This window comes from Arachis stenosperma, chromosome 6 (assembly GCF_014773155.1).
Source record: "Arachis stenosperma cultivar V10309 chromosome 6, arast.V10309.gnm1.PFL2, whole genome shotgun sequence".
NCBI lineage: Eukaryota > Viridiplantae > Streptophyta > Magnoliopsida > Fabales > Fabaceae > Arachis > Arachis stenosperma.
In genome coordinates, this window is record NC_080382.1 from 70473701 (window position 1) to 70617879 (window position 144179).

A 144179-nucleotide genomic window follows, 5' to 3' on the forward strand; every position below is an offset into this window, starting at 1 on the left:
GTGGAGCCTGAAGGATGAAGAGAGTAGGAATGAGGCAAGTGCTACGCCTTCAATGCATCCACCTTGCTACCTCTTTGGACTTTAACCCAACAGGTGAGTGCTATGAAGGACATGCCACGCTCTCAATGGAAGGTTGTTGGTAGCGTGAAAGGCATGAGGCAGGTAACACACCATGTCTCTACTTACTTCCTTCTTTTTTGTTTTTCCTTCTCCTTTGTTTTCTCCTTCCTCTCTTAGCTTGCTTATTCTGTGTTCTTCAATGATCCCCTACAAAACATAAAACACAAGACATTTAAAGTATATTGATCGAAGTACAATAAATTTAGAGAAGAATCACTAACCTTATTAAGATAGTTAACTAGAAAACTACTAAAAGATGCTCATGCATTACAACACCAAACTTAAGTCTTTGCTTGTCTTCAAGCAAACAAAGAATCATGCATTCATAGTTAAAGAGCTTAATCTTAAAGATCAAGGGTAATTGGTAGCATTTCAAGTAGTTTTAGTTGGCCTTTTCACTTATACACAATCTAGTACAAAAGATTTTAATTTTTCAAGGCTTCCATCTTGATCATATTATGGAGTCCTTCCTTATGAATTCCCACCTTGAGGCAAGCTATTTTCTTTTCTTTTCTTTTACCATTTCTTTTGTCGGATGCTTTGCACCTTGAGCTTAGCTTTGACTCTAAATGCTTTGTCTCAAGTTTTGCTTAACACGGAAACAATATAAGCACTTAACTAGGAAACTCTTTGAGTCTATGTTTCTTTTTATTTTTCTTAGTCAGTGGTGCTCAGAGTCTTGAGCTTCTCTTCTTTGGGGAATGCTTTGCACTTTTGAGCTTAACTTTGACTCTATATGTTTTCTCTCAAGCTTTGCTTGACACAGAAATACCACAAGCACTTAACTAATTATTTTTCCCAATCAGTAGTGCTTAGAGCCTTGGGCTTCTCTTTCTTCCCCATTTTTGTCAATTATTAGTCATTTACTTTTGCTTCTTCAAGGATTTGTTAAATTTGAGGGTTCCATAATACTTCTCTAGATTGAAATCTCAAACAGTTCTATTCAATTTGTGCTGAACATTCAGTTAATTTGGCCTTTCGTATCTAAATAGTCATGCTCTTGTCTACTTTTGTTCAACCCCTTTTTCTTTGCAATTTCCTTTTAATATACGATTCTTGCTTGCTTAGTGTATTAAGCTTCAAGTACATTGGTGGTTCTTAAAGGGAAAGATAAGAAACAATCAAAGGAAAATAGAAACATAATGCATGAAGGGAAAGAAAAGAAAAAGAAGAGAAAAAAAAGGAATGAAAGGAAAAAGGAAGAAAGGAACTCAACTACCTTATTCATCATCTTCATCATCTTCATCCTCTTTATCATCTCCATCTTCTTCTTCATCATCATCCTGGTTCATCTCCATTTGTGGATCCCTGGCCCTCTATATCTCTTATTATTGCTCAAGTGATTGTTGTGTTATGGTATGCCCTTGCACAAGTTGTTCGTTAATCCACGGGTAAATCCTTGTGAATGGAGCCATTGTGGGATTTGCTAACTCCATCCATATGCATAGGTAATTCACTTTGGCTTCTGATGCACGAAATTGTGATCTTTGACAACGGTGCCAAAAACTTGGTGCACGCGATCGTAATCTCAACACTTTCCTCACAATTCCGCACAACTAACCAGCAAGTGTACTGGGTCGTCCAAGTAATACCTTACGTGAGTAAGGGTTGATCCCACAGAGATTGTCGGCTTGAAGCAAGCTTTGGTCATCTTGTAAATCTCAGTCAGGCGGATTCAAATGGTTATGGGATTTTGATAATTAAAAGATAAATAAAACATAAAATAAAGATAGAGATACTTCTGAATCTCTGCTTTTCTACTACCTTCATTCAATTATTCATACTCCTTTCCATGGCAAGCTATATGTTGGGGATCACCGTTGTCAATGGCTACCTCCTGTCCTCTCAGTGAAAATAGTCCTCTACGGTTTCTGTACAGCTAATCAACTGTTGGATTTCTCGTCTTGAATGAAAAATACCAGGCACAGCTACCACATGGCTAATCAGCTGTTGGTTCTCGATCATGTCGAAATAAGATCCAATGATCCTTTTGTGCACTGTCACTACGCCCCACAGTTGCGAGTTTGAAGCTCGTCACAGTCATCCCTTCCCAGACCCTACTCGAAATATCACAAATAAGGTTTAGACTTTCCGGATCATAGGAATGCTGCCAATTGATTCTAGCCTATACCACGAAGATTCTAATCTCGGATTCAGATGCTCTATTGTTAGGAGAGACGATGTGAATCGTTGAAGAGAGATCCAAGAGATATGCATTCAAGCTTGTTTTCATGTAGAACGGAAGTGTTTGTCAGGCACGCATTGATAAGTGAGAATGGCGATGAGTGTCACTTGATAATCACATTCATCATGTTCTTGTGTGGGAATAAATATCTTGGAATAAGAATAAGCTTGAATTAAATAGAAGAACAATAGTACTTTGCATTAATACTCGAGGAACAGCAGAGCTCCACACCTTAATATATGAGGTGTAGAAACTCCACCATTGGTAATACATAAGTGATAATGGTGTTCATTGGTTTTGGCCCCAGAGAGGGAACCAGAATAACCAAGACCCTAATACAATGAGAAAAAGTAATATTTATATTAAAACTAGTAACTAGGGTTTACAGAAAATGAGTAACTAAGATAGTGCAGAAATCTACTTCCGGGGCCCACTTGGTGTGTGCTTGAGCTGAGCATTGAAGCTTTCATGTGTAGAGACTTTTCTTGGAGTTAAACACCAGTTTGGTGCCAGTTTGGGCGTTTAGCTCCAGCTTGTAACTCAGTTTTGGCGCTTAACGCCAGAATAGAGCAGGAAGTTGGCGTTTAAACGCCAGTTTGCATCGTCAAAACTCGGGCAACGTATAGACTATTATATATTGCTGGAAAGCCCAGGATGTCTACTTTCCAACGCAATTAAGAGTGCGCCAATTGGGTTTTTGTAGCTCCCGAAAATCTATTTCGAGTGCAGGAAGGTCAGAATTTGACAGCATCTGCAGTCCTTTTTCAGCCGCTGAATCAGATTTTTGCTCAGGTCCCTCAATTTCAGCCAGAAAATACCTGAAATCACAGAAAAACACACAAACTCATAGTAAAGTCCAGAAATGTGAATTTTGAATGAAAAATAATAAAAATATAATAAAAAGTGAATAAAACATACTAAAAACTACCTAAAAATAATGCCAAAAAGCATATAAATTATCCGCTCATCACAACACCAAACTTAAATTGTTGCTTGTCCCTAAGCAACTAAAAATAAAATGGGATAAAAAGAAGAGAATATACTATAAATCCCATAATATCAATGAAACTTAGTTCTAATTAGATGAGCGGGGCTTGTAGCTTTTTGTTTCTGAACAGTTTTGGCATCTCACTTTTTTCTTTGAAGCTCAGAATGATTGGAATCTATAGAAACTCAGAATTAAGATAGTGTTATTGATTCTCCTAGTTTAGTATGTTGATTCTTGAACACAGCTACTTTATGAGTCTTGACCATGGCCCTAAGCACTTTGTTTTCCAGTATTACCACCGGATACATAAATGCCACAGACACATAATTGGGGGAACCTTTTCAGATTGTGACTTAGCTTTGCTAAAGTCCCCAATTAGAGGTGTCCAGAGTTCTTAAGCACACTCTTTTTGGCTTTGGATCACGACTTTAACCACTCAGTCTCAAGCTTTTCACTTGGACCTTCATGCCAAAAGCACATGGTTAGGGACAGCTTGATTTAGCCGCTTAGGCCTGGATTTTATTTCCTTAGGCCTTTCTATCCATTAATGCTCAAAGCCTTGGATTCTTTTTACCCTTGCCTTTTGGTTTAAAGGGATATTGGCTTTTTCTGCTTGCTTTTTCTTTTTTTTTCTTTTAATTTTTGCCACTTTTTTTTTTGCAAGCTTTCTTATTCACTGCTTTTTCCTGCTTCAAGAATCAATTTTATGATTTTTCTAATTATCAATAACATTTCTCTTTTTCAACAACAAATTTAACATTCATAAACTTCAGTATAAAAAAATATGCACTGTTCAAGCATTCATTCAATAAACAAGAAAGTATTGCCACCACATCAAAATAATTAAACTAATTTAAAGATAAAAAATTGAAATTCATGTACTACTTGTTCTTTTGTATTTATGAACATTTTTTTATTTAAGAAAGGTGAAGGATTCATGGAATTATTCATAGCTTTAAGTCATAGACACTAGACACTAATGATCATGTAATAAAGACACAAAACCTAGTCAAACATAAAGCTCAAAACCGAAAACAGAAAAGTAAATAGACAAGGAAATTAAGAAACGAGTCTACCTTAGTGAGGGTGGCATCTTCTTCCTCTTGAAGAACCAATGGTGCGCTTGAGTTCCTCTATGTCTCTTCCTTGCTTTTGTTGCTATTCCCTCATGGCTATTTGATCCTCTCTAATTTCATGGAGAATAATGGATTGCTCTTGGTGCTCCATCCTTAGTTGCTCCATATTGGAACTCAAATCTCCCAAAGAAGTGTTGAGTTGCTCCCAATAATTGTGTGGAGGAAAATGCATCCCTTGAGGCATCTCAGGGATTTCTTGATAAGGGACTTCTTCATGCTCTTATTGAGGTCCATGAGCGGGCTCTCTTGTTTGCTCCATCCTCTTTTTGGTGATGGGCTTGTCCTCTTCAATGAGGATGTCTTCCTCTATGACAATCCCAGCCGAATTGCATAGGTGACAAATGAGATGAGGAAAGGCTAACCTTGCCAAAGTGGAGGGCTTATCAGCCACCTTGTAGAGTTCTAGAGTTATGATCTCATGAACTTCCACTTCCTCCCCAATCATGATACTATGGATCATGATGGCCCGATCCACAGTTACTTCGGATCGGTTGCTAGTAGGGATGATGGAGCGTTGGATGAACTCCAACCATCCTCTAGCCACAGGCTTAAGGTCCGGTCTTCTCAATTGAACTGGCTTGCCTCTTGAGTCTCTTTTCCATTGAGCTCCTTCCGCACATATGTCCATGAGGACTTGGTCCAACCTTTGATCAAAGTTGACCCTTCTAGTGTAGGGGAGTGCATTTTCTTGCATCATTGGCAAGTTAAACGCCAACCTCACATTTTTTGTACTAAAATCTAAATATTTCTCCCGAACCATTGTAAGCCAATTCTTTGGATTCGGGTTCATACTTTGATCATGGTTCTTAGTGATTCATGCGTTTGCATAGAACTCTTGAACCATTAAGATTTTTACTTGTTGAATGGGGTTAGTGAGAACTTCCCAACCTCTTCTTCGAATCTCATGTCGGATCTCTGGATACTCATTCCTTTTGAGCATGAAAGGGACCTCGGAGATCACCTTCTTCTTGGCCACAACTTCATAGAAGTAGTCTTGATGGACCTTTGAGATGAATCTCTCCATCTCCCATGACTCAGAGGTGGAAGCTTTTGCCTTCCCTTTCCTCTTTCTAGAGGTTTCTCCGGCCTTAGGTGCCATAAATGGTTATGGAAAAACAAAAAGCAATGCTTTTACCACACTAAACTTAAAAAGTTTGCTCGTCCTCGAGCAAAAAAAGAAAGAAAGAAGGGGAAGAAGAAGAAAATGGAGGAGATGGAGGGTGGTATGTGGTTCAACCAACGGGTAGAAGTAGTGTTGGTAATGTGTGAAAATGAAGAAGTGTGGAGGGGTTTATATAGGAGTGGAGGGGAGAGGTATGTTCGTGTATTTGGGGTTGGGTTTGGGAGGAAAAAGTGTTTGAATTTAAAAAGTGAGGTAGGTGGGATTTTTGGGGAAGAGGGATGGAGGTTATTGGTGAAGAGAATATAGGGAAGAGGATAGGATTTGATAGGTGAGTGGTGTTTTGGGTAGAGTATTATAGAGATGTGTGAGGGGGAGAGAGAGAGGTGCGATAGGTGGGGATCCTGTGGGGTCCACAGATCCGGAGGTGTAAATGATTTCGCATCCCTGTACCATTTAGGCATGTAAACGCCCTCTGTATGTAATACTGGCGTTTAACGCCAGACTGCTGCCTGTTTCTGGTGTTAAACGCCAGCTTTTATACCTTTCCTGGCGTTTAACGCCAAGCTGTAGCCTGTTTCTGGCGTTAAACGCCAGTCTGGTGCTTCTTTCTGGCGTTAAATCCCCAGAATGGTGCCAGACTGGGCGTTTAACGCCCATTCTGCTACTCTTACTGGCATTTAAAAAATGCCAGTAAGCTCATCCTCCAGGGTGTACTGTTTTTAATGTTGTTTTTGAATTTGCTTTGATTTTTGCAGTTGTTTTTGTGACTCCACATGATCATCAACCTAAAGAAAACATAAAATAATAATGGAAAATGGAAATTTAACATAGATAAATAAAAATTGGGTTTCCTCCCAATAAGCGCTTCTTTAATGTCAATAGCTTGACAGTGGGCTCTCATAGAGCCTAACAGATAATCAGAGCATGGTTGTGGCCTCTCAACACCAAACTTAGAGTTTGGTTGTGGCCTCCCAACACCAAACTTAGATTTTGAATGTGGGGGCTTTGTTTGACTCTGTATTAAGAGAAGCTTTTCATGCTTTTTCTCCATGTGTACAGAAGGAGAACTTTGAGTCTTGAATACAAGGTAGTCCTCATTCAATTGAAGGACCAACTCTCCTCTGTCAACATCAATCACAGTTTTTGCTGTGGCTAGGAAAGGTCTGCCGAGGATGATGGATTCATCCTCATCCTTCCCAGTGTCTAGGATTATGAAATCAGCAGGGATGTAAAGGCCTTCAACCTTCACTAGCATGTCCTCTACTAGTTCATAAGCCTATTTCATTGATTTGTCTGCCATCTCTAGTGAGATTCTTGCAGCTTGTACCTCAAAGATTCCTAGTTTCTCCATTACAGAGAGTGGCATGAGGTTAATACCTGACTCTAGGTCACACAGAGCCTTCTCAAAGGTCATGGTGCCTATGGTACAGGGTATTAAGAATTTACCAGGATCTTATTTCTTTTGAGGTAAAGTTTGTTGAACCTAGGTATTCAGTTCATTAATAAGCAATAGAGGTTCATCCTCCCAAGTCTCATTACCAAATAGCTTGGCATTCAGCTTCATGATTGCTCCTAAATACTGGGTAACTTTCTCTTTAGCGATGTCTTCATCTTCTTCAGAAGATGAATAGTCATCAGAGCTCATGAATGGTAAAAGGAAGTTTAATGGAATCTCTGTGGTCTCTGTATGAGCCTTAGATTCTTTTGGTTCCTCAATGGGGTACTCCTTAATGGCCAGTGGACGTTCCCTGAGGTCTTCCTCACTGGGAATCACTGCCTTTTCACTCTCTCCAGGTTCGGCCATGTTGGTCACGGTTATGGCCTTGCACTCTCTTTTGGGATTCTCTTGTGTATTGCTTGGGAGAGTGCTAGGAGGATTTTAGTAACCCTTTTACTCAGTTGACCCACTTGTGCCTCCAAGTTTCTGATGAAACTGAGAGTGGCCTTAGATAGATCAGAGACTATATTTGCTAAGCTAGATGGGTTCTGCTCAGAATTCTCTGTCTGTTGCTTAGAGGATGATAGAAAAAGCTTGCCATTGCTAAACTTGTTTCTTCCACCATTATTATTGTTAAAGCCTTGTTGAGGCTTTTGTTGATCCTTCCATAAGAAATTTGGAAGATTTCTCCATGAAGGATTATAGGTGTTTCCATAGGCTTCACCCATGTAATTCACCTCTGCCATTGCAGGGTTCTCAGGATCATAAGCTTCTTCTTCAGAAGATGGTCCTTTAGTACTGTTGGATGCATCTTGCAATCCAGTCAGACTCTGAGAAATCATATTGACTTGCTGAGTCAATATTTTGTTCTGAGCCAATATGGCATTCAGAGCATCAATTTCAAGAACTCTCTTCTTCTGAGGCGTCCTATTATTCACAGGATTCCTTTCAGATGTGTACATGAACTGGTTATTTGCAACCATTTCAATGAGTTCCTGAGCTTCTGTAGGCATCTTCTTCAGGTAAATAGATCCACCTGCAGAATGGTCCAATGACATCTTAGACAATTCAGACAGACCATCATAGAATATATCCAGGATGGTCTATTCTGAAAGCATACTAGACGGACACTTTTTGGTCAGTTGCTTGTATCTTTCACAAGCTTCATAGAGGGATTCACCTTCTTTCTTCCTGAAGGTTTGAACATCCACTCTAAGCTTGCTCAGCTTTTGAGGAGGAAAGAATTTGGCTAAGAAAGGCATGACCAGCTTATCCCAAGAGTTCAGCCTATCTCTAGGTTGAGAGACCAACCATATTCTAGCTCTGTCTCTTACAGCAAAAGGGAAAAGCATAAGCTTGTAGACCTCGGGATAAACTCCATTGGTCTTAACAGTATCACAGATCTGCAAGAATTCAGTTAAGAACTGATAAGGATCTTCTGATGGAAGTCCATAAAACTTGCAATTCTGTTGCATCAGAGAAACTAATTGAGACTTTAGCTCAAAATTGTTTACTCCAATGGCAGGGATTGAGATGCTTCTTCCATGGACGTTGGAAGTTGGTGCAGTGTAGTCACCAAACATCTTCCTTGCGTTGTTATTGTTGTTGGGTTCGGCCATTACTTCTTTTTTGAGATTCTCTGTAAGGTTTTCTCTGGATTGTTGTGCTTTAGCTTCTCTTAGCTTCTTCTTCAGAGTCTTTTCAGGTTCAGGGTCAACTTCAACAAGAATGTTCTTGTCCTTGCACCTGCTCATATGAAAAAGAAGAGAACAGAAAGGAAGAGAAATCCTCTATGTCACAGTATAGAGATTCCTTAAGGTGTCAGAGGAAAATAAGAATAGAAGGGTGAGGTAGATAGAGGCGAATTCGAACATATAAGGAATGAGAGAGTCCGAATTGCTAGTAGAGGAGGGGTGTTAGTGATTAAATAGAAAGAGATGAGAGAGAGGTAATTTTTGAAATTTAAATCAAAATTTAAAATAATTAGTTAATTAAAAAAATTTGAAAAATGGTTAATGGTTTTTGAAAATCAAAAGTGAGAAAGTGGTTAGGTGGTTTTGAAAAAGATAAGAAATAATAAATTTGAAAAGATAAGAAGTTAGAAAGAGATTTTGAAATTAGAATTTTAAAAAGATATGGTTTAAAAATATATGATTGGCAAACAATTTGAAAAGATTTGACTTTTAAAATTGATAGCTTGGCTAACAAGAAACTAAAAGATATGATTCTAAAATTCAAATATTGAACTTTTCTTAACAAGAAAGTAACAAACGTGAACTTTTAGAAATAAAATATTAATTGTTAGCAAGGTTTTTGAAAATAGTAAAAGAAAAATGAAAAAGATTTGATCTTTGAAAAAGATATGATTGAAAAGATTTGATTTTGAAAGATATGATTTCAAAAATAAAAATTAAAACATGAAAATTTGAAAAAGATTTGAATTGAAAACAAAATCTCCTTTCCTGTGCCATCCTGGCGTTAAACGCCCAGAATGGTATCCATTCTGGCGTATACCATTCTGGGCATTTAACGCCCAAAATACTACCCTTTTGGGCGTTGAACGCCCAGCCAGGTACCCTGGCTGGCGTTGAACGCCAGAAATGCTTCCTTACTGGCATTTTTCTGAACGCCCAGCTTTTTCTCTGTGATTCCTCTGCTGAATGTTCTGAATCTTCAATTCCCTGTATTATTGACTTGAAAAGATATATTTTTTAATTTTTAAATTTTTAATGATGAGAGAGACAAACAACAAAATGAATTAAAACATAAGAATGCAAAATCAAAACAAATAATGCATGTAAGGACACTTTGAACGTCAAGATGAACACCAAGAACACTTTGAAGATCATGATGAACATCAAGAACATATTTTTGAAAACATTTTAGAAAAGAAAAACATGTAAGACACCAAACTTAGAAGTTTGTATGCTATGGACACTAACAAATTGAGAATGCATATGAAAAATAACAAATCATACAAAACAAGAGAATTTAAAGATCAGTAAAGAACATAATGCATAAAATTTCGAAAAATGCAAGAAAAAAGAAAACAGGCAATTGACACCAAACTTAAAACTTGATACTAGACTCAAACAAGAAGCACAAAATATATTTTTTTTGGGTTTTATGATTTTATAATTTTTTTTTGTATTTTTCGAAAATATTTTGGAAAAAGAAAATACGAAACTCAAAATTTTTAATAAAAATTCCAGGAATCAAGCAATGTTAGTCTAAAGCTTCAGTCTAAAAGGTTAGACATGGCTAGCCAAGCTTCAGCAGACATTACATACAACAGCCAAATTGATGGGAATCAAAAGAGCTCCTGTGATGATAAGAGCATCATCTGAAACTCTAGAATTCATTCTTAAAAATTCTAAAGAACAAAATAAAAAGAAAAATACCTAATCTAACCAATAAGATGAATCGTCAATTGTCCAAACTTGAACAATCCCCGCCAACGGCACCAAAAACTTGGTGCACGAAATTGTGATCTCTGACAACGGCGCCAAAAACTTGGTGCATGCGATCGTAATCTCAACACTTTCCTCATAATTCCGCACAACTAACCAGCAAGTGCACTGGGTCGTCCAAGTAATACCTTACGTGAGTAAGGGTCGATCCCACGAAGATTGTCAGCTTGAAGCAAGCTATGGTCATCTTGTAAATCTCAGTTAGGCGGATTCAAATGGTTATGGGATTTTGATTATTTAAAGAAAAATAAAACATAAAATAAAGATAGAGATACTTATGTAATTCATTGGTAGGAATTTCAGATAAGCGTATGGAGATGCGTTATTCCTTCTGAATCTCTGCTTTCCTACTGCCTTCATTCAATCATTCATACTCCTTTCTATGGCAAGCTGTATGTTGGGGATCACCGTTGTCAATGGCTACCTCCCGTCCTCTCAGTGAAAATGGTCCTCTACGATTTTTGTACAACTAATCAACTGTCGGATTTCTCGTCTCGAATGAAAAATACCAGGGACAGCTACCGCATGGCTAATCAGCTGTCGGTTCTCAATCGTGTCGGAATAAGATCCAATGATCCTTTTGCGTATTGTCACTGCGCCCCACAGCCGCGAGTTTGAAGCTCGTCACAGTCATCCCTTCCTAGATCCTACTCGGAATACCACAGACAAGGTTTAGACTTTCCGGATCTCAGGAATGCTGCCAATTGATTCTAGCTTATACCACGAAGATTCTAATCTCGGATTTAGATGCTCTGTTGTCAGGAGAGACGATGTGACTCGTTAAAGAGAGATCTAAGAGATATGCATTCAAGCTTGTTTTCATGTAGAACGGATGTGTTTGTCAGGAACGCGTTCATAAGTGAGAATGGTGATGAGTGTCACTTGATCATCACGTTCATCATGTTCTTGTGTGTAAATGAATATCTTGGAATAAGAATAAGCTTGAATTGAGTAGAAGAACAATAGTACTTTGCATTAATACTCGAGGAACAGCATAGCTCCACACTTTAATCTATGAGGTGTAGAAACTCCACCGTTAGAAATACATAAGTGATAATGGTGTTCATTGGTTTCGGCCCCAGAGAGGGAACCAGAATAACCAAGACCCTAATATAATGAGAAAAAGTAATATTTATACTAAAACTAGTAGCTAGGGTTTACAGAAAATGAGTAACTAAGGTAGATAGTGCAGAAATCCACTTCCGGGGCCCACTTGGTGTGTGCTTGGGCTGAGCATTGAAGCTTTCATGTGTAGAGACTTTTCTTGGAGTTAAACGCCAGCTTTGGTGCCAGTTTGGGCGTTTAGCTCCAGCTTGTAACTCAGTTCTGGCACTTAACGCCAGAATAGGGCAGGAAGTTGGCGTTTAAACACCAGTTTGCGTCATCAAAACTCGGGCAAAGTATGGACTATTATATATTTCCGGAATGCCCAGGATGTCTACTTTCCAACGCAATTAAGAGCGCACCAATTGGGTTTCTGTAGCTCCAGAAAATCTATTTTGAGTGCAGGGAGGTCAGAATCCAACAGAATCTACAGTCCTTTTTCAGCCTCTGAATAAGATTTTTTCTCAAGTTCCTCAATTTCAGCCAGAAAATACCTGAAATCATAGAAAAACACACAAACTCTTAGTAAAGTCCAGAAATGTGAATTTTGAATGAAAATTAATAAAAATATAATAAAAAGTGAATAAAACATACTAAAAACTACCTAAAAGCAATGCCAAAAAGCGTATAAATTATCCGCTCATCAGCTTCCATCATTCCCTGGAAGTTAAAGAATTCCCTATGATGGTTCCAGTGGTTCAGTCTAATATTCTCAATGTCTACAGTCAATTGTTGCCAATTAAATCCTTGGGGAAGTGGCTGCGCATTTGTATTTAGTTGAGCTTGAGGAGGTGGAGGTTGTCCTTCTTGGTTTTGTTGAGGTATTGATGATGAGCCAAAAGTCGGTTCAGAATTTTACAAAATAGAATTTTTTTGCAAGTATAGTTTTGAACTAACAATTGACTCTTAATCAAAGTTTAAATATAGGTTGTCACAATGCAAAGCAATATAAAAAATTGAGTATTTAAACCTCGGGTCATTCTCCCTAGGAATTGCAATAGAGTGCTAAATTATTGGCTATGAGGGAATGAGGGTTGACATGACAATTGACAAGAAATGTAAATGACAATCAAATAAAGATGCATGCAAGGAATTGAATGAAAAGCAATTAAAACAATAACAGTGGAATTTAAGTGGCAAAAAGGAACTCTTGGCAAAGACTGAGATTTAAGGATTCCTATCCTAGTCATTAACCACAAACATGGTAATTGTAAAAAATTAATCCCGATTAGTCAACCCTAACATCGAGGATAAGTCAAAAGGGCATAATTGATCTCTATCCACAAATCCTAGCCAACTCACTAATTAACTTAGTGAAAGACTAGCGTTAGTGGAAACTAAACCAACTAACAATTCTAGTCACAATTAAGAATGGACATCAATGACTCAAGGTCACCTAAGTTCTCAATTCCAAGCCAAGAGTGTGAAAAACTATACAAAAACTAGACCAAGCATTTTATCATACACTTGGTGTGCATAAAAGGAAAAGCATCATAAATTGCAAATTTAATAAAATCTATAACTACCAATTGCAAGAAACTGATAATAACAACTCAAGTAAGCATCAAGAAAACATAAAACATCAAAATTGCATTAAAGGAAATTGAAATTAACAAGAGGGTTCATAAACTAAAAATAGCAAAAATGAGAAATTAACAAGAGAAACTAAGAGAATTAAGACAATAGAGCATGGAACTATAAATAAAACTACACTAAAATAAGAACTAAAGAGTGAAATTAAAGAGAAATTAAAATAACAGTCCTAAATTCTAGAGAGAAGAGGGAGCTTCTCTCCCTAGAAAATAACCTAAAGCATGATACAAAACTACCCTAATTGCTTCTTCCTTGTCCCTTATTGAATTTGGCCTCAAATACTTCAGAAATAAGTTGGATTTGGGCTTAAAGGAGCTCAAAAATCACCAGCCATGTTTTCTTTAAGTTGGTCACGTGACAAGTGTCACGCGTACACATGAGTCACACGTACGCGTCACTTGACGAAATCTCTGGTCACGTGTATGCGGAACTGGACATATTTCCAAACTTCATTTCTTCATGAATTATCCACTTTTACATGCTTCACTACAAGAAAAATACCCATTCAGCCACACTTTTTTAAGCTACATTTGAAAAGGGTAGCCTATTCTATGAATAGGCTACGCTTTTCTCCGTGTTGCCTTTATATAAGAGAAAAGGATACACAATTGTGGCATCATTTAAAAAGTGTAGCCTTAAGTATTATAGAAATCACTTATAAAGCGTAGCCGTAGGTTGATATCTATAGGTTCACTTTTCGTATCAAAGAGGACGCTTTTAGAGGGTAGCATATTTGTTAAGTTTTGAGTGCGTTTTAAAAGTGATGCCTAATGTATCTAGAGCAAAAAACTTGACACTTAGTGAATTTTTTTCCCTCTTAATTTTTTCGCGTAAGCACGCAAACTGAGCTCACACACTTAGTGAAATTTTGACTTCCCTCCAAAGCACCCTTTTAGAGAAGAAACCCTCCAAAGCACCCATTCCCTTCCCTCTAAAGCTCTTTCAGAGAAGCACGAAGAAAACCCTCACCATCGTCATCACCCTTTCAGATCAGAGAAGCACAATCGTGAAGATTGAAAACCCTCTCACTATCGTCGCACTATACCCCACTCACCACTCACCGCCACACACCACTCACCACTCACCACTGACCATCACTCCTCTTCACCCTCCTCCGCTGATCGTCGCTGCGTGATGCGTGAGCATCTTATCTATCTTTTCCTAGTGAATTTGCATATAATTTGTTGAGTTTAATTAAGAATTAATTATATTTTAGCCACATTGGATGCTATTTTGAGTTTTGTGCAATTTTATTTATTTTAGGTAGCATTCGGAGGGATTTGATGAAGTTTCTGTAGAGAAAAATAAGAAACCAAAGAGATGACCAGCAAAGACCGACGCAGACGCATGGCTCACGCGAAGGAAAAATCGCAATGACACAATCGCGTGCCTGACGCGAACGCGTGGACTGAAATCTGCACAAATGGCGCGAGCGCATGGATGACGCGGACGCGTCACATGCGCGATTTGCAATAATACAGAAAATGCTGGGGACAATTTCTGGGTTGTTTTGACCCAGTTTCCAGCCCAGAAAACACATATTAGAAGCTACATAATGGACAAATCAAGTGGTCCCCACCCATCAACTGAAGATTTGTTAATTAATTCGAATTTAAATTCAAATCTTATCTTTTAGGAAAAGATATTATTTTTAATTTTAGATAATTAGATTTTAAAATAATTAGGATTAGTTATAAATAGGAATTTATATGCCATCAGATAAAAACTCTGTACATTTAGACACACACATTATTTTTACCAGAACTGACAATCCTAATTTTCTCTCTTTTCCATGAGCAACTAATCCTCCACTGTTAAGGTTAGGAGCTCTGTCTATTTGTATGGATTGATTTTATTGTTTTTTCTATTTTAATTCATGTATGGATTTATAATTTAAGAATTGTTTTCGCTCTTTATCTTATGAATTTGGGTGGAACGGAAGTATGACCCTTTTTCTATTTGAGTTCTTGAAAAGCTTGGAAAAGCTCTTTACTTGAACAACAGCTTGAAAACATATTCTCCTAAATTTTAATTATCTGGATTTAACGGGATACATGACATATAATCCTTCTATTTTTGGGTAATTAGAATTTATGTGGCATGCAAACTGGAATTTGATTATGTAGCTTCTAATTGGAATTAATTGACCAAGGAATTGGCAGTTAATGAATTTTAGAGGAGACTAGAAAGGTCTAAGGAATTAGGGTATAGTCACATATAGTTTGCCATGAATTAAATCCTACATAATTAAAATAGTTAGTAAGAAAAGTAAATCTGGAAAAATAGAAGCCTTAACTGTTTTCTCCCATATTTTATTTTCAGCTTATTTACTGCCTGCCTTCTGATATTTTCAATTTAAATCTTTTGAATATCTCAAAACTATTTTCTGCTTGCATAACTAATCCTATCAAATGCTATTGTTGCTTAATCTATCAATCCTCGTGGGATCGACCCTTACTCACGTAAGGTATTACTTGGTACGACCTGGTGTACTTGCCGGTTAGTTAGTGTGGTTGTAAAATACCGCACCACTACACCGCCCATACCATCGTCGATCTCTGCGCTTTTCTTCGTCCTCTCTGTGCTCACGTTGTCGATTAGGTATGTATTAATTTCCATTTGATTCTAAAATTTGAGGGGTTTAGGGTTCTGATTTTAGAAACCGTTTTAGGGTTTAGAAACTGATTTTATATATCTCCAAAGAGAAGGCTCGTTTGGCTGCTGTTCAGGTATCCACTCACAATCTGGTTTTCACTGATTCCATCATGTGTGTGATTTTAGGGTGGATTTTCTTTTTTCCCCTCAATTTTTTAACCTTTCTGATGGTTTGGTTTTCTAATTTATGTAAAGGTTAATGGACCTGTGTTGGTTGAAGACACTTGCCTTTGTTTCAATGCCTTGAAAGGTCTTCCAGGTTGGTATAATTTTCTTGTTTTACATGATTTTAAGTTGGGAGTATTCAACTTGACACTGATTTTATTTGAATGTTTTAATTTTTTACAGGGCCTTACATGTAAGTTCTATTTCACATTTTATCATCATCTTAAGGTACTCTCCTTTTGGGTTCATATAAAGTGTTGTTAATTTTTATATTTGTTGTGAGACCAATACCTTGATACTGTGAAAATAAATGAATAAGGAAAAAGGACACTTCTCATCATCGTCTTCTCTGTGCTCACATAGTTGAATATGCATGTATGTATTGATTTCTATTTGGTTCTGAAATTTCAGAGGTTTAGGGTTCCGATTTTAGGGGTTTTAGTTTAGGAGTTTCAATCTATAAAACTATAGGTTTATGAAATGTAATTTGATAACATGCATGTTGTTGCTGATGAAAATGTGTGGTATTTTAGGGTTCTCAGTTAAAATCTTTTTCAGTTAGATATAAAAAAGCTCAAGAAAAAAATTGGCATGTAAATGATGGTTATAGTAAAATATGAACTAACTTTAATAATTTAAAACTGAGGATTGGATTTTGATGGAACACTTAGAGACTGTTAGGATTTTTTTCTATAGAGACAGAGAAAGAACAGAATATTTCCTGGCCTCACTTTTAGGAAGTACAGTAAAATACAAGAATTTTCTGTCTTGGAGGATAAATTTTGTAAATTTGAATAGTAAAACTCAGCTTGTAAACTTTTAAGAATTCAGTGGTAAGGCCGTAAGCTCAATTTGGGGACAAAATTTGTAAATTTCAGTGTGACAACCTTTAACCATAAGGATAGAACGTGATGTAATAGAAATTATTGAATGAGATAATAATTAATAAGTGTTCTGTTGTATTGTTTTAATGTTAGAGATTAAGTGGAGAGTTAATAACTCAATGTTGTGTGGAAATACAATGAAATAGGATAGTAAGACTCAGGTTCTGTTTCGGTGCTATTATTGCATTCAGCTCAAATTGAAGGATAAGAAAATGAAAATTAGAATTGGATAGAATGGTGTGGATTCACTTCATATGTATGTGCTTCTTTCTTCATCAGTTTCATATGCAGACTTGAGATTTGCTCGCAACATTTTGGGCTTGAAACACATTGTATTTTTTTAATTTGCGTGTTTCGCCTTGTAGATGCATATTTTGGTCCTGGAACAGTGCCTAACATCAAATGCCATCTAAATAATGCAGAGTCCAAGGCAATGAAAAGAGCCAACTTCTTCTTTTTCATGTGATTGGTTATTTGGATATTATGGGTTTGATTGTGTAAATGTGTAACTATGATGACAGGGTGAAGTGGATGTTGTTTTTGTTAATGCTATACTAGCTATGTGGGGTTCAGCAACGGAATCTTGAGGCAAGTTCTAGCTGTGTGATCCCCCAAGAAGTCAGTGCTCACCGTCTCACCCACCCAGGCTCTACCATCATCTTCTAACTGCTTCTCACTGCTCACCCAGTACTACCAGTGTCTGCTGTCTTTGTCGCCACTCCTCAGTTTTGCAGCCTCTGAGCCGAGAACTCCATTGCCGCTTCCTGAGGTTCCTCTTCTTATTCTTCTTCTTGGCTTCTTTTTTCTTTTATTATTATTATTATTATTATTATTATTGTTATTATCATTATGTTCATGGATGAAGAACATATTGAGAAATATTGAAAGTCACACACCTTTTTTATATTCTGTTATTAGCTCCTTCATGTATGCGTTTATTATAGGCCTTCACCCAATTTGATGTTTTCCCTCATAACTTTTCACGTGTCTTTTGCTCAAAAGTGTTACTTCCTTAAACAATTGCAGCATTATCATAATCATAATATAACCTAGTATTCTGTTTTCACCTCACGACATGAATAAGAAAGATGTTTAACATAATCATTATATTCTTGTTTTTGAATTGAAGTTTAGTCTAACTATTGCTGAATAATGAAAAATAATGCTATACAGCTACCGAGAACCTTGCGTTTGTTTATTTATTTTATGCTTGATCAACTTAAGCATTGATTGATGAATTTAAATTATTTAATTATGTCTTTTCTTGATTTTTAAATTAAATCTGAATAATTATTGTTATTTTTTCAGGCTATCTTCAACGGAGAAATTGAGCACATTGAGATCTTCAGGTACGTACTTTTCTCATTTTCTGTGCAAAAAATTCTTAAATTTTAGCTTCTTTCTTTCTTAGAATTTGAAGAAAAAAGAAGGTTTCTTGACTTATTGTTATCTTATTTGAAGAAAAAAGAAGGTTTCTTGAAGAAGAAAGAAGGCTTTAGAAGTCCTTTTTATTGCCCATTCCCTTTATAGCGAATAACACCCTTCCTCTTCTATTATTGTTATCTTCACTTTGCGACCCCTTATAAATTTTTCTCCTAAAAAATTTTCCTTTTTCTATTCTTCAAACAGGTTTTTAGTTCAACTTCCCTTTAATTTCTTATCTGTTTTACTTAAGTTAGGATTAGTATCTGTTAATTTTTATTTGGTAATTAAATTGGTTAGGATTTTTTGCTGCTGTTAGGTTACTTTAGAGTAGGATTATTGTTAGTTCATAGATAATTAATCATGCTATTATGCTTTTTGAATTTGAATTTCATTTGGTTTGGAATGATTGAGTGAATTGTTTGCTGAATTTCATTTAGTGGGATTTTTATGTTTCCTGAATTTGAGTTTCTGCTGAGTTATTGTTGTTGGATATGGTTGCTGAAAAGTGTCTGGATTGATCTGATTTGCTATGAATTTCATATTGCATTCATTTAAACCAGCTTGGTTGAATTTCTGTTCATTTATGTAGGGTAACAATGAAGATGAAACTGATTATTATGGTGGTTTATTGGTTAAGATAAATTACTGTTGAGAATGGATACATATATGGTTTACTAATGACTTTTATTAGAAGATACTTATTTATGTAGGATATATTTTTTGTAGAGTATTAGTAGTATATTCTAAGTTTTATTATAGTTACTTTGATATGGCTATGTTTATTTTAGTGTGAGATGTATGAATTTTTACAATTAACTTCATTCTAGTATTTTTGGATCATTATTATAAATATATTTTGGTTAGAGATAATTTTTAATATTTAAAAAAATTATTTAGTATAATTATATATTTATTTTTATTTTATAATATTTAACTTATTTAAATAAAAATGCAGAATTATTATACATGTAATCATATTACTAACTATTATGTTGTATTAATAATTATTAGAAAATTAAATATATATATATATATATATATATATATATATATATATATATATAAAGAGAGAGAGAGAGAGAGAGAGAGAGAAAAAATAAAAAGGAGACCTAAGGCTGCACTTATATACAGTAGCTATAGTATAAAAAAAACGAGAGACCTAAGGCTACGCTTATAAAAAGTAGCCATGGTATACAATGTGGCAACGCTTTACAGGTGATGCAGTAGAGTTGAAAAGTGTAGCCTATTCTGGCAAAAATAGAAGCTGAAAAGCGTAGCCTTTGGTTCTGGATAGCATCCCTTGAAAAGCGCACCCTATTCTCAAACACTAAAAGCGTAGCCCTTGGTGCAGAAAAGTGTAGCTTTTGAGAATAGGCAACGGCCGAATAGGAATCACCCCAAAAAGCGTAGCCATAGCCTAGAAAGCGTAGCTGTAGCCTAAAGCATCACTTTTTTTCACTTTTGGCTACACTTTTTAAATGTACCTGAATGGATGTTTTTCTTGTAGTGCTTTTTCTTCATTTCTTCAATCAAATCTTTGCCATCTAAACCTGAAATCACTTCATCAAACACATCAAGGTATCAAATGGAATTAAAGTGAATTAAATTTAGCAAATTAAGAGCCTACAAAGTATATTTTTACTCTTAAGTGCAAATTAAGAGAGATTCACAAAATCATGCTATTTCATTGAATAAATGTGAGACAAGTGATGTGTGAGCATCTTATACCCTTTTTCTTAGCATTTTCTAGTTATTTTTTGTTAGATTTTATTTAGTTTTTCTTAATTTTAGTGCAAAAATCCCCATTGGATGCTACTTTGAGTTGTTTTATTGTTTTTATGATTTCAGGTGAGATTTAGAGCAGTTTGGTAGAGTTTGGAGCTAAAATCAGAAAAGCTTATAGAACCCCCTGGGTGCTAAATGGTGCGCAAAATTGAACTCTGCACAACTGAACCAGCAAGTGCACCGGGTCGTCCAAGTAATACCTCAGGTGAGTGAGGGTCGAATCCCATGAGGATTGTCGGATTGAGTAAGCAATAGATATCTTGTAAATCTTAGTCAGGAAATTAGAAAAGATGGTTGTTTGTTTGAAAGCATAAACGAAATAATAAAGAACAAAATACCAGATTGATGTAAAAAACAGTGATAAGGATTCAGTTAAGGCTTCAGAGATGCGTATTCTTTCCGGATTAACTTTTCTTACACTCTACTTCTATAACGAATGATTCATTCAATGGGAGCCGTATGTGATTAACTCATGTCCTCTCATCAAGCTAATCTCTTCTAAACCATAGCACTTCACCATGTTCGAGCAACTCATGTCCTTTCATCAAGTTAACTCATGGCTTCCCACTATAGTCGAAGGTGAAGACCTAAGCAATCCATTTCCCTTCGCGATCCTACTCAAAACGCCACAGACAAGGTCGGATCTTCCGGATCAAGGAACGCTACTTCTTTGACTCTAGCCTTAACGCCAAAGAGACATCAGTAACCCAAAATCAGTTATCCAAAGTTGCCCAGGTACGCTCTTGGAATCCGCAGTGCACTCTCTAGCTGTGGTTCAATGCTATCCGGGTCAGGACTCACACAGAACCCATGTAGAACAAGGATGAATGTCACGGTTCATCCTCAATTCATTAGATGAAGACTGAAAATGCACAAGAGAATAAAATCAAATCTGTATTGAGATAGAAACAACAATATTATTAATCCATGAGAATCAGCAAAGCTCCTAACCCTAACTTAGGAGGTTTAGTTGCTCATAGTGATGACAAGTCATCTTATGCTAGCTTTTCAAGCATTTTTCACTTGTTTGATTAGGTTTTATGCACTTTCTTGCACTATAAGTAAGTGATTTGAAGTGGATTTTCATGGTTATGTTAAATCAATCAACCATTATTTGATTAACACAAAATCATAAGGTTTAAGCTAAAATTAGTTGATTTTATGAAGGATTTAGAAACCTTGTGAATTTGGTGATACTTTGATATGTTTCTTTGGTTGCTTGCAGGAGAAGAAAATAACGAACCATGAAAGCGTGCTCAACTAAAGCGTGGCCATAAAAGCGTAGCAATCAAGGAACAAGGCCAAGCAGCGCTCACAAATTGAGCGCTAGTGGAGTGGCCAAGCAAGGGGAGCAAGGGCGCTACGTTGACAATCAAAACGGAACGCTCAGCAAAACAACCTCAGCGCTCAAATGAAGAGAGCGCTACGTTAACTCTTTCAACGTTTTCGTGGCCCATTTGAAGAAAAACAAGGAGTGACACTCTTAAAATGGGGAAGCCAAGGTTTGAAATGGGAACCATAAGCAAAGAAGGGCGCTACGTTGCAAGCACTTCACTGAGCGCTACACAATAATGCTTAGTACAAGGAAATTGGCCAAAGTGAAGCCAGCAGGGTTCGAAGAGGGAAACCACACAAGCAAAGGGCGCTACGTTCTCTACTCCAACTGAGTGCTACATCACAAGGAGAATTGGCCCAAAATGAAATAGCCAAGGTTCGAAGAGGGAGACCAAGGCAAGCAAGGGGTGCTACGTTGCTTCACTCAACTGAGCGCTACAAGGAAGCCCAGGCCCAAGGCAATGGAGCACTACGTTTTCTTTACTCAGTGAGCGCTCCACTGGAGCTGGCACCCTGGTCCATTTTTCAATCAAATGCCATATTGGATCCACTTCTTCACCAATTTGAAAAGCTCACTCCAAATTCTGAAAATCAAAAAGAGAGAGTGTATAAATAGGAGTTAGTTTGATTTGTAGAGGGGACTTTTTGAACTTGGACCTTCTTCTCACTTTTAGCTCATATTTTTCATTTTCTTGAACTTTGGTTTTCATTGAGAGCTCAAAAACTGAGATTGGATCTGAGTCTTGCTCTATAATTTTCATTTTACTTTCTTCTGCAACCTCTACTTTCTGTTTTAAATTTTGGATTGAGATTGAAGGAATTCTGTTTCAATTTTTGTTCTAAAATTCATTTTTGCTCTTCTGCTGCAAAATTATGAGAATTGAGGAATTGGATTTGAGTTTCATTTGCTGTTTCATTTACATTTCTTTTGAAATTTCTTTTCTGTTGGATCAAGGGGGTAATTGAGATTTAGATCTGTGTTCTAATCTCATTGCTCCTCTTAGATCTTCAATTTTTCTTTTAGATTTCATAATTGATCTGAGTTTTCTTTCTGTTTATTTCTTTTAGTAATTTTTCATTTCTGTTTAAATCTTCTGCACTTCACTTCATCTTCTACTTCTCTGATTGATTGCACTTTACATTTTCTTGTTAAATTCTGCATCCCAGCTCCCAAATCCCTTTTATCTTCAAGCAATTTAAGTTTCTCAGCAATTTAGATTCAGTAATTTAGTTTTCTTGCACTTTAAGCTTCAGTCATTTACATTTCTTGCAATCTAAGTTTCAGTCATTTACATTTCTTGCACTTTAAGTTTCAGCTCTTTTACTTTCTTGCACTTTAAGTTTCATGCAATTTACTCTTCTGCACTTTATTTTTCTGTCAATCTCCCCTCTCCCTTTTATTTTCATGCAATTTAACATTCTGTTGATCACAATTCACTCAAATCATCAACTGTTTGCTTAACTAAATTCATCACCTAACTAAAATTGCTCAATCCATCAATCCCTATGGGATCGACCTCACTCTTGTGAGTTATTACTACTTGATGCGACTCGATACACTTGCCAGTGAGTTTTTGTATGGAATCATTTTCCACTCATCACATAGCTTACAGAAAATAATAGTAACAATGTGTCTGTACTTCTCCCCTCATGGGAGACCTAATCCTCAGGAGGAAGGAAATCTCTTATTTATAATCAAATACTAGACCTACAAGATGTTACTCATAATTAAAAATTATAAAAATATGATAGACTAAGCTAAAGGGTGCAAAAATCCACCTCCGGGCTCACTTGGTGAGTGTTTGGGCTGAGCTTGGGGTGAATCCACGTCCTAGTGCTCCTCTTGGGACGTTCGACACTGAATTTGATCCATCTTGGGAGTCCAAATGCCAAGCTTGCTCCCTTTGGGGCGTTGAACGCTAGAAGGGGGTGTTTTGGGCGTTCAACGCCCGTTTGGACCTTCATTTCCAAAAACAAGTATAAACTATTATATATTGTTGGAAAGCCCTGGAAGTTACCTTTCCAAAGCTATTGAGAGCGTGTCAATTGGACCTCTGTAGCCCTAGAAATTCTTGTTTTAATGAACAGGGGCCAGGAGTTGATAGCATCTACAGTACTTTCTTTGCCTCTGAATCAGACTTTTCCAAAACTTGCCAAATTCACCCAAAAATCACCTAAAATCATAGAAAAATCACAAAGACTCAAAGTAGCCTCCAAAAAGTGATTTTTGCACTAAAACCTACTAAAATATAATAAAATTTAATCAAATGTACTAAAAACACTGTGAAATAGTGCTAAAAAGTGTATAAAATATCCGCTCATCAAAACGCCAAACTTAAATTGTTGCTTATCCTCAAGCAACCAAGAACAAATTAGGACTAAAATGAAGAGAAGAATAAAATAAGTCTTAGAGATGTCAATGATGCTCAATTCTAATTAGATGAGCGGGACTATTAGCTCTTCACTTTTGAACAGTTTTGGCATCTCACTTTCCTATGAAGTTCAGAAATGTTGACATCCCTTGGAACTCAGAATCCAGATGATATTACTGATTGTCTTTGTTCAGCTTTTCCTGATTCTTGAACACAACTTCTTTTTTAGCCTGGCTGTGACCCTAAGCATTTTGTTTTCCAGTATTACCACCAGATACATAAACGCCATAGGCACTTAACTGGGTGAACCCAATTGGATTGTGACTCAACTTTGCTAGAATCCCCAGACAGTGGTACCCAGAGTACTTAGGCACACTCATTTGCTTTCGTGATCACGACTTTAACTGCTCAGTCTCAAGCTTTTCACTTGACACCTTCACACCACAAGCATTTAGTTAGGGGAAGCAGCTCATTTGAACTTTTTAGGCCAAGATTTTATTTCTTTAGACCCTCTTAACCATTGATGCTCAAAGCCTTGGACCCTTGCTCTTGCCTTTTGGTTTTAAGAGCTATTGGCTTTTTCTTTTTCTTTTCTTTTTCTTTTTTTTTCTTTCTTTTCCTTCTTTTTTTTTTCACTTTTTCTTTTGCTTTTTTCCTTTCTCTTTCTTTTTGCTACTTTTTTTTTTGCTTCAAGAATCAATATTTTTTTGATTTTTTAGAGAGCTAATAATACTTCTCTAAATCATTTATTCTTGAAGAGTCAACATTCTTAACATCACTATCAAATATGCACAGTTAAGTCATACATTCAGAAGATAAATGCAGGGCCACCACATCAAAATAATTAGAATTAACTCATGATATACTCGAAACTCATGTATCTCACTATTCTTTTTCAAAATAAAATTTTCTTTCTAAGCATGGTGAGGAATACATTGGGTATTTTATAATCACAACAAGGCACAAAAAACAAGACTAAAAGGAAATAAAAGATTAGATATGATCATGCACTAGAACATAAAATAGACAGTAATTTAAAGGACAGTGAAAATAGAAATAACATAGATAAGAGGAGAATAAAACTCAACCACCTTAGTGAGGGCGGCTGCTGCTCCTCAAGCTATGCTCTTCCATGAAGATGATTCAGCTTCCCTTGGTGCCATTGATAATAAGATAGAACTAAAGCTCACTTTGCAATACCAAACTTAAAAAGTTTGTTTGCCCTAAAGCAAAGAGAATATAGGAGGGAAGAAGGAGTGGGAGTTTGAAGTTGAAGTGGGTGGGGTTTTGGGTGGGACCCACTAGCTGAGGAGGCTTTAAACTTCGAGTTCTCTGCCCCCTACCTGGCGTTCAATGCCAGGCTTGTGTCCTTCTAGGGTGTTGAACGCCCAAAGTGGTCCTTCTCTGGCGTTCAACGCCATCTTCTTGTCATCTATGGGCGTTGAACGCCCATTTTCCTCCTTGTCTGGCGTTCAACGCCAGCAAAGGGATCTCCCCAAGGTGTTCTGTTTCCAACTCTGAATGTCTCTGTTTCTGTTCTAAGTACTACACATGATCACAAACGTTAAAAAGGAAAACAATAGAAATCAACTAAAATGAAGAAAAACAAAAGAAATAAAAGCAATAATACTCTACTTATGGTTGGGTTGCCTCCAAACATGTGCTTCTTTAATGTTATTAGCTTTACACTTGGTTGTTTACTTTCTTTCTCTTCTTCCAATTGGTTAACAGAAATGACTCCAAGGGGGAAAGAAAAGAGGATTAGTGCTCTTGAATTTGAATTCCACCTAACAAGCTTTCTTTTATTAACAGCTTGATTCTCCTTGCTTGTTAGGGTAGGGGTTGTATTGCTTTTCCATCCCCTATGCATCTTCCTCTTGGTCCTTCCTCCTTGGTTGGTGGTGAAACTGTATGAGTTCTCACCAAAGGATGCGGCTTCAGTATCGTACTCTGCATGGAAGTATGGTGGACAAAATTGTGATCATCAACAATGGCTCCAAAGACTTGGTGCTCTCAAACATAAGTCACACTTTGTCACAACTCCGCACAACTAACCAGCAAGTGTACTGGGTCGTCCAAGTAATACCTTACGTGAGTAAGGGTCGATCCCACAGAGATTGTTGGTATGAAGCAAGCTATGGTCATCTTGTAAATCCCAGTCAGGCAAATTTAACTAATTTAAGAGATTATTGGTTTTTTGAATAATAATAATAAATTAAATAGAAAATAAAGATAAAGTTACTCATGTAATCCAATGGTGGGAATTTCAGATAGGTGTATAGAGGTACTGTGTTCCTTCTGAATCTCTGCTTTTTCTACTGTCTTTATCCAATCTTTGTCACTCCTTTCTATGGCAAGCAGTATGTAGGGCATCACCGTTGTCAATGGCTACATCCCATCCTTTCAGTGAAAATGGTCCAAATGCTCTGTCACAGCACGACTAATCATCTGCCGGTTCTCGATCATGTTGGAATAGAATCCCTTGATTCTTTTGCATTTGTCATCACGCCCAACAATCACGAGTTTGAAGCTCGTCACAGTCATTCAATCCCGGAATCCTACTCGGAATACCACAGACAAGGTTAGACTTTCCGGATTCCCATGAATGCCGCCATCAATTTTAGCTTATACCACGAAGATTCTGATTAAGGAATCCAAGAGATATGCGCCCGGTCTAAGGTAGAACGGAAGTGGTTGTCAGTCACGTGTTCATAGGTGAGAATGATGATGAGTGTCACGGATCATCACATTCCTCATGTTGAAGTGCAACGAATATCTTGGAATAGGAATAAATCGAATTGAATAGAAAATAGTAGTAATTGCATTGAAACTTGAGGTACAGCAGAGCTCCACACCCTTAATCTATGGTGTGCAGAAACTCCACCGTTGAAAATACATAAGTGATGAAGGTCCAGGCATGGCCGAATGGCCAGTCCCCATGAAAGACTGATAATACAATCCAAGACGTCTGATATACTAGTAAAAAGTTCTATTTATACTAAACTAGCTACTAGGGTTTACAGAAGTAAGTAATTGATGCATAAATTCACTTCCGGGGCCCACTTGGTGTGTGCTTGGGCTGAGCTTGATCTATCCATGAGCTGAGGCTTCTCTTGGAGTTGAACACCAAGTTGTAACATGTTTTGGACGTTCAACTCTGGTTCGTGACGTGTTTTTGGCGTTTGACTCCAGAATGCAGCATGGAACTGGCATTGAGCGCCAGTTTACGTCGTCTAATTACGAATAAAGTATGAATTATTATATATTGCTGGAAAGCTCTGGATGTCTACTTTTCAACGCCATTGAGAGTGCGCCATTTGGAGTTCTGTAGCTCCAGAAAATCCATTTTGAGTGCAGGGAGGTCAGATTCCAACAGCATCAGCAATCCTTTGTCAGCCTCCTATCAGAGTTTTGCTCAGGTCCCTCAATTTCAGCCAGAAAATACCTGAAATCACAGAAAAACACACAAACTCATAGTAGAGTCTAGAAATGTGAATTTAGCATAAAAACTAATGAAAACATCCCTAAAAATAGCTAGATTATACTAAAAACCATCTAAAGACAATGCCAAAAAGCGTATAAATTATCCGTTCATCACAACACCAAACTTAAATTGTTGCTTGTCCCCAAGCAACTGAAAATCAATTAGGATAAAAAGAAGAGAATATACTATAAATTCTAAAATATCAATGAATATTAATTCTAATTAGATGAGCGGGACTTGTAGCTTTTTGCTTCTGAACAGTTTTGGCATCTCACTTTTTCCTTTGAAGTTCAGAATGATTGGCTTCTCTAGGAACTTAGAGTTTCAGATAGTGTTATTGATTCTCCTAGTTAAGTTTGTTGATTATTGAACATAGCTAGTATTATGAGTCTTGGCCGTGGCCCTAAGCATTTTGTTTTCCAGTATTACCACCGGATACATAAATGTCACAGACACATGACTGGGTGAACCTTTTCAGATTGTGACTCAGCTTTGCTAGAGTCCCCAGTTAGAGGTGTCCAGAGCTCTTAAGCACACTCTTTTTGCTTTGGATCATAACTTTAACCACTCAGTCTCAAGCTTTTCAATTGGACCTGCATGCCACAAGCACATGGTTAGGGACAGCTTGATTTAGCCGCTTAGGCCTGGATTTTATTTCCTTGGGCCCTCCTATCCATTGATGCTCAAAGCTTTGGATCCTTTTTACCCTTGCCTTTTGGTTTTAAGGGCTATTGGCTTTTTCTGCTTGCTTTTTCTTTTTCTTTCTAATTTTTTTTCGTCACTTTTTTTTTCAAGCTTTTACTTTTTCACTGCTTTTTCTTGTTTCAAGAATCAATTTCATGATTTTTCAGATTATCAATAGCATTTCTCTTTGTTCATCATTCTTTCAAGAGCCAACAATTTTAACATTCATAAACAACAAGATAAAAAATATGCACTGTTTATGCATTCATTCAGAAAACAAAAAGTATTGTCACCACATCAATATAATTAAACTAAATTCAAGGACAATTTTCGAAATTTATGTACTTCTTGTTCTTTCAATTAGAAACATTTTTCATTTAAGAGAGGTGAAGGATTCATGAAATTATTTATAGCTTTAAGACATAGTTACTACATACTAATGATCATGAAGTAGAGACACAAAACATAGATAAAAATGAAAAACAGAAAAGATAAGAACAAGGAATGAATCCACCTTTAGTGGCGTCTTCTTCTTGAAGGACCAATGATGTCCTTAAGCTCTTCTATGTCCCTTCCTTGCCTTTGTTGCTCCTCCCTCATTGCTCTTTGATCTTCTCTAATTTCATGGAGAATGATGGAGTGCTCTTGATGTTCCTCCCTTAATTGATCCACATTGTAACTCAAATCTTCTAAGAAAGTGTTGAGTTATTCCCAATAGTTGTTGGGAGGAAAGTGCATCCCTTGAGGCATCTCCGGGATTTCTTGGTGATAAGCTTCCTCATGCGTCTCTTGGGTTCCATGAGTGGGCTCTCTTGTTTGCTCCATCTTTTTCTTAGTGACGGGCTTGTCCTCCTCAATGAGGATGTCTCCTTTTATGATAACTCCAGCTGAGTAACATAGATGGCAAATAAGATGAGTAACTAGAGGACTTATCGGCTATTTTGTAGAATTCATGGGAGATGACTTCATGAACTTCTACTTCCTCTCCATTCATGATGCTATGAATCATGATGGCCCGATACATGGTAACTTCAGATCGGTTGCTAGTGGGGATGAGGGAGCGTTGGATGAACTCCAACCATCCTCTAGCCACAGGCTTGAGGTCCAGTCTTCTTAGTTGAACCGGCTTGCCTTTGGAATCTCTTTTTCATTGAGCTCCTTCCACACATATGTCCATAAGGACTTGGTCCAACCTTTGATTAAAGTTGACCCTTCTAGTGTAAGGGCGTGCATCTCCTTGCATCATGGGCAAGTTGAACGCCAACCTCACATTTTCCGGACTAAAATCTAAGTATTCCCCCCGAACCATTGTAAGATAGTTCTTTGGATTCGGATTCATACTTTGATCATGGTTCCTAGTGATCCATGCATTGGCATAGAACTCTTGAACCATTAGGATTCCAACTTGTTGGATGGGATTGGTTAGAACTTCCCAACCTCTTCTTTGGATCTCATGTCGGATTTCTGGATACTCATTTTTCTTGAGTTTGAAAGGGACTTCGGGGATCACCTTCTTCTTGGCCACAACATCATAGAAGTGGTCTTGATGGGCTTTGGAGATGAATCTTTCCATTTTCAATGACTCGGAGGTGGAAGCTTTTGTCTTTCCTTTCCCTTTTCTAGAGGATTCTCCGGCCTTAGGTGCCATTAATGGAAATGGTAAAACAAAAAGCTATGCTTTTACCACACCAAACTTAAAATATTGCTCACCCTCGAGCAAGAGAAAAAAGAATAGAAGAAAAAGAAGAGAAAATATGGAGGAGAGTGAGGGGGAGGTGTATTCGGCCAAGAAGGAGAAGAGAGGTTTGTGTTGTGTGAAAATTAAGGAGAATGAAGGGGTTTATATAGGGAGAGGAGAGGGGGTAGGTTCGGCCATTGAGGGTGGGAAAGAAATTTGAATTTTGAAGGTAGGTGGGGTTTATGGGGAAGAGTGGATGGATATGAGTGGTGAAGGGGGTAATTGGGAAAAGAGATTGAGGTGATTGGTAAAGGGTTTTTGGGAAAGTGTGTTATAGGATTATTAGGAGGTAAGGTGAGAATATGGTCGATGGGGATCCTGTGGGGTCCACAGATCCTGAGGTGTCAAGGATTTACATCCCTGCACCAATTAGGCATGTAAAATGCCTTTCCATGCAATTCTGGCGTTTAAACGCCGAAGTGATGCATGTTCTGGGCGTTCAACGCCCATGTGCAGCATGTTTCTGGCGTTGAACGCCAGTTCCATGCTTGTTTCTGGCGTTCAGTGCCAGCTCTCCTCAGGGTGCATTCCTGGCGTTTGAACGCCGGGATGTTGCTTGTTTCTGGCGTTCAACGCCAGATCCATGCTTTGTTCTGGCGTTGAACGCCAGCCAGATGCTCCTTACTGACGTTTAAACGCCAGTAAGTCCTTCCTCCAGGGTGTATTTTTCTTCTACTATTTTTGATTCTGTTTTTAATTTTAATATTTTTTTTGTGACTCCACATGATCATGAACCTAATAAAACATAAAAGAACAATAAAATAAAAAATAAAATTAGATAAATAAAAATTGGGTTGCCTCCCAATAAGCACTTCTTTAATATCAATAGCTTAACAGTGGGCTCTCATGGAGCCTCACAGGTGATCAGGTCAATGTTGTATAGTCCCAACACCAAACTTAGAGTTTGGTTGTGACCTCCCAACACCATACTTAGAGTTTGATTGTGGGGGCTCTGTTTGACTCTGTACTGAGAGAAGCTCTGCATGCTTACTCTCCCTTGTTATAGAAGGATAACCGTGTGCCTTAAACACAAGGTAGTCCCCATTCAATTGAAGGACTAATTCTCCTCTGTTAACATCTATCACAGCTTCTGCTGTGGCTAGGAAAGGTCTTCCAAGGATGATGCATTCATCCTACTCCTTCCTAGTGTCTAAGATTATGAAATCAGCAGGAATGTAAAGGCCTTTAACCTTTACCAACACGTCCTCTACTAATCCATAAGCTTGTCTTACTAACTTGTCTGCCAATTGTAATGAGAATTAAGGCACGCTTTACCTCAATGATCCCCAGCTTCTCCATTACAGAGAGTGGCATAAGATTTATGCCTGACCCTAGGTCACACAGAGCTTTTTCAAAGGTCATGGTGCTCATGGTACAGGGTATTAGGAATTTCCCAGGATCTTATTTCTTTTGAGATAAAGTTTGTTGAACCCATGTATCAAGTTCATTAATGAGCAAGTGAGGTTCACCTTCCCAAGTCTCATTACCAAATAACTTGGCATTCAGCTTCATGATGGCTCCTAGATATTGAGCAACTTGCTCTCCAGTTACATCTTCATCCTCTTCAGAGGAAGAATAATCTTCAGAGCTCATGAATGGCTGAAGGAGATTTAGTAGAATCTCTATGGTCTCTATATGAGCCTCAGATTCCTTTGGATCCTCAATAGGGAACTCCTTCTTGCTCAGAGGACGTCCCAGGAGGTCTTCCTCACTAGGATTTTCGTCCTTTCCTCCCTCTTTGCATTCGGCCATATTGACTATATCAATGGCCTTGCACTCTCTCTTTGGATTCTCTTCTGTATTGCTTGGGAGAGTACTAGGAGGAGTTTCAGTTACTTTCTTACTCAGCTGGCCCACTTGTGCCTCCAAATTTCTGATGGAGGACCTTGTTTCACTCATGAAACTTAAAGTGGCCTTAGACAGATCAGAGACTATATTTGCTAAGTTAGAGCTATTCTGTTCATAATTCTCTGTCTGTTGCTGAGAAGATAATGGATAAGGCTTGATATTGCTGAGCCTATTTCCTCCACCATTATTAAAGCCTTGTTGAGGCTTTTGTTGATCCTTCCATGAGAAATTTGGATGATTTCTCCATGATGAATTATAGGTGTTTCCATAAGGTTCACCCATGTAATTTACCTCTGCCATTGCAAGGTTCCCAGGATCATAAGCTTCTTCTTCAGAAGATGCCTATTTAGTACTGTTGGATGCATTTTGCCATCCATTCAGACTTTGAGAAATCATGTTGACTTGCTGAGTCAACACTTTGTTCTGAGCCAATATGGCATTCAGAGCATCAATTTCAAGAACTCCCTTCCTCTGAGGCATCCCATTATTCACGGAATTCCTCTCAGAAGTGTACATGAATTGGTTATTTGCAACCATGTCAATAAGTTCTTGAGCTTCTGCAGGCATTTTCTTTAGGTGAATGGATGCACCTGCAGAGTGGTCCAATGACATCTTGGAAAACTTAGATGGACCATAATAGAATATATCTAATATGGTCCACTCTGAAAACAAGTCAGAACTCTGTTCTAGCTCTGTCTCTTACAGCAAAAGGGAAAAGCATGAGGCTGTAGAGGATTTACTCCATTCGTCTTTACAGTCTCACAGATCTGCAAGAACTCTGTTAAAAACTTATAGGGATCTTTTGATGAAAGTCCATGAAACTTGCAGTTTTGTTGCATTAGAGCAACTAGTTAAGGTTTCAACTCAAAGTTGTTTGCTCCAATGGCAGGAATTGAGATGCTTCTTCCATCAAACTTGGACGTGGGTTTAGTAAAATCACCAAGCATCCTCCTTGCATTATTGTTGTTGGGTTCGGCTGCCATCTCCTTCTCTTGTTCGAAAATTTCAGAAAGGTTACCTCTGGATTGTTGTAATTTAGCTTCTCTTAGTTTCCTTTTCAAAGTCCTTTCAGGTTCAGGATCAGCTTCGACAAGAGTGTCTTTTTCCTTTGTTCCTGCTCATATGAAAGAGAAGAGAACAAGAAAAGAAGAGGAATCCTCTATGTCACAGTAAAGAGGATCCTTATTATTAGTAGAAGAAGAAAAGAATAAAGAAAGGAGAATCCAAACACAAGGGTAAGGATAGAGGCAGTGATTGGAGATGAAGAAAGGTGAAGAGAAGTGTTAGTAAATAAATAAATAAATAGAAGAAGATGAGAGAGAGAATTCAAAAATTAATTTTGAAAAGGAGTTAATGATTTTCAAAAATTAAAGGTGAGATAGAATTAAAATTAAAATTTAAAACAATTAGTTAATTTAAAAAGAATTTTGAAAAAGGGATGAGATATTTTTGAAAATTAGAGAGGAAAAAGTAGTTAGGTGGTTTTGAAAAAGATAAGAAACAAACAAAATGTTGATTAGTTAGTTGAAAAAGATATTAAAAATCAAATTTGAAAAGATAAAAAGATAAGATAAGATAAGCTATTTTAAAATCAAATTTTTGAAAAAGATAAAATTTTGAAAAAGATATGATATAAAAGATAAGATAAGATAGATTTAATTTTTTTAAAAATTAAAATTAATTACTTAACTAACAAGAAACTAAAAGATAAGATTCTAGAATTTAAAGATTGAACCTTTCTTAACAAGAAAGTAACAAACTTCAAATTTTTGAATCAATCATATTACTTGTTAGTATAATTTTCGAAAATCAAGATAAAATTAAGAAAAAAATTTTTGAAAAATATTTAAAAATATTTTCGAAAATTAAATAAAAAAGATTTAATTTTTGAAAAAGATTTTGAAAAGATAAGATTTTTAAAATTGAAAATTTGACTTGACTTGTAAGAAACAACTAATTTTAAAAATTTTGACTAAGTCAACTCAAATTTTCGAAAATTATGAGAAAATTAAGGAAAAGATATTTTTTATTTTTGAATTTTTAATTATGAGAGAGAAAAACATAAAAATGACTCACAACATGAAAATTATGAATCAAAACACATGATGCATGCAAGAACACTATGAATGTCAAGATGAACACCAAGAACACTTTGAAGATCATGATGAACATCAAGAACATATTTTTGAAAAATTTTTGATGCAAAGAAAACATGCAAGACACCAAACTTAGAAATCTTTAATGCTTGGACTCTAACAAACGAAAAATGCATATGATAAACAACAAAAAATACGAAACAAGAAAACATCAAGATCAAACAAGAAGACTTACCAAGAACAACTTGAAGATCACGAAGAACACCATGAATGCATGAATGTTTCGAAAAAATGCAAGAACAATATGAATATGCAATTGACACCAAACTTAAAAATTGACTCAAGACTCAAACAAGAAACAAAAAATATTTTTGATTTTTTTACGATTTTATTATTTTTTTTTGTATTTTCTTAATAAATTTTTCGAAAATATTCTTTAGAAAAACGAAAATAAAGAAAATTTTTTTTTGAAAGATTTTTTTGAAAAGTTTTTGAAATTAAAACAAAAAAAAAATTACCTGATCTAAGCAACAAGACGAACCGTCAGTTGTCCATACTCGAACAATCCCCGGCAACGGCGCCAAAAACTTGGTGGACGAAATTGTGATCATCAACAATGGCTCCAAAGACTTGGTGCTCTCAAATATAAATCACACTTTGTCACAACTCCGCACAACTAACCAGCAAGTGTACTGGGTCGTCCAAGTAATACCTTACGTGAGTAAGGGTCGATCCCACAGAGATTGTTGGTATGAAGCAAGCTATGGTCATCTTGTAAATCCCAGTCAGGCGGATTTAACTAATTTAAGAGATTATTGGTTTTTCGAATAATAATAATAAATTAAATAGAAAAAAAAGATAAAGTTACTCATGTAATCCAATGGTGGGAATTTCAAATAGGTGTATGGAGGTACTGTGTTCCTTTTGAATCTCTGCTTTTTCTACTGTCTTTATCCAATCTTTGTCACTCCTTTCTATGGCAAGCTGTATGTAGGGCATCACTGTTGTCAATGGCAACATCCCATCCTCTCAGTGAAAATGGTCCAAATGCTCTGTCACAGCACAGCTAATCATCTGTCGGTTCTCGATCATGTTGGAATAGAATCCCTTGATTCTTTTGCGTTTGTCATCATGCCCAACAATCGCGAGTTTGAAGCTCGTCACAGTCATTCAATCGCGGAATCCTACTCGGAATACCACAGACAAGGTTAGACTTTCCGGATTCCCATGAATGCCGCCATCAATTTTAGCTTATACCACGAAGATTCTGTTTAAGGAATCCAAGAGATATGCGCCCGGTTTAAGGTAGAACCGAAGTGGTTGTCAGTCACGCGTTCATAGGTGAGAATGATGATGAGTGTCATGGATCATCACATTCCTCATGTTGAAGTGCAACGAATATCTTGGAATAGGAATAAATCGAATTGAATAGAAAATAGTAGTAATTGCATTGAAACTTGAGGTACAGCAGAGCTCCACACCCTTAATCTATGGTGTGCAGAAACTCCACCATTGAAAATACATAAGTGATGAAGGTCCAGGCATGGCCGAATGGCCAGCCCCCATGAAAGACTGAATAATACAATCCAAGACGTCTGATACACTAGTAAAAAGTTCTATTTATACTAAACTAGCTACTAGGGTTTACAAAAGTGGTGTGTGCTTGGGCTGAGCTTGATCTATCCACGAGCTGAGGCTTCTCTTGGAGTTGAACACCAAGTTGTAACGTGTTTTGGGCGTTCAACTCTGGTTCGTGACGTGTTTCTGGCGTTTGACTCCAGAATGCAGCATGGAACTGGCATTGAGCGCCAGTTTACGTCGTCTAATTACGAATAAAGTATGAACTATTATATATTTCTGGAATGCTCTGGATGTCTACTTTCCAAGGCCGTTGAGAGCGCGCAATTTGAAGTTTTGTAGCTCAATAAAATCTATTTTGAGTGCAAGGAGGTCAGATTCCAACAGAATCAGCAGTTCTTTGTCAGCATCCTATCAGAGTTTTGCTCAGGTCCCTCAATTTCAGCCAGAAAATACCTGAAATCACAGAAAAATACACAAACTCATAGTAAAGTCCAAAAATGTGAATTTAGCAAAAAAACTAATGAAAACATCCCTAAAAATAGTTAGATTATACTAAAAACTATCTAAAAACAATGCCAAAAAGCGTATAAATTATCCGCTCATCAAAGTACCTCTTTTGTCAGGGGGTAGTAGAGGTTTAAGGACCTTGATAATCATGTAATCCTTCTGTAACCTCAGCACCAATTTGCTTTTTTCAGCATCAGAGAGGTTTCTTCCAATAGAGAGAGACCATTGCTCCAAAACCTCAACAAAAGGAATATTGAATTGCAACTACTTAGAGCCTTCCAAGGACTGTGAGCAGTGCTTGTCCTTGGTCTCCTTTTGGGGCTTGTGAGGGTGTGGTACTTCAGGCTTTCTTCCCATAAGATGGTCATGTAATAGTGTGCTTTCAACCTCTCTTTGAGCCTCTTCTTCATTTAGTTCCTCAACAGTGCGTACCACCTTAGGCTCAACCTCCTTGGTATTAATGAGGGCCTGACACTCTTCTCTTGGATTTAACTCTATGTCTCTAGGAAGAGTGATAAACCCCTATTTTATGATTCATCTTGTGCTTAAATTGAGTGTTTTATCAAATCTTCACCCACTTATTCATGTAAATTGCATGGTTTTACTATTTCTTCCTTGTTTTATGATATATGAGAAAACATGTTTCCTATGCTTTAAAAATATTAAATTTAATTATCCTTCATTACCATTCGATGCCGTGATTTGTGTGTTAAGTATTTTCAGGTTTCATAGGGCAGGAATGACTTAGAGGACAGAAAGAAAACACGCAAAAATGGAAAGAAAGCACAAAAATGGAGTTTTGAAGAAAAAGTAGCGACGCGAACGCATGGACGACGCGGACGCATGCTTAGCGCAAAAAGCAGCGACGCGAACGCATGAACGACGTGGACGCATACCTTGAGCAGAATGCAATTGACGCGGATGCATGACTGATGCAGACGCGTGGAAGAGCAAAACTCCAGATGACGCAAACGCATGACTGACGTGGACACGTGATTGATGCGGACGCGCGGAGGAGCAAAACTCTAGATGATGCGGACGCATGACCCACACGAACGCGTGACGGACTCCACATGCAGAAAATTACAGAAGTCGGCCCCAGCGACTTTTGGACCCTTTTTGGTCCAGATCTAAGCCCAGAGAACACAGATTAGAGGCTATAAATTGGGGAATCCATCCATTCATCATATAGACTTCATACAACATTTATAATTCAGTTTTCATAATTTAAATGTAGTTTTTAGAGAGAGAGGTTCTCTCCTCTCTTTTAGGATTAGGATTAGGATTTCTATTAGGATTAGGATTTCATCTTCTTCAATCACAGGTTTAATATTCCTTTATTTTGACTTCTCTTCTACTTTTAGATACTTTAATACTTTTATTTATTCATGACTTATGTTGCCAAATTGGCTTATGAACTTTTCATGTTAGGAATTTCTTAATTAATATAATTTGAGGTATTTTAGACTCATGATTGTTTTGCTCTATTTATGATTTATCTTCCCTTTTTGGCTTTGGTTAATTAATTAGTAACACTTAAGTTATCAAACTCAACAGTAGTTGAAATTGGCAATTACTGATTGATTTGGATCGCTCTAAAGTTGACTAGGACTTGAGGATCAATTTAATTAGTCCACTTGACTTTCCTTTATTTAATAAGGGATAACTAAGCGGGATTAAAACCCAATTTCATCACACCTGATAAGGATAACTAGGATAGGAATTCCAATTTTCATACCTTGCCAAGAGTTTTCTTAATTATTAATTATTTTTCTTGTCATTTAAATTACTTGTTCCTTATTTCAAAAACCCAAAAATATACATTTTTCGTAACCAATAATAAATCATACTTCCCTGCAATTCCTTGAGAAGACGACCCGAAGTTTGAATACTTCGGTTATAAATTTTATTGGGTTTGCTTAAGTGACAAACAAAACTTTTGTACGAAAGGATTTTCTATTGGTTTAGAAACTATACTTACAACGCGATTATATTTGTGAATTTTTTTACTGGTAGAAATCCGATTGTCAAAATGGCGCCGTTGCCGGGGAATTGCAAACGTGTACCTTATTATTGGTTATTGTAAATATTTGCTTTTACTTGTTTTTGTTTTTATTTTTGTTTTTAATTTTTATTAACTACTATGAGTTCTTCTCACCCCTATCGCTTTGAGTTTGGTTCCAATGCTGTTACAAGGAATGGAAATTATAACAGGAACATGCATCAAGGTCAAAACAATCAAAGATGGACGGAGCCACGAGCATCTGATCAACCCTTTTGACAACAACACCCTCCAAGATACCATGGACCACGACCATTCCAGAATGCATGTCAAGACAACAGATATAGTGGACCCCCCTATGGCTACCAACAAGCCCCATCATATGCCTATGAACCACCTTCCCAACACAGCTTTGGACCACCACACTCACATGCCCCCTACCACCATTCACCTCCATATGACCCTAACCCATATCCATACCAATTCCAATCCAATTACTCCCAAGAACCACCACTTCCATATGCACCATGTCCATATCCATCGACCCAAGAATCACAGGCTCGCCTCAAGGAAACAGTAGATCAATTTCATGCAACCCTTCATCAACTGGAGCAAGCAATAAATCAATTACCATCTAGACGTTCGGACACTCAAGGAACTCCCATGGCTCCATGTGGACAATCTAATGAAGAACATAGCATGAAGGAGATACTAGATACTCCAGTAGACAGTACGGAGCATGACTTTGTACTGGAACAAGCGAAGGAAGCTGTCATTATAGAAGAAGAAGAGTTGGTTGAAGACTTAGGAGACGCTGAACCTCCATGGGAATCCAGAATTAAGGAGAATTCCGTCAAGGACGTTGCAATTGATGCTAAGGAGGAGAGTGCACAACCCCCAAAGCAGGTATCTTATGAAGAACTGGACGGAACGACCCAAGACACAAGTTTCCTTGATGATGATAATCACCAGTCAAGTTCTCCTAGTAATGAACTTGCATCCACAAGTGAGTTCTTTGAGATAGAAGGATCTTCCCCTAGTGAATACGAAGATGATGCAGAGGTAGACTTTTCTCAACCTCCCAATTATGACTCAAGTGATGAGGAAGATATCGAAGATTTTGATCAAGACGTGGTTGCAGTTGAAGAAATTTGCAAAAAAGTGGAAGAATTCACAGAAGACTACAAGGGAGCAGAGCTTGCAAAACCACTGGACACACCTATCCCAAGGCCATTACCGCCCAATACAAACTTCAAGTGTTGAAAATCATTAGCTTTCATCTTTACTTTTCCACTTGAATATCGTTTACTTGAAACAGATGGCTAGCTTAGAGCTCTTTGCGGCTTTAAGAGTAAAAGGGAAATGACTTGCACCCAGAGCTGGTATGCAAGACTCAATGAGGTTTCACATTTCAATGTGAGGAGCAAGGATTGGAAAAATATAAATCGAGACAAAGACGGGCGCAAAAGCAAGGTTTGGGATCTTGGAATCTGTTCTGACATCCAACACCCCGGAAGCCTGAGAACCTATTTGAAACTGCTCAAGGGCTTTACATGCCTTGTTTGGGACCTCGGAGGCTGTTGGACTTCCAATCACTGGTGGAGATTTTTGGATGAATACAAGCACAAGCCACCATAACAGGGAGCTCATCAAATGTCCAATTTAAGGACTTTAACCAAAAGTGCTAGGTGGGAGATAACCCACCATGGTATGATCATTCCATTTTCACTTTTATTTCATTTTGTTTGTTTTTAAGTTCTCTTTTATTTTATTTTATTGAACCTGGAATCATTTATAGCATCCACATTAGCATTGTATTTTGCATCCTGCACATATAAAAAAAATCACCCCACGCGAGCGCGCAGGCCACGTGTGGGCGTCGATTCGAAATCGGCATAAAGATCCAACGCCCAGAACGTTGGGCTGGAATCATGCGGCTGTTGTGCATTTAGCACAAATTGTCCCACGCGTCCGCGTCCACGATGCGAACGCGTCACTTTCACTTCACACAAATCACGCGAAAGCGTGAGCGACGCGCACGCGTCGCGTGAACATCTTTGCCCCTTTTTATTGACCAGAGAGTTGTGCCACAACGACGCTGGAATCGTGCGTTTAGGACAATTCTGAGCGACGCGTACGCGTGTCTCACACGAGCGCGTCAATTTTATTATCCCCCATTCACACGATCGCGTCAATGACGTTTCCGCGTCGTTGCATTTTCACATCATCCACGCTGCCGCGTGAACCACACGTTCACGTGGATTTGAAATTTGAAATTACTGACCCCAACCACGCGAAACCCTAGCCCCCCCACGTCCCCACTTTCCCTTATTTTCCCCCTCTGCACTCTCTCTTCACCCCTCCCCAACCACCCAACCACCACCACTCCAACCATCCAGCTCCGACAGCCACCGCGCCGAGCCCCGCCCACCGCCACACCACCCCGCGACACCCCCTCTCTCTTCTTTCTTCTCTTCTCCTCCCTTACCTCTTCTTCCCTTTCACTCCCTCCACTTCCGTGCTGCCTCACCGAGCCACCACCACCACACTGCCTTCCATCACCGCCGACCACCACCACAGCCCCACAACCCTCGCCCACTTCTTCTTTCCTTACCCCTCCCTTAACCCTAACCCAGCACCACAAACCCACCCCTGCCACCACCTCCGACCGCCGCCGCGCCACCCCTCCCATCGCCGCCGCGTCAGCAACACCATCACCATATTCCCTCCATCTCTCTGTGTCCGATTACTGTTCATACACACACCAGGTTCCGCCGAACACCAATTCCTCTATCATTAGTTAGCTAGTTGCATATTTTTTAGATTTTGTTCAAATTAGGATAGTTAGAGATGCATGATTGTAGTGAATTTTAGGTGGTTAGGTAGCTAGGATATGGTTAGTGGATTTAGGCCTAATAATTGCGCCGTTCTTGTTACTTGTTTTTATCTATTTTGCAATTTTGATCTTGCTGTGATGTTGATGCTGTTCATATGCCGTTCTTCCATGTTTGATGCTGCTGTTACAATGTTCTTTAATGTTCCTGCTATTTGTAACTGTTCATACTGATGAGCGGATAATTTATACGCTTTTGGCATTGTTTTTAGTATGTTTTTAGTATGTTTTAGTTAGTTTTTATTATATTTTTATTAGTTTTTAGTTAAAATTCACTTTTCTGGACTTTACTATGAGTTTGTGTGTTTTTCTGTGATTTCAGGTATTTTCTGGCTGGAATTGAGGGACCTGAGCAAAAACCTGATTCAGAGACTGAAAAGGACTGCAGATGCTGTTGGATTCTAACCTCCCTGCACTCGAAGTGGATTTTCTGGAGCTACAGAAGCCCAATTGGCGCGCTCTTAACGGCGTTGGATAGTAGACATCCTGGGCTTTCCAGAAATGTATAATAGTCCATACTTTTCCCAAGATTTGATGGCCCAAACTGGCGTTCCAAATCAGCTCAAAACTGCTCGGCGTTAAACGCCGAAACTGGCACAAGAATGAGAGTTAAACGCCCAAACTGGCACAAAAGCTGGCGTTTAACTCCAAGAAAAGTCTCTACACATGAAAGCTTCAATGCTCAGCCCAAGCACGCACCAAGTGGGCCCGGAAGTGAATTTTTATGTCATTTACTCATTTCTGTAAACCCTAGGCTACTAGTTCTCTACAAATAGGACCATTTTGCTATTGTATTTTCATATCGGGGGATCTTAGATCATTTTTAGATCTTTGAATCTTTTGATCACGTTTTGGGGGCTGGCCTCACGGCCATGCCTAGACCTTGTTCTTATGTGTTTTCAACGGTGGAGTTTCTACACACCATAGATTAAGGTGTGGAGCTCTGCTGTACCTCGAGTATTAATGCAATTACTATTGTTTTTCTATTCAATTCTGCTTGTTCTTATTCTAAGATATTCATTCGCACCCAAGAACATGATGAATGTGATGATTATGTGTCGCTCATCATCATTCTCACTTATGAACGCGTGCCTGACAACCACTTCCGTTCTACAAGCAAACAAGGCTTTTATGTTTATCTCTTGGATTCCTTAATTGGAATCTTCGTGGTATAAGCTAGAATTGATGGCGGCATTCAAGAGAATTCGGAAGGTCTAAACCTTGTCTGTGGTATTCTGAGTAGGATTCAATGATTGAATTACTGTGACGAGCTTCAAACTCCTGAAGGCTGGGCGTTAGTGACAGACGCAAAAGAATCAATGGATTCTATTCCAACCTGATTGAGAACCGACAGATGATTAACCGTGCCGTGACAGGGTGCGTTGAACATTTTCACTGAGAGGACGGGATTGTAGCCACTGACAACGGTGATGCCCAACATACAGCTTGCCATGGAAAGGAGTAAGAAGGATTGGATGAAGACAGTAGGAAAGCAGAGAGACAGAAGGGACAAAGCATCTCCATACGCTTATCTGAAATTCTCACCAATGAATTATATAAGTATCTCTATCCTTATTTTATGTTTTATTCATATATCATCCATAACCATTTGAATCTGCTTGACTAAGATTTACAAGATGACCATAGCTTGCTTCATACCAACAATCTCCGTGGGATCGACCCTTGCTCGCGTAAAGAGTTAAGATTGCAATTGAGCGTACCATGTTGATGGCGCCATTGATGATCACAATTTCGTGCACCAAGTTTTTGGCGCCGTTGCTGGGGATTGTTTCGAGTATGGACAACTGACGGTTCATCTTGTTACTTAGATTAGGTATTCTTCAGAGTTCTTAAGAATGAATTCTAGTGTTTCAAGGTGATGTTCTTATCATCACCAAAGCTGATTGATTCTCATCAATTTAGCTTTTGAATGCAATGTCCTGCTGAAGCTTGGCTAGCCATGTTTAATTTCTTTAGACTAAAGCTTTAGACTAACATTGCATGATTCTTGGAATTCTCATTAAGAATTTTGATACCTTTATTTTCTTTTCCACTTAATTTTTGAAAAATCCAAAAAAATTACAAAATCATAAAAAACAAAAATATTTTCATGTTTCTTGTTGAGTCTAGTGTCTCATTTTAAGGTTGGTGTCAATTGCATGTTTATATTCTTCTTGCATTTTTTTCGAATTCATGCATGTGTCTTCATTAATCTTCAAGTTATTCTTGATGATTTCCTTGCTCTGATCTTTAAATTCTCTTGACTTGAGTGTTTTGTTGTTTCTCATATGCATTCTCATTCGTTAGTGTCAGTAGTATACAAACTTCTAAGTTTGGTGTCTAGCATGCATTGTTTATTTGATTTCGGTTGCATTTTGATCATTAAAAATCCAAAAAAAATTTTATTTGTGTCTTTTCAAGTCAATAATACAGAGAATTGAAGATTCAGAACATACAGCAGAGGAATTACACAGAAAAAGCTGGGCGTTCAAAACGCCCAGTGAAGAAGGAAAACTGGCGTTTAACGCCCAAAAGGGTAGTGTTTTGGGCGTTAAACGCCAGAATGGATACCATTCTGGGCGTTCAACGCCAGGATGGCACAAGAGGGAAGATTTTGTTTTTAATTCGAATTTTTTTTCACGTTTTCAAAATTTTTCAAACTCAAATCTTTTTCAAATCAAATCTTTTCAATCATATATTTTCAAAATCAATTTCTTTCCATTTTCAAAAATACTTGCTATCAATTAATGATTTGATTCAACATTTCAAGTATGTTGCCTTTTCTGTTGAGAAAGGTTTAATGTTTGAATCATATCTTTTCTTGTTAGCCAAGTCATTAATTTTTAAAATCAAATCTTTTTTAAATTGTTTTTCAAATCATATCTTCTTAATCACATCTTTTTAAAACCATAACTTTTAAATCATATCTTCTTAATCACATCTTTTTCAAAATAGTCTTCTATCATATCTTTTTTTATTTCTAATTTCAAAATCTTTTTCAAAAATCACTTGATTTCTTTTCCACTCTTAGTTTTCGAAAATCAATTAGAGTTTTTCAAAATGTTTTTAAAATCTTTTTAATTTATTTTCAAAAATTTCTTCCCCTCTTCTCACATCCTTCTATTTATGGACTAACACTCCTCCTTAATGCACAATTCGAACTCCATCTTTCTTGATAAGTTTGAATTCTTCTACTTCTTCCTTCTATTTTTCTTTTCCTCTAACACCTCAAGGAATCTCTATACTGTGACATAGAGGATTTCATATTTTCTTGTTCTCTTCTCTTTCATATGAGCAGGAGCAAAGACAAAAGCATTCTTGTTGAGGCTGACCCTGAACCTGAAAGGACCTTGAAGCGAAACCTAAGAGAAGCTAAGGCACAACTCTCTGAGGACCTAACAGAAATCTTCAAATGAGAAGAAGATATGGCAGCCGAAAACAACAACAATGCCAACAATGTAAGGAAGGTGCTGGGTGACTTTACTGCACCTACTCCCGACTTCTATGGGAGAAGCATCTCTATCCCTGCCATTGGAGCAAACAACTTTGAGCTTAAGCCTCAATTAGTTTCTCTGATGCAACAGAATTGTATGTTCCATGGACTTCCATTGGAAGATCCTCATCAGTTTTTAGCTGAGTTCTTGCAAATCTATGACACTATCAAGACTAATGGGGTTGACCCTGAGGTCTACAGACTTATGCTATTCCCTTTTGCTGTAAGAGACAGAGCTAGGATATGGTTGGATTGACAACCTAAAGAAAGCCTGAACTCTTGGGAAAAGCTAGTCAATGCCTTCTTGGCAAAGTTCTTTCCACCTTAAAAATTGAGTAAGCTTAGAGTGGAAGTCCAAACCTTTAGACAGAAGGAAGGAGAATCCCTCTATGAAGCTTGGGAAAGATACAAACAATTGATCAGAAAGTGTCCCTCTGACATGCTTTCTGAATGGAGCATCATAGGTATTTTCTGTGATGGTCTGTCTGAATTGTCCAAGATGTCATTGGACAGCTCTGTTGGAGGATCTCTTCATCTGAAGAAGACGCCTACAGAAGCTCAAGAGCTCAGTGAAATGGTTGCAAATAACCAATTCATGTACACTTCTGAAAGGAATCCTGTGAACAATGGGACGAATCAAAAGAAAGGAATTCTTGAGATTGATACTTTGAATGCCATATTGGCTCAGAACAAAATATTGACTCAGCAAGTCAATATGATTTCTCAAAGTCTGTCTAGAATGCAAGCTGCACCAGGCAGTACTAAGGATGCTTTATCTGAAGAAGAAGCTTATGATCCTGAGAACCCTTCAATGGAAGAGGTGAATTACATGGGAGAACCCTATGGAAACACCTATAATTCTTCATGGAGAAATCATCCAAATCTCTCATGGAAGGATCAATAGAGACCTCAACAAGGTTTCAACAACAATAATGGTGGAAGAAACAAGTTTAGCAATGGCAAGCCTTTTCCATCATCTTCTCAGCAACAGACAGAGAATTCTAAGCAGAGCCACTCTGACTTAGCAACCATGGTCTCTGATCTAATCAAAACCACTCAAAGTTTCATGACTGAAACAAGGTCCTCCATTAGAAACTTGGAGGCACAAGTGGGACAGCTGAGCAAGAAAATTACTGAACTCCCTCCTAGTACTCTTCCAAGCAATACAGAAGAAAATCCAAAAGGAGAGTGCAAGGCCATCAACATGGCCAAATTTGGAGAGGAGGAAGAGGCAGTGAACGCCACTGAGGAAGACCTCAATGGACATCCATTGGCCTCCAATGAGTTCCCTAATGAGGAACCATGGGAATCTGAGGCTCACACTGAGACCATAGAGATTCCATTGGATTTACTTCTGCCTTTCATGAGCTCTGATGAGTATTCTTCCTCTGAAGAGGATGAGTATGTCACTGAAGAGCAAGTTGCCAAGTACCTTGGAGCAATCATGAAGCTAAATGACAAGTTATTCGGTAATGAGACTTGGGAGGACGAACCCCCTTTGCTCACCAAAGAACTGGATGACTTGTCTAGGTAGAAATTACCTCAAAAGAGACAAGATCCTGGAAAGTTCTCAATGCCTTGCGCCATAGGCACCATAACCTTCAAGAAGGCCTTGTGTGACCTAGGGTCAAGTGTAAACCTCATGCCTCTCTCTGTAATAGAGAAGCTAGGGATCTTTGAGGTGCAAGCTGCAAGAATCTCACTAGAGATGGCAGACAATTCAAGAAAACAAGCTTATGGACTTGTAGAGGATGTTCTGGTAAAAGTTAAAGACCATTACATCCCTGCTAATTTTATAGTCCTAGAGACTGGGAAGTGCATGGATGAATCCATCATCCTTGGCAGACCCTTCCTAGCCACAGCAAAGGCTGTGATTGATGTTGACAGAGGTGAATTGATCATTCAAGTGAATGAAGAATCCTTTGTGTTTAAGGCTCAAGGATATCCCTCTGTTACCATGGAGAGAAAGCATGAAGAGCTTCTCTCAAAACAGAGTCAAACAGAGCCCCTACAACCAAACTCTAAGTTTGGTGTTGGGAGGCTACAACCAACTTCTAAGTTTGGTGTTGAACCCCCACATTCAAACTCTAAGTTTGGTGTTGGGAGGTTCCAACATTGCTCTGAGCATTTGTGAGGCTCTATGAGAGCCCACTGTCAAGCTACTGACATTAAAGAAGCGCTTGTTGGGAGGCAACCCAATGTTATATTTATATAGTTTTCTTTTGTTATTTTATGTTTTCTGTAGGTTGATGATCATGGGAAGTCACAAAATCAATTGAAAAAGCAAAAACAGAATGAAAAACAGAAAGAAAAACAGCACACCCTGGAGGAAGACCTTGCTGGCGTTTAAACGCCAGTAAGGGCAGCAAATGGGCGTTTAACGCCCAGTCTTGCACCATTCTGGGCGTTTAACGCCAGAAAAGGGCACCAAACTGGCGTTAAACACCAGGAAAGGGCAAGAAGCTGGCGTTAAACGCCAGAAATGGGCACCAGCCCGGCGTTTAACGCCAGAATTGGCATGAAGAGCATTTTCGCTCGCCACTTGGTGCAGGGATGACTTTTCCTTGACACCTCAGGATCTGTGGACCCCACAGGATCCCCACCTACCCCACCACTCTCTCTCTTCTTCACCCATTCACCAATCACCTCAACACCTCTTCCCCAAAAACCCTTCACCTATCAAATCCCACTATTTTCTTCACCACTCACATCCATCCTTCATAAAACCCCACCTACCTCACCATTCAAATTCAAACCACTTTCCCTACCAAACCCACCCTCCCATAGCCAAACCCTACCCCTCTCTCCACCCCTATATAAACCCATCTTCACTCCTTCATTTTCACACACCCTAAACACTACTTCTCCCCCTTTGGCCGAACCACAAAGCCATCTCCATCTCCTCTATTTCTTCTTCTTCTACTCTCTTCTTTCTTCTTTTGCTCGAGGACGAGCAAACCTTTTAAGTTTGGTGTGGTAAAAGCATTGCTTTTTGTTTTTCCATAACCATTTATGGCATCCAAGGCCGGAGAAACCTCTAGAAAGAGGAAAGGGAAGGCAAAAGCTTCCACCTCCGAGTCACGGGAGATGGAGAGATTCATCTCAAGGGTGCATCAAGACCACTTCTATGAAGTTGTGGCCTTGAAGAAGGTGATCCCCGAGGTCCCTTTCAAACTCAAAAAGAGTGAATATCCGGAGATCCGACATGAGATTCGAAGAAGAGGTTGGGAAGTTCTTACCAACCCCATTCAACAAGTCGGAATCTTAATGGTTCAAGAGTTCTATGCCAATGCATGGATCACCAAGAGCCATGATCAAAGTGTTAACCCGAACCCAAAGAATTGGCTTACAATGGTTCGGGGGAAATGCTTAGATTTTAGTCCGGAAAATGTAAGGTTGGCATTCAACTTGCCCATGATGCAAGGAGATGAAGAGGGCATCTGTGAAGAGGGTGCCCAATGGAAGAGAGATTCAAGAGGGAAGCCGGTTCAACTGAGAAGGCATGACCTCAAGCCCGTGGCTAGGGGATGATTGGAGTTTATCCAACGCTCAATCATTCCCATTAGCAACCGGTCTGAAGTTACTATAGACCGGGCCATCATGATTCATAGCATCATGATTGGAGAAGGAGTAGAAGTTCATGAGGTTATAGCCCAAGAACTTTATAAGGTGGCGGACAAGTCCTCTACCTTGGCAAGGTTAGCCTTTCCTCATCTCATTTGTCACCTCTGTTATTCAGTTGGAATTGACATAGAGGGAGACATCCTCATTGATGAGGACAAGCCCATCACTAAGAAAAGGATGGAGCAAACAAGAGATCCCACTCATCATGAAATCCTTGAGATGCCTCAAGGGATGCACTTTCCTCCTCAAAACTATTGGGAGCAAATCAACACCTCCCTAGGAGAATTGAGTTCCAATATGGGACAACTAAGGGTGGAGCACCAAGAACATTCCATCCTCCTCCATGAAATTAGAGAAGATCAAAGAATCATGAGAGAGGAGCAACAAAGGCAAGGAAGAGACATTGAGGAGCTCAAGCACTCCATAAGATCTTCAAGAGGAAGAACAAGCCGCCATCACTAAGGTGGACCCGTTCTTTAATTTCCTTGTTCCTTATTTTCCTGTCTTTCGAATTTTATGCTTATGTTTATCCATGTTTGTGTCTTATTACATGATCATTAGTGTCTTAGTGTCTATGGCTTAAAGTTATGAATGTCCTATGAATCCATCACCTTTCTTAAATGAAAAATGTTCTAAATTGAAAAAGAGAAGAATTGCATGAATTTTGAATTTTATAACAGATTAATTATTTTGATGTGGTGGCAATCCTTTTGTTTTCTGAATGTATGCTTAAACAGTGCATATGTCTTTTGAATTTGTTGTTCATGAATGATTGGCTCTTGAAAGAATGATGAAAAAGGAGACATGTTACTGAGGATCTGAAAAATCATAAAAATGATTCTTGAAGCAAGAAAAAGCAGAGAAAAAAAAATGAAAAAGAAAAAAAATAATGAAGTTGTGATCCAAGGCAAAAAGAGTGTTCTTAAGAACCCTGGACACTTCTAATTGGGGACTCTAGCAAAGCTGAGTCACAATCTGAAAAGGTTCACCCAATTATGTGTTTGTGGCATGTATGTATCCGGTGGTAATACTGGAAGACAGAGTGCTTTGGGCCACGGCCAAGACTCATAAAATAGCTGTGTTCAAGAATCATCATACTTAACTAGGAGAATCAATAACACTATCTGGATTCTGAGTTCCTATAGAAGCCAATCATTCTGAATTTCAAAGGATAGAGTGAGATGCCAAAACTGTTCAGAGGCAAAAAGCTAAAAGCCCCGCTCATCTAATTAATACTGATCTTCATAGATGTTTTTGGAATTCATTTCATATTCTCTTCTCTTTATCTTATTTGATTTTCAATTGCTTGGGGACAAGCAACAACTTAAGTTTGGTGTTGTGATGAGCGGATAATTTATACGTTTTTTGGCATTGTTTTTAGTATGTTTTTAGTATGTTTTAGTTAGTTTTTATTATATTTTTATTAGTTTTTAGTTAAAATTCACTTTTCTGGACTTTACTATGAGTTCATGTGTTTTTCTGTGATTTCAGATATTTTCTGGCTGGAATTGAGGGACCTGAGCAAAAATCTGATTCAGAGACTGAAAAGGACTACAGATGCTGTTGGATTCTGACCTCCCTGCACTCGAAGTGGATTTTCTAGAGCTACAGAAGCCCAATTGGTGCACTCTCAACGGCGTTGGAAAGTAGACATCCTGGGCTTTCCAGAAATGTATAATAGTCCATACTTTGCCCAAGATTTGATGGCCCAAATCGGCGTTTCAAATCAGCTCAAAACTGCCCGGCGTTAAACGCCGGAACTGGCACAAGAATAAGAATTAAATGCCCAAACTGGCACAAAAGCTGGTGTTTAACTCCAAGAAAAGTCTCTACACATGAAAGCTTCAATGCTCAGCCCAAGCACACACCAAGTGGGCCCGGAAGTGGATTTTTATGTCATTTACTCATTTCTGTAAACCCTAGGCTACTAGTTCTCTACAAATAGGACCTTTTTGCTATTGTATTTTCATATCGGGGGATCTTAGATCATTTTAGATCTTTGAATCTTTTGATCACGTTTTGGGGGCTGGCCTCATAGCCATGCCTAGACCTTGTTCTTATGTGTTTTCAACGGTGGAGTTTCTACACACCATAGATTAAGGTGTGGAGCTCTGCTGTACCTCGAGTATTAATGCAATTACTATTGTTCTTCTATTCAATTCAGCTTGTTCTTATTCTAAGATATTCATTCGCACCCAAGAACATGATGAATGTGATGATTATGTGACGCTCATCATCATTCTCACTTATGAACGCGTGCCTGACAACCACTTCCGTTCTACAAGCAAACAAGGCTTGAATGTTTATCTCTTGGATTCCTTAATCGGAATCTTCATGGTATAAGCTAGAATTGATGGCGGCATTCAAGAGAATCCGGAAGGTCTAAACCTTGTCTGTGGTATTCTGAGTAGGATTTAATGATTGAATGACTGTGACGAGCTTCAAACTCCTGAAGGCTGGGCGTTAGTGACAGACGCAAAAGAATCAATGGATTCTATTCCAACCTGATTGAGAACCGAAAGATGATTTGCCGTGCCATGACAGGGTGCGTTGAACATTTTCACTGAGAGGACGGGATTGTAGCCACTGACAACGGTAATGCCCAACATACAGCTTGCCATGGAAAGGAGTAAGAAGGATTGGATGAAGACAGTAGGAAAGCAGAGAGACAGAAGGGACAAAGCATCTCCATATGCTTATCTGAAATTCTCACCAATGAATTACATAAGTATCTCTATCCTTATTTTATGTTTTATTCATATATCATCTATAACCATTCGAATCTGCCTGACTAAGATTTACAAGATGACCATAGCTTGCTTCATACCAACAATCAACGTGGGATCGACCCTTACTCGCGTAAGGTTTATTACTTGGACGACCCAGTGCACTTGCTGGTTAGTTGTGCAAAGTTGTGATAAAGAGTTAAGATTGCAATTGAGCGTACCATGTTGATGGCACCATTGATGATCACAATTTCGTGCACCACATACCCTGGGTCAAGCTGGCCGACCCGGGATGTTCTACAGGCAAAGTGACTGACCTCTTCAGGTCAGGACAACCCCATCTCTTTCCAAAGAGCTCGGCCAAGTCATCAGGAAAGCCCAAAGAAAGGCCCAAATAGAGAAACACGCCCTAAATCCTATGGTAGCCCAAGCCTACAGAGAAAAGGGCGGTTCCCTTGAAGATAAGATGACCTCACTCAAAAGATAAAGATAAGATAAGATAACTAACTTATCTTATCTAAGAAGGTCACTCCACACTATTGTAAATACATTGGAGCACCCAGGTATAACTCATACTCTGATTCTACTCAATACCTGCTTAACACCCTTGCTAACTTAAGCATCGGAGTCCCTTGCAAGTACCCCTCACCCTCCGGGGACGAGGGATCAGCACCATCACCAAGTCCCACAAGTCGGACAATAATAGCTCCGACCCACACAAAAGATCTCGACCGAGATCGACCTACTGTTTCAGGTAACCCTCGGAACATTGACGCCGTTTCCGGGGAACCTGGAAGTCATCCCATTACCATTGCGGACGACCATGACAACGATCATACCTCAGATCTAGAAGAAAGAACGCCGCACAAAAACGTGGACACAACACCAAAAGATACTCCCCAAATCAACAATAAGAACTCCCCAAACGAGGGAGCCCTGGAGGCATTCCAAGATCGGTTAAAACAACTTGAGGAAGACGCCCTACGTCAACAAGAGGCCGAGAAGGATCTGCAAAGAGAAATAAGGCGACGCCGGGAACTGGAAACCAAACTCCTAAAACTTGAAGCTGATGTCAAGACGAAAGCCAGCCGATCTATTCCCGAAGATAATGCACGAAAGGAGCAAGACCCATTCACCAAAGAAATCATGAAGACAAAAATACCAAAGGACATAAAACTCCCAGACATGACCTTATACGACGGCACTACAAATCCCAACCATCATCTCAGCAACTTCAGAAGCAGAATGTACCTCACCGATGCCGCAGATGCAGTCCGTTGCAAAGCCTTTCCAACTACTTTAACAAAAACAACAATTAGATGGTTCGACAATCTCCCTCCTAGGTCCATCTCAAGTTTCGACGACATGGCTAAAAAATTCCTGGCCAGATTCTCTATCCAAAAGGACAAAGCTAAACACGCTCTGAGCTTACTAGGAATCAGACAAGGAGAACGGGAGACCCTGCGTAACTACATGGAGAGATTCAGCAAAACATGCATGGATATACAAAACCTTCCAATAGAAGCTACCATCATGGGTCTCATTAATGGTCTGCGAGAAGGGCCTTTTAGTCAATCCATATCAAAGAAATACCCCACATCTCTAAACGAGGTACAGGAGCGAGCGGAAAAGTACATCAATATGGAGGAAAACTCCTGATTAGGAGAGACCTCAAAAGCAGGGTTCACCCCTCGGGATAAGGACAAAGATTCCAGAAAAAAAGGAAGATTGACATGGAGAGAAAATAAAAAAGTACCACAATTACACCCCTTTTCGGGTGTCTCTTGTGGATGTCTACAGAGAAGTTTGCAATACAAAAAAAATACCACCAGCTCGACCACTCAAAGGCAAAAAAGGAGGAGAAAACCGGGATGAATATTGTGAATACCATCGGATCCGCGGGCACTCCACCAATGAGTGTTTTGACTTGAAAAAAGTCATAGAAAAGCTCGTACGAGAAGGGAAGCTAGATCGATACCTAGCCACCCGTGATGATGAACAAAGGAAAAGAAGAAGAGCAGATGACGTCAGACCAACCGCAAAATCATCCCGGACGCCAGAAAGACATGTCCACATGATACACGGTGGATTCGCCGGGGGAGGAATCTCCAAATCATCTCGCAAGAGACATCTCAAAGACGTATACCACGTCACAGAAAAGAAGGAAACACCCGACATCCCAGCGATCACTTTTACCAAGGAAGATGCATTTGGCGTCACGGCAGGGCATGACGATCCCATGGTGATCACTATTATACTGGCAAACGCAAATCTTTACCGCACATTGATAGACCAGGGGAGCTCTGCCGATATCTTATTCAAAACCGCCTTCGACAAACTCGGCTTGGAAGAAAAAGAACTCAGAGCATATCCGGATAGCCTGTTCGGGTTAGGAGATACCCCGGTTCAACCAATGGGATACATCCCGCTCCACACAACTTTTGGAAAGGAAAGTCAGTCAAGAACACTCAAAATAGATTACATCGTTGTTGACGTAAGCTCAACCTACAATGCCCTAATAGGTCGAACAACGTTAAATCAACTCGGTGCAATAGTCTCGACTTCGCATCTATGCATGAAGTTCCCAACCATAGAAGGAATAGCCACAGTAAAGGCAGACCAGAAAATGGCGCGACGCTGTTACAATGAAAGTCTAAACCTCAGAGGCAGAGGAGAAGAATTCCACACAATCGAGCTTGGTAGAGTTCGGAGGCGGGAGGAGCTCCGCCCACAACCTGAAGGAGTAATAGAGAAAATCCAGATTGGGAACACCCCGGACCAAATAACCAACATCGGCACACACCTAAAAGGGGACATAAAAGAATCACTCATACAGTTCCTACGCGACAACGCCGACCTCTTTGCGTGGAAGGCCGCAGACATACCAGGCATAGATCTCAAACTAATGTGCCACAAGCTAGCAGTCTACCCAGGATCTCGGCCGATACAACAAAGGCGCAGAAAGCTAGGACCAGAACGCTCTCAAACAGTGGAAGAACAGGTACGAGCTCTACTGGAGGCAGGCTTCATAAGAGAAATCAAATACCCGCTATGGCTTGCTAATGTCGTTTTGGTAAAAAAGTCAAATGGGAAGTGGAGAATGTGCACCGACTATACCAATCTCAACAAAGCTTTCCCAAAAGATCCTTATCCGCTCCCAAACATCGACGCACTAGTAGATGCCTCCTCTGGATACAAATACCTCTCCTTTATGAACGCATACTCGGGATATAACCAAATCCCAATGTACCCACCCGACCAAGAAAAAACCTCTTTCTTAACCCCAAAGGTAAATTACTGCTACATTGTTATGCCTTTCGGTCTCAAAAATGCGGGAGCCACTTACCAAAGATTAATGAACAAAGTTTTTTCGGAACACATCGGAAAGATCATGGAGGTCTACGTAGACAACATGCTAGTGAAGACGAAAAACGAAGAGATGTTATTATCTGACCTGACACAAGTATTCAACACCATAAGATGACACGGCATGCGACTCAATCCCACAAAATGTACCTTCGCAGTAGAAGCTGGTAAATTCTTGGGTTTTATGATCACACAGAGAGGAATGAAGGCAAACCTGGACAAGTGCAGGGCCGTACTCGACATAAAAAGCCCGACTTGTATCAAAGAGGTACAACAACTCAACGGACGGCTGGCAGCCTTGTCCAGAGTCCTGGCGGGATCCGCAATAAGATCTCTCCCCTTCTACACCACTCTAAGGAAGGGAAAGGAGTTCGAATGGATAGTTGAATGCGAGCAAGCCTTCCAAGACTTCAAAAAATTTCTGGGACAGCCACCTATATTAAGTCGGCCACGGGAAGGGGAACCACTCATCTTGTACCTCGCAGTGGGAAATCGGGCAATAACCTCAGCACTGGTCTGAGAAGACAATAGTGGGCAACAACCCATATACTTTATCAGCAAATCATTACAAGGATCCGAGCTGAACTATCAGAAAATAGAAAAATTCGCTTACGCTCTCATAATAACATCTCGATGACTTCTTCCATATTTCCAGTCTCACATTATTAAAATTCAGACCAACCAGCCCATAAAAGAAATCTTGCAGAAAACAGACTTGGCAGGCAGAATCTTGCAATGGGCAGTCGAGTTGTCCGAATTTGACCTTCAATACGAAGCTCGGACGGCCATCAAATCTCAATATCTGGCCGACTTTATTGCGGAATTTTCGGACACACCGGAAATCCCCACAGAATGGAATCTATATGTGGACGGCTCCTCAAATAAAACGGGAAGTGGCACAGGCGTAATAATTGAAAGCGACCAGGGGACCCAGATCGAACTCTCCCTCAAATTTGGGTTCCCTGCCTCAAACAATCAAGTGGAATATGAGTCACTACTAGCTGGTTTGAAGCTGGCTAGGGAGGTTGGAGCTCAAAAACTCATCATCTTCAGCGACTCACAGGTAGTCACCTCACAAATAACAGGCAGCTACCAAGCCAAAGATCCCACTATGAAAAAGTACCTGGACAAAACGAGAGAATAGCTCGGACAACTCGGAGAGTACGAGATTCGATACATACCCCGAGAACAGAATGCCCGGGCCGATGCACTCTCAAAACTAGCCAGCACCAAACTAGGAGGCAACAATAGAAGCCTTATCCAAGAAATTCTACAGAAGCCATCAATCTCATAAGAAGAAAAGGTCCTAGCCATAACAGGTCGCGATCAGGGATGGATGACCCCCATAATTAATTACCTCACAACAGAGACCCTTCCTACAGATGAGAAAGAGTCAAAGAGGTTAAAACGGGAAGCACAATACTATACCATCATAAATAATACTTTATACAAAAGAGGGATTTCAACACCATTGCTAAAATGCGTGCCGACTTCCAACACTAAGGATATCTTAGAAGAAGTACACAGTGGCATTTGTGGCAATCACCTCGGAGCGCAAGCACTCGCCAAAAAAGTATTACGGGCAGGATTCTATTGGCCAACCCTACAAAAAGAAGCCACAGAATTCGTAAGGACATGTTCGCCATGTCAAAAGCATGCCAACTTCCACACCGCTCCGCCAGAGGAACTCATCAGCGTAACCTCACCTTGGCCATTCGCAAAATGAGGACTCGATCTCCTCGGACCTTTTTCTCAAGGATCAGGAGAAGTCAAATTCCTTATAGTAGGAATAGACTACTTCACAAAATGGATCGAGGCAGAACCCCTAGCCAATGCCACAGCTCAAAAAAGTCAGAAATTCCTGTATAGAAATATTGTCACAAGATTTAGAGTTCCATACTCCATCACTACAGACAATGGTACCCAGTTCACAGACGCATGCTTCAGAAAACTAGCGGCCGACCTGAATATAAAACAACAATTCACCTCTATTGAGCATCCCCAAGCTAATGGGCAAGCCGAAGCTGCTAACAAAGTTATATTAGCAGGGATAAAGCAGAGATTGCAGGATGCAAAGGGAGCCTAGGCTGAGAAGCTCCCACAAGTCCTATGGGCGTACCGAACGACCCCACATTACACAACAAAGGAGTCATCCTTCCGATTTGCTTACGGAATGGAGGCAATAATTCCAGTAGAAGTCGAAGAAGGATCACCCAGAGTAATCCATTATAGCAAAAAATTGAATTCCCAACTTCAAAGGGAAGAGCTCGACTTACTTACATAAATCCGAGAGAAAGCTCGGATAAGGGAATAGGCGCTGAAAAGATGAATGGCCTCCAGATACAACCGAAAAGTAAGACAGCGGGCCTTTATCAAAAATGACCTTATCCTAATCTGAAACAATATAGGAACAACTCGACCTGGAGAAGGAAAGCTGGCAGCAAACTGGAAAGGACCCTTCCGAGTCATAGAAGTATTGGGAAAGGGCTACTACAAACTTTCCAAACTCAACGGGTGAGAGCTTCCTATGGCACGCCTCATGGCTAGGGACGGACAAGGCCTGAAACCTACAAACCTACATACACCGACTTAGGTATTATATTTGCATTTTCCTAATAAAATTTGGATTTCCACAAACGCTCATAAAAGATCTTGGACAAGGCGCACTCTTTTTCCTGAAAAAGGTTTTTTAACGAGGCGCCCTGACAAGACCTACATATCACCCGACTTAGGAAATTAACTCCTCATGTATATTTGCATTTTCCTTTAATAAAATTTGTTCAGATTTTCCACAAACGCTCAAGTCGTATTATTCTGAAAACATTCATCGCCTGATTATAAAGCTACAGATCGACAAAAAGTGAAAATCGAATTCACTGCGCGATCACGATAAAAGCGAGGGCTAAAGGCCCAAATTCTACAATATCGGCAAAGATAAAAACAGAATAATGTAAGAAGTTATAGAAAGGACCTGACGAGGACCTAATAAAATGGTTTGCTATAAAATAACTTAAAGACTGGCCGGCACAAAAAGTCGGACCAGCCACAACAACCCAAGTTATAAGTAAAGTCCTGGAAAGAGGTCTGGCCAACCCTATAAAAGAGCGATTACTATAACTTCGAAGAGCCCATGAGAAAGTCGGACTCCTACAAAAAAAAGTTACAAAAGATAATCCCTGAAAGAGACCTGAACAAGGTCCAAAAAAGAGGATTATCAAGTAACTCGACAGGGCCCGACGTGACAAAGTCGGCCCGGAAGGATAAAGTTACAAAAGATAATCCCTGAAAGAGACCTGAACAAGGTCCAAAAAAGAGGATTATTATGTAACTCGACAAGGCCCGACGTGACAAAGTCGGCCCGGAAGGATAAAGTTACAAAAGATAATCCTTGAAAGAGACCTGAACAAGGTGCAAAAAAGAGGATTATCAAGTAACTCGATTGGGCCTGACGTGACAAAGTCGGCCCGGAAAGATAAAGTTACAAAAGAATAATCCCTGAAAGAGACCTGAACAAGGTCCAAAAAAGAGGATTATCGAGTAACTTGACGAAGTTCGACATGACGAAGTCGGCCCGAAAAAGATAAAGTTACAAAAGGTAAAGCTTCAAAAGAGATCTGAACAAGATCTAAGGAAAAGGATCACCTAGTCACGGAACAGGGAAAATATGGCAGTTACCATAATAACTCGACCCGATAGACCCTGACCTCGCCAAAGACAATCAAAAGAGGTCGGATAAAAAACACTCTGAAGATTCCAAGTAAATGCTAAAAGAAAGCTGCAAGCAAGCATATCACAAAAAATATGGCAGTTACCATAAAACAAAGACTCAAGAGGCCGTTCGAAGCCAACCCCAAGAGCAAGAGAAATTATTTTATTTTTCAAAATAAAGTTGCTAAAGTAGCAACTGGAGCATCCAAAGTCAGAGATCACAAACAAACAAAAACCAAGTTGAAAAATCGGCAATCTCAGTATTACGATAAACAACAGTTTAAGATTGATGAGAGCAGCGTCAGGCCAAAGAATCAAGTGAATCATGACAGATAAAAACCTACGAAGGTGCCAAGACGAGTGCAAAGAAGAAAGGATACAAAAACTACTAAGTTATGATAACAGCAAGCTTTAGAGGCCGCCAAAATCAGCCCAGGAAGCTTAAAAGTCACTTTGTTTTTCAAAGCAAAGTTGCTAAACAAGCAACAGAAGTATCAACAGTCAACAAAACACCATTTACAAAACAAAAAAGAGTTCAAAGCCCACAGGCCGGGCTATACACAAATTCATCAAAAATAATCAAAGAGAGTCAAAAGGTTTCCCAGTAGCAGCATCCCGGGGTGAAGGAGGACGAGTCTGAAGAAGCACTGCATCTACCGTCCCATCATCTCGGTTCAGGATCTAAACTTCAGGATCGGACTCAGGTTGAATGACTTCAGCAGCCTAGGAAGAAGAGGACAGCACAACGGAGACTTTGGTAGAAGGAACAGGAGGAGGCTCAACATCATCATCATCAGGGTCCTCGGGAACGATTTTGCCATCCTTCACAACACTATCCAAGCTAAACAAGGCAAGGTCAGCCTCCGAGGCAAAAACCCGAACTTGTTCCTTCAGGTTCTCATAGGCAGCAGTTACACTGCCCACAAGATGACCCTGGAGCTCGGAATAATCAACTCGGACCGACTTTAGCTCATCCCGAAGACGCATCACTTCTCGGTAGGATGCGACATAGCTTTCTTTGTGCTTCAAAACCACATCCTCAGCCAATCACACAGAGGCTGCCAGGGCAAGAGAGCTGGCCTTCTCCCCTTTCAGCTCCTTTTTCAGTTGAGTCACCTCCGCTTCAAACTCCTCCTTGAGACCCTTCATCTGATCAAATTCTCACTTAGCTTCCTCCATAAAAGCTTTGGTAGCATGCAGAGGTAGATTTTGGGCAGTGCGATACAAAGCAGCTCCCATATGGGCCATCTTGACACTACTCCAAGTTATAAAATCCATGTGATGAAGGAGAGATACATCATCCATTGAAAGAGCACCATAAGGTGCGATCTGCTGGTCCATAAAACCAATAGGATCAAAATCTGGGGCATCTAGATTGAAAGGTTCAACAGTTCGAGGTCTTTTTGGAGGAGGGGCGGCCGAAGAAGAAATTACAGCAGCGGTAGAAGACTGAGGGGGATCCACTAAACAGACCCGAGGTGTAGAGATCATTCTCCTCGGGCCAGGAGTGCTCGGCACGGATGGCTTCAAAGGAGCTTGGGAAGCTCCTTCCCCATCAGCCCGGGCCGAGATGTTTTGAGCCGTAGTAGCTTTCCTCTCCTTCTTGAAGGCCTTCATGGCATCATTATTCTTGGCCATCTCTGCAAAATGAAAAACAACAATTTATCACGCTAGGAAGAAAAATAGGAGAAAAACAAAGATAACAAGATATATCAAGGCAGTACCCAAAGCAGTTCGGATAAGGGACGGATCTCCCAAAGACTTTTTAGTATCCAAATAGGGAGGTTCTCCCCAAATATCCTCCAAAACACTCACAAAGGACTGCTCGACCTCGCTCAACATCTCCCAAGTATATCGGGATACCACTACGTTCCTCTGCCACTCTAAAGGAAAGCAGGGCTCATTATTTTCATCCAGAAAGAAAGGTCGGGCTCCTTCAATAGCTCGGACCTTAAAGAAGTAGTTCTTAAAATCCCGGAAAGATTCGTCATACATGGAAAAGACCTTGTGGCCCTGGGCAGACCTAAAAGAAATCCAAGAAGCTTTTTTCTTGGTAGTCCCAGGTTTGGTCAACACAAAAAGATACAGAAAAAGAGTTTGAGAAGGCGTAACACCAAATTCTTGACAAACAAGCTGAAAAATCTGTATGAAGCCCCATGAATTCGGATGGAGCTGCAAAGGGGCTACATTACAAGACTATAACAGGTCGGTTTCAAAAGAAGTAAAAGGAAATGTGATGTTCATTTGGCTAAAAAAGAAGTCATAAGCATAGAAGAAGGGACGCTCCCCCTGGATTAGGACTGGGAAGCAGACTCTATCACCAGAATCGGGTGCTACCAACTCATAATTGCCCTCTTGATCCGCACTGCTACAGACACGATGATGCTTTCTAAGCGTCGCACAAAATTCTGAATCAACTAAAGAAACACACAGCAAGACAAGAGAGTCTAGCCAATCGGACATCCCTTCGGGAACCTCAGAAGACGCCTCAACAATATTTTTTCGGGAAGACATGGCCAACTAATCCTACAAAGCAAGAAAAAGATTGGGTTACTAAAAAGGCAAAGACATCCCAGAAGAAATCAAAACAACTCGGACAGCACATTCCAGCGCGGTACAGCAGATAAAAAGGAAAACCCCAGGACACAACCCAAGGTCCAGAGACATCCTTTAGAGGCAATCAGGGAATAGAGATTCAGGAAAATCTACAAGACTAATATCTCAACAGAAACCCTTTCCAAGAAAAACAAAAGCAAAAAAGATCAAACGAGTCTCCAAAAGAAAAGGCTACAACAGTTCAGGAATCGGCAGAAGCACACAAAGTCCTAAAGAGCCAAACCAAGAAAATACACTCAGAAGCATATATAAGGTCAAAAGGGAAAAAGCATGCATCACAATAACAAACCAGGCGCAACAAAAATTCAAGCTTTCCAACATGCACTCAGTCAAAATCAAAGCTTCAAAATCAAAACACAACATAGCAGAAGTAAACGGTGAGGGGAAAGCAAAACCAACCTGAGAAAGGAGAATACGCAAGAGGGTTGAAGATGAGGAGGTTAGAGATCGCCGTCAAAAGCACTTACAATCGCCGAACAAACGTTGCAAAAAGAAACACCAAGGAATGTAGGTTTTCAAAAGAAAACAGAAGGAGAGGAGAAAAAGAGAAGTCACAGCAAAAACAGATGAGGAGAGAAAATGTTTCTTGAGAGTAAAGTTCAAAATAAAAGCCAAGAGAAACGGAGCATCAAAAACCAATTAATGGGGCATTAAAAACCCTCGCACGTTCCCAATGCTAGAACGCTAATCCAAAAGCGCGCGTTTTTAAAAGGAAGCGAAACGTTCTGCATTCAAAAAGGAGAACTCTACAAAAAGAAATCGACAAAATGCTCGAGTTCGGCTTCACCAAAGAAGGATCGAAGTCCTAAAACTAAAGACTCGACCTCGAAAAGGAAGACCAAGCTCGAGCAGGGGCACTGTTTATACCCTGGGTTGAGCTGGTCGACCCGGGATATTCTACAGGCAAAGCGACCGACCTCTTCAGGTCAGGACAACCTGACCTATTTCCAAAGAGCTCGGCCAAGTCACCAGGAAAGCCCAAAGAAGGGCCCAAATAGAGGAACACACCCCAAATCCTAAGGCAGCCCAAGCCTACAGAGAGAAGGGCGATTCCCTTGAAGATAAGATGACCTCACTCAAAAGATAAAGATAAGATAAGATAACTAACTTATCTTATCTAAGAAGGTCACTCCATGCTATTATAAATACACTGGAGCACCCAGGTATAACTCATACTCTGATTCTACTCAATACCTGCTTAATACCCTTGCTAACTTAAGCATCGGAGTCCCTTGCAGGTACCCCCCACCCTCCGGGGACGAAGGATCAGCACCATCACCAAGTCCCACAAGTCGGACAACAACAGCTCCGACCCACACAGAAGATCTCGACCGAGATCGACCTACTGTTTCAGATAACCCTCGGAACAGTAACTCTCTGCAGCACTATTTAATTTCATATGAACTTATTTTTCCTACTGTTTATTACCCATGAACATTCAATTTTAGCCGGGATGCTACCCAATTTTCTGCAAACTGTTTCTTTCTACCTCATTCATGTATTGGTTTGGAAATTCGGTATTAGGCATTACTTGGCTACCACCAAACCAATTCATGAATGCACAGGCTAGCATTCTTATTCCTTTTGGTTCCTTGCGTAATAAATTGCTTATTGATGATTTCATTCTCATTTTACACTTCCTTTATTTATCTGAATTATCATCAATAAGCTGAAATCTTTGCTTGAATATGAGTTGATTGTTCTTTAAATTTGTGAATTTATTGTTAACTAGGAAACCCATTATCATGCCCCATACTTTACCTTTCTTTTTACTAACTAACTGCTTTATCTTTCTAACTTCCTTTTTACATACTAACCATTTTAACTTTCTAACTTCTCTTTTTGGTTTTTCCCTAACTACTTTAACTTTCTAACTTAAGGCATGATTACTGTTTTTCCTAATTAACTTGAATTCCACTTATCATACATTTTGGATTGTGATTTTTTATTTTCTGACTTTTAACTTGAATACAATCCATAATGCACATATATTTGACTCAATTCATGCTTCTACTGCTCTTTTGCCTTTTTGCTTGTATTGATAATTCCTACTTTCCTACTTGTTTTCCTGCTTTCGTTCTTCAATTATATCCTGCTACTTCTGCTTTTCAGGATGTCTGATCCTAAAAGTAAGGGAAAGGCTAAGGTCACTACAGGCAAAAGGAAGAGAGGCGAATCCTCTATGACCATCCTTGATATTTTGCATGATGCTTCCTGGCGGGAGAAGAATTTTACTCCGCAGGAAAAGGCTGATCAATTAGTACCTGCAACAGATCAAGTCAAGTTCGCAAACAGATACTGTAAGTTAAAGTATCCAGTGTTTGCCTCTTCTAGGAACCTCTACCTGGAAAAAGCTCTTAAAATTTCAGAAGAACTCGCCTAGTACACCTCCAACCAGATAAAACAAAGAGGCTAGTTCTTCTTGGAAAGAAATTTGACTGAAATCAATGCTTCATGGGCCAGAGAATTTTATTGCAACTATTTCAAGACTTCCCTGGATGCAGTGCACCTCAGAGGGAAGTAGATCTTGATCACCGAGGAAGCTATTGAGGACATCCTCCAGCTTCAGCCTATGTCAGATCAGCCTGACGGTTACCAACAGGCTGAAGAGGATATGAGGTATATGCGATTTGACTGGGACGCAGTCAAGCAGAGAATAGCCCTTGATCCTACTACCCCATGGGTCATGGGAAAGAGTAAAGTGGTACCTAAGGGAATCAAGCTGATGTATTTGAATGATGAGGCTCAGCTTTGGCAGCAGATTCTATGTAAATATATTATGCCGAGCACTCATGAGACAGAGGTGCCCGCTGCTATGATCACCTTCATCTGGTGTGTGATAGAGGGTAAGGACCTATATCTTCCCCATTTCATCAGGTATTATATGGCCAGGGTCCATGTTAGAGGCACTCTCCCTTTCCCTTATCTGATCACCCAGCTAGACCGCCGAGCTGACGTGCCCTGGGAGCTTGCTGAGGAGAAGCCACTTGCTGCAGACTGCAAGAAAATTATCCCTCACAGCAGGAAGTTCCAAGCCTTGGGTTACAGGCCGCCTTTCTTTACTGCTTCTGCTGAGGCAGCCACATCTTCTGCTTCCCCTTCAGCATCCACTGCCCCAACTCCATCCCATGCACCTCCACCTGCTCCTGAGCCCGTTTATCATCTAGTGCACCAACTTTTTGACCGCCTGGATCAGATGGAACACCGCCACAGACAACGTTATGAAAGGTCTGAGCATCGCCATAAGTGACGCTATGAGCACCTCAAGTTGATGATCCGATCCGGCAGCGACATCCCCTCCGAGCCTGACACACCTTCTGAGACTTCTGAGGTGGAAGCGAGTGATCATGAGGAGGAGGCACATGCCCAGGCTGAGTAGGGAGGAGCTGAGCAGGTTACACCACACCATGAAGAGCACCACCAGTTACAGGCCGCAGATCCGAAGATTCTTCTACAGACAGAGCCTCCGCTTTAGCAGGCAGCTCCTACAACACTCACCGGGATTGCAGATCCTCAGCCTACCACAGTGACACCGGTAGCCCACCCTTCCGAAGATGACACTTCTTCACACCCAGCTTGAGTGAGCATCGACGACGATGCTATATTTTAAGTGTGGGGAGGTTGCCATCTTTGGCATATTTTTTTTGGTGAACCACTATAAGACACTTCTATCTTATTTTGTTCATTTTCTGTATTTTATTTTATCTTTTAGTACTTGCACATTTTTTTTTTGCATTTGCTGTATTTTTATTTTATTTTTGTATTTTGCACTTTGGGCTGTATATATCTTAGATATCTAGCTTAATTTGAACTTTTAGCTTATTAGTTATAGAATATGTGGATTAATTAATATAGTTTACCCTTTTAGCATATGATAAGTTGGTTAAATTGAAAATAAAAGAGTAAACTAGAAACCTAAGTGTAACAGAATAAAAACAATCCACACACCTTGTATATATATAGCAACAAATGTGAGTTAGTTAACAACATTTCATCAAGGAAGAACACTAAGATTTTAAGGGCCACCCTAAGATTCACATTGAGTTGAATGAAAACTCTTGATTTCTACTTGCATGACATACATAACTGATATATGATTTCTAAGCTAGAGAACACACAACCTGTGAGTTTTGAGCTTAATTGTATGGTTACACTTAACCATAAATTTCATTCCTGTGTGTTTCGTACTTCTTTTCTATGCTTGTAATCTTTACTTTGTTTTAATCTATATGTCCAAATATAGAATATAGATACATACCAAGAGATGATTGAGGCCATTATTTGTATTTTTGCTCACTTATCCCAAATAAACCTACCTTTTATGCCATCCTTGTTAGCCCCCTCGAGCCTTTTAACCCCCTTCTATTTCATATCCACATTACTAGCCTTAAGCAGAAAAACAAAATAAAAATCCCAAGTTGAATCCTTGGTTAGCTTAAGATAGATATTGTGTATAATTTAAGTGTGGGGAATTTTATGGGAACATGGGATGATAGAAAAAAGTAGGGAATTAAATTGAATAAGTTATTTGAAAATTTGGGAAGCATGCTCATGTGAAATCAAAATAATTAAATTACCATGTGCAGTGAAAAAAAATTATTAAGTAATTAAACAAGGGGATACAAAAATTACCCCAATGCAAAATAAAAAGAACCAAAGCACATGGGACAAAATTCAAAAATAAATTTGGTGCATGAGCATGTAACACAAAAGTGGGAAAATTTGGGTAGCTAGGTAAAGAACTTTGAAATTATATAAAGTGTGTATATGTTAGGTGAGATCTTAGACTAATCAACGATTCACTTTGTTAGCTCATTTAGCCTTATATATACATCCTTACCCTTACTTTAGCCCCATTACAACCTGGGAAAAAACCTCATGATGTTTGTATGCCTATATTCAATATTTGTTTGTTTTACTATTTCTTATCTTTTTCAAAACCACAACCAATTTTTAAAAAATTTATTTTAAATTTTATTCTTTTTTCAAAAATTCTTCCCCCTCTCTTATCTTTTTTTATTTAAACACTAACATTCCTCCTCCATTGTCAATTTGAACTCCATCTCTCTTTGTGTGTTCGAAATTTTACCTACCTCATCCTTCCTTTCTTGTTTTTCTCTGACACCTCAAGGAATCTCTATACTGTGACATGGAGGATTCCATATTTTCTTTATTTTCTTCTCTTTCATATGAGCAAGAACAAAGATAAAGGCATACTTGTTGAAGCTGATCCTGAACCTGAAAAGACTCTAAAGAGGAAGCTAAGAGCAGCTAAAGCACAAAACTCAGAAGATGACCTCGCTGAAATTTTCGAAAAGGAAGCAGCAAAAGAAACAATTATGGCCGAACCAAACAACAATGCAAGGAAGATGCTTGGTGATTTTACCACACCAACTTCCAACTTCTATGGAAGAAGCATCTCAATCCCTGCCATAGGAGCAAACAATTTTGAGCTAAAGCCTCAATTAGTTTCTCTACTGCAATAGAACTACAAGTTTTACAGACTTCCATCAGAAGACCCTTATCAGTTTTTAACTGAGTTCTTGCAGATCTGTGATACTGTTAAGACCAATGGAGTTGATCCTAAAGTCTACAATCTTATGCTTTTCCCTTTTACTATAAGAGACAGAGCTAGAACATAGTTGGACTCACAACCCAGAGATAGCCTGGACTCTTGGGATAAGCTGGTCACGGCTTTCTTGGCCAAGTTCTTTCCTCCTCAAAAGCTTAGCAAGCTTAGAGTGGATGTTCAAACCTTCAGACAGAAAGAAGGTGAGTCCCTCTATGAAGCTTGGGAAAGATACAAGCAACTGACCAAAAAGTGTCCTTCTGACATGCTTTCAGAATGGACCACATTAGATATATTCTATGATGGTCTGTCTGAATTTTCCAAGATGTCACTATACCACTCTATAGGTAGATCCATTCACCTAAAGAAAATGCCTGCAGAAGCTCAGGAACTTATTGAAATGGTTACAAATAACCAGTTCATGTATACCTCTGAGAGGAATCTTGTGAGTAATGGGACGCCTCAAAAGAGAGGAGTTCTTAAAATTGATGCTCTAAATGCCATACTGGCTCAGAACAAAATATTGACCCAACAAGTCAATATGATCTCTCAGAGTCTGAATAGATTGCAAAATGCATCCAACAGTACTAAAGAAGCATCTTCTGAAGAAGAAGCTTATGATCCTGAGAACCCTGCAATGGCAGAGGAGAATTACATGGGTGATGCCTTTGGCAACACCTATAATCCTTCATGGAAAAATTATCCAAATTTTTCATGGAAGGATCAACAGAAGCAAGGCTTTAATAATAACAATGGTGGAAGAAACAGGTTTAGCAATAGCAAACATTTCCCATCATCATCTCAGCAACAGACAGAGCATTCTGAGCAGAATCCTTCTAGCTTAGCAAACATAGTCTCTGATCTATCTAAGGCTACTTTTATTTTCATGACTGAAGCAAGATCCTCCATTAGAAATTTGGAGGCACAAGTGGGCCAGCTGAGTAAAAGGGTTACTGAAACTCCTCCTAGCACTCTCCCAAGCAATACAGAAGAGAATCCCAAAGGAGAGTGCAAGGCCATTGATATAATCAACATGGCCAAAACCTTAGAGGAGGAGGAGGACGTGAATCCCAATGAGGAAGACCTCAGGGGACGTCCAATGGTCAGTACGAAATCCCCTAATGAGGAACCAAAGGAATCTGAGGCTCACACAGAGACCATAGAGATTCCCTTGGACCTCCTTTTACCATTCATGAGCTCTAATGTCTATTCATCTTCTGAAGAGGATGAAGACATTGTTGAAGGTCAAATTGCCCAATATTTAAGAGCAATCATGAAGCTGAATGCCAAGCTGTTTGGTAATGAGACTTGGGAGGAAGAGCCTCCCTTGCTCACCAATGAACTGAATACATTGGTTCAGCAAAATTTACCTCAGAAGAAACAGGATCCTGGTAAATTCTTAATACCCTGTACCATAGGCACCTTGACCTTTGAAAAAGCTCTGTGTGACCTGGGGTCAGGGATAAACATGATGCCCCTCTCTGTAATGGAGAGACTAGAAATCTATGAGGTATAGGCTGCCAAATTCTCATTAGAGATGGCAGATAAATCTATGAAAAAGGCTTATGGACTAGTAGAGGACGTGCTAGTGAAGGTTGAAGGCCTTTACTTCCCTGCTGATTTCATAATCCTAGATACTAGGAGGGATGAGGATGAATCCATCATCCTTGGAAGACCCTTCCTAGCCACAGCAAGAGCTGTGATTGATGTTGACAGAGGAGAGTTGATCCTTCATGTGAATGAAGAATACCTTGTAGTAAAGGCTCAAGGTTCTCCATCTGTAACCATGGAGAGTAAGCATGAGAGCTTCTCCCAATACAGAGTCAAACAGAGCCCCCACATTCAACCTCTAAGTTTGGTGTTGGGAGACCACAACCAAACTCTAAGTTTGGTGTTGAGAGATCTCAACCATACTCTGATCATCTGTGAGGCTCCATAAGAGCTCACTGTTAAGCTATTGACATTAAAGAAGCGCTTATTGGGAGGCAACCCAATTTTATTTTAATTTTATCTATATTATTTTGTTTTCTTTTAGGTTGATGATCATGTGAAGTCACAAAGACAATTACAAAAATAAAGAAAAAAAATAAAAAACAGCATTAAAAACAGCACACCCTGGAGGAAGGACTTACTCGCGTTTAAACGCCAGTAAGGGTAGCAAAATGGGCGTTTAAACACCCAATCTGGCACCTTTCTGGGCGTTTAAACACTAGAATAGGGCACCAGACTGGCATTTAAATGCTATAACAGGGCAACAAACTAGCGTTTAGATGCCAGAACAGGAAGAAAAACTGGCGTTTAAGTGCCAGAACAGGGAGCAGACTGGCGTTTAAACGCCAGAATTGCACTCTAAGGTGTTGTAAATGCCCAATTGGAGCAGGGATGAAGAATTCCTTGACCCTTTAGGATCTGTGGACCCCACAGGATCCCCACCAACCTCAACTCACTCTCTCTCTCCTTTTCACACCTTTCTACAACACTCTTCCCCAAATATCCTTCACCAATCACCTCCATATCTCTTCCTCAAATACCATTCACTAATCACCTCCTTAACTCTTCCCCAAAAACCCCACCCACCTTCAAAATTCAAAACTATTTCCCTCCCAAACCCACCCAAACCATTCGGCCACTCTCCCTATAAATACCCCCTTCACCCCTTCATTTTCACACATCACAACCATCTTCTTCTACCTTTGGCCAAACTCTATACAGCCTCCATCTCCTCCATTTTCTTCTTCTTCTACATATTTCTTTCTTCTTTTGCTCGGGGACGAGCAAATATTTTAAGTTTGGTGTGGTAAAAGCATTGCTTTTTGTTTTTCCATAACCATTTATGGCACCTAAGGCCAGATAAACCTCTAGAAAGAGGAAAGGGAATGCAACTGCCTCCACCTCTGACTAATGGGAGATGGAGAGATTCATCTCAAAGGTCTATCAAGACCACTTCTATGAAGTTGTGGCCAAGAAGAAGGTGATCCCTGAGGTCCCTTTTAGGCTCAAAAAGGGCGAATATCCAGAGATCCGAAGAAAAGGTTGGGAAATTCTTGCCAACCCCATTCAACAAGTCAGAATCTTAATGGTTCAAGAGTTCTATGCAAACGCATGGATCACTAGGAACCATGATCAAAGTATGAACCCAAACCCAAAGAATTGGCTTACAATGGTTCGGGGGAAATACTTAGATTTCAGTCTGGAAAACGTGAGGCTAGCGTTCAACTTGCCAATGATGGAAGAAAACGCACGCCCTTACACTAGAAGGGTCAACTTTGATCAAAGGTTAGACCAAATCCTCATGGACATATGTGTCGAAGGAGCTCAATAGAAAAGAGACTCAAGAGGTAATCCGGTTAAATTAAGAAGACCGGATCTTAAGCCTGTGGCTAGAGAATGGTTGGAGTTCATCCGACGCTCTATCATTCCCACTAGCAACCGATCTAAGGTAACTGTGGATCGGGCCATCATGATCTATAGTATCATGATTGGAAAGAAAGTAGAAGTTCATGAAATCATACCTCTAGAACTCTACAAGGTGGCTGACAAGTCCTCACCTTTGGCAAGATTAGCCTTTCCTCGTCTCATATGTCACCTTTGCTATTCAGCTGGGATTGTCATAGAGGGAGAAATCCTCATTGAAGAGTACAAGCCCATCACTAAGAAGAGGATGGAGCAAACTAGAGAGCCCATTCATGGTACTCAACAAGAGCATGAGGAAGTCCCTCATCAAGAAATCCCTGAGATGCCTCAAGGAATGCAATTTCCTCCACACAATTATTGGGAGCAACTCAACATTTCTTTGGAAAGCTTAAGTTACAACATGGACCAATTAAGGGTGGAACACCAAGAGCACTCCATCATTCTCCATGAGATTAGAGAAGATCAAAGAGCTATGAGGGAGGAGCAACAAAGGCAAGAAAGAGACATAGAGGAGCTCAAGAGCACCATTGGTTCTTCAAGAGGAGGAAGACGCCACCCTCACTAAGGTGGACTCATTCCTTAATCTTCTTGTCTATTTATTTTCTATTTTTCGGCTTTATGTTGTATGTTCTATCTATGTTTGTGTCTTCATTACATGATCATTAGTGTCTAGTGTCTATGTCTTAAAGCTATGAATAACTCCATGAATCCTTCACCTCTCTTAAATGAAAAATGTGCTTAATTACAAAAGAACAAGAAGTACTTGGATTTCAAATTTTATCTTGAAACTAGTTTAATTATTTTGATGTGGTGGCAATACTTTTTGTTCTCTGAATGAATGCTTGAACAATGCATATTTTTTATCTTGTTGTTTATGAATGTTAAAGTTGTTGGCTCTTGAAAGAATGATGAAAAAAGAGAAATGTTATTGATAATCTAAAAAATCATGAAATTGATTCTTGAAGCAAGAAAAAGCAGTGAAAAAAATTGGCGAAAAAAAAGAGAAAGAAAGAAAAAGAAAAAGCAAGCAGAAAAAGCCAATAGCCCTTTAAACCAAAAGGCAAGGGTAAAAAGGATCCAAGGCTTTGAGCATTAATGGATAGGAGGGCCCAAGGAAATAAAATACAGGCCTAAGCGGCTAAATCAAGTTGTCCCTAACCATGTGCTTGTGTCATGAAGGTCCAAGTGAAAAGCTTGAGACTGAGTGGTTAAAGTCGTGATCCAAAGCAAAAGAGTGTGCTTAAGAACTCTGGACACCTCTAACTGGGGACTTTAGCAAAGCTGAGTCACAATCTGAAAAGGTTCACCCAGTTATGTGTCTGTAGCATTTATGTATCCGGTGGTAATACTGGAAAACAAAGTGCTTAGGGTCACGGCCAAGACTCATAAAGTTGCTGTGTTCAAGAATCAACGCACTGAACTAGGAGAATCAATAACACTATCTAAAATTCTAAGTTCCTATAGATGCCAATCATTCTGAATTTCAAAGAAAAAAGTGAGATGCCAAAACTATTCAGAAGCAAAAAGCTACAAGCCCCACTCATCTAATTAGGATTAAGTTTCAGTGATACTATGGGATTCATTGTATATTATCTTCTTTTTATCCTATTTTGTTTTCAGTTGCTTGGGGACAAACAACAATTTAAGTTTGGTATTGTGATGAGCGGATAATTTATACGCTTTTTGGCATTGTTTTTATATAGTTTTTAGTAGGATCTAGCTACTTTTTGGGATGTTTTTATTAGTTTTTATGCAAAATTCATATTTCTGGACTTTACTATGAATTTGTGTGTTTTTTTTGTGATTTCAGGTATTTTCTGGCTGAAATTGAGGGACCTGAGCACAAATCTGATTCAGAGGCTGAAAAAGGACTGCAGATGCTGTTGGATTCTGACCTTCCTGCACTCGAAGTGGATTTTCTGGAGTTACAGAACTTCCAATAGTGCACTCTCAATTGCATTGGAAAGTAGACATTCAGAGATTTCCAGCAATATATAATAGTCCATACTTTGCGCGAGTTTTGACGACATAAAATGGCATCAAAAAGCCAGCTCTCTGCCCTTTTCTTGCATCAAAACGCCAGAACTGGCATAAAAGTTGGAGTTAAATGCCCAAACTGGCACCAAAGCTGGTGTTTAACTCCAAGGAAGACCTCTATACATGTAAAGCTCAATGCTCAGCCCAAGCATACACCAAGTGGGCCCAGAAGTGGATTTTGGCATCATTTACCTATTTTTGTAAACCCTAGTAGCTAGTTTCATAATAAATAGGACCTTTTACTACTGTATTTTCATCTTCAAATCATAGAGACATCCTGTATGCTATATTTTCACATTTGGGGAGGCTGGCCATTCGGCCATGCCTGGACCTTCATCACTTATGTATTTTCAACGGTGGAGTTTCTACACACCATAGATTAAGGGTGTGGAGCTCTGCTGTTCCTCGAGTATTGATGCAATTACTACTGTTTTCTATTCAATTCATGCTTATTCTTATTCTAAGATGTTCGCTGCACTTCAACATGATGAATATGATGATCCGTGACACTCATCACTATTCTCAACCTATGAACGCGTGACTGACAACCACTTCCGTTCTACTTAAGATTGAGCGTATATCTCTTAGTCTCTATTCCGAAAGATCAGAGTCTTCGTGGTATAAGCTAGAATTATTGGCGGCCATTCCTGAGATCCGAAAAGTCTAAACCTTGTCTGTGGTATTCCGAGTAGGATCTAGGAAGGGATGACTGTGACGAGCTTCAAACTCGCGAGTGTTGGGCGTAGTGACAGACGCAAAAGGATCACTGGATTCTATTCCAACATGATCGAGAACCGACAGATGATTAGTCGTGCGGTGACAGTGCATTCAGACCATTTTCACTGAAAGGACGGGAAGTAGCCATTGACAACGGTGGTGCCCAACATACAGCTTGCCATGGAAAGGAGTATGAAGGATTGGATGAAGGCAGTAGGAAAGCAGAGATTCAAGAGGGATGAAGCATCTCCATACGCTTATCTGAAATTCCCACCAATGAATTACATAAGTATCTCTATCCTTATTTTATGTTTTATTTATCATTTAATTATGAAAACTCCATAACCCATTTGAATCCGCCTGACTGAGATTTACAAGGTGACCAACAAGCCGACAATCTCCGTGGGATCGACCCTTACTCACGTAAGGTATTACTTGGACGACCTAGTGCACTTGCTGGTTAGTTGTAAGAAGTTGTAACAAAGTGTGATTCATGTTTGAGAGCTCCAAGTCTTTGGCGCCATTGTTGATGATCACAATTTCGTGCACCAGTAGCCTATAGACATCCTAGTCTACTCCGCTAGTTCTTACTGTGTCAGCTATCTACAAGAATTCAGCAAGGAATTCTGGGGGTTCTTCTTGTGGAAGTCCCTAAAACTGGCAGTTTTGCTACACTAGAGTGATTAGCTATGGGTTGAGCTCAAAATGAGCTACTCCAATAGGAGGTATACTGATGCTACTTCCATAGAAGTCAGAATTGGGGGATGTATAAGACCCCAAGGTTCTTCTTGGTTGTGCCTTTCCCTCTAGATCCATAGTACACTCTTCCTGTTCCTGCATACACAAACAAAAGAAAAAGAAAAGTGGGAGTCTCTATGTCAGAGTATAGAGAGCTCCTAGTGAGATGCTCAAGAAGAAAAAAACTTTTTTCAATTAAAATTTCGAAATGAAGTAAATAAAATAAATAAAAACATAAAAAATAATTCAAAAATAAAAAAATAATTTTTGAAATTTAGAAAAATTTTAAAAACAGTTTAGAAAAAGAAATTTTGAAATTCAAAAAGAAAGAAAAAACACAAAAGAAACACCAAACTTTTAAAATTTAAATTTAAAATTGAATTTAAATCATATAACTAGAATCAAGGAAAAGATAAATAAGATATAATTTGAAAAATTTAAAGATTTGAATATCAAATTTTGAAAAGAACAACTAACAAAATACTCAACTTTTAAAATTTTAACTTTAAAATTAAAGATAAGATAACAAGATTTGGAAATCAAGAAAAAAAAAAGATAAGATTTGAAAAAGATTTGATTTTGAAAATTTTTGAAATTTAAAAAGAGAAAGTCAAAGAGAGATTTTAAAATTCAAATTTGGAAAGAAAGAGTCAAACAAGATAAGATAAGATTTTAAAATTTAAGATAGAAGATTTGATTTTAAAAAGTTTTAAAAAGTCAAACAAAGATTTTGAAATTTTAATTTTTGAAAGAATAAGTCAAAGAAGATAAGATAAGATTTGAAAAAAATTTTAAAGATTTGAAATTCAATTTTGAAAGAAAGAAAAACTAACAAGATACTAAACTTAAAAAATTTGAATTTAAAATTTGAAATTAAATAAGATAAGATACCAGAATTTTAAAAATTAAGGAAAAAGATATGATAAAGATTTGAAAAGATAACAAGATAAACAAAAAGATAACTAATTGGACACCAAACTTAAGAACTTTAAATTCAAAACCTATGAAATTCGAAAATTACAAAGGAGAAACACAAAAAGACACCAAACTTAAAAATTTTGAAGATCAAGGACACTAATTTCGAAAATTTGAAAAAGGAAAAACACCAAAAGACACTAAACTTAAAAATTTTGGAAATCAAAGCATTAATTTTCGAAAATTTGCAAAGACAAACACAGAAAGACAGCAAACTTAGAGATTTTGAAATCAAAGACTATACTTTTTGAAATTTTGGAAAGGAAAAACATAAAGAGACACCAAACTTAAAGATTTTGAGATCAAACAAAGAAAAATAGCAAGAACAATTTCGAACACAAAGAAAGAACAATTAAGATAATTTTTCGAAAAACTAAAGGAAAGAAAAACCAAGAAACACAAAAAAGACACTAAACTTAAAGATTGACACAAGACTCAAACAAAAGATAAAGAAAAGAAAAGGTTTCGAAAAAGTTTTTGACAAAGGAAAACGAATAACACAAGTAAAGAGCAATAAAACCTCAAAAAGTGCCTAATCTAAGCAACAAGATAGTCCGGTAGTTTGTCAATCTCGAACACTCCCCGGCAACGGTGCCAAAAACTTGGTGCACGAAATTGAACTCTGCACAACTAAATCGGCAAGTGCACCGGGTCGTCCAAGTAATACGTCAGGTGAGTGAGGGTCGAATCCCACGAGGATTGTCGGATTGAGCAAGCAATGGCTATCTTATAAATCTTAGTCAGGCGATTTAAAAAGATGGTTGTTTGCTTGAATGCATAAACAAAATAATAAAGAATGAAATATCAGATTGATGTGAAAAACAGTGATAAGGATTCAGTTAAGACTTCGAAGATGCGTATTCTTTTTGGATTAACTTTTCTTACTATCTACTTCAATAACGAATGATTCATTCAATGGCAGCCATAAGTGATTAACTCATGTCCTCTCATCAAACTAATCTCTTCTAAACCATACCAGTCCACTATATTCAAGCAACTCATGTCCTCTCATGAAGTTAACTCATGGCTTCCCACTATGGCCGAAGGTGAAGACCTAAGCAATCAATTCCTCTTCACAATCCTACTCAAAACGCCACAAACAAGGTCAGATCTTTCGGATCAAGGAACGTTACTTCTCTGACTCTAGCCTTAACGCCATAGAGACCTCAGTAACCCACAGTCAACGGAATTTTATGTCACTTATCCAAAGTCGCCCAGGTACGCTCTTGGAATCCGCAGTGCACTCTCTAGCTGTGGTTCAATGCTATTCGGGTCAGCACTCACACGGAACCCATGTAGAACAAGGATGAATGTCACGATTCATCCTCAATTCATGAAATGAAGAGTGAAAATGCACAAGAGAATGGAATCAAATGTGTATGGAGCTAGAAACAGCAATATTATTAATCCATGAGAATCAGCAGAGCTCCTAACCCTAACTTAGGAAGTTTAGTTGCTCATAGCTTACAGAAAATAATAATAGTAATGTGTTTGTATTTCTCCCCTCTTGGGAGGCCTAATCCTCAAGAGGAAGGAAGTCTCTTATTTATAATCAAATACTAGACCTAAAAGATGTTACTCATAATTAAAAATTACAAAAATGTGATAAACTAAGCTAAAGCGTGCGAAAATCCACTTCCAGGCCCACTTGGTGAGTGTTTGGGCTGAGCTTGGGGTGAATCCACGTCCTAGTGCTCCTCTTGGGACATAGGACACCGATTTTGATCCCTTTTAGGTGTCCAACCACCAAGCTTGCTCCCTTTGGGGCGTTGACCGCCAGAAAGGTGGTGTTTTGGGCGTTCAACACCCGTTTTGGACCTTAATTTCCAAAGACAAGTATAGACTATTATATATTTTTAGAAAGCCTTGAGGATACAAACATGCAAGCCATCACTCTGTTTGGGGCGTTTAACGCCCAATCTGGCGTTAAACGCTAGCAGATGACCGAAATCACCTCTCTTTGGGCTTCTCAAGTGCATTTAGCATTTATAAGTTCTATTTTATTTTCTTTTTATAATTTTTATTTACAAACAATATTTTTTAGTTTTATGACTTATTATTTTAATTTCATTCTGGATAACATTAGGTTAGAATAAAAGGAAAAATATCACTTAGAACTTAGATCATCTTGCTTTCGCACATTTTTAGAAACCTATTTTCTCTGTAAGTCATGAGCAATTAAACCTATCGGTTAAGGTTAGGAGATATTTTTATTTCTATAGATTAGAACTATTATTCTTCTATTTTAATTAATATATTGATTCAATTCTAAGGATTGTTTTCATTATTAATCTTATGAATTTGTGTGGAAGGAGAGTTTGACCCTTATTCTACTTGTATTCCTGTGATTCTTGAGAGAGTTATCTCAGTTGAACTATAGCTTGAAAACAAACTCCTTTTAAATTGCTAATTACATGAACTAATTGTGATATGTGATATATTATCCGATTAGCTTTGGGTATTTAGGATTTTTGTGGCCATAAACTAGTTTTTGAACTTAGCCCTCTAATCGAAATTAAGTGACCACGAGAGTGGCGGTTAACGAAGGTTAGGGGAGCCTAAATCACTAAGAGATTATGGTTTAGAAATTTACAGTTCGCCATAGAATGAATCATTCATTGTTAAAATAGTTGGTAAGAAGTTTTAATCCAGAAAGATAAACATCTCCGAAGCCTTAACTATTTTTTCATTCTGTTTTCACACCAAACCATTTAATTGATTTCTTTATTTTCTTATTTATTGTTTTATGCATTCAACCATCAAAATCCCTTTTCTATTTGCCTAACTAAGTCAAACTGGATAGCTGAAAAGCGGATATTTTATACGCTTTTTGGCATCATTTTCAGATAATTTTTAGCATGTTTTGTTTAATTTTTTTAGCATGTTTTGTTTAATTTTTATTAAGTTTTCATAGGTTTTAGTCCAAAATTCACTTTTTTGGATTTTACTTTGATTTTGTGTGTTTTTATGCAATTTCAGGTATTTTCTAGCTGAAATTGATGAGCCGGAGCAAAAGTCTGATTCAGAGACAGAGAAAGCACTGCATATGCTGTCTGGATCTGACCTGCTTGCACTCGAAAGATCTTTTTCGGAGCTACAGAAGTCCAAATGGAGCGTTCTTAATAGCTATGAAAAGCTGACTTCCAGATCTTTCCAACAATGTTAATAGTCCATACTTTGCTATAGAATTTAAGGCCCAAAACTGGCGTCCAACACCAACCATCTACCCCTGTCCAAGCGTCCAACGCCCACAAGAAGGAGACCAGCGTCCAAACGCCCAAAGAGGATCCCCTAGCCAGCGTTCAGCTCCCTAGAGGCCTTCTAGCACATGGATCTCATCAAAGCTCAGCCCAAACACTTACCAAGTGGGTCCCGAAAGTGGATTTTAGCACTAAAAGACTGTTTTACCCTTTTTTATGTAATCCTTAGTCATTAGCTTAGTATTTAAAGAATTTTTACATAATCTTCAAGAGAGAAATTAGCCCTATTTTGTTTTTCACATTGTATTTTCTATCAGTATGAGTTTCTAAACCTCCTAGGTTGAGGGGAGGAGTCCTCCTGAGTTTTATGGATTAATAAAAGTATTACTGTTTCCTTTCAATCTGTGTTTGATTCAATTCTAAGATGTATCTTCGTTCTTTAACTTGATGAATGGGATGACCCATGACAATTATCTTCGTTTTTCATTCTAAGACCACGTACTTGACAACCACCCATGTTCTTCTTGGGTTTGTGTGAATACGTAACTAAAAAGCATTGAACCACCAGCTTGATTATACATCTCTTAGATAGCTAATCCACGACTTCGTTGGAGACTTCTCGAGAGACCAGTTCAGCTGAGGTATGGGGAGATAAGGGTCTCTGTGGTAGAGGCTAGAACCTAAAGGTGCAGCATTCTCTGGTCAGATCTGACCTTGTCTGTGGCATTTTGAGTAGGATCATTAAGGACAATGGACTATAGGAGCTTCACCCTCAATCAGAATCGATCCACACTAACACTAGGGTTCAGATCTGGAGGAGTATTGGTGACCTCTCAATCAGCGACAGTCACATACAGCCTACCATAGAAGAAATCATTCACAATTGAAAAAGACAGTAATACCAGAGTTAATCCAGAAGGACAAAGCATCTCCAATCCTTAACCATCTTCTTATCATTATAAATAGGTCAACCTAGTTTACATCTCATTATTCCTTTTATGCAATTAAACAACATACCAACATCTCCTACTCACTTGACTAAGATCTACAAGATAACCATAACTTGCTTCAAACCATAATCCTCGTGGGATCGACCCTGACTCGCTCAGGTGTTACTTGGACGCCCCAGTGCACTTGCTGGTTTAGTTGTACGAAGTGTGGGGATTCGTGCACCAAGTTTTTGGCACCGTTGCCGGGGATTGTTCGAGTTTGGACAACTGACGGATTATCTTGTTGCTTAGATGTTGTCTTTAATTTTGTTTGAGTCTTTTTATTTTCTTCTTCTTTTTCGAAAAAAATTCAAAAATTTTTCAAAAACGTTTTTCTTTTCTTTGTTTAATTTTTGTTTTTGGTTTAAGTCTTTTGTTTTTGTTCTTGTTAAATTTTCGAATTTCTCTGAGTCTTTTTCAGAAAATTTTCAAAAATAGTGTCTTTTGTTTGATTCTTGTGTTAATATTTAAGTTTGGTGTCTTCTTATGTTTTTTCTTTAAATTTTCAAAAATTTTGTCTTTGGTTTTCAAAATTTTTAAGTTTGGTGTCTTTTGCATGTTCTTGTTTTCTTTGAATTCTTTAAGTTTTGTTCTTGGTGTTCTTCTCGATCTTCAAAATGCTCTTGTTTTTCTTCTTGTTTTGATCTTAAAATTTTTAAGTTTGGTGTCTCTTTGTGTTTTTGTTTGCAATTTTCACATAGTAGGTGTCTTAGATCTAAAAATTTTAAGTTTGGTGTCTTTTTGTTGTTTTTTTGTTTCTTCATTAAATTCAAAAAAATAAAAAAAAAATAAAATATCTTTTCTTATCTTTTATAATTTTCTAAAATTTTAAATAAAATTTTAGATTTTAATTTCAAATTATTATCTTATCTTATCTTAGTTTTAAATTTCAAAATTCAAATCTTTTCAAAATCTAATCTTTTCAAAAATCTTATCTTATCTTTTTATCTTTCTTTAAAATTCAAAAATCTTATCTTATCTTATCTTATCTCAAATTCAAATTCTAAAATTCAATTTCAAATTTCAAAATTTAAATTTCAAATTTTAAAAAATTAAACCTTTTTCAAAAATCAAATCTTTTTCAAATCTTTATCTTGTCTTGTTTCAAAATTCAAATTTCAAAATTCAAATTCAAATTTCTAAATTCAAATCTTTTTAAAACTTATCTTTTCTTAACTTCCTTATCTTATCTTATCTCACCTAACTTATCTTATCTTCTCTATCTTATCTTATTTTCAAATCTTTCTTAATTAGTTACTTGTTTTCTCTCTCTTCTTTTTTAAAATTTTCTAACTAGTTCTTCTCTCTCCTATTTTCAAAAATTCTCTTCTATCTCTCTCTTCTATTTTTAAAAATTTATTAATTAATTTTCAAATATTTTTAATTAATTAACATTTATTTTCGAATTCAATTAAATAAATAAAATAAGAATATTTTAATTCTTTAATTCTTCTTCTTCTCCTACCTTTCTTCATCATGGACCTAAATGGGAATGAAGAGTTCAGAGAAACTCTGGGGTCTTATACAAACCCCACTGCCAACTTCTATGGAAGAAGTATTAGCATACCCCACATCAGAGCAAGTAGCTTTGAACTAAACCCTCAACTCATTACCTTAGTGCAGCAAAACTGTCAGTATTCTGGACTTCCACAAGAAGAACCTTCTGAATTTCTGGCAGATTTCTTAAAGATTGCTGACACAGTACACAATGAGGGAGTAGACCAAGGTGTCTATAGACTATTCCTCTTTCTTTTTGCTGTAAAGGACTAAGCAAAGAGGTGGTTGGATAACCAGCCCAAAGCTAGCTTGAAAACTTGGAAACAGTTAGTAGACAAGTTTTTAAATCAATACTTTCTTCCAAGAAAGATGAGCTAGCTGAGACTGGACATCCAAGGCTTCAAACAAGGAGAAAATGAATCTATTCATGATGCATGGGAGTGGTATAGAAGGATGCTAAGAAAATGTCCCACTGAAATCTTTTTAGAATGGGTACAATTAGACATCTTCTACTATAGAATTTCAGACATGGCTAACATGTCATTGAACCACTCTACTGGTGGTTCCATACATATGAGAAAGACCATTGAAGAGACTCATGAGCTTATTGAGACAATTACTACTAATCAACATCTGTACTCAGCTGCTGAGACTTCTATGAAAGGAGAGGTTAAGGCAATATCTACTGAATCCAACCCTCCAGAGCAAGATAGCCCATTGACTCAGCAACTACATGCCCTTGCCCAATAACTACTGGAACTACAAGAGGCTTTGCGAGAAATTCAAGATTCTAGCAAGAATGTAGAAGCCTAGCAGAGTCAAATAAGGCAGCAGTTATCTAAGCAGATAACAGAGGAATGCCAAGCTATTCAACTGAGGAGTGAGAAATCCTTAAACACCCAACCTCAGTACAACAAGAGATCAAAGGAAGAAAAGGCAACAGAGGAACACTAGAGTGATATCCAAGACGTCTTTGAGGGCATTGAATGCCCAAAGAGGAATGTCATTGGTGTTCAACACCAAGAATGGTATCCATCCCTGGCGTTGAACACCCAATAGGGGACACCAACAAGGGCGTTGAACGCCCAAAAGGGAATAGTATTCCTGGCATTGAACGCCAGGAAGGGGGCAGCAATATGGGCGTGGAACGCCCAAGCAAGGGAGGCCAGTTACATACTGATAACAACCCTCCTAAGCAAGCTAATAACCCGTCTTCTAATACATACGACACTCAGCCTTCATCAACTAAGATTGATGAGTATAAGGCTAAGATGCCATTTTCTCAGAAACTCTATCAAGAGGAAAAAGATAAACAGTTTGCTCGCTTTGCGGATTATCTCAGAACATTAGAGATCAAGATCCCCTTTTGCAGAGGATCTTGAACAGATAGCTTCTTATGCTAAGTTCATGAAGGACATCTTAAGTCATAAGATGGATTGGAGAGAGACAGAAATAATCGTCCTCACTGAAGAATACAGTGCAGTTATTCAAAACAGCTTACCAGAGAAACTTAAGGATCCTGGAAGTTTTATGATACCATGCACTCTAGGAAATGCTTGCACAAGGACAGCTCTATGTGATATTGGAACAAGCATTAACCTAATACCTGCTTCATTAATAAAGAAGCTTTGCATGACTGATGAAGTCAAACCAACCCACATATGCCTTCAACTTGCTAATGGTTCTATTAAGATACCATTAGGTGTAATTGAAGACATGATTGTTAGGGTTGGCCCCTTTGCTTTTCCCACTGATTTTGTGGTGTTGGATATGGAAGGGCACAAGAGTGCATCCCTTATCCTAAGGAGACCCTTCCTAGTTACAGGACAAACCCTTATTGATGTTGAAAATGGGGAAGTAATCTTGAGAGTCAATGAGAAAAAGTTCGTACTAAATGCTGTCAAGGTTATGCAACACCCAAACACCCCAGAGGAATGCATGAGAATTGACCTCGTTGATTCCCTTGTGGAAGAAGTGAACATAGCTGCAGGACTCAAAGAAGGGCTGAATGACATCCTTACTGATGCCCAGCCTGATTTAAGGGAACCTTTGGAAACTTCTGAGGAAACAGAGAAACCTCCAACACTTGAGCTCAAGCCATTACCATCTTCCCTAAAATATGTATTTTTGGGAGATAGAGATACTTATCCTATGATCATAAGCTCTGCCTTAGAACCACGGGAAGAAGAAGCACTAATCCAAGTGCTCAAAACACATAGGACCGTCCTTGGGTGGACTATAAGTGACGTTAAGGGTATTAGCCCGACCCGATGCATGCATAAAATCTTGATGGAGGATGACGCCAAACCAGTGGTGCAATCACAAAGGTGACTGAATCCAGCCATGAAGGAAGTAGTGCAGAAGAAAGTCACTAAGCTTTGGGAGGCTGGGATTATTTATCCCATTTTTGATAGCCCCTGGGTGAGCTCTGTCCAAGTTGTTCCCAAGAAGGGAGGTATAATAGTGGTTCATAATGAAAAGAATGAACTAATTCCTACAAGAATAGTTACAGGGTGGCGTATGTGCATTGACTATAGAAGGCTCGATAACGCCACCAATTTTCCTTTACCATTTATTGTCTAAATGCTAAAGAGACTAGCTGAGCATGCATTTTATTGTTCCCTGGAAAGATATTTCGAGTACAATCAAATAGCAGTGCATCCACAAGATCAAGAGTAGACAGTATTCACATGCCCATGTGGCGTGTTTGCCTACAGGCGAATGCCCTTTGGCTTGTGCAATGCACCTGCCACCTTTCAGAGATGTATGTTATCCATCTTCTCTGATATGGTAGAGAAGTTCTTTGAAGTGTTCAAGGATGACTTCTCTGTCTTTGGAGACACATTTGACTCTTGCCTTGATCATTTGGCCCTAGTTATGAAAAGATGTCAAGAAACAAATCTAGTTTTAAATTGGGAAAAATGCCACTTCATGATAACTGAAGGCATTATTCTTGGGCATCGGATTTCAAACAAGGAAATAGAAGTAAATCAAGCTAAAGTGGAAGTGATTGAATGATTGCCAACCCTAACTAATGTCAAGGCAATCAGAAGTTTCCTAGGACATGTAGGATTTTACAGGAGGTTCATAAAAGGTTTTTCTAAAATTGCAAAATCCCTGTGTAATCTCTTGGCCACTGATGTTCCATTTCTCTTTAACCAAGAATGCCTACATGCCTTTGAAACCTTGAAAGTCAAGCTTGTCACTACCCCTGTCATTTCTGAACCCAATTGGGAATTGCCATTCGAACTGATGTGTGACGCCAGTGACCATGCCATTGGCACAATTCTGGGGCAGAGACATGAGAAGCTTCTGCATGTCATTTATTATGATAGTCGTGTACTAAATAATGAGCAGAAAAACTACACTACTACAGAAAAGGAATTACTTACAGTGGTGTATGCCGTTGGAAAGTTCAGATCCTACCTAGTAGGATCTAAGGTCATTATCTACACTGACCATGTTGCTCTGAGGTATCTACTCACTAAGCGGGATTCTAAGCCCAGGGTCATAAGATGGGTATTACTCCTGCAAGAATTTGATATAGAAATCAGAGACAGAAAGGGTACAGAAAACCAAGTAGTTGACCGCTTGTCTCGGATTGAACCAGTGGCAGGGACCTCTACTCCCTCTACTGACATATCTAAAACCTTTCTAGATGAGCAATTCTTTGCCATCTGGACAGCAATTTGGTTTGCAGATATTGCAAATTACAACGCCATAAGGTTCATTCCCAAGGAGTTTAACAGGCAGCAAGCTTGGAAACTCATGCATGATGCAAAGTACTATCTATAGGATGAACCATATCTCTTTAAGAGATGCTCGGATGGAATAATCCGATGGTGTGTGTCTGAAGAAGAGGAACAGAGAATTCTATGGCATTGCCATGACTCAGACTATGGAGGACATTTTGGAAGTGAGCGGACAGCCACCAATGTTCTTCAAAGTGGCTTCTACTGGCCCACACTCTTCAAGGATTCTAGAGAGTTTGTCCGTAAATGTGACAGTTGCCAGAGAGCTGGTAATCTCCCTCATGGTCATGGGATGTCTCAGTAAGGAATCCTAGAGATTGAATTATTTGATGTATGGGGCATAGATTTCATGGGACCCTTCCCACCTTTATACTCAAACACCTACATTCTTGTGGCGGTAGACTATGTGTCTAAATGGGTTGAAGTAATAGCATTACCCACTAATGACACCAAAGTAGTAACGAAGTTCCTCCAAAAGAACATCTTCAGCAGAATTGGTGTCTCTAGGACACTGATTAGTGATGGAGGTACTTATTTCTGCAATAGACAGCTGGATTCTGTCTTAAGCCATTATGGAGTTCGCGATAAAGTAGCAACACCGTACCATCCCCAGACAAATCGTCAAGCTGAAGTCTCTAATAGAGAACTAAAGTGAATCCTAGAGAGGACAGTAAGTGCCTCTAGAAAGGATTGGGCTAGAAAGTTTGATGATGCTTTGTGGGCATATAGAACAGCTTTTGAAACCCCTATAGGAACATCACCTTAACAACTGGTGTATGGAAAGTCTTGCCATTTGTCAGTGAAACTAGAACACAAAGCCTATTGGGCTACTGATGAGCGGATAATTTGTACGCTTTTTGGCATTGTTTTTAGTATGTTTTTGATATCTTTTAGTTAGTTTTTAGTATATTTTTATTAGTTTTTAGTTAAAATTCACTTTTCTGGACTTTACTATGAGTTTGTGTGTTTTTCTGTGATTTCAGGTATTTTCTGGCTGAAATTGAGGGATCTGAGCAAAAATCTGATCCAGAGACTCAAAAGGACTGCAGATGCTGTTGGATTCTGACCTCCCTGCACTCGAAGTGGATTTTCTGGAGCTACAAAAGCCCAATTGGCGTGCTCTCAACAGCGTTGGAAAGTAGACATCCTGGGCTTTCCAACAATATATGATAGTCCATACTTTGCCTAAGATTTGATGGCCCAAACCGGCGTTCAAAGTCACCTCAAGAAATTCCAGCGTTAAACGCCGGAACTGGCACCTAATTGGGAGTTAAACGCCCAAACTGGCATAAAAGCTGGCGTTTAACTCCAAGGAGAGTCTCTACACGAAAATGCTTCATTTCTCAGCCCAAGCACACACCAAGTGGGCCCGGAAGTGGATTTTTATGTCATTTACTCATCTTTGTACACCTTAGGCTACTAGTTATCTATAAGTAGGACCTTTTACTATTGTATCTAGAGACTTTGGTAGCTATCTTCGTTTTATGCTATCTTAGATCATTGGGAGGCTGGCCATTCGGCCATGCCTAGACCTTATGCTTATGTATTTTCAACGGTGGAGTTTCTACACACCATAGATTAAGGTGTGGAGCTCTGCTGTACCTCGAGTATTAATGCAATTACTATTGTTCTTCTATTCAATTCCACTTGTTCTTTGTCCAAGATATCACTTGTTCTTCAACTTGATGAATGTGATGATCTGTGACACTCATCATCATTCTCACCTATGAATAAGGTGACTGACAACCATTCTTGTTCTACAAGCATTCGAGGCTTAGTGAATATCTCTTGGATTACTGATACACGATGCATGGTTGATCGCCTGACAACCGAGTGCTCGCCTGACAAACGAGCCAGCCATTCCGTGAGATCAGAGTCTTCGTGGTATAGGCAAGAACTGATGGCGGCATTCAAGAGAATCCGGAAGGTCTCACCTTGTCTGTGGTGTTCTGAGTAGGATTCAATGATTGAATGACTGTGACGTGCTTCAAACTCCTAGCAGGCTAGGGCGTTAGTGACAGACGCAAAAGTATCAATGGATATTATTCCGGCCTGAACGAGAACCGACAGATGATTAGCCTATGCTGTGACAGAGCATCAGGGACGTATTTTCACTGAGAGGATGGGAGGTAGCTGCTGACAACAGTGAAACCCTACACGAGCTTGCCATGGAAAGGAGTAAGAAGGATTGGATGAAGGCAGTAGGAAAGCAGAGAGACGGAAGGGAAGGCATCTTCATACGCTTGTCTGAAGCTCTTACACCAATGATATACATAAGTATCTCTATCTTTATCTTTATCTTTATGCTTTATTCGTTTATCACTATACCCATTTGAGTCTGCCTGACTGAGATTTACAAGATGACCATAGCTTGCTTCATACCACCAATCTCCGTGGGATCGACCCTTACTCACGTAAGGTTTATTACTTGGACGACCCAGTGCACTTGCTGGTTAGTTGTGCGAAGTTGTGTTTATGCCATGGTATTGAGCACCAAGTCTTTGGAGCCATTACTAGGGATTGTTTATGTTTTGAAAAGTATTGATCACAATTTCGTGCACCAAGTTTTTGGCGCCGTTGCCGGGGATTGTTCGAGTTTTGAGCAAGCTTTAGGTCCGGTAACATCAGTGCCAAAATCCGGCAACAGCACCAAGTTTTTGGCGCCGTTGCCGGGGATTGTTCTTGTGTATGGACAACTGACGGTTCATCTTGTTGCTTAGATTAGGCATTTATTTTTTTTTTCGAAATTCTTGAAGGAGAATTCTAGAGTTTCATGATGAGTTGTTGAAATCTGGCTGGCTGAGAAGCCATGTCTAAATCTTATTGGACCGAGGTTTCAACTGATCATCACAATAGCTTGTTGATTTTCATCAATCTTGCTTTTGGAGCAGTGATCTGCTAAGGCTTGGCTGGCCTTTGGCCATGTCTAGTGTTTTGGACCGAAGCTTTCTTTGAAAGCTTGGCTGGCTGTGAAGCCATGTCTAATTCCTGGACCGGAGTCTTAGACTAGCATTGCACTGATTCCTGGAATTCTCATTAAGAATTTTGATATCTTTTTCCACTTAATTTTCGAAAAACACAAAAAAAAAATTTACAAAATCATAAAAACCAAAAATATTTTATGTTTCTTGCTTAAGTTTAGTGTCTCATCTTAAGTTTGGTGTCAATTGCATGCATTAATTCATGTGTCTTAATGGTCTTCAAGTAATTCTTGATGATTTTCGGGTTCTAATCTTTGAATTCAATTGACTTGAGTGTTTTGTGTGTCTCATATGCATTCTCATTAGTGTCAGTAGTATACAAACTGCTAAGTTTGGTGTCTTGCATGCATTGTTATTTCATTCTTGTTGCATTTTGATTATTAAAAAAATCCAAAAATATTTTTTAAAGTGTGTCTTTTCAAGTCAATAATACAAGAATTGAAGATTCAGAACATGCTGCAGAGGAATTATACAGAAAAAGCTGAGCATTCAAAAATGCCCAGTGAAGAAGACAGACTGGCGTTTAAACGCCAGCCAGGGTACCTGGTTGGGCGTTTAACGCCCAAAAAGGGTGCATTTTGGGCGTTAAACGCCAGAATGTATACCATTCTGGGCGTTTAACGCCAGGATGGTGCTAGGGGGAGAATTTTGTTTTCAAATCAATTTTTTTTCAAGTTTTCAAAGTTTTTCAAAATCAAATCTTTTTCAAATCATATTTTTTCAATCAAATGTTTTCAAAATCAATTTCTTTCCTTTTTCAAAGATACTTACTAACAATTAATGATTTGATTGAACATCTCAAATTTGTTGCCTTTTCTGTTGAGAAAGGTTTAATGTTTGAATCATATCTTTTCTTGTTAGGCAAGTCACTAATTTTCAAAATCAAATCTTTTAAAATTGTTTTCAAAACATATCTTTTAAAATTGTTTTCAAATCATATCTTCTCAATCACATCTCTTTAAAACTAATCATATCTTCTTAACCTCATCTTTTTCAAAATAGTTTTCAATCAAATCTTTTTTATTTCTAATTTCAATTCCTTTTTCAAAAAACACTTGATTTCTTTCTTACTTTAATAACTGAAATATCTCAAATAATATTAATTCAAAGAAAATCATAACATGAAAGAGTTCATAAATTTAATTGGAAAAATAAATAAAATAATGAACCTGGGATTGAGAGTCACTCCTAAAACTAAGAGAAGTCCTAAATCCTAATCCTAAGAGAGAGGAGAGAACCTCTCTCTCTAAAAACTACATCTACTCCTAAAATTGTGAATGTGAGAGCCTCGTCATGAATGGGTGCATTCCCCCACTTTATAGCCTCTAATCTGTGTTTTCTGGGCCGCAAACTGGGTCAAAAACAGTCCAGAATTCGCTGGTTTCGAATTTTGCCACGCTGGATTTCCGTCACTGCGATGCGGCCGCATGGATCACGCGGTCGCATCGCCTAGCGTCAGGGAAACTATATCATATTATATATCAAATCGAAGCCCCGGACGTTAGCTTTCCAACGCGTCTAGAATCGCGTCGTTTGGACCTCTGTAGCTAAAGTTATAGCCGTTTGAGTGCAGAGAGGTCAGGCTGGACAGCTTAGCAATTTCTCCAACTTCTTGCATTCCTTCCTCTTTTGCATGCTTTCTTCCCATCCTCTGAGCCATTCATGCCCTATAATCTCTGAAAACACTCAATTGAGTACAAGATAAACCACTCAATTGAGTACAAGATAAACCATAAAATAGTGGTTTATCACACAGTTCTTACAAATTGCTGACATAGTACATGATAAGAAAGTAGATCAGGATGTCTACAGATTATTACTATTTCCATTTGCTGTAAAAGACCAAGCTAAGAGGTGGTTAAATAACCAACCTAATGCTAGCATAAGAACATGGAAATAGTTGTCAGACAAATTCCTGAATCAATATTTCCCTCCTAAGAGGATGACACAGCTAAGGCTGGACATCCAAAGCTTTAAACAAGAGGATAATGAATCCCTTACAATGCCTGGGAGAGGTACAGAGAGATGCTAAGGAAATGCCCCTCTGAAATATTTTCAGAATGGGTGCAGTTAGACATCTTCTACTATAGGCATACAGCAAAAGCTCAGATATCTCTAGACCACTCAGCTGGTGGATATATACACATGAGAAAAATAATTGAAGAGGCTCAAGAGCTCATTGATACAGTTGATAGAAATCAGCATCTGTACTTAAGTAGTGAGTCCTCCATAAAAGAAGAGGCTAAGGCAGTATCCACTGAACTTAGTCCTCTAGAACAAGTTGCTGAAATCAATCAGCAATTATGTTATCTGACAGAACAGTTGGCAGAATTTAAAGAGATGTTACAAGACACTAAGGATACTAACAGGAACATAGAAGCACAACTTGACCAGACAAGACAGCAGTTATCAAAACAGATAACAGAAGAGTGCCAAGCAGTTCAATTAAGGAGTGGAAAAACATTGAATACCTCAACTCAAAGCAGCAGAAAGCCAAGAAAAGAACAAATAATAGAGGATGAGCAAACTACTACCCAAAATCCCTCTGAGGACAGTAAGAGCCCAGAGAGGAATGATTCTGGCATTCAAACACCAGAAAAGGGTGAAAAATTGGCGTTAAACGCCTAGTGGACGCCCAGTTCTGGTGTTCAAACGCAAGAAAAGGGAGAAAAATTGGTGTTAAACGCCCAACTCATGTTCAGTTCTAGCATTCAAATGCTAGAAAAGGGGAGGGATATGGCGTTAAACGCAAATCCAGCCCCCAATCCTGGCGTTCAAACGCCCATGAGGGGTCAGACATTTGCAAGTGCTGGTAATAACTCCCTCAAGAAGGATTCTCAACCTACCTCTGTAGGAAATAAACCTGTAGCAACTAAGGTTGAAGAATACAAAGCCAAAATACCTTATCCTCAGAAACTCTGCCAAGCAGAACATGATAAATAATTTGCCCGCTTTGCAGACTATCTCAGGACTCTTGAAATCAAGATTCCGTTTGCAGAGGCACTTGAGCAAATACCCTCTTATGCTAAGTTCATGAAAGAGATCTTAAGTCATAAGAAGGATTGGAGAGAAACTGAAAAAGTTTTTCTCGCTGAAGAATACAGTGCAATCATTTTAAAGAGCTTACCAGAGAAGCTTAAGGATCCTGGCAGCTTTATGATACCATTCACATTAGAGGGTACCTGTATCAAGACAGCTTTATGTGGTCTTGGGGCAAGTATCAACCTAATCCCTGCATCCACTATAAGAAAGCTTGGCTTGACTGGAGAGGTCAAACCAACCAGGATATGTCTTCAACTTGCTGATGGCTCCATTAAATACCCATCAGGCATGATTGAAGACATGATTGTCACATTTGGGCCATTTGCCTTTCCCACTGACTTTGTAGTGCTGGAAATAGAGGAGCACAAGAGTGCAACTCTCATTCTAGGAAGACCTTTCCTAGCAACTGGACGAACCCTCATTGACGTCCAAAAAGGGGAAGTAACCCTGAGAGTCAATGAGGATGAGTTTAGGCTGAATGCTATTGAAGCAATGAAGCACTCAGACACATCAAAAGACTGCATGCGTGTTGATATTATTGACTCCCTGGTACAGGAGATCAGTATGGCTGAGAGTCTCGAATTAGAGCTAGGGGATATCTTTAAAGATGTTTAGCCTAATCTGGAAGAACCAGAGGAAATAAAAGAACCTCTGAAAATTCCTTAGGAAGAGGAAAAACCTCCTAAACCCGAGCTCAAACCACTACCACCATCCCTAAAATATGCATTTCTGGGAGAAGGTGAAACTTTTCCTATAATCATAAGCTCTTCCTTAGAGCCACAGGAAGAGAAAGCACTAATTCAGGTGCTAAGGACACACAAGATAGCTCATGGGTGGTCCATTAGTGATCTCAAGGGCATTAGCCCAACCAGATGCATGCACAAGATCCTACTGGAGGATAATGCTAAACCAGTGGTTCAACCACAAAGGTGGCTAAATCCAGCCATGAAGGACGTGGTGCAGAAAGAGGTCACTAAATTACTAGAGGTTGTGATTATTTATCCCATTTCTGATAGCCCCTAGGTGAGCCCTGTCCAAGTTGTACCCAAAAAGGGAGGCATGACAGTGGTTCATAATGAAAAAAATGAACTGGTTCCTACAAGAATAGTTACAAGGTGGCGTATGTGTATTGACTACAAAAGACTTAATACAGCCACCAGAAAGGATCATTTTCCTTTACCATTCATAGACCAAATGCTAGAAAGGCTAGCAGGTCATGACTATTACTGCTTTCTGGATGGCTACTTAGGCTACAACCAAATTGCAGTAGATCCCCAAGATCAAGAGAAAACAGCATTCACATGTCCATCTGGATTATTTGCCTACAGAAGGATGCCCTTTGGTCTGTGTAATGCACCGGAAACCTTTCAGAGATGCATGCTCTCTATCTTCTCTGATATGGTGAAAATTTTTTTGGAAGTCTTCATGGATGACTTCTCAGTATTTGGAGACTCATTCAGCTCCTGTCTTGATCATCTAGCACTTGTTCTGAAAAGATGCCAAGAGACTAATCTGGTTTTAAACTGGGAAAAATGTCACTTTATGGTGACTGAAGGAATTGTCCTTGGGCATAAAATTTTGAACAAAGGCATAGAGGTGGATCAAGCTAAGGTGGAGGTAATCGAAAAATTACCACCACCCACCAATATTAAGGCAATCAGAATTTTTTTGGGACATGCAGGATTCTACAGGAGGTTTATAAAGGATTTTTCAAAAATCGCAAAACCTCTGAGTAACCTGCTAGCTGCTGATACACCATTTGTCTTTGACACAGAGTGTTTGCATGCCTTTGAGACTCTGAAGGCTAAGTTGGTCACAGTGCCTGTCATTTCTGCCCCGGACTGGACATTACCATTTGAACTAATGTGTGATGCCAGTGACCGTGCTATCGGTGCAGTATTGGGACAGAGGCATGACAAGCTTCTGCACGTCATTTACTACGCCAGCCGTGTTCTAAATGACGCGCAGAAAAATTACACAACCACAGAAAAGGAATTGCTTGCAGTGGTTTATGCCATTGACAAGTTCAGATCCTATTTGGTAGGATCAAAAGTGATTGGGTACACTGACCATGCTGCTCTTAAATATCTACTTACAAAGCAAGATTCAAAACCCAGGCTCATAAGATGGGTGCTGCTTCTGCAAGAGTTTGATATAGAAATAAGAAACAGAAAAGGGACAGAGAATCAAGTAGCAGATCACCTGTCCCTGATAGAACTAGTAGAAGTGATGTCTCTCCCCCTCACTAAGATCTCTGAAACCTTTTCGAATGAGAAACTCTTTGCCATTCAGGAAGTGCCATGGTTTGCGGATATTGCAAACTATAAAGCTGCAAGATTCATTCCCAAGGAGTACAGTAGGTAGCAAAAGAAATAATTACTTTCTGATGTGAAGTACTACTTGTGGGATGAACCATATCTCTTTAAGAGATGTGCAGACGGAATAATCCATAGGTGCATGCCTAGAGAAGAGACGCAGAAAATCCTATGGCATTGCCATGGATCACAATATGGAGGACATTTTGGAGGTGAGCAAACGGCCACCAAAGTCCTCCAATGTGGCTTCTACTGGCCTACAATCTATAGAGACTCCCGAGAATTTGTACGTAACTGTGACAGTTGCCAGCGAGCTGGTAATCTACCTCATGGTTATGCCATGCCTCAACAAGGGATCTTAGAGATTGAGTTGTTTGATGTATGGGGTATTGACTTCATGGGGCCTTTCCCACCATCTTACTCAAACACTTACATTCTGGTGGCAGTAGACTATGTATCTAAATAGGTGGAGGCAATTGCAACACCCACTAATGATACTAAGACAGTACTGAAGTTCCTTCAGAAATATATCTTTAGCAGATTTGGTATCCCTAGAGCACTAATCAGTGATGGAGGCACTCATTTCTGCAATAAACAGCTTTATACTGCCATGGTCCGATATGGAATCAGCCACAAGGTGGCAACTCCATATCATCCACAGACCAATGAGCAAGCTAAAGTCTCTAATAGAGAACTAAAAAGAATCCTGGAATGGACTGAAATTGCCCGTAGAAAGGATTGGGCAAAGAGCTTGGATGTTGCTCTATGGGCATATAGAACAACATTCAAAACTCCTATAGGAACCTCTCCATACCAGCTTGTGTATGGGAAGGCCTGTCACCTGCCCATGGAACTGAAGCATAAAGCCTACTGGGCTACCAGATTCCTAAACCTTGATGCCAAATTAGCAGGAGAGAAAAGATTGCTCTAGTTGAATGAACTAGAGGAATTCAGACTCAATGCTTTTAAAAATGCCAAAATTTACAAGGAAAAAGCAAAGAGATGGCATGATAAGAACCTGTCATCCAGAGTCTTTGAGCCAGGACAAAAGGTTCTGCTGTTTAACTCTAAGCTCAGGCTATTCCTTCGGAAACTAAAATTCCAGTGGAGAGGACCATATGTGATTACACGCGTGTCACCATATGGATATGTAGAGCTTCAGGATATTGATTCTGACAAAAAGTTCATTGTTAATGGACAGAGAGTCAAACATTATCATGAAAGCAATTTTAAGCAAGAATGCTCAAAACTGAGACTAGATTAAAGCTCAGTAAGGTCCAGCTAAAGACAATAAAAAAGCTCTTGCTGGGAGGCAACCCAGCCATTACTGTAGTTTATTTGTTATTTAAATAATAATTATAGGAGTTTAAAAAATTATCATCAGAACTAATTCTCATTTATAGGAGTTCATAGAGTTATAGAAGGATTCAGAGCAGAGAGCAGAGAAAAGAAGCTCACTGGCACGAAAATGCCAGTAAGAGGCATTTTGGGCGTTAAACGCCAGAATAGGCACCATTCTAGGCGTTTAACGCCAGTAAGGATACCTTTCTGAGCGTTAAACGCCAGAATGGGTACTATTCTGGGTGTTTAACGCCAGACTTACAGCATCCTGGGCGTTTAGAAAAACACCCAGTGACAAAGGTTTTCTGGCGTTTAACGCCAGCCAGGGTACCTGGCTGGGTGTTAAACGCTGGTGCACGAAATTGCAATCACACTTTTGCAACCCCGCACAACTAACCAGCAAGTGCACTGGGTGGTCCAAGTAATACCTTACGTGAGTAAGGGTCGATCCCACGGAGATTGTTGGCTTGAAGCAAGCTATGGTTATCTTGTAAATCTTAGTCAGGATGTCAGAAATTATCAGGGTTGATTGTGAAAAGCAAAAGAACATGAAATAAGTACTTGTTATGCAGTAATGGAGAATAGGTTGAGGTTTTGGAGATGCTCCATCTTCTGAATCTCTGTTTTCCTACTGTCTTCTTCATCAAACACGCAAGGCTCCTTCCATGGCAAGCTGTATGTAGGGTTTCACCGTTGTCAATGGCTACCTCCCATCCTCTCAGTGGAAATGTTCAACGCACCCTGTCACGGCACGGGTATCCATCTGTCGGTTCTCAATCAGGCCGGAATAGAATCCAATGATTCTTTTGCGTCTGTCACTAACGCCCCGCCCTCAGGAGTTTGAAGTTCGTCACAGTCATTCAATCATTGAATCCTACTCAGAATACCACAGACAAGGTTTAGACCTTCCGGATTCTCTTGAATGCCGCCATCAATTCTAGCTTATACCACGAAGATTCTGATTAAAGAATCCAAGAGATATCTACTCAATCTAAAGTAGAACGGAGGTGGTTGTCAGGCACGCGTTCATAGTTGAGAATATGATGAGTGTCACGGGTCATCACATTCATCCGGGTTAAGAGCAAGTGATATCTTAGAACGGAAGCAAGCATGATTGAATAAGAAACAGTAGTAATTGCATTAATCCATCAAGACACAGCAGAGCTCCTCACCCCCAACCATGGGGTTTAGAGACTCATGCTGTAAGAAGTACACAAAGAAACGTGTAAAGTGTCATGAGGTACAGATACAATGTCAAAAGATCCTATTAATAGTGAACTAGTAACCTAGGGTATACAGGAATGAGTAAATGACGTAAAAATCCACTTCTGGGTCCACTTAGTGTGTGCTTGGGCTGAGCATTGAAGCTTTCATGTGTAGAGACCTTTTCTGGAGTTAAACGCCAGCTTTCATGCCAGTTTGGGCGTTTAACTCCAATTTTTGTGCCAGTTCCAGCATTAAACGCTGGAAATTATGAGGCTGATTTGCAACGCCGGTTTGGGCCCTCAAACCTCGGACAAAGTATGGACTATTATACATTGCTGGAAAGCCAAGAATGTCTACTTTCCAACGCCGTTGAGGGCGCGCCAATTGGGCTTCTGTAGCTCCAGAAAATCCACTTCGAGTGCAGGGAGGTCAGAATCCAACAGCATCTGCAGTCCTTTTCAGCCTCTAAATCAGATTTTTGCTCAGATCCCTCAATTTCAGCCAGAAAATACCTGAAATCACAGAAAAACACACAAACTCATAGTAAAGTCCAGGAAAGTGAATTTTAACTAAAAACTAATAAAAATATACTAAAAACTAACTAAATCATACTAAAAACATACTAAAAACAATGCCAAAAAGCGTATAAATTATCTGCTCATCACAACACCAAACTTAAATTGTTGCTTGTCCCCAAGCAACTGAAAATCAAAATAGAATAAAAAGAAGAGAATATACTATAGACTCCAAAATATCAAAGAAACATAGTTCCAATTAGATGAGCGGGACCAGTAGCTTTTTGCTTCTGAACAGTTTTGGCATCTCACTTTATCCTTTGAAGTTCAGAATGATTGGCCTCTTTAGGAACTCAGAACTCAGATAGTGTTATTGATTCTCCTAGTTAAGTATAATGATTCTTGAACATAGCTAGTGTATGAGTCTTGGCTGTGGCCCAAAGCACTCTGTCTTCCAGTATTACCACCGGATACATACATGCCACAGACACATAATTGGGTGAACCTTTTCAGATTGTGACCCAGCTTTGCTAGAGTCCCCAATTAGAGGTGTCCAGGGTTCTTAAGCACACTCTTTTTGCCTTGGTTCACAACTTTATTTCTTTCTCCTTTTTTTTTTCTCTCTTTTTTTTTTCGAAATTATTTTTTTTTTGTATTCACTGCTTTTTCTAGCTTCAAGAATCAATCTGATGATTTTTTAGATCCTCAATAACAGTTCTCTTTTTCCCTCATTCTTTCAAGAGCCAACAATTTTAACATTCTCAAAACAACAAATTCAAAAGACATATGCACTGTTCAAGCATTCATTCAGAAAACAAAAAATATTGTCACCACATCAAACTAATTCAACTAGTTTCAAGGATAAATTCGAAATCCTGTACTTCTTGTTCTTTTGTGATTAAAGCATTTTTCATTTAAGAGAGGTGATGGATTCATAGGACATTCATAGCTTTAAGACATGAATTCTAAATTTTATTAATTATGAATTAAGAACAAGACTCAAAAATAGATATAAGATGAGACTAAAAATAGAAAACAAAAATTTAAATAGGCTCCTAATGATAGAGGTTTTTCACAGAGTTAGGACTCAACAACCTTGATTTTGAGAAGTGGATGCTCCCTCAAATTGAGGGGAGAACTTTTGGCGTTTCAGTTCTTGAAGTTCACGCCCCTGCTTCTCTTGTTCCTTCAGCAATTTGCAGAGCATGCAGTTCTGATTCTGCTGTTCTTCCTTAAGTTGCTCCATAGTCTCTTGCAACTTGGTGATAGATGCTTCTAGGCTGGCCCAGTAGCCAATTTCAGGAAATTCAAGGAGGAACTCCTGCGCCCTCCTTTTGATAGAGTTGTCTTGCATTTGTCCTTCCATTGACTTCTTGGTGATTGGATGTTCAATGGGTATGAATTCATCTACTCCCATCTTTACCCCAGCCTCTTTACAGAGCAAGGAGATCAAGCTTGGGTAAGCCAGTTTGGCTTCAGTGGAATTCTTATTTGCAATTGTGTAGATCTCACAAGCAATCACATGATGAACCTCCACTTCTTTTCCAAGCATAATGCAATGAATCATCACTGCTCTCTTGATAGTGACCTCAGAACGGTTGCTAGTGGGCAATATGAAACGCCCAATAAAGTCTAGCCAACCTCTTGCAATTGGTTTGAGGTCTCCCCTCTTGAGTTGGTTTGGGACACCCTTTGAATTGGTTATCCACTTAGTTCCAGGGAGGCATATGTCCTCTAGAACTTGATCCAATCCTTTATCTGCTCTCACCATTCTCCTATTAAAGGATTCAGGATCATCTTGCAGTTGAGGCAATTTGAAGATTCTCTTATTTTGTCCAGATGGAAGTACATAACTTTCCCTCCGACCATGGTTCTGTAAGTATGGTAAGCGGTTCCAGTCATTCTCTGCTTATCTGTTAGCCACAGATTTGAGTAGAATTCCTGAACCATATTCCTTCCAACCTTTATCTCAGGATTGGTTAGAACTTCCCATCCTCTGTTTCGGATTTGCTCTTGGATCCCCGGATATTCATCTTCTTTCAGATCAAATTTTACTTCCGGGATCACTGACCTCAGACCCATTATTTTGTGATAATGGTCTTCATGTTCTTTGGTTAAGAACTTCTCTTGATTCCAAAGATTCTTTGGATTATTCTCTTTCTTTCCTCTTAAATTGGTTTGTTTTCCCTTAGGAGCCATGATCTTGATGAATCTTGGCTTTAGTGATCACGGAAAAGCACACCAAACTTAGAGGTTTGCTTGTCCTCAAGCAAAAGAAAGGAAGGAGGAGAGAGAGGAGGAGAGCAAATTCGAATGGTGTGGGGGAATGGTGAGGCCGAACGTGTTTTTATAAGGGGGGAAGGAGATTTCAAAAGAAATTGAAAGGAGATTTGAGAAGATATGGAGAGAATTTGAGAGAAGGGTAAGTTTTTGAACAAGATTTGGGATTGATTTGAGAGAGATTTGAAGAATGATTTTAATTTTTTTGAGGATTTGAAAGTGAATGATGAAAGGTTGAGATGGGTTCATGTGGAAAAGTATGGGTAAGAAAAGGAAAGTTTGAAAAAAATTTGATTGGAAAACAAAATCTTGGTCCCCCACCTTTCTGGTGTTAAACGCCCAGAATGGCATCCATTCTGGCGTTTAACGCCCATTTGTTGCCCATTGTGGGCGTTTAACGCCCAGCCAGGTGCCCTGGCTGGCGTTAAACGCCAGAATTCCCTTTATCACTGGGCGTTTTGCTAAACGCCCAGGATGCTGCACACCTGGCGTTAAACGCCCAGAATGGTGCCCATTCTGGCGTTTAACGCCCAAAATGGCACCTTTACTGGCGTTAAACGCCCAGAATGGTGCCCATTCTGGCGTTTAACGCCCAAAATGCCCCTTACTGGCGTTTTTTCACCAGTAAGCTCTTTTTCTCTGCTTTTTGCGCTGAATCCTTCTGTAACTCTGTGAATTCCTTCATTTTTGATACTTGCCTTTGTAAAAACAAAACATATAACCTGCTAATGACTGGGTTGCCTCCCAGCAAGTGCTTCTTTACTGTCTTTAGCTAGACCTTTACTGAGAATCACTCAAGTCTCAGTTTTGAGCATTCCTGCTCAAAATTGCCTTCAAGATAATGCTTGATTCTTTGCCCATTAACAATGAACTTTTTGTCAGAATCAATATCCTGAAGTTCAACATATCCATATGGTGACACTCCTGTAATCACATACGGACCCCTCCACCGGGATTTAAGTTTTCTTGGAAACAATCTGAGCCTAGAGTTGAAGAGCAGAACTTTTTGTCCTGGCTCAAAGACTCTGGTTGACAACTTCTTGTCATGCCACTTCTTTGCCTTTTCCTTATAAATTTTTGCATTTTCAAAGGCATTGAGTCTGAACTCCTCTATCTCATTTAACTGGAGCAATCTTTTTTCACCAGCTAACTAAGCATCCATATTTAGGAATCTGGTTGCCCAGTAGGCTTTATGTTCCAGTTCCACGGGCAGATGACAGGCCTTCCCATACACCAGTTGGTATGGAGAGGTTCCTATAGGAGTCTTGAATGCTGTTCTGTATGCCCACAGAGCATCATCCAAACTCCTTGCCCACTCCTTTCTTCGGGCTATCACAGTCCGTTCTAGGATTCTTTTTAGTTCTCTGTTAGAGACTTCAGCTTGCCCATTTGTCTGTGGATGATACGGAGTTGCCACTTTGTGGCTAATTCCATATCTGACCATAGCAGAGTATAGCTGTCTATTGCAGAAATGAGTGCCCCCGTCACTGATTAGTACTCTGGGAACACCAAACCTGCTGAAGATGTGTTTCTGGAGGAATTTCAGCACGGTCTTGGTATCATTAGTGGGTGTAGCAATTGCTTCTACCCACTTAGATACATAGTCCACTGCCACCAGAATGTAAGTGTTTGAGTATGATGGTGGGAATGGACCCATGAAGTCAATTCCCCATACATCAAACAATTCTATCTCTAATATCCCTTGTTGAGGCATGGCATATCCGTGAGGCAAGTTACCAGCTCTTTGGCAACTATCACAGTTACGCACAAACTCTCGGAAATCTTTATAGAGAGTAGGCCAGTAGAAGCCACATTGGAGGACTTTAGTGGCTGTTCGCTCACTTCCAAAATGTCCTCCATACTGTGATCCATGGCAATGCCATAGGATCCTTTGTGCTTCTTCTCTGGGTACACATCTGCGGATCATTCCGTCTGCACATCTCTTAAAGAGATATGGCTCATCCCATAGGTAGTACTTGGCATCTGAAATTAATTTCTTTCTTTGCACTCTACTGTACTCCTGGGGTATGAACCTCACAGCTTTATAGTTTACAATATCTGCAAACCATGGAGCTTCCTGAATGGAAAAGAGTTGCTCATCTGGGAAAGTCTCAGAGATCTCAGTAGAAGGGAGGGACGTCCCAGCTACTGGTTCTATTCGGGACAGATGATCAGCTACTTGGTTCTCTGTCCCTTTTCTGTCTCTTATTTCTATATCAAACTCTTGCAGAAGCAACACCCATCTTATAAGCCTGGGTTTTGAATCCTGCTTTGTGAGTAAGTATTTAAGAGCAGCATGGTCAGTGTACACAATCACCTTTGATCCCACTAGATAAGATCTAAACTTGTCAATGGCATAGACCACTGCAAGTAATTCTTTTTCTGTGGTTGTGTAATTCTTCTGTGCATCATTTAGAACACGGCTGGCATAATAAATGACGTGCAGAAGCTTGTTATGCCTCTGTCCCAACACTGCACCAATGGCATGGTCTCTGGCATCACACATTAATTCAAATGGCAATGTCCAATCTGGTGCAGAGATGACTGGTGCTGTGACCAGCTTAGCTTTCAGGGTCTCAAACGCCTGCTGACACTGTGTGTCAAACACAAATGGCGTGTCAGCAGCTAGCAGGTTACTCAAAGGTTTTGCAATTTTCGAAAAATCCTTTATGAACCTTCTGTAGAATCCTGCATGCCCTAGAAAGCTTCTGATTGCCTTAACATTGGCAGGTGGTGGTAATTTTTCAATTACCTCTACCTTTGCCTTATCCACTGATGACAAGTCATCATATACCCATTTTTCAAGCTAATTTCACTTGTTTTGTTAGCATTTATGCACTTTCTTGCATCCTAAGTTAGTGATTTGGAGTGAAAATGCATAACTTCTCTAAATCAAGCAACCACCATGAAATTAATGTTAAATCATGAGGTTTAAGCTAATTTTGATTGAATTTTAATTGATTTATAAGCCTCTTGAATTTATTGATACTTTGAGTGGTTGTTTGGTTTATTATAGGTGAAGGAAAGAAGAGAAAAGGAAAAGCGTGGCATAAAAAGTGTAGCCGAGGAAAGAAAAGCGTGGCCGAATCAAGAAGAAGCGTGCCGTATAAAATGGGGGAAGCAACATTGCCCTCCACAAGGGCAGAATGCCCTCTAGGAGGGCAACATTGGGTGACCAAGAGGAGAAGGCAATTCTGCCCTGCCCACTCCAAAGGCAGAGCACAAAATGTGCCTTGGAACCAAGAGAAAGCAAATTCTGCCCTGCCCTTGTGGAGAGCAGAATCGAGCACCTCAAGGAAGAAAATCAACAAAAAAATATCAACTATGCAAGCCACAAGGTTCGAACAAGGAACCATGAGGAAGCCAAGCTCCAAGACCCATTGCCGTGCCAAGAAATCAAGCAAAAAAATGAGAAGCGTGCGTCCGCCCAGGTTCGAACACGGGCGTGCAATATGGCAACACTGCCCTGCCCTTGGCGCGGGCAGGGCAGCAATTGGACTGGCGCACCACACAACAATTTCTGGCGCACCAACTTTGCTTCCTGGCGCACCAAACTCTCGTCCTGGCAAGCATCTGACGCGCGCGTTCCTCCCCTGGCGCACCAAAGCCTTCTCTGCCCTGCCCTTGGCGCGGGCAGGATCTTGTGTAGCGCACCAATTTTGATTTGCGCGCACCAATTTCCCCCTGGCAACACCATACGCGCAACACTCGTCCAAGGCATGCATCAGCGCGCACCAAACTTCCCGCCCTGCCCTTGGCGCGGGCAGGGCAGCCTCTCAAGCACCACGCCGTGCCAGACTCGCACCCCTGGCAACACCAGACGCGCACCACGCAGCACCAACTTGCACCAAGGCCGCACCAAACTTGTGCACCATGCATCAATTTTTTGCCCTGCCCTCCACAAGGGCAGGGCAGCCTCCTGGGAGTGATTTTTGGGCCAAAATTCAAATTAAAAATTCATTTGAATTCATTCCTTCACCAATTCAAAAGCCCATCCAAATCCCATTATCCAAGAATAGAAAGTGTATAAATAGGAGATAGTTTGATGTAATTAGGACACTTTTAGCTACCTTGAGCTTTTATTTTACTTTTTACCACTTAGACTTTTACCTTGGCTTTTGAATTTCAATTTCTTTGAGCTTTCTTGAGAGACTTGTCCGAGAACTAAGAGGATCAAGGGAGAATTGACTGATCTCCTTCCTCATTTCCCTTGGGCAATTCTACTCTCTTGTTTTTGAGTTTTGGGTGTGTGAAATTGGGGAAATTCTGTCCCAATTCCCATTCAAGCTCTTTGCACTTTGTTTTCTGCATAATTCAATTCCAATTCTGTTCTTCTATTGCTCCTTCTTTAATTTTCTGTCAATTGCTTAGATAATTCAGATCTGGGAAGGAAATTGGGTTTTAGGCTCTGCTACCTAAGCCCTTGGGATCCTGAGATCATAATTCACTCTTGGTTCTTCTGTGAACCTTTGCTGCATTTTATTTCTCTCTGTTTGAATGCTAATTGCTTCTGATTTAAATTCTGCTAGATCAATTGCTGCAATTTACTTAGATCTTGCAATCCCTTTCCTCAATTCTTCTTGCCATTTAAGTTACTACACTTTAAATTTCTTGCACTTTAAGTTTCAGTCATTTACTTTCTTGCTCTTTAAGATTCTGCAACTTTACAATTCTGTTCTTCAATTTACTGCACTTTTCCCTTCCCCCTTTACATTTACTGTCATTTACTTCCTGTTAAACACAAATCACTCAACCAACACTTGATTCGCTTGACTAAACCACCCACTAAACTAAAATTGCTCAATCCTTCAATCCCTGTGGGATCGACCTCACTCATGTGAGTTATTATTACTTGATGCGACCCGGTACACTTGCCGGTGAGTTTTGTGTTGGATCGTTTTCCACACATCAAGTTTTTGGCGCCGTTGCCGGGGATTGAAATAGATTGACAATGATTAAGTGAAGTGGAGGTCTAGATTAAGCACTTTTTCTTTTCTGTTATTCTAACTCTTACTAACACACTAACTGTTTGAGTTTTTGCTTAAACTAACTAAAACCTCACTCTAGTAATAGATTGAAGTTTTATTGATTTTCTAGGTTTGTGTGTTTATTGTTGTGTGTTTGTATGTCAGGTATAGGAAGATCCTCTACTATCCACTCTGAAATTGATCAAAGGACTCTTCGGAGAATAAGAAGAGCTGAAAGAGGGAAGAATATTGTTGGAGAAGAAGAAGAATCTGAGGAGGAATTCCAAGATATGGAAGGAGATACCAATCAACCAGGAGGAGGAGCCAACAATGACCAACAGAGAAGAGTCTTGGCTTCATACACATTTGCAAATGCCAAGCATTGTGGGAGTAGCATTCTTCCTCCCAATGTCAATGCAAACAACTTTGAACTCAAGCCACAACTCATCACTCTGGTTCAAAACAATTGTTCTTTTGGAGGAGGACCTTTGGAGGATCCAAATCAACATTTGTCTACCTTCTTGAGAATTTGTGACACAGTGAAAACAAATGGTGTGCCCCCTGATAGCTACAAGTTGCTACTTTTCCCATTCTCTCTGAGGGATAAAGCAACTCAATGGCTAGAGACCTTTCCAAAAGAAAGCATCAACACTTGGGATGACTTGGTGAGCAAGTTCCTTGCCAAATTCTATCCACCTCAAAGAGTCCTAAGGTTGAAGACAGAGGTTCAAACATTCACTCAAATGGAGGCCGAGAGCTTATATGAAGCATGGGAAAGATATAAGGTTCTATTGAGGAAATGTCCACCAGAGATGTTCACTGAGTGGGACAAGTTACAGAACTTCTATGAAGGACTCACTCTTAAAGCTCAAGAAGCTCTTGATCATTTTGCAGGAGGCTCTCTACAACTCATGAAGACCACAGAGGAAGCTCAAAACCTCATTGATATGGTGGCCAACAACCAATATTTCTTTGATCATCAAAGACAACGCCAACCATCACAGAGAAGAGGAGTCATAGAGTTGGAAGGAGTTGATTCAATCTTAGCTCAAAACAAGATGATGCAGCAACAGATTCAACAACAATTTGAGCAAATGGCTAAGAGAATTGATGGCTTGCAAGTGGCAGCAGTGAGCACCACAAGCCAACCTCCAACCACTTGGGTGCAAAATGAAGAAATTCAAGAGGAGCAACAACAAGAGCAAGTCCAATACATGCACAACCAAAATCCTGGAACACATGAAGTCTATGGTGATACCTACAATCCATCTTGGAAGAACCATCCCAACCTCAGATGGGGAGACAACCATAATCAAAACCAACAACCATGGCAAAGAAACACAAGCCAAAACAATTGGAAGAACACAAACCATAACCCCCAGCCAAACACTAACCAAAACTCATATAGAAAACCACAAAACAACTACCCAAATTCTAGCCAATACCCACCTAATAACCACCCAACTAACCAAAACACTTATCTTCATCCATCAACACCCCAAAATCAAACCATCTCACAAGATTCACAAAGAATCACCAATCTAGAACAGCTCATGGAAAAACTGATGAAAAACCAAGAACTGACAACCAAGAATCAAGAAGCTACCATGAAGAACTTGGAGAGGCAGATTGGACAAATCTCTAAGAAGATCTCTGTTGAGAAGCCATCAAGTTCACTACCTAGTGACACCATTCCCAACCCAAAGGAAGAATGCAAGGTTGTGCAACTGAGAAGTGGAAGAGTGCTAACAGATGGTAGCCAAGGAGCAACAAAGAAGCTTATGGAGAATGACACTGAGCCAACAAAGAATGATGAAGCCATCAACAAAGACACAATAAGCAAGAGTGTTCCAGAACAACTCACAGAGGAAGACAACAAGCCACAAAAGCTAAAGGAAGGAAAGAAAATCATGGAAGAACCAATTCCAAAACAGCATCAAGTGGAGAAGAGCTCAACACCACCACTACCCTATCCACAGAGATTTCACAAGGAAACAAAGGACCAGCACTTCCACAAATTTCTTGAGACTTTCAAGAAGTTGGAAATCAACATACCTTTGGCAGAGGCTTTGGAGCAAATGCCCCTGTATGCTAAGTTTCTAAAGGAGCTCATCAACAAGAAGAGAGATTGGAATGAGAAGGAAACTGTAATGCTTAGTGAGGAATGTAGTGCACTCATTAAAAAGGGACTCCCTCCCAAGCTTGAAGACCCTGGAGGTTTCTTCTTACCATGCACTATTGGGAACCTATTCATTAACAAAGGGATGTGCGATCTAGGAGCAAGCATAAATCTAATTCCATATTCTTTAGTGAAAAAGCTTGGCATAGAGGAGGTGAAACCAACAGAGATGTCTTTGGAATTGGTGGATCAATCAATAGTATATCCTAAAGGGGTGATTGAGAACCTTTTAGTTAAGGTTGGCAAGTTCATCTATCCGGCAGACTTTGTGATCCTGGATTCTTCAGAAAATGGAAATGACTCCATAATACTTGGTCGACCATTTTTGGCCACTGCTAGAGCCATTGTGGACATAGAGCAAGGAGAGTTAACCCTTAGGATGCATGAGGAGAGCATCATCCTGAAAGTCTTCCCAGAATTACAAAGGGTGAAGAAACAGGCAAAATGAGTGATGATTTCCTTCCAAAACAATCAACTGAAAAGGAAGTGGAACAGAAAAACAAACAGATGCAAGAAGAAAAAGGGATTCACAAGGAAGCAGGGGTGATCAGCAAGAAGGAAGGCATCACAACTCAAGTAACTGTCAAGAAAGGAAGATCAACAAGCAAGAAAAAGGTGAAGAATAAGAAAAAGGCTCACAAAGGGTGGAAGAACAAGAAAATCCCAACTGAAGGATTCTCTAAGGGTGATAAGGTGCAATTAATATACCAACAGCAGGGAGCAGAAGATTATTACACTGTCAACCAAATACTTTCTCTTGAGCATATGGAAATTGAGCATCAAAGCACACAGAGAAAGCTAACAGTGAGAGGTGACAAGTTGAGACACCACCAACATCAACCACCTTAAAGGGAGGTTAATGTCAAGCTAATGACAATAAAAGAGCGCTTCATGGGAGGCAACCCATGGTTTAAGATTTCTGTTTTCTCTCTGATTTAATAAGCTATGATTCCTCTGAATATGGTTTTGAATTTTCATGCCTGGTAAATGCATATATCATTTTGAAGCACATGGCAAACCTCTAAGTTTGGTGTACCTTAAGGCACACCCAAGCTCATTATTCAAAGAAGGGTATTGTCTTTTAGAGCATATGCATAAGTCTTTTGATAAAGCATGTGACCAAACACTAAGTTTGGTGTCTGCATAATCAGAGGATCATTTTCCAATCATGGACTCAAAACCATACAGACAAGGGATCATGCACCAGTCTTTTAAAATACATCAATTGTGAGATTGGTTTGCAATTGCTAAGCCATCCCCTAAATAAAGGATAAGTTTGGTGTTCACCAACTTTTAACATCTTTAATTAAGGGGCATAATTGACAAAAAAAAGTTTATTTTAAATAATAATAAACAAAACAAAATAATTCTTTTCCTATTAAATACGAATTAATTGCCAACGGCCATATTAATGATCTAAGGCTAGCTATCTTGATTCTTGCAGGAGAAAAAGATTAAGACAAAACTCAAGGAAGGGCCACGGCTAGGAGGAGCTATGTGAGGGAGGTCACATGTGCCTAGGAGAACGTGCTCATGGGGAACAAAATTTGCATGCATGCAACATTGGACACCGAAGTGCATGCAGCCAATGGGAGGAGGATCCTCGTCAAGCCTCAACCATGCATGCAGACCGTCCATTCCATGAGTCCTTGAGATGACCAACTCAATCTTAGCCCTTCATGAACACTAACGGATCCTTCTTCATTCATTCTTTGTGGTTTTGTTGAAAAGCTTGGAAACATGGCCTATAAATAGCCGTTGCACCAACACGGCACTCACATTCCCACTCAAGCCACTTTCATATGAAACCACACTCTACTCCACCTCCAAAACCAACATAATTCCCTTACATCACACATCAAGACCGAACCAAAACTCTTCCCAAACACAACACATATTTCTTCTACTCTTACTTCCTCTCTCTTTTCACTTTAATTTTCAATGGCCTCCTCAAGCTCACAAAGAAGGCCGGGAAAAGAGCCTATGATAACCGAACCTCCAACCTTTGATGCAACCAAATTTAGATCCCAATTCCATGAAGGGAGATATCATAGGTTCATGAAGGCAAAGAATGTCATCTATGAGAAAGGCCTTGATTTAAGGGAAGGAGAATACCCCATCATGAAGCAAATTACAAGAGAAAGAAGGTGGGAACTCTTGTGTGCTCCTCTGACTGACATCCGTGCAGTAATGATTAGGGAGTTCTATGCAAATGCTGCCAAAGAAAACAAAAATAGTGCTCCCTACACAAGTTATGTCAGAGGGGTTGAAGTGAGTTTTAGCCCTGCTGCTATCACAAGAGCTCTCAAGTTGAGAACCATAACCTATCCAGAGCTAAGTTATGAAGCTAGATTGCAACGGGAAAATAATCCTGATGAAATTCTGCAGGGGTTATGCATGGAGAATACTGATTGGGAAAGAGATTCAAAGGGAGTTCCAAGTCACATAAGGAGGATAAATCTTACTCCTGTGGCTAAAGGATGGTTTGAAATAGTGAGGAGATCTATCCTTCCTACTGGAAATGCATCTTGGGTCACAATCAAAAGAGCACTCTTGACATACTGCATCTTGCATGGAGGTGAGATCAATGTTGCACAACTCATAGCTGACAGTATTCAAGGAATGGCCGATAGCACAAGCAAATCAAAAGGTCTTGGACATCCAAGTACCATCCTCAGGCTATGTAACAAAGCTAACGTAATTTTTGAAGATGAGGACACAACAAAAGTGAAAGTAGGAAAATGGATTACCAAGAAGAGCATGGAGGGAATTAATGAAGAAGAAAATCAAGAAAGGGTAGTAGCTCCTAGACAAAGGAGATCACAAAGAGAGGAAGGACGAAATCAGGCTTATGATGCCATAGATATGAGCCAATTGCAAAGATCAATTGAAGAATTATCTCAGCAACTCATGCAGGCTCAACAAGGTCAGAATCAACTCATGCAAATCCAACAAGGCCAAAATCAAGGGGGGCCCAGCGCAATATCTAGAGCCCCATCCTGAATTCATGGAGCAATTCTTGAAAGAAAAGGAAGAACGAGAAGCTTGGCAGCATCAAATGGAGGAAAAACAAGAGAGATGGCAACAATAAATGATGACTCAACAGCAAGAATTTCAAGCACAGATTCTTGAAGGACAAAAAGAGCAATACAAAGAATTCAAAGAATCATATGATAAGCTGTATTTTAGTCAAGCTAAAGCAGAGGAATATAGTCACAACCTGTATCAATGGAAGAATATTCATCATACCATAGGTGAAGTTAGACACGTACAAAGAATGGAGTATGATGAAAACATGCAAGCAAGGTTGGAGTACTTGACCCATAATTTGCCAACACTCAATCCTGAGATCAAGCCATTTGAGCAATGTCCTGAATTCTTAGCCAAGCAACAAACAAAATCTCATCAATACACTGAGTCAACCTTTCAAAGATTGGAAGATTTTGGGCTCAGAGGACTCTTAGACTCTGTTTGGGGTAGAAGATGTCCTAGTGAAGAGATCCGAGATTACTCCAAGACAGGGAAGAGAAAGAAGAAGAAGGGAGAATCAAGCAGCAGCCATGACCATTAGAAGGTGGCAAAGTTCCTTCATACTTCCTCTTTCATGTCTCTAATAAGGAGATGCATGTCTGAAACATGATATGCCTCCATCATTTATTTCTTTTACTTTATGCATTTTCTGTTCTTTGCTTTTCATGATAGTTAGTTAATAAATAGCTTGTTAAAAATGACAAGTCTGCATAATGCTTGTATCCATCACTTAGCTTTAAATATTGCTCTGTTTCCCATATGCTTAAATAAAAGAGTTTGGTTTGAATTGAAAAGTAAAATATCCAATGTTGCATGAGTATGAATGGAAGTTGGTGGTGGCATATGTGTTAGATTAAATGCATGACTCATGAAATAAGTGTTGCATAATATCATTCTCATTCAATTGTGAGTTGGCTTGCTGTTATAAAAACTCCTATCAAGAATGAAACAACCCTTGGTAACAAAAACAGAAAGAAAAGGGAAAGAAAAAGCCAAAGTGGCAAGAAAAACAAAGAATAAAGGTTGGACACCAATGGCTTGAACCCTAGGACAAATGCCTGTGGTGTTCTTGTACTGAGATCTGCTTGGATGAGTAAATTCTAAGGGGTATTTTGAAACCCGGTCACTTAGATCAACTGATTTGGGATGGCCAATTGAAAATCCACAATAAAGAGCAACTTAGATACAAAGCACTTAGTGATCCAAAGAGATGCTGGGCATCAATGATCCTAGGAAGAATTAATGAGCTAAGTGTCTGTGGTGGAAAGATGTTGAGCAAAAGAAAAGAAAATAAAGCCAAAGGCTATGCTGCAGCATTTGACACCCAACCTCTAAAAGAATAATAAGCTTGTTAAAGCATTATAAGCCAAGAAGAGTTAGCAAGGGAGTAATCAAAAGGTGAGTCTTATAACAGCAAGTTTAGCAAACCTTTGATGCAAAATGTGTATTATGCAGCAGCAACAATAAATGAGTTGTTATTGTCTGCATAAATGCCCCATAGATTGAAGTTCTGCTATCTGCATAATAAGGATATGCATTCTTTTCTTATTCATTTCATTTACTCTTAGTTTTGATGCTTGCTTGGGGACAAGCAAGGTTTAAGTTTGGTGTTGTGATGACAAGTCATCATATACCCATTTTCAAGCTAATTTCACTTGTTTTGTTAGCATTTATGCACTTTCTTGCATCCTAAGTTAGTGATTTGGAGTGAAAATGCATAACTTCTCTAAATCAAGCAACCACCATGAAATTAATGTTAAATCATGAGGTTTAAGCTAATTTTGATTGAATTTTAATTGATTTATAAGCCTCTTGAATTTAGTGATACTTTGAGTGGTTGTTTGGTTTATTATAGGTGAAGGAAAGAAGAGAAAAGGAAAAGCGTGGCATAAAAAGTGTAGCCGAGGAAAGAAAAGCGTGGCCGAATCAAGAAGAAGCGTGCCGTATAAAATGGGGAAGCAACATTGCCCTCCACAAGGGCAGAATGCCCTCTAGGAGGGCAACATTGGGTGACCAAGAGGAGAAGGCAATTCTGCCCTGCCCACTCCAAAGGCAGAGCACAAAATGTGCCTTGGAACCAAGAGAAAGCAAATTCTGCCCTGCCCTTGTGGAGAGCAGAATCGAGCACCTCAAGGAAGAAAATCAACAAAAAAATATCAACTATGCAAGCCACAAGGTTCGAACAAGGAACCATGAGGAAGCCAAGCTCCAAGACCCATTGCCGTGCCAAGAAATCAAGCAAAAAAATGAGAAGCGTGCGTCCGCCCAGGTTCGAACACGGGCGTGCAATATGGCAACACTGCCCTGCCCTTGGCGCGGGCAGGGCAGCAATTGGACTGGCGCACCACACAACAATTTCTGGCGCACCAACTTTGCTTCCTGGCGCACCAAACTCTCGTCCTGGCAAGCATCTGACGCGCGCATTCCTCCCCTGGCGCACCAAAGCCTTCTCTGCCCTGCCCTTGGCGCGGGCAGGATCTTGTGTAGCGCACCAATTTTGATTTGCGCGCACCAATTTCCCCCTGGCAACACCATACGCGCAACACTCGTCCAAGGCATGCATCAGCGTGCACCAAACTTCCCGCCCTGCCCTTGGCGCGGGCAGGGCAGCCTCTCAAGCACCACGCCGTGCCAGACTCGCACCCCTGGCAACACCAGACGCGTACCACGCAGCACCAACTTGCACCAAGGCCGCACCAAACTTGTGCACCATGCATCAATTTTCTGCCCTGCCCTCCACAAGGGCAGGGCAGCCTCCTGGGAGTGATTTTTGGGCCAAAATTCAAATTAAAAATTCATTTGAATTCATTCCTTTACCAATTCAAAAGCCCATCCAAATCCCATTATCCAAGAATAGAAAGTGTATAAATAGGAGATAGTTTGATGTAATTAGGACACTTTTAGCTACCTTGAGCTTTTATTTTACTTTTTACCACTTAGACTTTTACCTTGGCTTTTGAATTTCAATTTCTTTGAGCTTTCTTGAGAGACTTGTCCGAGAACTAAGAGGATCAAGGGAGAATTGACTGATCTCCTTCCTCATTTCCCTTGGGCAATTCTACTCTCTTGTTTTTGAGTTTTGGGTGTGTGAAATTGGGGAAATTCTGTCCCAATTCCCATTCAAGCTCTTTGCACTTTGTTTTCTGCATAATTCAATTCCAATTCTGTTCTTCTATTGCTCCTTCTTTAATTTTCTGTCAATTGCTTAGATAATTCAGATCTGGGAAGGAAATTGGGTTTTAGGCTCTGCTACCTAAGCCCTTGGGATCCTGAGATCATAATTCACTCTTGGTTCTTCTGTGAACCTTTGCTGCATTTTATTTTCTCTCTGTTTGAATGCTAATTGCTTCTGATTTAAATTCTGCTAGATCGATTGCTGCAATTTACTTAGATCTTGCAATCCCTTTCCTCAATTCTTCTTGCCATTTAAGTTACTGCACTTTAAATTTCTTGCACTTTAAGTTTCAGTCATTTACTTTCTTGCTCTTTAAGATTCTGCAACTTTACAATTCTGTTCTTCAATTTACTGCACTTTTCCCTTCCCCCTTTACATTTACTGTCATTTACTTCCTGTTAAACACAAATCACTCAACCAACACTTGATTCGCTTGACTAAACCACCCACTAAACTAAAATTGCTCAATCCTTCAATCCCTGTGGGATCGACCTCACTCATGTGAGTTATTATTACTTGATGCGACCCGGTACACTTGCCGGTGAGTTTTATGTTGGATCGTTTTCCACACATCATCCACCTCTATTCCCCTGCTTGAAATTTTGTGCCCAAGGACAATTCCTTCAGTCACCATAAAGTGACATTTCTCCCAGTTTAAAACCAGGTTAGTCTCTTGGCACCTTTTCAGGACAAGTGCTAGGTGATTAAGACAGGAGCTGAATGAGTCTCCATATACTGAGAAATCATCCATGAAGACTTCCAGGAATTTCTCCACCATATCAGAGAAGATGGATAATATGCATCTCTGAAAGGTTGCAGGAACATTACACAGACCAAAAGGCATCCTCCTGTAGGCAAACATGCCAGAAGGGCAAGTAAATGCTGTTTTCTCTTGGTCCTGAGGATCTACTGCAATTTGGTTGTAACCTGAATAGCCATCCAAAAAGCAGTAATAATCATGACCAGCTAGTCTTTCTAGCATTTGGTCTATGAATGGTAAAGGAAAATGATCCTTTCTGGTGGCTGTATTGAGCCTTCTGTAGTCAATACACATACGCCACCCTGTGACTGTTCTTGTAGGAACCAGTTCATTTTTTTCATTATGAACCACTGTCATGCCTCCCTTTTTGGGGACAACTTGGACAGGGCTCACCCAAGGGCTATCAGAAATAGGATAAATAATCCCAGCCTCTAGTAATTTAGTGACCTCTTTCTGCACCACCTCCTTCATGGCTGGATTTAGCCTCCTCTGTGGTTGGACCACTGGTTTGGCATTATCCTCCAACAGGATCTTGTGCATGCATCTAGCTGGGCTAATGCCTTTAAGATCACTTATGGACCACCCAAGAGCTGTCTTGTGTGTCCTTAGCACTTGAATCAGTGCTTCCTCTTCCTGTGGATTCAAAGCAGAGCTTATAATCACTGGAAAAGTGTCACCCTCTCCCAGAAATGCATACTTCAGGGATGGTGGTAGTGGTTTGAGTTCAGGTTTGGGAGGCTTATCCTCCTCCTGAGGAATTTTCGAAAATTCCTTTGTTTCCTGTGGTTCTTCTTGATCAGGCTGAGCATCCTTGAAGATGTCTTCAAGCTCTGATTCTAGGCTTTCAGTCATATTGATCTCTTCCACCAAAGAGTCAATAATGTCAGCGCCCATGCAGTCATTTGGTGTGTCTGGATGCTGCATAGCTTTCACAGCATTCAACTTGAACTCATCCTCATTGACTCTCAGGGTTACTTCCCCTTTTTGTACATCAATGAGAGTTCGTCCAGTTGCTAGGAAAGGTCTTCCTAGAATGAGAGTTGCACTCTTGTGCTCCTCCATTTCCAGCACCACAAAGTCAGTTGGAAAGGCAAATGGCCCAACCTTGACAATCATATCCTCTATTATGCCTGATGGATGTTTAATGGAGCCATCAGCAAGTTGGAGGCATATCCGGGTTGGTTTGACTTCTCCAGTCAACCCAAGCTTTCTGATAGTGGATGCAGGTATTAGATTGATGCTTGCTCCAAGATCACATAGGGCTGTCTTGGTGCAAGCGCCTTCTAATGTGCATGGTATCATAAAGCTTCCTGGATCTTGAAGCTTTTCTGGTAAGCTTTTCAGAATGACTGCACTGCATTCTTCAGTGAGAAATACTTTTTCAGTTTCTCTCCAATCCTTCTTATGACTTAAGATCTCTTTCATGAACTTAGCATAAGAAGGTATTTGCTCAAGTGCCTCTGCAAACGGAATCTTTATTTCAAGAGTCCTTAGATAATCTGCAAAGCGGGCAAATTGCTTATCCTACTCCGCTTGGCGGAGTTTCTGAGGATAAGGCATCTTGGCTTTATATTCTTCAACCTTAGTTGCTGCAGGCTTGTTCCTTACAGAAGTGGTTGAAGAATCCTTTTTAGAGGGATTACTGTCAGCACTCTCAGGTGTCTGATCCTCCCTTGGCGTCTGAACGCCAGGATTGGGTGGAAAATGGGCGTTAAACGCCAACTTTTCCCCCTTTTCTGGCGTTTGAACACCAGAACTGGACAGGGAATGGGCGTTTAACGCCAGCTTTCCCTCCCTTCCTGGCGTTTGAACGCCACTAGCATTCCTCTCTGGGCTCTTACTGTCCTCAGAGGGATTTTGAACAGTGGTTTGGTTATCCTCTGTCAATTGTTCCTTATTTGACTTTTTACTCTTTTGAGTGGTGTTGTTCAGTGTCTTCCCACTCCTCAGTTGAACTGCTTGACACTCTCCTGTTATCTGTTTAGATATCTGCTGTTTTGCTTGATTCAACTGCAGTTCTATGTTCTTGTTAGCAAATTTAGTTTCATGGAGCATCTCTTTAAATTCTGCTAACTGTTCTGTCATCAGGAGCAATTGTTGATTAAGCTCAATCATCTGTTCTTGAGGATTAGGATCAGTGACTACTGCCATGACTTCCTCTTTTGGAGAGAACTCATTGCTAGAGTATAAATATTGGTTTTTAGCAACAGTGTCTATAAGCTCTTGAACCTCTTCAATTGTCTTCCTCATGTGTATAGATCCACCAGCTGAGTGGTCTAAAGACATCTGAGCTTTTTCTGTAAGCCCATAGTAGAAGATGTCTAACTGTACCCGCTCTGAAAACATTTCAGAGGGGCATTTTCTTAACATACCTCTATACCTCTCCCAGGCATTATAAAGGGATTCATTATCCTCTTGTTTAAAGCCTTGGATGTCCAGCCTTAGCTGTGTCATCCTCTTTGGAGGGTAAAAATGGTTCAGGAATTTGTCTGATAACTGTTTCCATGTCTTTATGCTTGCTGTAGGTTGGTTATTCAACCACCTTTTAGCTTGATCTTTTACAGCAAATGGAAACAGTAATAGTCTGTAGACATCCTGATCCACCTCTTTATCATGTACTGTGTCAGCAATTTGTAAGAACTATGCCAGAAACTCAGTAGGTTCTTCCTGTGGAAGGCCGGAATACTGGCAATTTTGCTGCACTATGATAATGAGTTGAGGATTTAGCTCAAAGCTGCTTGCTTTGATGGGAGGTGTACAGATGCTACTCCCATATGCAGCTGTAATGGGGTTGGCATATGACCCCAGAGTCCTTCTGGACTGATCAATCCCACTTAGGTCCATAATGGATAAAGGGAAATGATATGGATTGCAAATAGATAAATTTTGTTTTTTGAATTATCCGAAAAAGATAAAATAAAATAAAACAACAGAAAAATAAAATAAAAATTCGAAAATTAAAAGAAAATAAGATCAAAGCAAATTGAAAACTGAATCAATTAGTTAATTGAAAAGATTTTGAGATTAGCAATTAGAAAGATATGATTGAGAAAAGTTTTATGAAAAAGATTTGATTTTTGAAATGAAGAAAGAGAAAAACATAAAATGACACCAAACTTAGAATTTTTACGGATCAAAAGGGACTAAAGACATGCAAATTCGAAAATTAGAAGAAAAACAAAAGTATGCAATTGACACCAAACTTAAAATATGAAACTAGACTCAACTAAAAGACTCTAAACCAACAAAAATAAAACAGTCCTAATCTAAGCAACAAGATAAGCCGTCAGTTGTCCAAACTCGAACAATCCCCGGCAACGGCGCCAAAAACTTGGTGCACGAAATTGCAATCACACTTTTGCAACCCCGCATAACTAACCAGCAAGTGCACTGGGTCGTCCAAGTAATACCTTACGTGAGTAAGGGTCGATCCCACGGAGATTGTTGGCTTGAAGCAAGCTATGGTTATCTTGTAAATCTTAGTCAGGATGTCAGAAATTATCAGGGTTGATTGTGAAAAGCAAAAGAACATGAAATAAGTACTTGTTATGCAGTAATGGAGAATAGGTTGAGGTTTTGGAGATGCTCCATCTTCTGAATCTCTGCTTTCCTACTGTCTTCTTCATCAAACACGCAAGGCTCCTTCCATGGCAAGCTGTATGTAGGGTTTCACCGTTGTCAATGGCTACCTCCCATCCTCTCAGTGGAAATGTTCAACGCACCCTGTCACGGCACGGGTATCCATCTGTCGGTTCTCAATCAGGCCGGAATAGAATCCAATGATTCTTTTGCGTCTGTCACTAACGCCCCGCCCTCAGGAATTTGAAGTTCGTCACAGTCATTCAATCATTGAATCCTACTCAGAATACCACAGACAAGGTTTAGACCTTCCGGATTCTCTTGAATGCCGCCATCAATTCTAGCTTATACCACGAAGATTCTGATTAAAGAATCCAAGAGATATCTACTCAATCTAAAGTAGAACGGAGGTGGTTTTCAGGCACGCGTTCATAGTTGAGAATATGATGAGTGTCACGGGTCATCACATTCATCCGTGTTAAGAGCAAGTGATATCTTAGAACGGAAGCAAGCATGATTGAATAAGAAACAGTAGTAATTGCATTAATCCATCAAGACACAGCAGAGCTCCTCACCCCCAACCATGGGGTTTAGAGACTCATGCTGTAAGAAGTACACAAAGAAACGTGTAAAGTGTCATGAGGTACAGATACAATGTCAAAAGATCCTACTAATAGTTAACTAGTAACCTAGGGTATACAGGAATGAGTAAATGACGTAAAAATCCACTTCTGGGTCCACTTAGTGTGTGCTTGGGCTGAGCATTGAAGCTTTCATGTGTAGAGACCTTTTCTGGAGTTAAACGCCAGCTTTCATGCCAGTTTGGGCGTTTAACTCCAATTTTTGTGCCAGTTCCAGCGTTAAACGCTGGAAATTCTGAGGCTGATTTGCAACGCCGGTTTGGGCCCTCAAACCTCGGACAAAGTATGGACTATTATATATTGCTGGAAAGCCCAGAATGTCTACTTTCCAACGCCGTTGAGAGCGCGCCAATTGGGCTTCTGTAGCTCCAGAAAATCCACTTCGAGTGCAGGGAGGTCAGAATCCAACAGCATCTGCAGTCCTTTTCAGCCTCTAAATCAGATTTTTGCTCAGATCCCTCAATTTCAGCCAGAAAATACCTGAAATCACAGAAAAACACACAAACTCATAGTAAAGTCCAGGAAAGTGAATTTTAACTAAAATCTAATAAAAATATACTAAAAACTAACTAAATCATACTAAAAACATACTAAAAACAATGCCAAAAGCGTATAAATTATCCGCTCATCAAACGCCCAAAACAAGCAACAACTAGGCGTTAAATGCCCAAAACAAGCTACAGTTGGGCGTTAAACGCCCAAAACAGGCAACATTTAGACGTTTAATGCCAGGAACATAGAGGGGAGGTAATTTCGTTTTCTAACTCAAATTTTTTTATTTTTTATGTTTTCATCCATAATTTCTTGCAAAAACATATTACAAATCCTTATCTTTCAATTCAAAATTTCAAAAATAACTCTTAATCCTAAAAATCTTTTCTTCTTTTCAAATCTTTCTCAAAATTCATATATGTTTTTAATTTCTTTTGAAATCTTTTTCAAAATTCATATATCTTTCTAATATCTTTTCAAATCTTTTTTTCAACTCATCATACTATTTTTTCAAATTTAGATTTATCTTTTTCAAAACTCTCTCTTATATTTTCAATTTTAAAATTACATCTTTTGCATATCATAATTATCTTTTTACAAATCATATCATCTATCATATCTTTTTCAAAAATTTTCAAACCCACCCCTCCCTTTTAAATTAACATTCAGCCACCCCATCTCCTCCACAATTCGAATTTGGCTCTCCTCCTTCTCCTATTTTTTCCTTTCTTTTGCTTGAGGACAAGCAAACCTCTATGTTTGGTGTGTTTTGTGTGATCACTGAGCTAAGACTCACTAAGATCATGGCTCCTAAGGGAAAACAAACCACTTCAAGAGGCAAGAAAGAGAATAATCCAAAATCACTTTGGAATCAAGAGAGGTTCTTAACCAAGGAACATTTAGACCATTACCACAAAATAATGGGTCTAAGGTTAGTGATCCTGGAAGTTAAATTCGATCTGAAAAAAGACGAATATCCAGAGATCTAAGAGCAAATTCGAAACAGAGGCTGGGAAATTCTAGCTAATCCTGAGACAAAGGTGGGTAGAAACATGGTTCAGGAATTCTACTCAAATCTGTGGCAAACAGAGAGGCAAAGAATGACTGGAACCGCTTTCTATACCTTTCGAACCATGGTCAGAGGGAAGATTATTTACTTCCACCTTGACATAATAAGAGAGGTCTTCAAGCTACCTCAACTACAAGATGATTCGGAATCCTTTAATAGGAGAATGGTGTGTGATGATAAGCGCTTAGACCAAATTCTAGAGGACATATGCATCCCTGGAGCCAAGTGGATAACTAGTACAAAAGATGTTCCAAACTAACTCAAGAGAGGGGATCTCAAACCAGTTGCTAGGGGCTGGCTAGATTTCATTGGGCGTTCCATACTGCCTACCAGCAACCGCTCCGAAGTCACTATCAAGAGAGCAGTGATGATCCATTGTATTATGCAAGGAAATGAAGTGGAGATTCATCATCTGATTTCTTGTGAACTCTACACAATTGTAAATAAGAACTCCAAGGACGCTAAATTGGCTTACCCAAACTTGATTTCTCTGCTATGTAAAGAGGCTGGGGTGAAGATAGGAGTAGATGAGTTCATCCCAAACGAACATCCAATCACTAAGAAGTCAATGGAGGGACAACAAGTACAAGAAAACTCCATCAAAAGGAGGGTGTAGAAGTTCCTCCCAGAAATCCCTCAGATTGACTACTGGACCCACCTAGAAGCATCTGTCACCAAGCTGCAAGAAACTATGGATCAACTCAAGGAAGAACAACAGAATCAAAATAGTATGATATGCAAACTGCTTAAGGAACAGAAGAAGCAAGGGCGTGAACTACAGGAGCTGAAGTGCCAGAAGCTTTCTCTTGAAGGTCCAGACAACCCACAAATTGAAGGAGCATCCATCTCCCAAAATAAAGGTTGTTGAGTTCTAATCTTAACTCTGTGATAACTTCTGCTATTAGAAATCTATTTTAGGAGTCATATGAGTAGTAGTAGTTAGTATTTTTATTTTTATTTTTATCATCTCAAAGTAAGCTATAATTTATTTTTCTCATCATCATTAAACATGAATGAAATAGCATATATTTTTAGAATAAGGAGGCAAATTTTTTGAGTTCTTAATAAGAAAAATTCAAATTATTTATATGTGGTGGCAACACTTTTTGTTTTCTGAAAGAATGCTTAAACAGTGCATATTTTTTATCTTGTTGTTTATGAATGTTAAAACTGTTGGCTCTTGAAAGAGTGATGAAAAAGATAAATGTTATTGATAATCTGAAAAATCATAAAATTGATTCTTGAAGCAAGAAAAAGCAGTGAAAAAAAAAAGAAAAAAAGAGATAGAAAAAGAAAAAGCAAGCAAAAAAAGCCAATAACCCTTTAAACCAAAAGGCAAGGGTAAAAAGGATCCAAGGCTTTGAGCATTAAGGGATAGGAGGGCCAAAGGAATAAAATCCTGGCCTCAGCGGTTGAATCAAGCTATCCTTAACCATGTACTTGTGGCATGCAGGTCCAAGTGAAAAGCTTGAGATTGAGTGGTTAAAGTCGTGATCCAAAGAGTGTGCTTAAGAACTCTGGACACCTATAATTGGGGACTTCAGCAAAGCTGAGTCACAATCTGAAAAGGTTCACCCAGTTATGTGTCTGTGGCATTTATGTATCTGGTGGTAATACTGGAAGACAAAGTGCTTAGGGCCACGGCCAAGACTCATAAAGTAGCTGTGTTCAAGAATCAACATACTAAACTAGGAGAATCAATAACACTAACTGAATTCTGAGTTTCTATTGCCACCGGATACATAAATGCCACAGACACTTAACTCGGTGAATCCTTTCGGATTGTGATTCAGCTTTGCTAGAATCCCCAGATAGAAGTGTCCAGAGTTCTTAAGCACACTCTTTTTGCTTTGGATCACGACTTTAACTGCTCAGTCTCAAGCTTTTTTTTACTTGACATTTTCACGCCACAAGCATATAGTTAGGGACACTTTTCATTTGAAGTTCTTAGGCTAAGATTTTGTTTCCTTTAGGCCCTTCTAACTATTGATGCTCAAAGCATTAGATTCTTTTACCCTTGCCTTTTGGTTTAAAGGGTTATTGGCTCTTTGCTCTTGCCTTTTGGTTTAAAGAGCTATTGGCTTTTTCTGCTTTTTATTTCTTTTCTGCTTTTTTTTTTCGAATAAGCATATATATATATATATATATATATATATATATATATTTTTTTTTTTTTATTGCTTTTTGCTGCTTTTTCTTGCTTCAAGAATCAATTTTTGGATTTTTCAGTTACCAATAATATTTCACTTTTTTCATCATTCTTTCAAAAGCCAACATTCTTAATTTCAATTTCAAACATGCACTATTCATTCATACATTCAGAAAACAAAAACAATGCCACCACATCAATATATAATTGATTATTCTTATTATCAAACTTGAAAATTCATGCATCTTTAATTCTTCTAAAAAAATAACTATTTTATACATGTTTAATGATGATAAGAGGAATATGTTATAGCTAATCGGAAAATAAAATTTAATTTCTAATGCTTATGTAATTCTTAAATTTAAAGACAATAAAAAATAAAGATAAAAATCTAAATATTACTAGTGATCATGTAAACTTAAATATGAAAGACAGAAATTAGAATAACAGAAATATGAAAAATAGGAATTGGAATAGTCACAGGGCTAAAACTCAACAACCTCAAGCTTGAGGGGCATTAGGCTCTTCAGGGGAGAGCTTCTGGCACTTCAACTCCTCTATCTCACACCCTTGCTTCTCTTGCTCCTTGAACAATTTGCAAATCATGCTAGTCTGATCTTTTTGCTCTTCTCTTAATTGATCCAAGGTGGTTTGCAGTTGCATCACTGATGCTTTCAACTGATCCCAATATTCAATTGGAAGGATCTCTTGGGAAGGCTCAGGTGCCTTTCTTTTGGGATGATCCTCTGGTGCCTTGGAGCTTTCCATCACTTGCTTGGTGATTGGACTTTCCATTGGAATAAATGTATCCACGTGGATCACGACTTTAGCCTCTTGGCATAGGCAAAAGATAAGGTTTGGATAGGCTAGCATGGAATGAGTAGACATCCTATTTACCAACATGTACATCTCACGGGGGATTATTTGGTGAACTTTTATCTCATTCCCCATCATGATGTAGTGAATCATCACAGCTCTCTGAATAGCGACTTTAGAGCAGTTACCTGTAGGGAGTATAGAACGCCCAATGAAGTCTAGCCATCCTCTAGCAATTGACTTGAGGTTCATTCTTTTTAGCTGGTTTACCTTGCCTTTTGCATCCTCAATCCATTGACTTCAAGGAAGGCAGATGTCCTCTAGGACTTGATCCAGCTTAGGGTTAGCTACCACCCTTCTATTGTGGGAATCAGGGTCATCCCTTTGTAAGGGTAATTTAAAGATCTCTCTCACCCTATCCAGATAAAAATAGATGATCTTCCCCCTGAACATAATGCAAAAAGTATGTAATGTTGTTATGTCTTTCTTTTGCTTATCTGTCATCCACAGATTTGTATAGAATTCATGGATCATGTTGAATCCAATAGTGATCTCAGGATTGGCTAGAATCTCCCAGCCTCTCTTTTGAATTTGCTCTTGAATCTCTGGGAATTCATCTTCTCCTAATTCGAATCTGACAATAGGAATTATTGGCCTCTTACTCATTATTTTGTGATAATGTTCTTCATGTTGCTTGGTGTAGAATTCGACAGGTTTGAAAACAACTATTGGGTCATCTTCTTTCTTATTTTTTGGAGCAGTCTTGCCATTTTTTGGAGCCATGGGATTCGAATCTCAATGAGAGAAAATGGCTCATTCCATACTAAACTTAAAAGGTTTGCTCGTCTTCGAGAAAAAAGGTAAGAAAGGAAGAAGAAGAAAGTGAAGGAAGGGATAATAGAAGAAGAGAATTCGAATGGAGAGGTGGTGACTAAGTGAGAGGGGAGCACGGATATATATAGGGAGGGGGCAGGGATTTTTGAATTCAATCTTAAAAGAAAGATAAAGAAGTTTTGAAAAAGATAGAAAAAATAAGTTGTTAAACTTGAAAGATAAGAAAAAGATATGAAAAAGATATAAAAGACATAAAGATAAGATAAGTAGTATGAAAAAGATTTTAAAGTTTAATAAAAGATATGAACACGAATTACTAAAGATAAGAAAAGATTTTGAAAGAATTTGAAAATATTTGAAATTATTTTAAAATTGAAATTTATTTGAATTTGAAATATTTCAACAAAATTTGATTTAAAAATCATTGAATTTCAAGATTGAAGTTTAAAAAGATAGGTTGAATGAAGAAGAGATAAGATTTTGGAAATTACCTCTCTTGCTGTCTTTCTTATGTTAAACACCCAGAATGGCTGCATTTTGGCATTTAACACTGCTGCTCCTACTTGCTGGGCATTAAACACCCAGAATGGCACCCATTCTGGCGTTCAACGCCAGGCTGCCCTCCTTATGGGCGTTTGAATGCCCAGCCAAGCTCTCTGGATGGTGTTCAATGCCAGTGATGCTATCCTTATTGGGCGTTAAATGCCCAGCCAGGCTCCCTGGCTGGCGTTCAACACCAGGCTGTCTACCTCCATGGGCGTTTAAACACCTAATTACCACCCTTTTTTGCCGTTAAACGCCAGCGAGATGCCTCATCCAGGGTGTTCTATTTTCTGTTCTGCATCATTCTGTCTCTGTTTAAACACTATCCATGATCACTATCATTAAAAACAAGTTAATTAAGAACTAACTATAAAGAAAACTAATTAAAACAGAAATAATTTTAGAAAAATAGAGAATACTAGGCTATTAATCATTAGCTTGCCTCCCAACAAGCGCTTCTTTAATGTCTTTAGCTGGACTTCACTGTACTTGACTTAGTAGCAGTATTGAGCCTCCTGGCTCAATATCTTCTTCAAGGTAATGCTTGACCCTCTGTCTATTGACAATGAACCTGTTGTTTGGATCTTTACCTTGAAGTGATACACTAGTAATCACATACGGTCTCTTCCAGCGGGATTTGAGTTTTCCAAGGAATATTTTGAGTCTTGAGTTGAAGAGCAGGACCTTTTTTCATGGTTTAAAGACTCTGGAAGATATCTTCCTATCATGCCACCTTTTTATTTTTTCTTTATAGATCTTTGTATTTTCAAATACAGTTAGTCGAAATTCATCCAACTCATTTAGTTGGAGTAGCCATTTTTCTCTGGCTGCTTTAGCATCAAAGTTGAGGAATCTAGTTGCCCAATAGGCCTTGTGTTCTAGTTCCACTGGCAAATGACAGGATTTTCCATATACCAGCTGATATGGTGAGGTTCCAATGGGGGTTTTAAAAGCTGTTCTATATGCCCACAAAGCATCATCAAGCTTTCTAGCCCAATCTTCTCTAGAGATGCTTACTGTCCTCTTTAGGATTTGCTTTAGTTATCTATTTGAGACTTCATCTTACCCATTTGTTTGCGGATGATATCGAGTTGCCACTTTATGGCAAACTTCGTAACAGCTTAAGAGAGAATCAAGCTGTCTGTTGCAGAAATGAGTACCTCTATCACTAATCAGTGTCTGAGGGACACCAAATCTGCTGAAGATGTTCTTTTAGTGGAACTTCATCACTACTCTAGTGTCATTAGTGAGTGATGCTATTGCTTCAACCCATTTAGACACGTAGTCTACCGCTACAAGGATGTAGGTGTTTGAGTATGAAGGTAGGAAGGGTCCCATGAAATCTATTCCCCATACGTCAAACAACTCAATCTCTAGGATTCTTTGCTGAGGCATGTCATGACCATGAGGGAGATTTCCAGCCCTTTTGTAACTATTACAGTTATGGACAAACTCTCTAGAGTCCTTAAAGAGAGTGGGCCAGTAGAACCCACTTTGGAAAACCTTTGTGACTGTTCACTAACTTCCAAAGTGTCCTCTATAGTCTGAGCCATGGCAATGCCATAGAATTCTCTGTGCCTCTTCTTTAGACACACAGCGTCGGATTATTCCATCCGAGGATCTTTTAAAGAGATATGGTTCATCCCACCAGTAGTACTTTGCATCATGCATGAGTTTCCGGGCTTGCTGCCTATTGTACTCTTTGGGAATGAATCTTATATCCTTGTAATTTACAATGTCTACAAACCAAGGTGCTATTTGGATGGCATAGAGTTGCTCATCTGGAAAGGTTTTGGATATGTCAGTGGAGGGAGGAGGAGTCCCTTCCACTGGCTCAATCCGAGACAAGTGGTCAGCCACTTGATTTTTTGTACCCTTTCTGTCTCTAATTTCTATATCAAACTCTTGCAGGAGTAATACCTATCTTATGAGCCTGGGTTTAGAATCTTGCTTAGTTAGTAAATACCTCAGAGCAGCATGGTCAGTTTAGATAATAACCTTAGATCCTACTAAATAGGATCTAAACTTGTCAATAGCATAAACCACTGTAAGTAATTCCTTTTCTGTAGTAGCATAGTTCTTCTGTGCATCATTTTGTACATGACTAGAATAATAGATGACATGCAGAAGCTTGTCATGTCTCTGCCCCAGAATTGTGCCAATGGCATGGTCACTGACATCACACATTAGTTCAAATGGCAATTCCTAATTGAGTGCAGAAATGACAGGAGCAGTGACAAGCTTGGCTTTCAGGGTTTCAAAGGCATGTAGACATTCTTGGTCAAAGACAAATAGAACATCAGTGGCATCTTTTCAGAACTAGGGCCAAATGATCAAGGCAAGAGTCAAATGAGTCCCCAAAGATAGAGAAGTCATCCATGAACACTTCTAGGAACTTCTCTACCATATCAGAGAAGATGGACAACATACATCTCTGAAAGGTGGCAAGTGCATTGCACAGGCCATATGGCATTAGGAAAACATGCAATATGGGCATGTGAATACTGTCTTCTTTTTATCCTGTGGATCCACTGCTATTTGATTGTATCCAGAATATCCATCCAAAAAACAATAAAACGTATGCCCTACTAGTCTCTCCAGTATTTGGTCAATAAATGGTAAAGGAAAATGATCCTTCCTGATGGTGTTATTGAGCCTTCTATAGTCAATGTGCATACACCACCCTGTAACTGTCCTTGTAGGAATCAGTTCATTCTTTTGATTATGAACCACTATCTTGCCTCCCTTCTTGGGAACATCTTGGACAGGACTCACCAGGGGCTATCAGAAATTGGATAAATAATTCCTACCTCCCAGAGCTTAGTGACTTCCTTCTGCACTACTTCCTTTATAGTTCAGTCACCTTTGTGGTTGCACCACTGGTTTGGCATCATCCTCCAGTAGGATTTTGTACATATATCGGGTCGGGCTAATGCCCTTAATGTCACTTATAGTCCACCCAAGGGCGGTCTTATGTGTCTTGAGCACTTGGAGTAGTACTTTTTCTTCCTGTGGTTCTAAGGCAGAGTTTATGATCACAGGATAAGTATCTCCATCTCCCAAAAATGCATATTTTAGGGAGGATGGTAATGGCTTGAGCTTAAGCTTTGGAGGCTTCTCCTTTTCCTTAGGAGTTTCCAAAGGTTCCTTTAAATCAGGCTGGGCATCAGTAAGGATGTCATTTAGCCATTCTTTGAGTTCTATAGCCATGTTTACTTCTTCCAATAGGGAATCAAGGAGGTCAATGCTTATGCATTCCTCTGGGGTGTCTAGATGCTGCATAGCTTTGACAGCATTTAGAACAAACTTTTTCTCATTGACTCTCAGGGTTACTTCCCCTTTTTTCTACATCAATAAGGGTCTGTCCTGTAACTAGGAAGGGTCTCCCTAGGATAAGGGATGCACTCTTGTGCCCTTCCATATCGAACACTACAAAGTCAGTGGGAAAAGCAAAGGGTCAAACCCTGACAATCATGTCTTCAACTACGCCTGATGGTATCTTAATAGGACCATCAGCAAGTTGAAGGCATATGCGGGTTAGTTTGACTTCATCAGTCAAGCAAAGCTTCTTTATTAATGAAGCAGGTATTAGGTTGATGCTTACTCCAAAGTCACATAGAGCTGTCCTTGTGCAAGCATTCCCTAGAGTGCATGGTATCATAAAACTTCCAAGATCTTTAAGTTTCTCTTAAGTTGTTTTGAATGATTATACTGCACTCTTCAGTAAGGAGGACTGTTTCTGTCTCTCTCCAATCCATCTTATGACTTAAGATGTCCTTCATGAACTTAGTATAAGAAGGTATCTATTCAAGAGCCTTTGCAAAAGGGATCTTGATCTCTTATGTTATGAGATAATCTGCAAAGCAGGCAAACTGTTTATCTTTTTTCTCTTGACAGAGTCTCTGAGGAAATGGCATCTTAGCCTTATACTCATCAAACTTGGTTGATGAAGGCTGAGTGTCGTGTGTATTGGAAGGGGGGTTACTAGCTTGCTTAGGAGGGTTGTTATTAGTAGGTGACTGACCACCTGATGAGCGGATAATTTATACGCTTTTTGGCATTGTTTTTAGTATATTTCTAGTAGGATCTAGTTAGTTTTTAGTATATTTTTATTAGTTTTTAGTTAAAATTCACTTTTCTGGACTTTACTATGAGTTTGTGTGTTTTTCTGTGATTTCAGGTATTTTCTGGCTGAAATTGAGGGACTTGAGCAAAAATCTGATTCAGAGGCTGAAAAGGACTGCAGATGCTGTTGGATTCTGACCTCCCTGCACTCAAAGTAGATTTTCTGGAGCTACAGAGACCCAATTGGTGCGCTCTCAACGGCGTTGGAAAGTAGACATCCTGGGCTTTCCAGCAATGTATAATAGTCTATACTTTGCCCGTGATTTGATGGTCCAAACTGGCGTTCCAAATCAGCTCAAAACTGCCCGGCGTTAAACGCCGGAACTGGCACAAGAATGGGAGTTAAACGCCCAAACTGGCACAAAAGCTGGCGTTTAACTCCAAGAGAAGTCTCTACACGAAAATGCTTCAATGCTCAGCCCAAGCACACACCAAGTGGGCCCGGAAGTGGATTTTTATGTCATTTACTCATTTCTGTAAACCCTAGGCTACTAGTTCTCTACAAATAGGACCTTTTGCTATTGTATTTTCATCTTTGGATCATTTTAGATCTTTTGATCATCTTTGGATCTTAGATCATCTTGAGATATGAGAATCTTTTGATCACGTTTTGGGGGCTGGCCTCACGGCCATGCCTAGACCTTGTTCTTATGTATTTTCAACGGTGGAGTTTCTACACACCGTAGATTAAGGTGTGGAGCTCTACTGTACCTCGAGTATTAATGCAATTACTATTGTTCTTCTATTCAATTCAGCTTGTTCTTATTCCAAGATATTCATTCGCACTCAAGAACTTGATGAATGTGATGATTATGTGACGCTCATCATTATTCTCACTTATGAACGCGTGCCTGACAACCACTCCCGTTCTACAAGCAAACAAGGCTTGAATGTTTATCTCTTGGATTCCTTAATCAGAATCTTCGTGGTATAAGCTAGAATTAATGGCGACATTCAAGAGAATTCAGAAGGTCTAAACCTTGTCTGTGGTATTCTGAGTAGGATTCAATGATTGAATGACTGTGACGAGCTTCAAACTCCTGAAGGCTGGGCGTTAGTGACAAACGCAAAAGAATCAATGGATTCTATTCCAACCTGATTGAGAACCGACGGATGATTAGCCGTGCCGTGACAGGGTGCGTTGAACATTTTCACTGAGAGGACGGGACTGTAGCCACTGACAACGGTGATGCCCAACATATAGCTTGCCATGGAAAGGAGTAAGAAGGATTGGATGAAGACAGTAGGAAAGCAGAGAGACGGAAGGGACAAAGCATCTCCATTCGCTTATCTGAAATTCTCACCAATGAATTACATAAGTATCTCTATCTTTATTCTATGCTTTATTCATATATCATTCATAACCATTTGAATCTGCCTGACTAAGATTTACAAGATGACCATAGCTTGCTTCATACCAACAATCTCCGTGGGATCGACCCTTACTCGCGTAAGGTTTATTACTTGGACGACCCAGTGCACTTGCTGGTTAGTTGTGCGAAGTTGTGAAATTATGTTTATACCGTGGTGAGCACCAAGTTTTTGGATTCATTACCGGGGATTATTTGAGTTGTGAAAAGTAGAGATCACAATTTTGTGCACCACCACCCTTGCTCCCCTTCCTAGCATTCAATGCCAGGGACACTGCCCCCTGTTGGGCGTTCAACGCTAAGGTTGCTTCTCCCATTTGGGCGTTCATCGCCAGGGATGAATACCCCTTCTTGGCATTGAACGCCAATGACATTCTTCTTTGGGCATTCAACACCTTTAGAGATGTCTTGGAAAGCAGTCTGGTGTTCCTCTGTTAGCTTTTCTTCCTTTGAACTCTAGTTGTACTGAAGTTGGGTGTTTAAGGATTTTCCATTCCTCAGTTGCATAGCCTGGCATTCCTCTGTTATCTGCTTAGATAACTGTTGCCTTGTTTGACTCAGCTGGACTTTTATATTCTTGTTAGAAGCCTGAGTTTCTCATACAGCCTCTTGTAATTCCAGTATTTGCTGGGTAAGGGCATCTAGTTGCTGAGTCAATGGGCCATCCTGTTCTGGAGGGTTAGGTTCAGTAGATATTGCCTTAACTTCTCCTTTCATAGGAGTCTCAGCAGATGAGTACAGATGCTAATTAATGGCAACTGTCTCAATAAGATCATGAGCTTCTTCAATGATCTTTCTCATATGTATGAAATCGCCAGCAGAGTGGTCTAGAGATATTTTAGCCATGTCTGAAAGCCCATAGTAAACGATGTCTAGCTGTACCCATTCTGAAAATATTTCAGTGGGACATTTTCTTAGCATCTTGCTATACCTCCCGAAGCATCATGAAGAGATTCATTATCTCCTTGTTTGAAGCCTTGGATGTCCAGTCTTAGCTAGGTTAGTTTCCTTGGAAGGAAGTATTGATTTTAAAACTTGTCCACTTGCTGTTTCCAAGTTTTCAAGCTAGATCTAGGCTGGTTATCTAACCACCTCTTTGCTTGGTCCTTTACAGCAAAAGGAAAGAGCAATAGTCTGTAGACATCTTGATCTACTCCCTCATTGTAGACTGTGTCAGCAATCTTTAAGAAATCTACCAGGAACTCAGTAGGTTCTTCTTGTGCAAGTCCAGAATATTGGCAGCTTTGCTGTACTAAAGTAATGAGTTGAGGGAGTAGTTTAAAGCTAACTGCTCTGATGGGAGGTATGCTAATACTTCTTCCATAGAAGTTAGTAGTGGGATTTGTATAAGACCCTAGAATTCTTTTGAACTCTTCATTCCCATCTGGGTTCATGATGAAGAAAGGTAGAAGAAGAAGAATTAACGACGAAGATGTAAATTATGATTAAAACATTTTTGTTTTTTTTGTTTTATTTATTTAATTAATTTGAAAATAAAGGTTAATTAATTAAAAATAATTGAAATTAATTAAAAATAATTGAAAATTAATTAATAAATTTTGAAAAAGAGGAAAGAGAAATAGAAGTGGGATTTTCGAAAATAGAAGAGAGAGAGGAATTAGTTAGGAAGTTTTAAGAAAGAAGAAAGAGAAAACGAGTAACTAATTAAGAAAGATTTGAAATTAAGATTTAAATTTGAAATTTGAAATTCAAATTTGAAAATTTAAATTGTAAAATTTAAATTTTGAAAATTTAATTTGAATTAAAGTTGAGATAAGATAAGATTTTGAAAAAGATTTGAAAGAGATAAGATTTGAAATTTGATTTTTGAAAAAGATTTGATTTTGAAGTTTGAAATTTAAAATTTAAAACTTTAAATTTTGAAAATTGAATTTTAAAATTTAAATTGGAAATAAGATAAGATAAGATTTTGAATTTTAAAATTTGAATTTGAGACAAGATACGATAAAGATTTAAAAAAGATATGATTTTTGAAATTTAAATCTTGACTTGACTAACAAGAAAATACCAAATTAAAATTTTTTTAAATTAAATTGGAAAGATTTTCAAAAATTATAATTAAAGATAAGAAAATATATTTTATTTTTTGGTTTTTGAATTTAATGAAGAAACTGAAAAACACACAAAAGACACCACACTTAAAATTTTTTAGATCTAAGGACACTACTATACGAAAATTTTAAAGAAAAACACAATAGGACACCAAATTTAAAAATTTTAAGATCAAAACAAGAAGAAAAAAATAAGAACACTTTGAAGATTAAGAAGAACACCAAGAACAAAACTCGAATAATTCAAAGAAAACAAGAACATGCAAAGGACACCAAACTTAAACATTTTGAAAAACAAACACAAATTTTGAAAATTTTAAAAAGAAAAGATACAAGAAGACACCAAACTTAAAGATTGACACAAGACTCAAATAAAAGACACTATTTTTGAAAATTTTTTGAAGAAAGACTCAAAGAAATTTGAAAATTCAAGAAGAACACAAACAAAAGACTCAAACCAAAAACAAAGTTTAAATAAAGAAAAGAAAAGGTTTTTGAATATTTTAAAAAAAATTAATTTTCGAAAAAGAAGAAGAAAATAAAGACTCAAAAATTAAAGACAATACCTAATCTAAGCAACAAGATAATCCGTTAGTTGTCCGAATTCGAACAATCCCCAGCAACGGCGCAAAAAACTTGGTGCACAAATTCCCACACTTCGTACAACTGAACCATCAAGTGCATTGGATTGTCCAAGTAATACTTGAGTGAGTCAGGGTCGATCCCACAAGGATTGTGATTTGAAGCAAGCTATGGTAACCTTGTAGAACTTAATCAGGCGGATAGAGAAGTTGGTTGATTGTTTAAAAAGCATAAAAAGAAAATAAATAAAACGTTACTAGGTTGATGTGTTTGCAATGATAAGATGGTTAAGACTTGGAGATGCTTTGTTATTCTGGATTAACATGGTCTTACTGTCTATTCCAACTGTGAATGATTTCTTCTATGGCAGGCTGTAAGTGATCAACGTCTTTCTTACAAGATCACTAATGCTCCTCCAGATCTGAACCTCAGGGTTAGTGCGGATCTATTCTAATTGAGGGTGAAGCTCCTGCAGTCCATTCTCTTTTGTGATCCTACTCAAAATGCCACAGATAAGGTCGAATCTTCTAGATCAGAAGATGCTGCGCCCTTGGTTCTAGCCTCTACCACAAAGACTCTAATCTCTCCATACCTCGGCTGAACTGGTCTCTTGAGGAGTGCCTAACGAAGTTGTGGATTAGCCGTCTAAGAGATGTATAATCAAGCTGGTGATTCATCATTGTCCGATAAAAGACTCACTTTGAACCCTTGTAGAATGAGATAACCTTGTGCCGGTTCAATGCATTCATGATGATATAGAATGGATATATATATAGAATCAAACACGTATTGAGATAGAACAGTAGTATTTTACTAATCCATAAAACTCAACAAAGCTCCTCCCTTCAACCTAGGAGGTTTAGAAACTCATACTGATAGAAAATAAAATATGGAATTCAAAAATATGGCATAAAGTTCTTAAAAGATGTAAAATTTCTCAAATAAATACTAGACTAATGACTAAGGATTACATAAGAAGTGTAAAACAGTCTTTTAGTGCGAAAATCCACTTCTGGGGCCACTTGATATCCACGTGCTAGGAGGCCTCTAGGGTGTTGAACGCTGGCTAGGGTTCCTTCTTGGGCAATGGACGCTGGTCTCTTCTCCCTTGGGCGTTGGACGCCAGAATAGGGCAGGAGGCTGACATTGAATGCCAGTTTTGGGCCTTCAACTCTGAAGAAAAGTACAGCTTATTATCCATTGGTGGAAAGCTCTGGATGTTAGCTTTGCATAGCCATTGAGAACGTTCCTTTTGAACTTCTATAGCTCCAGAAAAGTTCTTTCGAGTGCAAGGAGGTCAGATCCAAACAGCATCTGCAACACTTTCTCTGTCTCTAAATCAGACTTTTGCTCCAGCTCCTCAATTTTAGCCAAAAAATACCTGAAATTGCATAAAAACATAAAAACTTAAAGTAGAATCCAAAAATGTAAATTTTGTACTAAAACCTATAAAACTTAATAAAACCTAAACAAAACATGCTAAAAACTATATGAAAATAATGGCAAAAAGCGTATAAAATATCCGTTCATCACGTACAGAGCTTAGTTGCCAAAATTCTGAGTGTCACTCCTCATGGTATGAATGATGGCTCTCTTCAAGATGGAGCTTACAATAGCGATCAGTACATATCGGAACAGGTCAATTATATGGGAAGTCCCCTCAAACGTACAGATGATGTTCGTTACTCTTAGAACTTTAACCAAGGGAGGAGAAATCAGCAACCAACTTATGCCAGTAACCCTTAGGGAGGTCTTAATCAGGATCCAATCAACAACTTCCCTTTTCAATACCCATAATCCTAGAGCACCTTTGACCTGGCATCCATGTTTGTATAATTTACAAAGAGTCAATAAAGCTTTATGTAAGAAACCCGAGCCTCCCTTAGGGACCTCCAGATGCAATTAAACTAGAAAGACCAGCGGCCATCTGAACAAAACCCACATAGCAATATAGTGATAAGCCCCAATTTTGTGGTTTATCTTGTAGTTTATTCGGGGGATTTTATAAAATTTTCTCACATTTATTCAATAAAATAGCATAGTTTTGTAATTCTCCCTGAATTTGTACTTAAGTGTGAAAACATGCTTTTTAGGCCTTAAAATAGATAAATTTAATTCACTTTAATTTCATTCGATGCCTTGATATGTTTGTTAAGTGATTTCAGGTTTAGAAGGTAAAGATTGGATTGAAGGAATGAAGGAAAAGCATTCAAAGTGGGAGAACTCATGAAGAAATGAAGGAATCGTAAAGCTGTCAATCCTGACCTCTTCATACTCAATCAATCATAACTTGAGCTACAGAGATCCAAATGGGGCAAATTTAGTTGCGTTGGAAAGCTAACATCCGGGGCTTTAACATGATATAAATTTTTCCATAGTTGACTGGCGTTTAGGGATGCGTATGCGTGCATCACGCGCACACATGGGTTGCTGCACGTGACTCACTAAAGGCAACTTGTGCCCAACGATTTCTGAAGCATTTTGGGCCCAATCCAACTCATTTCCGATGCTATTGAACCCAAGGATTGATGGGGGATGAACCAAGTAGTCATAGTTGAGTTTTCATCATGTTGTAGGTTAGAATTTTAGAGAGAGAATCTCTCCCTTCTCTCTAGAATTTAGGATAGTTTAGGTTTAATTCTCTCAAATTCATCTTTCAATTCTTGTTTTGATTTCAATTCTCTTTATATTTTAGTGTTCTGTTGTCTTAATCTTCTTAGTTTCTCTTGTTAATTTCTTGTTTTGCTCTCTTTTATATTCATGAACAATTGTTGGATATCAATTTCTTCTCATGCAATTTTATATTTCTATGTCCTTTGATGTTTACTTCATTTATTATTGTTGATTTCTTGCTTATGATAGTTATCGATTTTGGTAATTCTTACATTTTGTGATGTTTACTTTTATTACACTCTAGGTGTTTGATGAAATATTTTCTCTAGTTTTTGAGTAGTTTTCTTTACTCTTGGCTTAAGCTAAGGGAATTGAGTGACCTTGAGTCATTGGACCATAATAATTTTGTTAATTTGAGAACCCTTGGTGATCAATTTGATACTCATTGACTCTAGCCTACTATTAAGTCAATTAGTAGCTAGACTTATAGGTTGATGTTGATCAAGCCATTTGACGTACCTCGAGCTTAGGAGTAGATATTACGTACTTAAAGCTCTTGGAGGTAGACTTAATGAGCTTGGTTTCTCATAATTGTCAATATATGATTTGTAGACAAGGATGGTGATCTCAATTACCTATGTCTAGCCAAGAGTATTTTCCCTTTCTTTCATTAGTTAATTGTTCATTTTCTTTTCTTGTCATTTATTCTCTTGTCAAAATATAAAATCAAACCCCTTGCATCTTCATAACCAATAATTGAGCATTTCATTGCAATTCCTTGTGAGACGACCCAGAGTTCAAATACTTCGGTTAATTCTTATTTGGGATTTGTTACTTGTGACAACCAAATTTAATTTGATTTGAGGATTGACTATTGGTTTGGACTATACTAACAACGGAATTATTTTGTGGAATTCTGAACCAGTATAAATCCTTCTTATCATATAGCCCCCGAGCATGGGGAGGAATGTCAGGCAGTTTGACTGAGGAGTGGCAAGACTTTGGTCACTCGACATCAGAACCATTAGGAACAAGGTGAAAAAGAGACACCAGAGAACAAAATTGCAGTGACAAAGGACACCACCAAGGGCGTTGAACGCCAAGAAGGGAGCAATCTAGGTGTTGAACGCACAGAGAGGGGAGCATTGAACACCAGTGAAAATTCGAAGGATGCTCTCCTCAGGCATGCTGATAATCCCTTTTCGGTCACTCTGGACACTCATCCTGCACTGTCCAAGGCCCCAGAGTACAAGGCCAAATTACCATACCCTCAGAAACTTTAGAAAGTAGAAAAGAACAAGCAATTTTTTAAGTTTCTGGAAGTCTTTCGATGCTTGAGATCAACATTCTCTTTGCATAGGCCCTTGAACAAATGCCTCTGTATGTGATGAGCGGATAATTTATACGCTTTTTGGCATTGTTTTTATATAGTTTTTAGTAAGTTCAAGCTACTTTTAGGGATGTTTTCCTTAGTTTTTATGTTAAATTCACATTTCTGGACTTTACTATGAGTTTGTGTGTTTTTTTGTGATTTCATGTAAATTCTGACTGAAATTGAGGGATTTGAGCAAAACTCTGAAAAAGGCTGACAAAAGGACTGCTGATGCTGTTGGATTCTGACCTCCCTGCACTCGAAATGGATTTTCTGGAGCTACAGAAATCCAATTGGCGCGCTCTCAACGGCGTTGGAAAGTAGACATCCAGGGCTTTCCAGCAATATATAATAGTTCATACTTTATTCGAAGAATGACGACGTAACTTGGCGTTAAACGCCTAGTTCATGCTGCTGTCTGGAGTAAAACGCCAGAAAAACGTCATGACCCGGAGTTGAACGCCCAAAACACGTCATAACTCAAAGTTCAACGCCAAGAAATGCCTTAGCTCGTGGATTAATCAAGCTCAGCCCAAGCACACACCAAGTGGGCCCCGGAAGTGGATTTATGCATCAATTACTTACTCATGTAAACCCTAGTAGCTAGTCTAGTATATATAGGACATGTATCTATTGTATTAGACATCTTTGGTCTCAGTTTTGTTTTATTCTTCATCTTAGGAGATCATTGATCACGTTTTGGGGGCTGGCCATTCGGCCATGCCTGAACCCTTTGCTTATGTATTTTCAACGGTGGAGTTTCTGCACACCATAGATTAAGGGTGTGGAGCTCTGCTGTACCTCAAAGATTAATGAAGTTCTACTTTCTTTTATTCAATTCCTCTTTTATTCTTATTCCAAGATATTCATTCGTACCCAAGAACATGATGAATGTGATGAGTAAATAACCCTCATCATCATTCTCACTGATGAACGCGCGTGATTGACAACCACTTCTGTTCTACATGCAACACAAGCTTGAATGTGTATCTCTTAGATTCCCCAACAGAATCTTCGTGGTATAAGCTAGATAGATGGCGGCATTTATGAGGATCCGAAAAGTCCAACCTTGTCTGTGGTGTTCCGAGTAGGATCCTGGGAATCCGGAAAGTCTACCTTGTCTGTGGTGTCCGAGTAGGATTCCGGTAATGAATGACTGTGACGTGCTTCAAACCTGTAACCTGCTGGGCGTAGTGACAACGCAAAAGAATCAATGGATTCTATTCCAGTAGGGGAGGGAACCAACCGGTGATTGGCCGTACTGTGACAGAGTGCGTGAGCATTAGCTTTCACTGCGAGGATGGGATGTAGCTATCAACCATGGGTGATGCCTCCAGACTGGTTAGCTGTGCGAGTGACAGCCGCATAGGATATTTCCCCGAGAGGATGAAAGTAGCCACAGTTGATGGTGAACCCCTATACAAGGCTTGCCATGGAAAGGAGTAAGAAGGATTGAGTAGAAGGAATAGGAGAGCAGGCATCCGTGAGCTCTACAGCATCTCCATTCCGCTTATCTGAAATTCCTACCAATGAATCTACATAAGTATTTCTATCCTTTTTATTATTTATCTCTTTCTATTTTCGAAATCCCTAAATCAATATTTAATCCGCCTAACTGAGATTTGCAAGGTGACCATAGCTTGCTTCATACCAACAATCTCTGTGGATTCGACCCTTACTCACGTAAGGTTATTACTTGGACGACCCAGTACACTTGCTGGTTAGTTGAACGGAGTTGTGAAGAAAATAAACAGTGCCATAAGAGTATACATCCTTTATAAACAAATAACAAGTGATCACAATTTCGTCCACCAAGTTTTTGGCGCCATTGCCGGGGATTGTTCGAGTATGGACAACTGACGGTTCATCTTGTTGCTCAGATTAGGTAATTTTCTTTTCAAAAATCTTTTTCAAAATTTTTCTTTTATTTTTTTCGTTTTTCCAGCTTTTATTTTCGAAAATAATTAATAAAAATACAAAAAAATTAGAAAATCATAAAAATCAAAAATATTTTGTGTTTCTTGTTTGAGTCTTGAGTCAATTTTTTTAAGTTTGATGTCAATTGTATGCTTTTAAAAATTTTTCTTGCATTTTTCGAAAATTCCATGCATTCATAGTGTTCTTCATGATCTTCAAGTTGTTCTTGACAAGTCTTCTTGTTTGATCTTGATGATTTTTTGTTTTGTGTTGTTTGTTGTTTTTCATGTGCATTTTTGCATTCATACTTTCCATGCATTAAAAATTTCTAAGTTTGGTGTCTTGCATATTTTCTTTGCATCAAAAATTTTTCAAATTTATGTTCTTGATGTTCATCATGATCTTCAAAGTGTTCTTGGTGTTCATCTTGACATTCATAGCATTCTTGCATGCATTTATTGTTTTGATCTAAAAATTTCATGCATTGAGTATTTTTGTTGTTTTTCTCTCTCATAATTAAAAATTCAAAAATCAAAAAAATATCTTTTCCTTGTTTCCCTCCAAAATTTCGAAATTTTGGGATTGACTTGGTCAAAAATTTTCAAAATTAGTTATTTCTTACAAGTCAAGTCAAAATTTCAATTTTAAAAATTTTATCTTTTCAAAATCTTTTTCAAAATCATATCTTTTTCAATTTTTTTTATTATTTTCGAAAATTTTAAAAAAAATCTTTTTCAATTTATTTTCAAAATCTTTTTCTTATCTTTATATGTAATTTTCGAAAATTCACTAATAATTAATGTGATCGGTTCAAAAATTTGAAGTTTGTTACTTTCTTGTTAAGAAAGGTTCAATCTTTAAATTCTAGAATCTTATCTTGTAGTTTCTTGTTAGTGAAGTAAATAATTTCAAAATTTTTTGAATTAAATCTTTTTATCTTTTATTTTATCTTTTTCAAAAAATTTATCTTTTTCAAAATTTGATTTCAAAATATCTTATCTAACTTCTTATCTTCTTATCTTTTTAAATTTTGATTTCAAATCTTTTTCAATTAACTAACTAACTTTTTGTTTGTTTCTTATCTTTTTCAAAACCACCTAACTACTTTTCCCTCTCTAATTTTCGAAAATTCTCCCTCTCTTTTTCAAAAAAATTCTTTTTGTTTTAAAATTTTAATTTTAATTACATTTTATATTGATTTTCAAAAAACTACTAACTTCTTTTTCAAATTTATTTTCGAATTCTACCTTTCTTCTCTTCTTCTATTTAATTAATTAATTACTAACACTTCTCTTCACCTCTCTTCATTCATATCCTAACATCTCATCTCACATCTCTGCCATCCTCACAGTTGTGTTTCTTCCATTACATTACATTCTTTGTCTCCCCCTCTTCTTCTACCCCTTTCTTCTTCTACTAACATAAAGGAATCTCTATACTGTGACATAGAGGATTCCTTTTTCTTTTCTTGTTTTCTTCTCTTTCATATGAGCAGGAACAGGGATAAAGGCACTCTTGTTGAAATTGATCCAGAACCTGAAAGAACTCTGAAGAGAAAATTAAAAGAAGCCAAATTACAACAATCCAGAAGCAACCTTTTAGAAAATTTCGAACAAGAGAAAGAGATGGCAGCCGAAAATAATAATAATAATGCAAGGAGAATGCTTGGTGACTTCACTAAGCCAACGTCCAAGTTTGATGGAAGAAGCATCTCCATTCCTGCCATTGGAGCCAATGATTTTGAGCTTAAGCCTCAACTAGTTGCTTTAATGCAACAAAACTGCAAGTTTTATGGACTTCCATCTGAAGATCCTTACCAGTTTTTAACTGAGTTCTTGCAGATCTGTGACACTGTAAAGACAAATGGAGTTAATCCTGAAGTCTACAGACTCTTGCTTGTCCCTTTTGCTGTAAGAGACAGAGCTAGAGTATGGTTGGATTCACAACCCAAGGATAGCCTGGACTCATGGGATAAGCTTGTCACTGCATTCTTAGATAAGTTCTTTCCTCCTCAAAAGCTGAGCAAGCTGAGAGTGGATGTTCAAACCTTCAAACAAAAAGATGGTGAATCCCTCTATGAAGCTTGGGAAAGATACAAGCAGCTGACCAAGAGATGTCCATCTGACATGTTTTCAGAATGGACCATATTAGATATATTCTATTATGGTCTCTCTGAATTTTCGAAAATGTCATTGGACCATTCTGCAGGTGGATCTATTCACCTGAAGAAAACGCCTGAAGAGGCTCAAGAACTCATTGACATGGTTGCAAACAACCAGTTTATGTACACCTCTGAGAGGAATTCTGTAAATAATGGGGTACCTCAAAAGAAAGGAGTTCTTGAAATTGATGCTCTGAATGCCATATTGGCTCAGAAGAAAGTATTGACTCAACAGGTCAACATGATCTCTCAAAATCTGAATGGATTGCAACATGCATCCAACAGTACTAGAGAGGCAGCTTCTGAAGAAGCTTATGATCCTGAGAACCCTGCCATGGCAGAGGTTAATTACTTAGGTGAACCTTATGGAAACACCTATAACTCATCATGGAGAAATCATCCTAATTTCTCCTGGAAGGATCAACAAAAACCTCAACAAGGTTTTAACAATGGTGGACGCAACAGGCTGAATAATAGTAAGCCATATCCATCATCTTCTCAGCAACAGACAGAGAACTCTGAACAAAATACTGCTAATTTAGCCAATATAGTCTCTGATCTGTCAAAAGCCACTTTCAGTTTCATGAATGAAACAATATCCTCCATTAGAAATTTGGAGGCACAAGTGGGCCAGCTGAGTAAGAAAGTCATTGACACTCCTCCCAGTACTCTCCCAAGTAATACAGAAGAAAATCCAAAAGGAGAGTGCAAGGCCATTGATTTAATCAAAGTGACCGAATGCACCAAGGAGGAGGAGGACGAAAATCCCAGTGAGGAAGACCTCCTGGGACGTTCCTCAAGCAAGAAGGAGTTTCCTATTAAGGATCCTGAGGAATCTGAGGCTCATCTAGAGGCCATAGAGATTCCTTTAAATCTCCTTCTGCCATTCATGAGCTCTGAAGAATATTCATCCTCTGAAGAGAATGAAGATGTGACTGGAGAGCAAGTTGCTCAATACTTAGGAGCTATCATGAAGCTGAATGCCAAGCTGTTTGGTAATGAGACTTGGGAAAGTGAACCTCCCTTGCTCATTAGTGAACTAGATACTTGGATTCAGAGAACTCTACCTCAAAAGAAACAAGATCCTGGCAAGTTCCTAATACCTTGCACCATTGGCACCATGAGCTTTGAAAAAGCTCTATGTGATCTTGGGTCAGGGATAAATCTTATGCCACTCTCTGTAATGGAGAAGCTGGGAATCATTGAGGTACAACCTGCCTTGTTCTCATTACAATTGGCAGACAAGTCCATAAGACAAGCTTATGGAATAGTGGAGGACATGTTAGTAAAGGTTGAAGGCCTTTACATCCCCACTGATTTCATAGTCCTAGACACTAGGAAGGAAGATGATGAATGCATCATCCTAGGAAGACCTTTCCTAGCCACAGCAGGAGCTGTGATAGATGTCAACAGAGGAGAGTTAGTCCTTCAATTGAATGGGGACTACCTTGTGTTTAGGGCACATGGCCATCCCTCTGTGACAAAAGAGAGTAAGCATGAAGAGCTTCTCTCAGTTCAGAGTCAAGAAGAGCCCACACAGTCAAACTCTAAGTTTGGTGTTGTGAGGCCACAACCAAACTCTAAGTTTGGTGTTCAAACCCCATATCCAAACTCTAAGTTTGGTGTTGGGACTACACACTAAATTGACCTGATCACCATGTGGCTCCATGAGAGCCACTGTCAAGCTATTGACATTAAAGAAGCGCTTGTTGGGAGGCAACCCAATTTTATTTATCTAATTTTATTTTATTTTGTTTATTGTTTATTTTTGTGTTTAATTAGGTACATGATCATGAGGAGTCACGAAAAAATCAAAAAAAATTAAAAACAGAGTCAAAAACAGAAGAAAAAAATTTTTCACCCTGGAGGACGCACGGGCTGGCGTTCAACGCCCAGAAGGAGCATCTGGCTGGCGTTCAACGCCAGAACAGAGCATCTTTCTGGCGCTGAATGCCCAAAACAAGCTACATCCTGGCGTTTAACGCCAGGATGCGCACACAGAGGACAATCTGGCGCTGAACGCCAGAAACAAGCTTGAAACTGGCGTTCAACGCCAGAAACAAGCATCACATGGGCGTTTAACGCCCAGAACATGCACCAATGGGCGTTTGAACGCCAGAATGATGCATGAAGGCATGTTACATGCCTATATGGTGAAGGAATGGTATTTGTTTTCACCTCAGGATCTGTGGACCCCACAGGATCCCCACTTCAGGATCTGTGGACCCCACAGGATCCCCACCTAACATATTCCCACCTTACTTCCCAATCCTAGTTTTTGTGATGTGATTCCCCATGTCACAATTCCCAACATCTTCTTCATCAATCACCTCAATTCCTCCTCCCAATTACCCCATTCACCATTCACATCAACCTCATCTTCCCCATACACCCCACCTACCTCCATAAAATTCAAATTTAATTTCCCACCCATTCCCACCCAAATTGGCCGAACCTATACCCTCCCTCTCCCTATAAATACCCTTCTTTTCTTTTACATTTTCACACAACACAAACCCACATCCTCCCACATAGCCGAACCCTCTCTTCTCCCTCTCTACCATATTTCTTCTTCTTCTTCTACTCTTCTTTTCTTTTCTTGCTCGAGGACGAGCAAATTTTAAGTTTGGTGTGGTAAAAAGCCTAAGCTTTTTTTTTATTTTCATTCACCATCAATGGCACCTAAGACCGGAGTTTCCTCAAGAAAAGGAAAAGCTTCTTCCTCCGAGTCATGGGAGAAGGAGAGATTCATCTCCAAGAGCCATCAAGACCACTTCTATGATGTTGTGGCAAAGAAGAAAGTGATCCCTGAGGTCCCTTTCAAGCTCAAGAAGAATGAGTATCCGGAAATCCGACATGAAATCCAAAGAAGAGGTTGGGAAGTCTTAGCCAACCCCATGCAACAAGTCGGAATTCTAATGGTTCAAGAGTTCTATGCCAATGCATGGATCACTAGGAACCATGACCAAAGTATGAACCCAAGCCCAAAGAATTATCTCACAATGGTTAGGGGGAAATACTTGGATTTTAGTCCGGAAAATGTGAGGTTGGCGTTTCACTTACCCATGATGCAAGGTGATGAACGCCCCTACACAAGAAGGGTCAACTTTAATCAAAGGTTGGACCAAGTCCTTAGGGACATTTGTGTGGAAGGCACCCAATGGAGAGTAGACTCCAAAGGCAAGCCAGTCCAACTAAGAAGACTGGACCTCAAGCCTGTAGCTAGAGGATGGTTGGAGTTCATACAAAGATCCATCATCCCTACAAGCAACCGATCTGAAGTTACTGTGGATCGGGCCATCATGGTTCATAGCATCATGATTGGAGAGGAGGTGGAAGTTCATGAAGTCATCTCCAATGAACTCTACAAAATAGCTGACAAGCCTTCATACATGGCACGGCTAGCCTTCCCCCACCTTATATGCCATCTATGTTACTCAGCTAGAGTTATCATAGATGGAGATGTCTCCATTGAAGAAGACAAGCCCATCACAAAGAAGAGAATGGAGCAAACAAGGGAAGCTCCTCACGGCCTCCAAGAAGAACATGAGGAAGTGCATCATCAACAAATGCCTAAAGGAATGCACTTTCCTCCCAACAACTATTGGGAGCAACTTAACACCTCCTTAGAAGATTTGAGCCATAATGTGGAGCAATTAAGGGTGGAACATCATGAGCACTCCATCATTCTCCAAGAAATAAGAGAAGATCAAAGAGCAATGAGGGAGGAGCAACAACGGCAAGGAAGGGACATAGAAGAGTTGAAGAACATCATGGGTCCTTCAAGAAGAAGACGCCACTAGAGGTGGATTCATTCCTTGTTCTTTATTTCTTTCTGTTTTCGGTTTTTAATGTTGTGTTTATCTATGTTTTGTGTCTTTATTTCATGATCATTAGTATGTAACCATGCCTTAAAGCTATGAATAAATTCCATTAGTCCTTCACCTCTCTTAAAAAGAAAAATGTTTTAATTCAAAAGAACAAGAAGTACATAATTTTCGAAATTATTACTGAATTTAATTTAATTATCTTGATGTGGTGACAATGATTTTTGTTTTCTGAATGAATGCTTGAACAGTGCATATGTCTTTGGATCTTGTTGTTTATGAGTGTTAAAATTGTTGGCTCTTGAAAGAATGATGAACAAAGAGAAATGTTATTGATGATCTGAAATATCATGAATTTGATTCTTGAAGCAAGAAAAAGCAGTGAAAAAAAAAAGAGAGAAAAAGGGGCGAAAATTTTAAAGCAAGGATCCAAGGCTTTGAGCATCAATGGATAGGAGGGCCCAAGGAAATAAAATCCAGGCCTAAGCGGCTAAATCAAGCTGTCCCTAGCCATGTGCTTGTGTCATGAAGGTCCAAGTGAAAAGCTTGAGACTGAATGGTTAAAGTCGTGATCTGAAGCTAAAGAGTGTGCTTAAGAGCTCTGGACACCACTAACTGGGGACTTTAGCAAAGCTGAGTCACAATCTGAAAAGGTTCACCCAGTCATGTGTCTGTGGCATTTGTGTATCCGGTGGTAATACTGGAAGACAAAGTGCTTAGGGCCACAGCCAAGACTCATAAGTAGCTGTGTTCAAGAATCAACATGCTTAACTAAGAAAGTCAATAACACTATCCCAAATTCTAAGTTCTCCCAGAGACGCCAATGCCTCTAAACTACAAAGGAAAAAGTGAGATGCCAAAACTGTTCAGAAGCAAAAAGCTACAAGTCCCGCTCATGTAATTAAATTAATATTCATTGATATTTTGGACTTTATAGTATATTCTCTTCTTTTTATCCTATTTGATTTTCAGTTGCTTGGGGACAAGCAACAATTTAAGTTTGGTGTTGTGATGAGCGGATAATTTATACGCTTTTTGGCATTGTTTTTATATAGTTTTTAGTAAGTTCAAGCTACTTTTAGGGATGTTTTCCTTAGTTTTTATGTTAAATTCACATTTATGGACTTTACTATGAATTTGTGTGTTTTTCTGTGATTTCAGGTAAATTCTGACTGAAATTGAGGGATTTGAGCAAAACTCTGAAAAAGGCTGACAAAAGGACTGCTGATGCTGTTGGATTCTGACCTTCCTGCACTCGAAATGGATTTTCTGGAGCTACAGAACTCCAATTGGCGCGCTCTCAACGGCGTTGGAAAGTAGACATCCAGGGCTTTCCAGCAATATATAATAGTCCATACTTTATTCGAAGAATGACGACGTAACATGGCGTTAAACGCCAAGTTCATGCTGCTGTCTGGAGTAAAACGCCAGAAAAACGTCATGACCCGGAGTTGAACGCCCAAAACACGTCATAACTCAAAGTTCAACGCCAAGAAATGCCTTAGCTCGTGGATTAATCAAGCTCAGCCCAAGCACACACCAAGTGGGCCCCGGAAGTGGATTTATGCATCAATTACTTACTCATGTAAACCCTAGTAGCTAGTCTAGTATATATAGGACATGTATCTATTGTATTAGACATCTTTGGTCTCAGTTTTGTTTTATTCTTCATCTTAGGAGATCATTGATCATGTTTTGGGGGCTGGCCATTCGGCCATGCCTGAACCCTTTGCTTATGTATTTTCAACGGTGGAGTTTCTGCACACCATAGATTAAGGGTGTGGAGCTCTGCTGTACCTCAAAGATTAATGAAGTTCTACTTTCTTTTATTCAATTCCTCTTTTATTCTTATTCCAAGATATTCATTCGTACCCAAGAACATGATGAATGTGATGAGTAAATAACCCTCATCATCATTCTCACTGATGAACGCGCGTGATTGACAACCACTTCCGTTCTACATGCAACACAAGCTTGAATGTGTATCTCTTAGATTCCCCAACAGAATCTTCGTGGTATAAGCTAGATAGATGGCGGCATTTATGAGGATCCGGAAAGTCCAACCTTGTCTGTGGTGTTCCGAGTAGGATCCTGGGAATCCGGAAAGTCTACCTTGTCTGTGGTGTCCGAGTAGGATTCCGGTAATGAATGACTGTGACGTGCTTCAAACCTGTAACCTGCTGGGCGTAGTGACAACGCAAAAGAATCAATGGATTCTATTCCAGTAGGGGAGGGAACCAACCGGTGATTGGCCGTATTGTGACAGAGTGCGTGGGCATTAACTTTCACTGCGAGGATGGGATGTAGCTATCAACCATGGGTGATGCCTCCAGACTGGTTAGCTGTGCGAGTGACAGCCGCATAGGATATTTCCCCGAGAGGATGAAAGTAGCCACAGTTGATGGTGAACCCCTATACAAGGCTTGCCATGGAAAGGAGTAAGAAGGATTGAGTAGAAGGAATAGGAGAGTAGGCGTCCGTGAGCTCTACAGCATCTCCATTCCGCTTATCTGAAATTCCTACCAATGAATCTACATAAGTATTTCTATCCTTTTTATTATTTATCTCTTTCTATTTTCGAAATCCCTAAATCAATATTTAATCCGCCTAACTGAGATTTGCAAGGTGACCATAGCTTGCTTCATACCAACAATCTCTGTGGATTCGACCCTTACTCACGTAAGGTTATTACTTGGACGACCCAGTACACTTGCTGGTTAGTTGAACGGAGTTGTGAAGAAAATAAACAGTGCCATAAGAGTATACATCCTTTATAAACAAATAACAAGTGATCACAATTTCGTCCACCAGTATGCTAAGTTCATGAAGGAAATATTGAGGAACAAGAGGGATTGGAAAGTAGTAGAGACAATGGTACTTATTAAAGAATACAGTGCAATAATCCAGAGAAGTTTTCCTGAGAAACTGCGAGACCCTGGGAGCTTTGTGATTCCTTGTACCATTGGAAACACCCGTATTTAGAAAGCCTTATGTGATCTTGGAGTAAGCATAAACCTAATGCCATTATCATTGATGAAGAAAGTCCAAATTGATGAAAAGAGGTCGGCCAAATCACTATAGAGGCCCAAGAAGGCCCAAGAAAGAGGAACACGACCCAAATCTAAAGGCAGCCCGAAGCCTAGAGAGATAAAGTGGTTCCCTTAAAGATAAGATAACTTCACTCAAAGATATGA